This window comes from Humulus lupulus, chromosome 1, assembly GCF_963169125.1.
Source record: "Humulus lupulus chromosome 1, drHumLupu1.1, whole genome shotgun sequence".
NCBI lineage: Eukaryota > Viridiplantae > Streptophyta > Magnoliopsida > Rosales > Cannabaceae > Humulus > Humulus lupulus.
In genome coordinates this window covers 6,511,481-6,634,056 of record NC_084793.1, presented here as the reverse complement: position 1 = coordinate 6,634,056, position 122,576 = coordinate 6,511,481, and the positions used below count along the sequence as shown (strand labels likewise).

The 122,576-nt window shown below is 33.3% G+C and overlaps 14 protein-coding genes across 21 annotated transcripts; 8 read left to right on the top strand and 6 right to left on the bottom strand.

The window, feature by feature from the left end:
• The first annotated feature begins 3,870 nt into the window (after positions 1 to 3,870).
• Positions 3,871 to 5,791, top strand: LOC133784322 (plasmodesmata-located protein 1). Its single transcript, XM_062223715.1, has 2 exons — positions 3,871 to 4,868; positions 5,204 to 5,791. The coding sequence occupies exons 1-2, from the start codon at positions 4,097 to 4,099 to the stop codon at positions 5,329 to 5,331; spliced, it is 900 nt and encodes a 299-aa protein (XP_062079699.1). The 5' UTR covers positions 3,871 to 4,096; the 3' UTR covers positions 5,332 to 5,791.
• Positions 5,792 to 14,079: 8,288 nt separating this feature from the next.
• LOC133784310 (putative pectinesterase 11) lies at positions 14,080 to 17,045 on the bottom strand. The gene is made up of 4 exons (XM_062223711.1): positions 16,604 to 17,045; positions 15,541 to 15,729; positions 15,202 to 15,437; positions 14,080 to 14,426 (listed from the first exon to the last, which is right to left on the bottom strand). The coding sequence occupies exons 1-4, from the start codon at positions 17,000 to 17,002 to the stop codon at positions 14,228 to 14,230; spliced, it is 1,023 nt and encodes a 340-aa protein (XP_062079695.1). The 5' UTR covers positions 17,003 to 17,045; the 3' UTR covers positions 14,080 to 14,227.
• Positions 17,046 to 30,420: 13,375 nt separating this feature from the next.
• Positions 30,421 to 31,162, bottom strand: LOC133784294 (mitochondrial import receptor subunit TOM9-2). The gene has a single exon (XM_062223709.1). It carries the CDS (start codon positions 31,062 to 31,064, stop codon positions 30,762 to 30,764), a length of 303 nt encoding a protein of 100 aa, XP_062079693.1. The 5' UTR covers positions 31,065 to 31,162; the 3' UTR covers positions 30,421 to 30,761.
• Positions 31,163 to 35,961: 4,799 nt separating this feature from the next.
• On the top strand, positions 35,962 to 38,185 carry LOC133784283 (uncharacterized). The gene is made up of 5 exons (XM_062223703.1): positions 35,962 to 36,128; positions 36,217 to 36,300; positions 36,372 to 36,473; positions 36,571 to 36,660; positions 37,708 to 38,185. Coding segments are annotated over exons 1-5 (588 nt in total). The 5' UTR covers positions 35,962 to 36,127; the 3' UTR covers positions 38,019 to 38,185.
• A 3,176-nt stretch (positions 38,186 to 41,361) lies between these two features.
• On the top strand, positions 41,362 to 49,164 carry LOC133784218 (pre-mRNA-processing factor 39-1). 6 transcript variants are annotated; one of them, XM_062223670.1, is made up of 15 exons: positions 41,402 to 41,520; positions 41,593 to 41,667; positions 42,075 to 42,513; positions 42,824 to 42,927; positions 43,885 to 44,114; positions 44,788 to 44,955; positions 45,090 to 45,486; positions 45,992 to 46,135; positions 46,508 to 46,660; positions 46,747 to 46,863; positions 47,359 to 47,439; positions 47,526 to 47,675; positions 48,176 to 48,478; positions 48,608 to 48,742; positions 48,833 to 49,164. In XM_062223670.1, exons 3-15 carry the CDS (start codon positions 42,114 to 42,116, stop codon positions 48,932 to 48,934), a joined length of 2,484 nt encoding a protein of 827 aa, XP_062079654.1. In that variant the 5' UTR covers positions 41,402 to 41,520; positions 41,593 to 41,667; positions 42,075 to 42,113; the 3' UTR covers positions 48,935 to 49,164. The 6 variants fall into 6 exon arrangements, with proteins under 6 accessions (XP_062079656.1, XP_062079648.1, XP_062079654.1 ...); XM_062223672.1 differs by lacking the exon at positions 41,593 to 41,667 and having other exon boundaries at positions 41,362 to 41,520; positions 48,836 to 49,164; XM_062223664.1 differs by lacking the exon at positions 41,593 to 41,667 and having other exon boundaries at positions 41,362 to 41,520.
• Positions 49,165 to 49,746: 582 nt separating this feature from the next.
• LOC133784259 (nuclear transport factor 2) lies at positions 49,747 to 53,449 on the top strand. The gene is made up of 9 exons (XM_062223692.1): positions 49,747 to 50,066; positions 50,192 to 50,326; positions 50,538 to 50,847; positions 51,053 to 51,321; positions 51,458 to 51,665; positions 52,010 to 52,131; positions 52,208 to 52,273; positions 52,428 to 52,521; positions 52,965 to 53,449. The coding sequence occupies exons 1-9, from the start codon at positions 50,028 to 50,030 to the stop codon at positions 53,105 to 53,107; spliced, it is 1,386 nt and encodes a 461-aa protein (XP_062079676.1). The 5' UTR covers positions 49,747 to 50,027; the 3' UTR covers positions 53,108 to 53,449.
• Positions 53,450 to 53,524: 75 nt separating this feature from the next.
• On the bottom strand, positions 53,525 to 55,888 carry LOC133784270 (uncharacterized). The gene is made up of 4 exons (XM_062223696.1): positions 55,662 to 55,888; positions 54,667 to 55,553; positions 54,409 to 54,581; positions 53,525 to 54,020 (listed from the first exon to the last, which is right to left on the bottom strand). Exons 2-4 carry the CDS (start codon positions 55,522 to 55,524, stop codon positions 53,894 to 53,896), a joined length of 1,158 nt encoding a protein of 385 aa, XP_062079680.1. The 5' UTR covers positions 55,525 to 55,553; positions 55,662 to 55,888; the 3' UTR covers positions 53,525 to 53,893.
• A 2,131-nt stretch (positions 55,889 to 58,019) lies between these two features.
• On the top strand, positions 58,020 to 61,236 carry LOC133784206 (hypothetical protein At1g04090-like). The gene is made up of 3 exons (XM_062223657.1): positions 58,020 to 58,189; positions 58,359 to 58,531; positions 59,267 to 61,236. Exons 2-3 carry the CDS (start codon positions 58,429 to 58,431, stop codon positions 60,871 to 60,873), a joined length of 1,710 nt encoding a protein of 569 aa, XP_062079641.1. The 5' UTR covers positions 58,020 to 58,189; positions 58,359 to 58,428; the 3' UTR covers positions 60,874 to 61,236.
• A 14,553-nt stretch (positions 61,237 to 75,789) lies between these two features.
• Positions 75,790 to 77,999, top strand: LOC133784193 (uncharacterized). Its single transcript, XM_062223654.1, has 4 exons — positions 75,790 to 76,023; positions 76,133 to 76,267; positions 76,996 to 77,183; positions 77,458 to 77,999. Exons 1-4 carry the CDS (start codon positions 75,965 to 75,967, stop codon positions 77,649 to 77,651), a joined length of 576 nt encoding a protein of 191 aa, XP_062079638.1. The 5' UTR covers positions 75,790 to 75,964; the 3' UTR covers positions 77,652 to 77,999.
• An 8,775-nt stretch (positions 78,000 to 86,774) lies between these two features.
• On the top strand, positions 86,775 to 89,913 carry LOC133784173 (auxin-responsive protein IAA11). Of its 2 annotated transcripts, none has more exons than XM_062223645.1 (5): positions 86,775 to 87,342; positions 87,727 to 88,055; positions 88,518 to 88,653; positions 89,267 to 89,328; positions 89,440 to 89,913. In XM_062223645.1, the coding sequence occupies exons 1-5, from the start codon at positions 86,960 to 86,962 to the stop codon at positions 89,484 to 89,486; spliced, it is 957 nt and encodes a 318-aa protein (XP_062079629.1). In that variant the 5' UTR covers positions 86,775 to 86,959; the 3' UTR covers positions 89,487 to 89,913. The 2 variants fall into 2 exon arrangements, with proteins under 2 accessions (XP_062079629.1, XP_062079625.1); XM_062223641.1 differs by having other exon boundaries at positions 86,777 to 87,342; positions 89,437 to 89,913.
• Positions 89,914 to 90,135: 222 nt separating this feature from the next.
• On the bottom strand, positions 90,136 to 94,693 carry LOC133784165 (MDIS1-interacting receptor like kinase 1). Of its 2 annotated transcripts, XM_062223638.1 has the most exons (3): positions 94,329 to 94,693; positions 91,080 to 93,769; positions 90,136 to 90,973 (listed from the first exon to the last, which is right to left on the bottom strand). In XM_062223638.1, the coding sequence occupies exons 2-3, from the start codon at positions 93,697 to 93,699 to the stop codon at positions 90,567 to 90,569; spliced, it is 3,027 nt and encodes a 1,008-aa protein (XP_062079622.1). In that variant the 5' UTR covers positions 93,700 to 93,769; positions 94,329 to 94,693; the 3' UTR covers positions 90,136 to 90,566. The 2 variants fall into 2 exon arrangements, with proteins under 2 accessions (XP_062079622.1, XP_062079621.1); XM_062223637.1 differs by lacking the exon at positions 94,329 to 94,693 and having other exon boundaries at positions 91,080 to 93,956.
• A 6,755-nt stretch (positions 94,694 to 101,448) lies between these two features.
• Positions 101,449 to 102,768, top strand: LOC133784154 (photosystem II reaction center PSB28 protein, chloroplastic). The gene is made up of 2 exons (XM_062223635.1): positions 101,449 to 101,636; positions 102,146 to 102,768. Exons 1-2 carry the CDS (start codon positions 101,564 to 101,566, stop codon positions 102,613 to 102,615), a joined length of 543 nt encoding a protein of 180 aa, XP_062079619.1. The 5' UTR covers positions 101,449 to 101,563; the 3' UTR covers positions 102,616 to 102,768.
• Positions 102,769 to 102,836: 68 nt separating this feature from the next.
• LOC133784144 (subtilisin-like protease SBT1.2) lies at positions 102,837 to 105,402 on the bottom strand. Its single transcript, XM_062223629.1, has one exon. It carries the CDS (start codon positions 105,292 to 105,294, stop codon positions 102,988 to 102,990), a length of 2,307 nt encoding a protein of 768 aa, XP_062079613.1. The 5' UTR covers positions 105,295 to 105,402; the 3' UTR covers positions 102,837 to 102,987.
• Positions 105,403 to 112,174: 6,772 nt separating this feature from the next.
• LOC133784133 (xyloglucan galactosyltransferase MUR3) lies at positions 112,175 to 114,848 on the bottom strand. The gene has a single exon (XM_062223624.1). The coding sequence runs from the start codon at positions 114,317 to 114,319 to the stop codon at positions 112,538 to 112,540; it is 1,782 nt and encodes a 593-aa protein (XP_062079608.1). The 5' UTR covers positions 114,320 to 114,848; the 3' UTR covers positions 112,175 to 112,537.
• Between the last annotated feature and the right edge of the window lie 7,728 nt (positions 114,849 to 122,576).

Here is a 122,576-nt window from a genome sequence, read left to right as displayed (position 1 = left end):
GCACGCAGGGTGCTAAACTATGTATTTTTTGCAAATAGAGGGTATCGATTGATAATTATAAAAAACAGAGGGTACCAAGTTTGTATTTCGATAAAACACAGAGTACCAAATTGGTATTTACCCTAAAAATAACGATATCAAAAATTAATACGTGCGGCAAAAATCTTTAAGTAATCATATTTGTAGCACTTAAGTCCCTATATAGTATTTTTTTTAATCTAATCTGAAATGGACAGTGGCACCATTAATAATTAACGACCATAGACCAATTGTGTACCAAAAAAATAAGAGTAGAGACTTTTGCCACCAAAAAAATTACTCAGTGACTCAAGTACTACAAACATGATTACATAGGAATTTTTGCCGTTCATTTATTATTTTATTTTATTTCCCAAATGGTAAAAAAATATACTATATAATTAATTATGTATGTATACTTTTAGGGAATTTACTCATTTGATATCTTGTCTTTTTGTAAATGATCATTTTGGTACCATGTTTTTTCAATAAAACTCATATGTTATTCTGTATTTTAAAATCATACATATTTGGTACCCTATACTCATATTTGATAAATAAGAATGTATCAATATGACTAAACTGTCATCAGTTATATGTAATTAAGTAATTATATTTGAATTTGGAACTCATATAATTGAGAACAGTTGATTAAATTGGTAAAATTTTATAAATTAAAATTGAGTTTAGGGTACTTAATATGTACGATTTTAAAATAAAGGGTACCAAATATATATGATTTCAAAATACAGGGTACCAAAGGAACATTATTATAAACACAGTGTACCAAAATGATACTCTACAAAATCACAGGGTACCAAATGGTTACCTACTCATACTTTTATGAAAAAAAATTATACTATAATAATGTGTTTATCCATAAATTAGTTGCTGATAACGTGGCAATGATTTTTGACACGTGGCGGACACGTAGCAGAGATACGGCTCGCCTATCGACCAGCATTATTTCCACACGACGAGATCAAGTTCTATGTACGACCAACCTGGTCGTATATTCGTTCATTTATGTAAAAATCTGTACAGTTGTGATGATATCCGAAAATATCTCTTAATTATGACTTGCAGATCCGATCATTAAGGACAGATATTATTTCATAATTCATGTAACCCTTCCTGAGCCTATAAATACACAAGAGATAGCTCAAGGAAGGGGATTGATCTTTTTTGGCTGAGAGAATTACATTACTATTATCCATCATTGTATTGTCTTCTTCTTCTTCTTCTAAGGACCGTGAAACTCAGGAACCCTTGTTCTTTGATCATACATTGGGAGCTCAATATTAATAATAGTATCAAGCGGACGTAGGTCATTGCCAATTACTGGGGCCGAACCACTATAAATCTCCATGTTTTTTATATCTTTCCATTAGATTATTTTCAAGCTCTATATCATTTTATTGTCGTTTCTTAGACTCTGTGTCGTTGACCAAAATCAGGGTCAATATTCTGATACATTGAATATTGTAGATAAATTATATACAAATTTATCTAAAATATTCAATTAATTTATAAAAAATTTACTATAAAAGGATAAAAACATTATATAATTGGAAGTAAAATTATTTATAAAAATCATTTTGGAAAAAAAAAAAGGAAAAATCATCATCATTTCTTGATGTTCATAATATGGGGACTTTTTTAAATATGCTCCACCTATTGTCAAAATATATATAATTCAGTTAAGTACTTTTATAATTTACTAATGATTTTAGCTTATTTATTAGGGATATTTGCGGCGAAAATATTAAAATTATTATGTTTGTAGCATTCAAGTACCTAAGTTAATTTTTTAGCGGTAAAAATACCTTATGTTTATGTTTTGGTACAGTCGTTTATTCCACCATTAAGTCTGCCTATGTGGCATAAAGTTTGCTTATAATCTTGGTACTTTCGCTGTAAATATTTCTTAAATTTGGTACTTTCGCTGCAAATATTATTTTAATTGGATACTTTCATCTACGTATCGCAAAATAACTTAACGGTAATAACTGACAATTATACAAAACTGTATCAAAACATCAATGGAATGTTTTGCTTCTAAGAAAATAATTTAAGTATTTAAGTGATACAAATATAATAAATTAAGTCCTTTCGTCGTAATTAATCTTAATAAAACGTCCTTTCGGGAGTCCAATAGTTTTATAAAACTTTCTTTTAAAATATTGAATTCTATTATATATATATATATATGATTGACCAGACTGTTACAAGTATAATATTTTGATATATATATATATATATTATAAGTATAAAAATAGGATTTTAAGTCCAAGGGAGTATGTTTCTACAAAAGATGTATGTTACTTAACCTCCATGTTGAATCATATTCCCATTGCATATAGTTTTCATCTTCAAATTTCTATCTTTTCTTTGTTGATGGAGGAGACAAATAAATAAAAATGATAATCGTTTAAAATTAAAGACCATGGCTTTATTGTAATAAATGATATTATATTTTTAACTTCTTCTCTAATCGAAGCAAAATTTAGAAAATGTCTTATCTCAAAATATATTAGTTCTTCAATCTTCATCACAATTCTAGTCACATATGAATAGCTACGGATTGTATTTTTCCAACATAAATGACTCTTGGATTTAGTCCCGCCGCCTCATTTGTAACAAGTCTAATATAAAAACATTCAATAAAATAAAAATGGGAGGACAATAGGAAAAGTGGTGTTAGTAAACGAGTCAAACATGATTACACTTTTCATCTACACTTTCACACAAATGTAGACATATTTTTTGATGAACCAAGTTTATACATGTCTCAAAATCTCATAGATGAATTACAAATCTAAAAAATTATCTAACTAACTCGAGCACAATGAAAATCCACATCAATAATACAAAAATTAAATAAAAGAGATCTAAATTAGCAAAATCTAAAGTGCTCGAAAAGCAAAGATGTACACCACTATTCAACAAAGCAAACAAAAAATGAAACGCATCGACAATGTGACAGTTAGAATCCCGTGATCCGTAAGGGCAAAGACCGGTTAAGCTGTGCAATCCCACATCGCCCGGGGAAGGTCAAGTGTGATGATTCTAAGACTGTGTAGGTATGAGACTACACAGTTGAAGATGGCTTAAATAGATTGATGGATATTACCTATATCAACAAAATACATGTTCTTTTCGGTAGCCCATCACTTAAGAACTCCAAAGTTAAGCGTGCTTGACCTGAGGTAATCTAGGGATGGGTGACCTGGGGTAATCTAGGGATGGGTGACCTCTTGGGAAGTTTTCCTAGGAAGCATGTGAGTGAGGACAAAACACGCTGAAAAGACTCGTGTTGGTTTGTAGGGCCAGTCATCATTCCAGAAAGCAGCCATAGTGAAGTGGAGCGTCACAGGCAAAGCACATATGCACCATTTGCATACACCAAGTCCAAAGACCACGACCCACCTCGATCGAGTGTCGACTAAGGCTAAGAAGACAACAACAAGCCCAACCGTCTCCTCGCTACTGCCACCACCATCGAAGTCTAGGAAACAAAAACGTCACCCAAAGAACATGGCGAGCAAGAAAAGTTAAGGCGCTATCCTTTAGGGGAGGCCAACTACAAAGCCTCTCGACCAGAGCACACCAATGTGCGAGCGTGCGAGCATGTGCCACGAGTAAACTTTAGATCTAAAGAGTAGGCAAGGAGAGTAGTACGCGTTTTCTTGTTTCCATTACTCGTTTGATTACTTTGATATTAAGTTTTAATATATGTTTGAAATTAGATCCCAAAAGAACATGAAGTAAGCAAATGAATCTAATCTTAGTTTGGATCCAAAATTAGACCAATTAAAGCTATAAAAGGAAAAAGAAAACCATGCCATAAAGAAAAGTCATCTACCAGACTTTAAGCCTCAAAATCCTTTATTGCATCATTCATATTTAAAGTAAAACAGAGAGGCCAATACCAATTGGCTTCTTTCTTCTTTTTCCTACCCAAAACGGCAAAACATTTTCTCTACAAAAAACTTTCTAAACCTCTCTCACTCACTCCAAAACCTCCTCTGAGCTCATTCATGGTGTGATTTTTTGTTTTTTAGTTTCAAATTCCCAAATGGGTATACTCACAGAGCAACCTTCTCTTCTTTCCCTTACTCTGTTTTTCTTCACAATTTTATTTGTGTTCTTCCCATCAACCACAACCGGAGCTGATTACACAAAGTTGGTCTACAAAGGCTGCGCAGACCAGAAATTCCAAGACCCAAATGGGGTTTACTCTCAAAACCTCAAAACCCTCTTCCAATCCCTGCTTTCTCAATCCGGGCAAAAACCCTTCTCCACAACCACCTCCGGCGAGGGCCAAAACTCCATTACCGGCTGGTACCAATGCCGGGGTGACCTCACCACGGCTCAGTGCTCCGACTGTGTGAGCAAGATCCCAGACATGGCTACCAAGCTCTGCGATCGAGCTGTGGCCGCTCGAGTCCAGCTCCACGGCTGCTATCTCCGGTATGAATTATCGGGGTTCAAGCAGGTTTCCGAGTCCGAGTTGCTCTACAAGATGTGCGGGTCGATTCGTGCACAAGGGGCTGGGTTTGAGCAGAGGAGAGACACGGCGTTTAACATGGTTGAAGAGGGTGTCAAGAGTGGGAGTAGCTTGTTCTATACCGGGAGTTATCAATCTGTGTACGTTTTGGGTCAGTGCGAGGGAGATTTGGATGCTAATGATTGTGGAGATTGTGTTAAAAAAGCTATACAGAAAGCTACTTCTGATTGTGGTGACTCCATTTCTGGCCAAATTTATCTTCAAAAATGTTATCTTAGTTATAGTTATTACCCAAATGGAGTACCTGGAACTGGAATAACCTCAACAACCACTGAAGGAGGTAAGAATTTTTTTGCTAAAAGTCACAGAATAATGATTCATGACCACTAAGCTATTGGGTAGTTTGTCTTGGTGAATTTTATGAGAATGTCATAGTAAAAAATGTGTGTAGGAGACTCTTCTTGTGTTTTGAAAATTTTGAAAAAAGAAAAAGCAATGAATCAATGATGTGATTGAGAGTGTGAACGAAGAAGAAAGAGACAGCATGAGTTGTGTAAAATTTATATGATTGAGATTGGTGTGAAGAGTGGGGGTGAGGTGGGGCTACTTTGGTGATTTTTTTTTTGCATATAAAGTCAAAATTTGAGATACCCAAATGCATATTGATTTTTGTAGGGACAGGGCAAAATCACACTCAGAGAACTGTGGCCATTGCTGTTGGAGGGGTTGCTGCTTTGGGGTTTTTAATTGTTTGTTTATTGTTCGCAAGGTCTGTGATGAAAAAAAGAGGTGGCAAGCACTGAGGCTCAGAGGTTCATTCTTCATATTACTATATCACTCGTGTTCTTTTAGATTTCTTTCAAATTTGTATGTACATATGGATATGGTATCAATATCATCATAGCATATAATATAGAGAAATAGAAAAAAGAATGTTATCATGCATATTAGTGAGTGCACTAGAAGTAGATAGGGTTCATATATATATATATGATTTGATATGACGATTGCTTTATACCTTGTAGTTTAACTTATTCAAATACCTGATCATGTCCAATATGAGAGTAATGCAATACATTTAAGTAATCACTCAAAAAGATTAGCTTTTGATGATAATAAAGTAGGAAAAAGTAAAGCTAAGCATGAGTTGGGAAATGTCAAAAACCACTTAACTTTTGTTTAGAGCTGAGCTTGTGTGAATATCCTTACAATTCCTCATGTACTTCTTTCCTTGATATGAACAAGTTTCGAACATTTTCTCTGTTTACAGGAATCAAAAGTAGAACAAACAACATAAGCTTATGCTCTTAATAATGAAGTTTCTGATTAATTTGTTGGTACATTTTCTACTGCTGATGCTAATAGGATGATATTGAATTATTGGTTAACTTGTCTGGCTTGTATTTATCTGTGTTTTGTCACAATACTCACAATGACATGTGAAGTCGTTTTCAGTGTATCACTATATACTTAGAATTATCACAATGATGGTATTGAAATGAGGTGGAAGGCATCTACTGGTGACTTTCCTTGCCCACCACCAATGTGAAAAAGAAAAATATGATGCTTAGCTAGCTTACCTAGTTAAGACTGCTTTCATATTAAGAGTAATGATTTTTTTTTTTATAAGTTTTGATTTTTGTATGGTGTGATCGAATCAAGTTGTAAGTTTATTATAATGTCATAACTGGGAGTGGGTCCATTTTCCTTTTCCTTTTCCTTTTTTCTAACCATGCTTTTTCAATTTTCCTACCCATATAGTATAGTGCCACCTCATATGTATTGTGGACTGTTGATTTGGTCAAAGAAAATTCAATATTTGATTAAATCATCTTTTGAAGTTATGAAGATTGTTGCCAATAGCCACACACAACACAACTGTCTTTGTACTTAGTAATGAAGTAATGAGATAGAATGGACCACCATCTAAGGCCATATATTATATATTTAACACAATTTTTAGTATTATATTGTAATGCACGATTGTAAAAATTGTTGTAAAATTTAATATTTTATTGATGTGAATTTGATATTTATTAAAAATATACAAAAAAAAATGACATTTATCTTTATATTTTAGTGTTGATAGTATAAGATAATAATAAAATAATAAAGTAAAAAGTATAGCATTTAATGCAAATAGTTAAAATAATCCTAAAATAATATAAATGACATCGAAGTAAAATGTAGTATTTATGATGATGCAAAATATGTAGCATGTTATATTGTAGCTAAATTTGACTCAATTTTTAACATGTGCTAAATTTGGCACACTATTGGAGTAATTTTTTTTTTGTAAAGTGAACTGTATTTTAGCAATGCATCACCAATTTGACACTTTATTGGAGATAGTCTAATCTCTCTTTCACTCTATTTGTTACAAATCTTTTTTTCTCCATTTTCTATCCCTACTATGTCTAATTAATTAATAATTAACTCAATTTATGAGGAATTCTTTTTTTTTTTTAAATTCTTTTGGATTTATACACTTTTGGTAATTTGTATTTGATCGAGATTTTCAATTTAGATTCTCTATCCCTTGTGTTTTGTAATCGTGTTAAAAATAAATTTTTGATTTGAAATTTGGTAAAAAATAATTCCCTCTCTTTATCTTTCTTCAACCCTAGCTTCCTCAAATGATCTATTTACACAAACTTCATCAATGTCTTCTACTTGTTATAAAAATGCTAATCATTTTCTTAAAAAAGAACCAAAATTGTAATACACTAAACTATATTAATGGATATATCAATCAACCATAACGAAGGACCCTTAATTTTTATTTAGTAGGGGCTTAGAATAAAAAATACATATATTAATAGGTATCAACAAAAATAAAAATAAAAAATTGTATTTTATTATGTTATTTTTAGTAATTATATTTATTTTGGGTTTTATCATTATCTAGTGAATAATTACTAATTTATATTTTTAAAAAAATCATTAAAAAGATAATTTTTTTTAGTGGCAGTCGATTCTATATGAGTGTCATTGATAATGACATGACTCTAAGTCGAAGGAGTTGGATTGGTAAATAGTTGGTGAAATTACTTTCCGTTCATGTTTTGTGTAATGCCCCAACTCCAGGGATCGCTACAGTGCACAATGCAAACAGTGCTAAACTCGCTAATCGAGTTGTTTGGCCATAAACGTGTAACTAAGTATGATTAGCGGTTTAGGGATTAAAATTTTTGGTTAAGATATAACGTTTCATTAGAACGTCTACTATATACATTGGGATCCCAAAAATATAATTTCAGAGTCTATTACAAGAGAATATTTACAACAGGCCGTTCTAACCGGCAAAACAGGGTTTAACCCTAGTTCCTCTTTCAAACCTCGCCCAACTATTGGTCGAGCAGCTGCATATGTACACGTCATCACCTAAGCTCTCCAACTCAAGGATGGTCCAGCTTCCTTTTGCCTTTACCTGCACCACAAAGCACCCGTGAGCCAAAGCCCAGCAAGAAAACTCATATGCTCATGAACAGTCATATCATGATATAAAATCATATCTGGCATGCCTAGCAAACATAGTTTTATTCAAGCATGCAAATGAAGTCAAACAATGCTGGGGTATCAGGATAAGAAATCCTACCCTTCTGATTGGATGACTATCAAGTCAATCCTAATCAAATGAGTGTCTCAACACTTGAGGTTCTGGTAAACCATACTGAGTAACCAACAAACAAGTCACTACGGGGCTCAGCACCCAAAGCCATGCATATGATGATCAAAATGATCATATAAAGCTCATAGCTCTGATCAGATGAGTGAATTTCACTTGAGGTTCTGGTAAACCATACTGAGTGATTGACAAGCACGTCACTGTGGGGCCGGTGCCCATAGCCATGTGACAAAATAGTCACGGGGCTCGTTGGCCCTGGCTCTAAATGACTAGCCTTTGGCTAGACAAGCGCTTTTTAATATTCATCGAACTTGAGGTCGGTCCGACATTAATGCTCTTTGAGTCATCCAATGCAGAAAGTCGATTAGATCTAATCTTTATTAGCTTGCGTTGAACACGCTAAGGCTGTCCTGACTAATGAGTTAGCGTAATGTGACCAGTGCCCAGTACCACTGCCGAACCTGACTAATGAGTCACAGCTTCACAGTTGATACTAACACATTTGCCAATTCTAACTAATGAGTCAGTACCATGCGCAAGTAAGCATTGTTACCAAACATATATCATATGCCACACATCCAAAGATGAGGCATTCAACATGCTTACTTAACAATTGCGAGCATAATAATGATCATGCACGAACACAGAGACTCAAGCTCTGACCAATCTCATATTCATCATTCATGGCATGCCCTAATCACATGTTTCTCGTGCATCACATGCATTATACTTAATCATCCAGCATGCCTCAATAATAATCATATGCAAATGAGCAAGATTGCTAAGTATTCATTATGTTATCAATGTTTACATTTAAACATCCAACATGCATCAATAATAGCCATGCATGTCACACATGAGGTGCAATTTTCTTACCTTTGGTCCAAGCACAGGCTACCAACAAATGAGCCACAAGCACGATCCCAATTTCAAGTCTCTAGTGATAACCTAGTCACAACCACAAATGGTGATCCAATGAGTTCAAGTTCTAAAACCAATCCCGGAACCAAGACCTAGCCTCCGAGACATCAAACGCCACCAATCCAGGTAGTAAGAATGATCCCGAGGCCTAAGGTTTGAGTTCCCATGACTAAAAACCCATTTTGGTTATTTTTCCTCTTTTGAGCCGCGACCCCAACCATTAGAGTCGCAGCCCCACCCAAATCAGGCCCAAAAATCCTCTCTGACAGCAATTAGAGCCTCAGCTCTACCCAATAGAGTCGCAGCTCAAATAGCCCATCAGCACCAAACCACCAGCTTCTTCAAGCTTGAGCCGCAGCGCCCAAGAACAGAGCCGCGGCTCAACCTCGAACCCAGCCAAAAATCCTCCATTTCTTCATCTAAAATCCTTTCATAAACATATCCAAACATCTCCAAACTCAAAAATCAAAGTTCCCAAACATCCCCATGATCCAAAACCAACAAAACCCAAGTCTCAAATCACTCAAAAACACATCAAAACACATAATCCAATTCAAGCTTAAAAACTTTAAAAACTTATAACTTAAAACTTGAATTACCCCCGATTGAGTTGTTTTCAACTAAATCCTCCGGCTAATAAGCTTTTGATTTTCCTTAGGATTGCTATGCCTCAATCCTCGCTTGAATCCGAGTCCTAAAACTCAAGTTATCTTTAAAAACACGATCGGGAGACGAAAAGGGAACTTTTAGGGAGAGAGAATGTACAGAACGTTCTTTTTATTTCTTAAAAGGTTATTTCAAGCTTAAGTAGCTTCCAATAAAACCTAGTGCTCGGGGTCCTGAAAACACCCTCGGGGAGACATTATAGTCAAAACTTCCAGAATTTCCCCATGATCTTACTAACTCTCAATTTATCACCAAATATTAATTCTCATTACCTAATAACCCGGTAATGCTCTAAATACCCCTTGACTTACTCCAAGTCAAGCTTAAATCTCGTTGTGACTTTCCCACTAGATTACCTCCTAAGATCGTCTTGTGCTGGGTAACCCTGGCATAACCAAATAATAACAAAGCACCATGCTCATTTCACATATATGCCAAAAATGCCCGGAATGGCCAAAATATGAAAATCACCCAATTAATCACAAATGAGTTCACATGCATATTTATTACACCTAAACATGCATATTATCATTAAATAGCATAATAAATCAATTATGGCCCTCCCGACCTCCTAATCAAGGTCCTAAACCTTATTAGGTAATTTGGGACATTACATTTTGTTACAGTTGTTTATTTTTGCGCTAAGTTTACCACGTGATGTCAAATTTACATATAATTTGAGTACTTTTGTCGTAAATATCTCATAATTTAGGTACTTTTGCCACACATATATCTTAAATTATGTATTTTCACCACAAATATTCATTTCATTTGATACTTTCGCCAACATGTCACAAACGCACTTGACAGTTGAAATAGACGGCTGCAACAGAACATGAACAGAATGTACTTTCACCGACAAAAAAATAACTTGGGGTGCTTAAATGCAACAAATATAATAATTTGGGTACTTTCGCCACAGATATACCTATAAAATTAATGATAAATTGAATTAAATCATTTATTTTTCTAACCATGCACAAGTCTTTCTATGAATCCATAAAACAATTTCATGAATAAAGTTTATCAAACAAATTCGTTCGCTTGTAGTTTGAGTCCAAGTGGTTGGTTTCTATAGTGATTCAAAATTCAATATAAAATTTTATAAAGTTGTTCAATTGATCCATCAAGAAGGATTAAAGTGAAGTGGACAATGTTCTAGATGGAAAAGGGATAAAGATGCAGATGAAGTGTGTGATGGGACTCATGCCAAATTATTATGGACTTCACATTAATTTCACATTTTTTAACATTCCAAAAGGTATATTAGACTTAATTTTTTTCTTTGATTCTTTCTTGCTTAGGCCATACTAAAGTCATTCAATAGATTCATCTAAGGCATATGGTTGGTCTTATTATTTATTATCTTCTTATTTCTTGATTTTGATTGTGTATTAAGTAAAAATTGTCTTGATGTCATTGTTAATTTGAATGTCCCTAAACAACTTAAAAATGACACATATTGACAAGTATTGTTTCTAGAGCGACTCATCTCACCGATTACAAAAAAAAAAAAAAAAAATTGCGAAAATATATTTGAATGTCCCTTAGGGCTTGTTTGACATTGTTTTTTGTTTTTTGTTTTCAAAGCTGTGTTATCAGAAATGAAAAACAGAAAATAATTTTTATAGTTTTTAATAAACAATAGGCGTTTGGTTAATATTTTCTAAAAATTATTTTTTAGTTTTAATTTTTTTTAATCTTAAATAAAAAATTAACAAATATATTTACAAATAGAAAAATCTTTTAAAAGTTTGTAATAAATAATGAAATAAAATAATTTGAAAGAAAAAATAATGAAAAATAAGGAGTGAGAAAGTAAGAAGAGAAAATTTGAAGAAATAAAATTGAGAAGAGAGAAATTGATCCAAGAAAAAAATGAGAGAGAAGGTGATACAATAAGAAAGCGAAGAGAGAGAAGTGAGTAGAGAAAAAGTGATGAGAGAGGAAATGACGATGAGAAAAAATGATGAGAGAGAAAATAATAATATATTAAGTGATGAGAGAGAAAGTGATGATATAATAAGTGATGAAAGAGAAAATAAGGATATAGTAAGTGATGAAAGGGAAAATGATGACATAATAAGCTATGCAAGAGAAAATAAAAAAATAGGAAATGATGACATAATAAACTATGCAAGAGAAAATGAAAATATAGAAAGTGAGAAGAGAGAAAGTGAAGAGAGAAAAAATCAGGAGAGAGAAAGTGATGAAAGAGAAAATAAGGAGATAGAAAGTGAGGAGAGAAAAACTAATAAGAGATAAAATGATGTGACAATAAATGATTTAGATAATAATAATTAGAAAATTGATGTTAGAAAAAAAAAGATAGACAACTTTTTGTTATTCTCAAAATTTTATGTTTTTTGTAACTTTGTTTTTAAAAATTATTTTCTGAAAATAACACCAAACACTCAAACTTGTTTTCAAAAAATAAATTTTAGCTTTTAAAAACAAAAATTAGCTTTTTAATTAATGAGTTAAACACCCTCTAAGTATTTTTTCATTCACAATCGCCAAAATAGCGTGGTATCTTGTCTCGATAGTTTTTAAACAATTTTAAACTACCAAGATAGAACATTTTTTTTTTTTGTAGTGACATATTTTTGTTCATGTTTGAATAGTAATTATTTTCCCGTAATACTAAATTTTATTCCAATTAATTATAATGAAAAGTGATTTGATGTATATAATTAACTTGGGATTACGAGTTTTTTTTTTCTCAGCAGTTTAATACAACCTTTTTTTCTTTTAAAAAAAATAAAATAAAACTTTACGGCTTAGTTGTTAACAACGTTGAATTTGCCATATATTTAGTTTCTACGTCTGCAAGATTTTTAAATAATTTCACTTTTTTTTTAAAAAAAAAATTCTTTATCATATCTAGAAAAATGAAATGGAAATTGCACATAGAAAAATGAATATGAATTTGGACTTTCACATATTATTACCACGTAACAAAGCAAAAATTATGGTTGTGTTTGGTAAAATTTTTGTTTTTGAATTTTTTAAACATAAAAATAAAAATATTATTTTTATTTAAAAAAAATAAAAATATGCTTGATAACTGTTTTTGTTTTTTGTTTTTAAAAATAAAAAATAAAAAATTCGTTTGATAACTTTTATTTTTATATTTTGTTTAGCAATATAAAATGAGGTGGTGATTTGAAGAAAAGAAGAAAAAAAAATTAAAAATTGAAAATAATTTTAAAAAATTTTGAAAGTGAAAATTTTATATTTTCAAAAGTTAATAAATTTTATTTAAAATTTAAAAAAATAAAAAATAAAAATAGAATTACTAAACACTATTTTATGTTTAATTGTCATATTTTTAATTAATTAAATGAAAAACTATTTTTTTAATAGTTACCAAACAGCCTGGCTTTGTTTTTCACTTGTAACACACAAATAAGTACAATAATAATAATAATATGAATTGCCAGTGAGAAATTTAATTAGGGAATCATTTATATTAATTGAAAAATAATAAAAACACTTAAATATATTATACAAAAGAATAATATTTTAAATATATGTATATATATAGTAATTTTCTTAGGTGGGGCATCACTTTATCCTCTATTGTAAGGGTTTTTTTAATTTTGAGAAATTATGATCAAATTTTTTTGTATAATGACATACATTATAGTTATAATAGACATTTTGTCAATTTTTAAAGTGTCGAAATCATAGTTGAAACATTCACTTGCACGCATGCTTAATTTTTTGTAAATGTGTAGAAAGAAAATTGACGGAATTTCTACTATAATTATCATATAAGTTGTCGAAAAAAATATTGTGTTATAATTTTTCTAAGTACTGAAAATAAAATCGTCCCTACGATATGGGCAAAAGTAACGCCCTTAGATAAGAAACACCCTATATATATATAAGAAATTTCTTTGGTAGGGCCTTAAAAAAGAGCCCTACCGTAGGGCTCTCAGTGTTTCTCGACCAGTAAACAGTTTTCGGCGCAACTTTTTTTATGACCGCGTATATTGTAGCTATTTAGACCATCAGTGCGATTTTCAGAAAATTCTGAATAGTTTACAGTGCCGAAAACTTGGTTCAAACATGTTGTTGCACGCGTGACTAATTGTTTTTATGCGCGTGGAAATCAACATGTTTGAACCTAGTTTTCGGTCCTGTAAACTATTCGGAATTTTCTGAAACTTTGCAGGATGCTCTAAATAGCTACAATATATACGGTCATAAAAAAAATTCGCGCTGAAAACTGTTTACGGGTTGAGAAACACTAAGAGCCCTACCGGTAGGGCTTAAAGTGAAGCCCCTAGATGAAAATTGTCCTATATATATCTAATAATATATCTAATAATTAACATAAATATGGAATATATTACATTGATGAAAGAAAGTGAAAAGAATGTTGAGTTTATTTAAATACAATTAATGGCATATATATAATTAAAGAATGAATTGATGTGTATATTAGGCATGATCATTCATCATTGATATATCAAGGTTTAGTTTTTTCCACCAACTGATCTGTTGAAATCTCTGGTGAATTTGGTGGGAACAGGTCGGATCCAAGCATTGCCGCCGATGAAGTCCTTGGTCAAGAAAGGCTCAGCTTCTAGGCTCGTAAGGTTGCGCGCATATTGGACTCGTTTGCTCGTGCCTGCTCCTGCTCCATAACATTTGTACTGTCCATAGTACACCGTACTACACAACACACCACACACCATTAACACAAGATTAACTCACTTCTAATTAATTTTATACTTTTCAAGCTAGAGATCATATCATCTAACGTACTTGGACTTTCAATAATTATTAACGGTTTAATCAATTTAACACTCGATGATTGTAGAGTGAACGAAATGGTATTTGCCCCTACCAGTAGGGCATTTTATGTTCTTAAACATGGAGTCAAATATAGCATACATCCTATTAATTTTGCAGAAATTCAGAATAATTTATAGTGTCAATTATATAAGTGCCTGATTTATTTTTATACGCGTGTAAAATAAATTATTTGAATTATAATTTCAACACACTAAATTATTTAGAATTTTTCGATAATTTGTAGGATGTATGCTATAACCATCATGTACACCACCATATAAAAAAAAATTGAATTATAATTTCTCCAAGTATCAAAAATTAAAACACCCATACTAGTAGGGACAAAAATAATGTCCTTACTAGCTCCCATAAATATTATATGGGTTCATGGTAAAATAACTTATTTTTTCAAGTAATTTTGTACTGTAGCATATAGTTTTAATAATTTTTTGCAAAATGGTATCTCGTAATTCTTTGAAAGTTTAGATAAATAGTCAAAAAATTCAAATAGCCAATCGAAAAATTTAAACAATTGGTCGAATTTTTAAACATATGTCATTTTACAAAAAATTATCAAAGGTAGACAAAGACTTAAAATCATTAAAAAAAATCATTTTTCACAAATTTCTCACATATATATATATTTATATACCTGTGTGTGTCTGAGTTTCCCCAGTCATCCCAGCCTTGGGGCAAAATGGCACTTGACATGTAACTGAAAGCGAAGATGACCCTGGAATGGGGTCCCCATGGCCGTCCTAGCAAGGCTGTTCTCACGCCAGTGATGGTGCACCCCAAGAAGACGAACCCCGTCTCCTCCGACGGCGACTCCCTCCGTTGCGCCGTAATTGACCCAGTTCCTTCGGCCAGCGAATGAACATGGCATTTCTGCAAATATTTTAACTATTATTCCATAACTCATTATTACAAAAGATATAACTTTTTTTTTTTTTTTTTGTGTATATATATATATATGTATGTATATACGAACCTCGAATAGAGAAGCTGCATTGCCACAAATAAAATCAGTGGCTCCTTCGATATAACAGTTGTTGTAATAATGCCTACCATTATCGGCTAGGAGAGTATCTTGTACTGAAATGATTCTACATCCATAGAAAGCTGCTTTGTCTCCTGATACTCTCAATGCCACTGCTTTACCACCTGACCCATAAGTGTTCTGTATTCATGAAAAAAAAATACATATTCAATTTATTAAAAAATGAGTAATTGGTGGAAAAAAATATTATTTTTGTCATTTTACAAAGCAAAATAGCATATTTTTTGAATTCGTTTTTCACTGTGGTCTAGTTTTGATATTTTTTTTTCAAAATTGCTTTTGTTACTCGAGACAGCTAGTCAAAATTTTAAACAGAGAATATTTTGAAAAAAAATTATCAAAACTAGGTCAGAGTGCAAAATAATTTTAAAAAAAATGTTATTTTCACCAATTACACTTTTACAAAATGACATTAATTCTTTGGGTTTCTTGGCAAAATGATATTTTTTAAAGTTATTTTGTTTTATAGTCTAGTTTTAATATTTTTTTGCAATGACCTCTCATAATTTAGATAGCTAGTCGAAAATTTAGACAGGTGATCGAAAAATTCAAACAGTCGGTTGAAAATTTTAGACAGCTGGTCGAAAAATTTAGACAACTAGTCGTATTTTAGATATAGACCATTTTACAAAAAATTATCAAAAATAGGCCAGAGTGCAAAATCACTTAAAAAAGAGACTATTTTCACAAATTTCTCTAATTATATTTTGATTTTTTTTTTTTTTACAAAATCACTAAAAAAAAAAGGTCATTTTCACAATCTAATTCTTTTGATATATATATATATATTTTTTCAAAATTGACATTTGTCTGGAATTCAAAAGGGTGTCAAGAATTTCCGATTAGATCTCAAATGTCATTTTACCAAACACCCCATGAAAGTAGGTATTATGTGTGGTGACTTTTCATTATTATTATTATTATTATTAGGTACATTATTACATAGTTGAAAAGCAGATATAGTAGATATAGATATATATATATATATATTTACCTCTATGGTAAGAAAACGTCCAACGAAATCAGAAGCCAAAACACTGAAAGTTGGAGAGTCAAATATATCACCACTATCATTCCAAGTAATAATAGTCAGAGAAGACTTAGTGCCACTGATGGTTATATAGGGCTTGTCTGCTGGTACAACAACCTTCTCTCTGTATATTCCAGGCATAGCCAAAATAAACACAAGCTCCTTATTATTGGATGGAACTGCGTTAATGGCGTCTTGTATCTTGGTGAAGTTTCCTTTTCCTGATTGGTCAACTCTCAGTAGAACTGCTGAGCCTGAGCCTGAGCCTGAGCCTGCCAGAGGTTCTGCCAACACCAAATAATAAGTCCATTCCAGGACCATAGTTATCGATAATATGTGGACGAAATGGTTAAGTAAAGCCATCGTGTGATAATTGGGACAATGGATTTGATTTTTGAAAGGAGAATTTGTGAGAATTGAGCAAGGAAGGAATGAATGTTTTGTTTGTTTGGGTTTTTGTGGAGTTTTATAATAAGGTGATTCATTCATATATATATATATATATATATATACATATATATATCCCTAAGTGATTGGCGCAAGAATGAGCCGTTTTCTTGATGATGAAGTGTTGTGGTAAAATATTCACGTAAACGTGTGGTTTGGTTGGCACAAGTACAAGTAGCCGGCGCCGTGGACAGACTAATTGAGTTGATTAATTTATTGTAAGTGTTATACTTTGAAAGTGAATTTATTAATGATCGTAAAGAGATTTAGTTAAGGGTACTTTGGTAAAAGAGAATTGGCACCACAAGAAGATGGCGTACTGTTATTAGTGCAATCCAATATCGAGTTCCATACATTTAAAATTAATAAATATTATGAGATATCGCTAACAACCATAAAATGTCACCTCATGTAGTGTTTAGTGTCTTTAGGTGCCAAATAACAACACTATGATAAAATGACTTATTTTTTAGAGTTATTTTGTACTCTAGCCTAAATTTAATAATTATTTGCAAAATAGTCTCTCATGTCAAATAATAACACTCTAATAAAATGACTTATTTTTTAAAGTTATTTTGCACTCTAGCCTAGTTTTAATAATTCTTTGCAAAATGATTTCTCATAATTTAGACAGCTAATCGAAAATTTATACAGGTGATTGAAAAATTTAAATAGAGCCTTAAAGTACCAAATAACAACATTATGATAAAATGACTTATTTTTTAAAGTCATTTGCACTCTAGCATAATTTTAATAACTCTTTGCAAAATAGTCTCTCATAATTTAGATAATTAGTCGAAAATTTAGACAGGTGGTGGAAAAATTCAAACAGCCGGTCGAAAATTTTAGACAGCTGGTCGAAAAATTTAAATAACTGATCAAATTTTAGATAGATGTCATCTTGTAAAAAATCACTTTAAAAAAATAGATAATTTTCATCAATTTATCTTTAGTTAATGATATCTGATATTGAATTAGTTGAAGAAGACTTGTAATGGAATATGAGTGTTTCACAAGCATATATATGATCAAATATATATAGCTAGCTTTGATGGTGCATTCTGCATTGTTTGGCTGTAATAAAATTAATGTAATAATAATAATCGTTATTATTATTATTAGTATGGCAATTACGTTATTGGAGGTTCATTACCACGTCATCATAGGCTATAATAGTGTCAACTAATGATACCATGACAACTGTAATAAAGAGTTTGACTTTTTTATTAAAAAATAAAATAAAATTGTAATGCTGACACACATAATACTTAGATTTGAATTAGTACTTGCTGTTTTTGTTGAAAATAATAATAATATTATTAGTACTTGGGGTTGATATGTCTCATAATATTGTTTTTTTTTTTAATTATTTTGTTTGGATATGTAAGAAAGTTGACTTTACTCACTTTATACGTTACATCGATATAAAGACCAACATACGATTTAGTTCTCAAAATTAGATCAAACTCTACTTATGCTGCTTAATTACTTTTCTAATTTTTTATTATATAGCTTTCTTTTTCATTATTTTTATATCTTTGCTTTTTCTTTTTTATGAGAATAAGGATATGTTTGTTTAGTGATAGGTTTGAGAAAGTGTTAAAGGCATTTGTCTAATATGGAAGAGAGACGATTCTTTTTTGGGATTTTCAAATTTTTTATGAGTCTAATTATATGATTGTTCATGTATGTTTCTTTATTTAGATAATAGAGGAAGAAAACAAAAAGGGAAATTAAATAAAATGTGAATTTTTTAAAAGGTGTGTTTGAAAACTAATTCAGTGTTTTGTTTGATTATGGAATTACACAATAATTATGTAATTAGAGGTAATTGATAGGTCCTAATTACACTATCAAATTCTCATAGCCCATGAGAATTGGTGTAATTACAATGTATAATAAATATCAATTTTACATAGTTTTTCTTACATAATATTTTTTTTTATGTAATTACTAACTGTTTTGCCAAGTATGACAAGAATATTTCATAAATTAATATTCCTCAATAGAAAATAAAATTGTAACGAAATTATTAATCAATTTTTCTAGCTGACTATGTCGCTTTCTTTAAGATATTTCGCGGCTCTGCCCCAAGTGTGCACGGCAGTCTATCAATCACGCCGTTCAATTTTTCAAAAGAGAATATATTTTCTTAGAAAAAGATGTGTCTTATCGTTTTTCCTGATCTGACTTGTGTAAAGAAGTCGATCTATATAAAACGTTAAGAAAATATCGTGGTCATAGCAGTTAAAACGGACCACGTTTACTGCTTCTTAAAAATCGTTTAATTAATAAATAAAAAATATTTATTTTATTATTAAAGAATTTTTCTGCAAAAAATAAAGTATGATACCACCCGCTCAGCTCAGCTCGGTCGAACGGCAGCGGCAGCGCGCGTGGCCCCAATAGATGGTACTTGCATCTTATATACACTCTTAGAAGAGTGTTTCAAATCCATGTGGAACTTTTCTCATATCACACAACTATACTTTTTCAATTTTTAACAATTCATTTTAAAAAAATTCCAACATAAATAATTATCAGTTTACATCCAAACACTGACAAAAATCATGAGGCTCCATCTAAAAACCAATTGGTGATTAGTGGAGTTACACATGTTCTTATTAATAGTTCAATATTCTTACACATATTCCATGTGGGACACCGTAATCTAATAAACACACCTCTTTTTAAAATATAATGTAATTACCGGTCTATAAGATTGCTTTCGCCACCTCGAAGTTCTCCCCACCTACTATGTCAAGATCTACAACATTAAAGATCTCCCTCCTCAAGTTGTCCAAATAATACTCCTCACAACTGTTCCCCAAAACCTTGATTTATCTCCTCTTTTTCTATTCTCGTGACCTTCCTGGTTCTCTTTTTTTCTCTCTAAGTTTTTCTCTTTTGGTCTTTAAAGACATAATCATTGTTAAACAACCTTTGGTGAAATTAAACAGAGAACGAGATTAAAAATCAGCCATTGATTAAGTTCAAACGTTGACAAAATTATTCTTTGAAATATGAGTTTTTCTTTTTTTTTTTGATAATTAGTTTTAGGATCCCTCCATTTGAATTAGTTTAAAAAACTTATAACGAAATTCACTAAATAGTTATGTAACTATTAGTTACAAAATTATAATTCTATACTACAAAAAAAGCAATGTGAAATGATTGAGAACTCCGATGGGGTCGAAATTAACTTGGTTTTTCGTATTCAATAAGTATTGCATGACCAAATAATATTAGTTCGGTAGCTTAGCAAAAAGACCAAAAAAAGAAACGGATAATTATGTATTTTTATAAATATTTTCACTCGTCATCCTATTTTTATATAAAAAAAATTCTGTATATCATTTTTTTTTTAATAAATCTTACAAATAGAAAATCCTCTCCAATTATAGGACTTTTTCTTTTGATGAAGAAAAATACTCTTCCATGAATTTATTAACGGAGGAAAAAGTAAACGGTTTAAAAAGTCAAGTACAACCCAACATCAACTGAAAATATGGTAAGACAAAGTCACACATTTATTTTTAAGTTAATTTGCGTTTTGACAGTCAATGAAATGGCATGTTATTTCACTTGTTATAAACTTTTAAAACTGAATATATATATATATACTAAAAAGGGTATATATTTTTTTGGACTCTCTGTTTTGTCTCATTACCTGTTTGAACTCTGTGTTTTGACAAATTACTTTTTAGACCCTATATTTTGTAAAATAGTTAAAATAGAACCCTAAACTCAATTTTGATGAATAAAAAATTGAATATAACAACACAATTTTTAAGCAGCATGATTTTATTTTGTTCTGAATTATTAATTTGGTAAATTATTTGTAATTTTAGTTGAGAAAACATTGACCAAAATTGAGTTTAGGGTTCTATTTTAACTATTTTACAAAATATAAGGTCCAAAAAGTAATTTATCAAAATACAAAGTCCAAACAAGTAATAGGAAAAAACACAGGTCCAATCCCTGCTAAAAATGCATTACATACCACAAGTTCAACCATACATGGTATATTGGGCTTTTCTTTTTATTTTATGGTAATGGAACTAATTAATGATCGTGAAAAGGGTTTGTAACTTTGAACTAGAGGACTTTTATCCCTACCTAAAATCATATATATAATTTAGTTTTTACTTTTGGTTTCATCGTTCATGTTTATATATTCTGTGAAACAATAATAGAATGATTAATGTCCCTTTGACAATTATCAAATTTTTTTTTGAAGTAGAAGAAAAATCTAATTTTAAATGGAGCGAAAAGAAAAGCAAAACAAAACTTGAGTAATTAAAGAGTAAAGATGACTTGTCATTATCATTTTAAGAACTACCACGTTGTTTCCTATTCCTAGTTGCCAATTTGTGTAATGCCCCTTGTGTTAAACCATCTTGGCGTGAATAGGGTTGCATGCAGGTTAGCATTGGTGCTTGATCATTAAAAAGTCTGTCTTGCATCAAGCAACCTCATGGAGTATGATAGTAGCAGTATTATAATTATGCATGACTCCCGGACAAAAATTACATATGTTCGTAGGAATTTATTGTTAGATTAAAATGAAATATACACATATGAACAATCATATACATGTAGGCGAAATTAATATATAGAATGAACATATACAAATAGAGGATCGAATATTGTATACCTCCAGTCATTGCAATTGATAACCTCAATCTAGATTTAGATCTACAAAAGAAAAAGAAAAAAATTAGAACGAGTACTCGAACTTCTAAGCTCTCACTAACTCTTTTTAGATGGAGTTACTGAAAGTCAGAATGAACAGTGAGCTTGGGGACCGGTACTCTATATTTATAGAGTCAGACCTACTATCAGAGTCTCAGCCACAGATTGAGATATTCTCTCAATCAGTTGGGATATGAAAAATCGAGTAACAACAAAATTAGGTAACAAATAATGTTGACCATTAATTAGAATATTTGTCAATAAATTAAATATTGACTTTAATATATTAAATCAATTAGTTGTAACAAATTGATTTTATATACCAAATAAATAAATATTCTAACATTCTCCCACTTGATCAGCATTTAAATTAATGCATTACTTAAGCCCGACGATCATCCCTGTTAGATAATAAACACATGAATCATGGTGATAGGTCATCTTTTTATGACGAGTATTATCTTCCATGTATTACAATATATTTATTATATAACAATGTAACTTATGTGGCTATGTACTTAAACGAATAAACATTATGTTTATTCAGGTCCTATGAAGATAAAATTTTCTCAAATAAAATTAAGATGCGCATAAATATGAGAAAACATCAAAATAAGAGTTTCATTGATAATAACTTCAGTTTGTACAATAAATTTACATAAGGGAACCAATTCATATGTTCACTACATGATCCTTGAATTTATGAGGTGGCAAGTCTTTCGTCATAGGATCAGCAATCGTCAATTCAGTGCTAATGTGTTGAATGACCACTTTATTTTCTTTAACACGTTCTCTCACGGCTAAGTACTTGATGTCGATGTGCTTGCTTCGACTACCACTCTTGTTGTTTTTAGCCATGAATACAACAGCTGAATTGTTGCAGAATATTCTCAATGGCCTAGATATAGAATCTACAACTCTAAGGCCTGAAATGAAACTCTTTAGCCATACACCATGCGATGTAGCCTCAAAACACGAAACGAACTCGGCTTCCATAGTAGAAGTAGCAGTCAAGGTCTGTTTGTTACTCCTCCATAATATAACTCCACCGGCAAACATAAACACGTAACCAGAGGTTGATTTACGTGAATCAGTACAACCAGCAAAGTCTGAATCTGAGTAGCCAACTACTTCTAGGTTGTCGGTTCGTCTGAACATGAGTTTGTAATCCTTATTACCTTGAAGATACCTCATAACTTTCTTTTCAGCTTTCCAGTGGTCTAATCCCAGGTTACTCTGAAATCTTCCTAGCATTCTGATAGCAAAAGCAATGTCGGGTCTTGTGCACACCTGAGCATACATCAAGCTTCCAACAGCAGAAGCATATGTGATGTTCTTCATTTCTTCCTTTTAAAAATCATTCTTTGGACACTGGCTAAAATTTAATTTATCACCATTAACGATAGGAGCAACACTTAGTGAACAATCTTTCATCCGAAATCTCTCTAAAACATTGTTAATGTAGGTTTCTTGAGATAGACCTAAGATACATTTGAATCTATCTCGATGGATCTTAATGCCAATGACATAAGACGCATCACCCATATCCTTCATCTCAAAGTTCTTTGAGAGAAATTGCTTCACCTCATGTAGTATGTCCTTATCATTGGTTACAAGAAGAATATCGTCCACATATAAAACAAGAAAACAAATCTTACTCCCACCGACCTTCTGGTATATACATTGATTCATGACATTCTCTTCGAATCCAAAAGAAAAGATGACATCATGGAATTTTAAATACCATTGGCGGGACGCTTGTTTTAAACCATAGATGGACTTCTTAAGCTTGCACACCAAATGCTCACCATCATTAGAGGAGAATCCTTCTGGTTGTTTCATGTATACCTCATCCTCTAGGTCACCATTTAGGAAAGCAGTTTTCACATCCATCTGTTGTAGCTCTAAATCGAAATGAGCAACTAATGTCAGGATAACTCTAAGGGAATCTTTCTTAGATACTGGAGAAAAGGTCTCCATGTAGTCAATTCCTTCTTTTTGAGTGAATCCCTTAGCAACGAGTCTCGCTTTGTGTCTCTCAATGTTGCCTAATGAGTCTTTCTTTGTTTTGAAGACCCATTTACACCCAATAGCCCTCGCCCCATTAGGCAACTCAACAAGATCCCAGACTCCGTTGCTCTTCATAGAATTCATTTATTCATTCATGGCATTGTACCACAGTTTCGATTCTTTGCTATTCATAGCTTATGAAAACGTTTCTGGATCATTTTCGGCTCTAATATTGTAGTCAGATTCTTGCAAATACACAATGTAGTCACTAGGTATTGCCGATTTTGTTGTCCTAGTGGATCTTCTTAAGGCTACACCAGCAGACTCTTGAGGAGCGGGTGGTTCAGCTTGTTATTCAACAATTATAGGCAACTCCTGAATACCTTGATCCATTTGAACTTCAACATTGACTTGTGGATCTTCAACAATTGGCTGTGGTGGTTCAACATCCATTTGGACTGCAAGGGTGTTATCAACCACAATCAATCTTGCTCTTGAGGTGGAGGGTTCTGAAGGATCTTTCTCAGAACTTAAGTGACTTACCAGAGTAGAGCGGGTAGGAATAAAGATAAAGGGAAAGGACAAACGTCTGCTTCTCAACCAAGAGATGATAATGCAGAGCAAGAGTATGATGAAACTAGGTTTATTAATTTTCAGGCTCAAGAGCGTTATTAGAAATTTGTTAGAAAGCCCTTGAAAACTAAGGTGAGGTGGACTATCAGTCTAACCATTTTAATCATTAGACTTTTGAGTTAGTTAGAGCAAATCTTCTGGCTAGGAAGTGGGAAGATTTTGTGACAAAATTGGCACAGGCAAACGTATCATTGGTGTATGAGTTTAACGCCAATTTAAGAAATAAACACAATGATACAGTTTTTGTTCGAGGTAAGCGAGTGCCTTTTACTGCAGAGGCCATTAATAAGGTGTTTAAGGTCCCACACATAAAACAGGAGGAGGAGGAATACACTAAACACCTTTAAAAAATTTATCCTTTCAAAAATTTAGTGTATTCCTCCTCCTCCTGTTTTATGTGTGGGACCTTAAACACCTTATTAATGGCCTCTGCAGTAAAAGGCACTCGCTTACCTCGAACAAAAACTGTATCATTGTGTTTATTTCTTAAATTGACGTAAAACTCATACACCAATGATACGTTTGCCTGTGCCAATTTTGTCACAAAATCTTCCCACTTCCTAGCCAGAAGATTTGCTCTAACTAACTCAAAAGTCTTGATGATTAAAATGGTCAGACTGATAGTCCACCTCATGCTCAGGAATCAAGGGCTTTCTAATAAATTTCTCATAACGCTCTTAAGCCTGAAAATTAATAAACCTAGTTTCATCATACTCTTGCTCCGCGTTATCATCTCTTGGTTGAGAAGCAGACGCTTGTCATTTCCCTTTATATCTAAGAATGATCCTTAGGAGAGAGGTGATGTAATATCCAACATTTTCATAATACATTTATTTATTATAAATCAGAGTTTTAATACATAAAGTGTACAAGTTTACAAATTTAAGAAATAGTAATGGAAAAATAGTATTTAAAATATGATTTTATGTTTTTAATGAGATTAAAGAGAGAGAAACTTGAGTAGTCAAGTATTGGACCAAAATGTCATATAATTTTAATTGAGGATTTTTATAAAATTAAGAAAGTTTTGCTAAAATGCTTATTTGAAAAGAATTTTAGTATTTTGGATCCAAGTGTAATTTTAAAAATAAATTTAAAAAAAGAAAAGAAAAGAAAAGAAAAGGCTTCAGCCTTTCTTTTTACCCGAGCCTCTCTCTCTCTCTCCTCAGAAAAACTCTCTCTCTCTCTCGCGTGCGTGCGTCTGCCCGACCACCGAACATCCACCGACGGTCACCGTTTATAGCCACGCGCCGGACCGTTGGATTCAGAGGCCCCCGAACTATCGACCAACGCGGGAATCTAGAGCTCACTCGCCGATTAAACACCTCAACTGGTCGATTTAAGTTCGGCCACCCCGCGACTTCAAAGTTGCGATTCGGCCACCTCGGGCATCCGTTTGCCGATCCGTCACCACCATCGTGCTCCTCGTGTTGTGGGCTTCAAAACCCAATAACTTGTTCCTACATCTACCATAGTTGGGTGGTAGGCCCACCACGAGCCACCGCGATCCACCGTAGACCGATGGTCGAAACTTAGTGTTCGAGGTTTTGAAGTACGTTTTGAGTCTTAGAAAATCATCGTTTGACTTGTTGTGGAACCCGATCACTTTGGTATAATTTTTTTGACATATATATTGTGATTTAATTGTGATTGATTATAATAATTGTTATTATGTGTATTTATAGTATATAATTATATATTCTTGATATATGGAATATTTTTCTGTAATTATACTGGCTGTCTGGGATTATATGTATTTTTTATACAGGTTTTGATTTTGGAATTGTCCACTTTATAGCTGTTGTGCTGTCCAATTTTCTAGAAAATATTAAATATTAAATAAATTATAAAAATACATATTTAATTGATTTTCCATTAATATAGAAATTATTATGATTAATTAATTTTAATTATTATTGTTATTGTTTTGTTAAGTAAATCAAGAATACAGATTCATATATATATATATGAAAAGTGTGATTTATAATAAACCTATTATTTAACCATTATTATTGTATATTAATATTTTTATTAATATTTGAATATTAAAATAATATCAAATATTAGTTTCTTACAGTTATTGATATTTGTAAGACCAGTGAATTTTGGAGAAAGTATATTTATTATATCACTAGAATTGATATTATGACTAATTAATAATAATATAAATATTTATATTTATATTATTATCATTATATTGATTATTACAATTTTATGTTAAAAATATGATTTCTTTTATAAAATGACTATTTGAATATATATACATTCATATATGTATTGTTATTGATGTATTTTGTTATTATTATTGAAATAAGTTTATTTATAGACGATAATTATTATGGTTGTTGGGATTATTATTATTATTATCATAAGAGTACATTATCTTATGAGCAATGTTTAAAGCATGGTTTTATATGAAGAGTTATTTGCATTACGTTGATAATAATTATTATTATCATTTATATCGTTTCTGGTATTGTTAATATACACTATCAATAGTGTATATTTACGATTTTGATAGAATTTAATAAATGATGTACCTTGAATAGGATTTGTATGGATTTGATTGATTGACTCTTGGTGAGGAATTTTAAAATAAGCTAAGCACCTAAGGTAAGTAGATCTCACATTTTGTGCTTAAGTGTAAGATGCATGACTACATTGAATGTGTACATCTGATAAGTTAAGTATGGTATGATGATGATGCATATGATAAGTATGTGAAGAATGGTTATATGAACACCATAAGGGTGTTGTGTGATATGTAATTGATGAATTCCGTGATATGTGAAAGATGTCTTACTTGGTTAAGAATGATATGAATTATGTGCAAGTATGTGTTCTTATGTTGATGGATATGTGGATTACTTTATGTTCATGATTTGTTAGATGTTATGATATATGAAGCGTTTAAGTTTTTAGACTGGAAACCTTAGACCTGAGCCATAGCTCTACGTTAAGGTATAACAACGCCACCAACCCAAAGCTTCATGTATTATGACTAAAGATGTTTTGAGTTATATGAGATGTGATACAATGCCTTGATTGAATACCATCAAACATGAATCATGAACATGAACATTGGCATTTCAGCATCAGCATGTATGCATGGCATGTACAGTTATGTGATACATTATTATGTGATATAAGACCATGCATATAAATGAGGAAAATTGTGAAATGCCTTGAAATGTCTTATGTGAAGTGAACATTTTAATGACACAAGGCTTAAGCAAAGTGATAATAAGATGTTTAAAAAGGGTGCCACTGTTTTGATGAAACAATCAAGTAAGTTCAGTAAAGAAGACGGAAGTCTATAAGACTTATATTGGCTGCCCACTAGTGTGGGCTAGGTCAGAGTTGACCATTCAGATATGTTTGCCATGTTTCCGTCTTTCTCCTCCATATGTGTAATAAGTATGGCAGCTATGGCAACGATGAAATGAGTGTTATGATAAGCCTAGCTGTGATGATGGCTAGCCGGAGGAAAACCCATGGGATTCTATATGATATGTGTAACAAGTCCTGCAGGCATTGGCCGAATCAAACAGTGTGCACAAGTGATATTGGGCCCATAAAAATGTGAAACTAAAAGAAATAGCATAAAAGTAAAGTTTGAAAGTGCATGAGCAATAAATGAAATGCATAAGTATATAAGTCAGCATATTAGTATGTGTGCACTACAAACTCACGACATTCATGTGTATGCATGAGATTTGCTTACTGAGCGTTAGTTCATTATGTTATTTTCCAACATTTTTCCAGGTGTGGCTTTAGCTGTTGAGCAACTTGTGGAGCACGGACTCAGTAGCAATGCAATAGTGGTTTAGAGTTTTCATATGGCTGCCTTAAATTTAAAGTATTCATACGTGTAATAATTTTTACTAATAAGTTTATATAAAAGTTTTAAATTTTTCTGTATTTCTTCGTATCATTTTATTTAATTCTTTTGGTCAAGTGCCTAACATACTCGTAAACTCTAGAATTACGAGTATGTGGCGAACGTACCCTACTTTAGAGACGTTACAGGTGACCCAGTGACTTAGTAAAGCACCATGGCTACCGGCTGATAAGGGTTCAAGTTGTGTACTCCCTTGCCTTATCAATGCCTTAAATTAAAAAAACTATGTGTATCCATACTTGCACAGCATGCTTCCGTCTATGTGTTGTTTGTTTGTTGACTTCGTTGGGTCATCGCTTGCCACTTACATTTGTTGTATGCATACGTGTTGTGCGGACGTATCTATGGAATAACTTGTTTTGTGCTTGCTCATACTTCGTTGTTGCCCAACGCATGTACGAGATGTGTTCGTTGTTAACCAATGAGTTTGTTTGCCCGCAAGCATGAGTTTTAGACTGACTTGTTAGCTTGGAATGCCAACAAGTGTCGCACGTTCCGTCTACTTAGAGAGTCAAATAGCCGACCCGAGACACCTAACATGCATATAAGCAGGGCTCAACACATGGTTAATGGCCCAAGAACATTTGTAGGCAAATTGTGAAATGTGGGCTAAGTAGAGTGCAATAATGTTGCTGCTAACGAACCATACATGTGGATAGTGGCTCACATAAGCGTAGGCAGGGGTGAGTGCTTGCGCGAGGGAAAGACTAAGACAAGTGGTCGAGACATTATCAAGAAAGTCAGGGTGCATAGGTGGTCAGAGAAGTAATCGAACGAATAGATATATGTGAGAAATAAAAGAATAAAAGCAATGAGAATGGTAAAAGAAAGCCAAAGGAGGAAAGAAAATGAAAAAGGAAAAAGAGGGGGAGGGAAAGAGAAGAACAAACCAAAGAAGGTAAAGGGAGAGTGAGTCTTGTGCATGAAAGGGTCCATATTGGATTCAGATATGGATTTTCAGAGGGAATTGGTGATTTGATGGAGTGAACAAGTACTAAGAGAAAAGTGGTATAATAGAAATTTCCTATTGGGTATTTTGCCAAAGACCTCGCAAAACGGCATTTAGCTCAATATCCCAATAAAAATGACACTACTGTTAAAAAGAAAAAAACAAAGACAAGTTTCAATTTCAAACCCTCACTCATCCATAAGTCAAGGTATTCATTCCTAAACTTAACTCTTGAAGCATTCACATCATCTAAGGTAAAACATTCATTAGAGTATTAAGGTATACATTGCCAAAAGCAAAAACACTTCAGCCATCCAATATCCAAACCCATAAATCTTAGTAGCCTACAAAAAGAGACATATACGCAAATGCAGCAGGCTCAAACACAAGACAAGACCACACAGAGTCCTCAGAAACACACCTATTACTTTATTAGGTACCGGTTACAAGAAAATGTAAAGATTCCATCTTGACAAAGAGACACAAATGCTCTATCCTGAAATTACTTGCTTAACTAGAACAAACAAGTCTCAACATACAATAAGAATCAGAATAAACAAGTCCCTATACCAGTTTTAATTACCAAATGATAGTATACAAACTCTTTTTTCCCCAAGGAAAGGAACACTACTACCACAATAAAATTTTAAAAAGTTTAAAACTTCTTCTCAACAACATACTAAGTCCAATGCATAAAATAATTTGAGTCTATATTCCTGTTTAAACCCAAAACCTATGGGGTGTTTGGTATGAGGTTTAGGTTTGTGTGAATAGAGTTAGAGGGTTTTAGATTAAAAAAATATGAAAGTCAAGTGTTTAAAGGGATTAAGATTACACTCAAATCAAGCTAAAAAATGAAACTAACTTAAAAACACACACCCCCAAGCCATTTGACATTCTCATTTCTACCAAACCAAAATCAAGAAACTTAACTCTAACATATTGCGAGGTGTGAAAAATTGTAGCCAGGCATCATGGGGCGCACTCTTACTCTCATTCATGTGAGTATGAAGATAAATTCTTGAAAAAGCTCAAGATTTACTTAATCCATATAAAAGCCTAGACTTTCATTAAACTATCTCTAATTACTGAACTTCCATTACAGATATAACCAAACATAAATATCATGGTTCAGTTCAGAAACGCTCATTCAAAGATATTAAGAATTAACCATTAATTAAACAAAACAGATAATAATAATAGTACAATCAGAACCAGCACTGTTATTGTAACTAATCTAAGCCCTAAATCAATCAACACTGCAAAAAACTACACTCATTTGATCTTTAAATCTGGAAAAAGTATCAACTAAAACATATAGCTCAGAAAAACACATAACTGGTATAAAAAAAACAATGAATATTATTGTAAACTCAAATTCACGTAACAATTTCAAGTAAATTGAAATTGAATAGAGCCATGGCGTGAAACTCCAAATTTCAAAAAAATAAAAAACCCTAGGAGTAGAGAGTATTGAATTTACGAGATCACTTTTGAGAGGAGGGTGTGCCGAGGAGGCTGGCCTGAAGCTCGAGGTCGCTCATCTGCTGGTCACGGTCCATCTCAATGATCAAGGGGACGACCAGAATGAGGAAGGTGGTGCCGGCGATCCAGGCCGCCTTGCTGGTGCTCTTCAGGAGCTTCTTCGTCACGAATGCCGCGTCCGTCGCCGCCTGCTTTCCCCGGGCCACGATTTCTGACTGAGAGATTCTCAAGATTATGCTGTTGCTCTCGTCTTTCTTCGGGTTTCGTCTCTCCGGGAGCGAAACTCCACCTTTTCGGGACGCCATGGATTGGAAAACAGAAGAACTTGGCACCGACTATGTTAGCTCCGTCACACGAGGGTTTTAGTTTGAGCTTTAGCTTTTCGAGAAAATGAATTTACAACAAATATTGGGAAAATTTTACAAATTTTCATAAATATGATATTTTTTTTAGGGATTGTGTAATAATTTATTAGTTTTACTATATTTAAGTATATAAGATTATTTTGGTGACGCTCTTTTATAGTATTTGTTTTTTTATATTTGTGTAATAATTTATTAATTTTACTATATTTAATTATATAAAATTATTTTGGCTAATTTTGAATTTTTGTGAGAGTATTTCAATAATTGTATGTATTATTTTTAATTTATTTTTTTGTTCAGACATTGATAAAAGTTTTGTTTTCTTATTATCTTCTATTTTTTATCTTCTTCAATCAATATTTTCTCTGCTCTAATTGGTTACCACTATCAAAATTATTTTGATTTTTTTTTTGCGGTAGTGATCATTTGTCACAGTCAGTTTTTTTAGTGATGTATGGTAACTAGTTATATCTATAAAAATAAATTTTATTTTTTAAGTGATGTTGTAGTAACTAGCTACAACTATAAAAATAATTTTGATTTTTTAGTAATGTACTATTATCAAAATACCTGAATTGTAACAGGTTACTTAGTGAGATTTGGAGAAAAAAACTGATGTCATAAAACTAAATTGAATTGATCATGAAGGTAGCTAGTTACAATTAGGTTTGAAAAAATATATATGCAAAAAATAATAATTTTGCAACTAGTTACAAGTATAAAAATAATTTTGATTATTTTAGTAATGTACCAATATCAAAATACCAACTAAATTGTAATTGATTACTTGTCAGATCTAGAAAAAAACTTATATGAAAAAAATAAATTAAATTGATCGTGATAGTAACTAATTACAGCTAGGTTTGAAGAAAAAAATCTAAAAAAAATGAAGCAGTTACGATGGTAACTGGTTACTTATCCAAACTTGGAAAAAAATCAAATCCTAACAAAATATATATATATATAAACTAATCATAATCGTAACTGGTATCAACATGTTTGAAATAAAAAATCAGATCTGAAAAAAAAACAGTCGCCATGGTACATGGTTACTTAGTTACGTGTGAAAAGAAAATCAGATCTAAAAAAAAATCTAAATTAATCGTTATTGCAACTGGTTACAACTAAGTCTAAAAAAATAAAATATGAATGAAAAGAATCATTCGTAACGGTACCTGGTTTTTTTAAACAGGTCTTGAGAAAAAAAAAATTATTTGAACTATAAAACCTAAACAAATTGTGACGGTAATTGGTTACAATTTAAAAAAATCAAATCCAAAATTCAAAATCAGATTTAAAACGCAAAATTATATGTGAAAAATAATAAGAATAACAAAAAAAACATTAAAACCAGAAGAAGAACCAAAAGGGGGTGGAGCTGCATCATCATCGCGGGGGTGGGGGATTACGTCGCCGGCGGAGGGCGAAGATGGTGTCACCAGTGGAGGGCTAAGAATAATGAATCAAGTGGGAGAGGAGAGAGGGTGAAAGGAGAAAACAAGAAGAGATCTCGTGAGGAAGATGAGAGAGTGTGAGAGAGTTTTGAGTAAAAATATGTTAATCAATTTTTTTATATTTTATAGAATTCTCATATTTTAATTTTTTTTTTCAAAAATCACCATATTTAATGGCATTTTTTTATCCATAAATATAAAACTAACCTATATTTTCTCTTATTTATGTCAACTTCTTTTTCTAGTAAAGCTGAGGTCAACATTGAAACTTTTGGCCCATTTTTAGACATGGGCTCTCTATATTAAGCCCGTATACACAGGCCCTTTAAAAACTTTGAAAATTACAAGAATTTTTGTTTTCTTTTAAAAAATGGTAAACACTCGTAAGGTAACTTATGTTTTTATTGAAATACATGATGTTTGTTATTCTATATTATTCCGATTAAACACCAAATGATATTATTCCCTTTAAAAAATATATATTGTTTTTAAAATACGTCAATGCCACATGTGACAAATGTATATAAAATGCAACTAAAGTTTCTGAAACATATACCAACATATAAAATTTAGAAGAACATATACTAATTTATAAATAATGTTAACATATATAGACCCAAAAATTTTATTCAACTGGCGTTTAAAATAAAAATTATATGTATTAACTGACAATAATAAATATACAATATATAATTACTCACTTCAAATAAAAATAAAAATTATTTTTTAGAAATTCTATGTATTTTGTAGCTCTTAATTGTTATCACATTTATTTATGAGAATTTTATGAGGAAATGCAATCAAAATTTATAAAATAAATTCTCAATATATATATATATATAGGGAGCGACTATAATGCATTCATTTTTTTGCAACACCAGTGCATCATTTTTCTATTTCGGCACCTGAATAGTTATAATCTCAATTTTTTTATATGATGATGTACATTATAACTATCTAGAACATCCTACAAATTTTCAAGAAATTATGAATAAATTATGGTACCGAAACAGGATCTAAACTGTCTGTTGCACGCGTGTAAAATTTAACAGCTTGAACTCTGTTTTCGGCTTCGTAAATTATTCAGAATTTCTTGAAAATTTGCAGGATATTCTAAATACCTACAATGTACACCGTCATATAAATTTTTTTTGGATTATATCTATCCAAGCGCCGAAATAGAAAAATAATATACCAGTGTTACAAAAAAAATGAATGTATTATAGTCGTTTCCTATATGTATATATCATTTTATGAGTATTTGTTACAAAATAATTTTATGAGTATTTGTTACAATAGTATAATATTTTCTATATAGTTGCAACCAAAATATAACATTTTAAGTTTTTAAGTATTTAAAATATTTTGCCACTCTAGTCTCCAAATCTCTTTATAGTGGTTTAGGAATATTAGCAAAAGATAAAATCAGTCAAGATTCAAGCAATCAAGCATCAAATTATAAGATCACCAATAATTAATGCTTCCATGCCATCAAAATATTGTTAGTTGTTGGAGTGTGCATGTTGTTTAAAAGTAGCTTATTAGTTTGTTCATATAGTTGTATGCCACTTTAATTTTGATTTCAATTTTAAAATAACATTATATATAGTTATTTTTATTATTTTAAAAATAATAAAGTGATGGGACCCATCAAAATACTTGATTCGTTCACTATTTTTAAAAATTCATTTGGAATTCAATCCAAATCTACTCATCAATTAGCCTTACAAAATGAAAAGGCAAATATATTGTTTTTTTGTGTATCTAATTTATTTTTTAGCTTATACCAATCAAGTTTTTGACAACATATAATATCTTTTTTTTCAAATATTGTTTTTAACTATACTTTTCCAAAATAAATTATTTTCCAAAATACCAATCAAACCCTAAATTTTTTCAATGGTTACATTTTAATACTAATTGTTTTTTACAGTAATAATATCTAAATTAAATTTTTGGTGCAAATATTAGTACTCAACCTTAAATGTCCACGTATCACCATTATATAAGTATGGTTAAGGTGTCATGTGTCACCTACACCTTTTTATTGGTCTAATTAAGGTGTTACGTCGATACTTTATGAATAATTATTAATGAGTACTAACATTGCACCAAAATATGGGATTTGTATATATCATTACCAGAAAAAAAAAATATGAGTATTAAAGTGTAACAATTAAAAAGATTTGAGTATTTTTACCACAAAAAATCCAAAAAATTTACTATCATAGATAATTTTTAATAAATTAAATATTTTTTATTAAAAAAAATAATTAATGATTATATTGCAATTTTAAAAAAATGTATTAAAGTCTTATCATGTGATGAGAAAAAAAAAGATAAAATTGTTAAGGAGCACCACTAGTGCATACCGCTATTAATGGAATGCAATCCAATATCTGGTCTCAAATATTTGAATTTAATAATTATTATGAAGTATTACCAACCAACTATAATGTATCACCTCATGTAGTATTGAACACCTTAAAGTGTCAAACATGACCGACCCTAGGAATAGTCAAGTTAGGCTTGTTCCTAGGGCTCCCAAATAAAAATGCTCAATTTTTAAAAAATGTTATTTTTTTTTCTATACATAGAGTTAGACCCCATAATTTTAAAAAATACAATTTTATATATAAATATTGTAAAAATACCAAATTTTGCTCGAGCCCCGAATGCTCGTGGGCGGGCCCGGTGCCAACTAGCAACAATCGAAAGAAAACTATGATTTCATTTCTTAGAGATGTTTAGGGACTGATTGGTTTGTCATTCAAATACAATTTTATGTTTTTGAATCCTTAAAATATAAAAATCTCACATAATCTTTGATTGGTAGGTTATTTTAAAAAACAAATCCAAAACAAGTTTTGAAAAATGAGTATGTTTTTACACATAAAAATTGAAAACGATATTTTATCATTTCTTATAATTTTCTTACATTTCAGAAGGGCCCACATTATTTTAAATACAAAATGACTAACCAATCAAAAATTTGAAAAGTGAAAATATTATTTTCAAAATGAGTATTTTCAAATAATTTAACTATCCAAATACATTGCTTTTTAACAATTGGCCAATGAAGCCCTTACTTATCATCATTGTTATGTACTGCCCAAACTATGTGTTGGTAATAATTGAATGGTAGGTCACGTGATGTCTCGTGGGGCATTCATTGTAAGGCGCCATATGCTTTGAAATGGTTTCATTCATCTTGGTTTTCAAGTCAAGAAATGTATACCCATTTCTGTATTCAAAACCATTTTGTGAGTTTTCAGTTAATCAGTTGACCGTTACTTCTGTCAGACTCAATCCAACAATTTACCTTTATTCTTTCTTCTCCAACAACAAGAAGAACCAATTCCCATTTGAATTTGAAAACAAAAAACACAAAAAAAAAGCTTACTTTAACTTTCTCTTTGGTTTTGCCAAAAAGAAAGACAACAAAAACCTTTATATACCCTTTATAAGATCTCTCCAGCTCTAAACTTTTATTTCCCTATCTGGGTTTTCTTAGTTTTGGATTTTGAAGTTGGAAAAAAAAGAAAAAAAAAAGTGAGCTTTTTAGATCTTATGTAACTTCTATTCTTCTTCTTCTTCTTCTTCAAATTCTGACCTTGTTTGATTGTTATTTGTTGAAGTGTATCCCAGAGTGAAGGTGAGAGCACAAGAAGATTGCTTTTCTCCACAGATTGATAGTAAACCAACCACCACTGCTCAACAAGGTGAATATTATTTACTATGAGTTTTTTGTTTCATGGAGAAATATCACTCTGAAAAATTTTATTATTTGCAGAAAAAGAGAATCAGAACAGTGATTCGCCATTGCTACCAATCGCCAGGATTTTGAAAGCTTATGTGCTAAACTCGACGATGGAATTGAATTCTGCTTCCAAAGGTTTAAAAAAAATTATTCAAAATTCATGCAAATCTTTTAGCTTTTATAATATAGCACTAAATCTAACTATATATTAAGCTTTTTTTTTATAAAACAGTTGAGAAAAAGAGACCTGTTGTGAAGGATTCTAAGCCAAATCTCGGAGCTAGCTCTGTTCCGAGGCCTCGTGCCGTGTTATCTAGCCCTGGTAAGAGCAACTCTTCTTTTTAGTTAAATATTAACTAGAATAACTTGAAAGATTAGTTTACTTGGATTTTAAGAGAATAAAAAGAAATTCAAATGATTCTATTTTCATGTGTGTGGAATCAATAAATTAAGAGTTATTTTTCTAGAAAAATTAAAACTTTAAGAGTTTACAACAATTGTAAATATGTACAAAAAAAAAGAAAATATTAAAAAAAATCTTTTATAAAATTTTGTGGAAAATATTTTCCTTTATTTTCCCTTATAAATTTTTTTAAAATTAAAATCTAAGGTCCAAACAAAGTCTTAAAATGTTGTTATTTGACGTCTTAAGTTATCTAATACTACAGAAATCTACTCCTTGTTATTGATTGGTGGTACTCTTTATTAGTTATTGGATTCAATTTCGTGGGTCTCAATATTGATTATACACCAAAAACAATATGTCGCTTTCGTTATGGTGCACCTTAACATTTCTCTAATATTTATGTTGAGCTTAAATTGATTATTTGAATAGTCTTTTACAAATTTGAATTGCTACTTATTATTAAATAATTTATACAAAAAATAAAGACAAATTTGATAAAAAAAAATTATTATTATTTTAAATTCACAACATAAATTCACTCTTTATTGTTGATTTGTGATACTCTTTATTAGTTATTGGATTCAAGTGCGTGGGTCTCGATATTGATTACACCAATAACAGTATGTTACTTTCATGATAGTGTCCTTTAACATTTCTCTAATATTTATGTTAAGCTTAAATTGATTATTTGAATAGTGTTTTATAAATTTGAATTTCTACTTATTATTAAATAATTTATACAAAAAAAAAGACAAATTTGATAAAAAAAATAGAGAACTTTTGTATTTGGCTTGTCATTTTGGTACTCTAAATTGATGGGTGATAACAAAGAGTAATTGAATTTGGATTTAATTATTTTGAAGAAAAAAAAAACCTTAGACTGCTCTAAGATATGATTTATTTATAGTTTAAAATTGGTTTTTTTTTTTCTTTCTTTCTTACTTTTGGTGTTAATTATTTTAGATAATGATGGGTTGATTGGAAGTAGAAACAAGTTATTGAAGGAAAGAAGTTCAGCTCTGAAAATGAAAATGCATAGCAAAGGAGAAGAGAAAGTGGGTGGTGGAGTTGGTCGGATTAAGACAATCCCAATTGAGGAGGGACTTAAAAGCAAGACTTGTTCTGATGAGGGACTTAAAAGCAAGACTTGTACTGACCAAAAGCAGAAGAAGATGAAAAAGCAAGGAAAGCTTCAACAAGAACAAGAAGAAGAAGAACATGTGGTGAGAACAAGCCAGAAGAAAAGGATTTTGAGAGTTGGCAAAGGAAAATAAAGTTTAGTTTGATTTTATTTTATGTTCTTTTCACTGTCAAAAAGTAATTACTACTTGTTGTTTGTATCACTGATTGTATGGCTTGAAAGTTACTAAAATGATTGAAAGTTACTAAAAAGATTTTGGTGCATGTTTAAATTAAATTAATGAGTGACACTACATACAATTTGTTATGATTAAATTTTTTTACAAAAAAAGTTTACAATATTGTATGATGTATTTTGTTAATTGAATATGAATTTACATCTTTAAATTGGCATACTCTAACAAATCACAATAACTATTAAGTCACTGTTTTATTACTATTCTAATAAAACAATCACAAATAATTAAATAGAAATCTTTAGAAATAATTGTGGAGATTCTAGATATATGAGATGTGGTTGACTTTCAAGGTGTTTGATAGTAAAACTTGTGCATTTTATTTTCTATTATTTGTTTTTTTTTTTTTCATTGTGCTTTGTGTGTGATGATTGTAGAAAAGTTGGTGTTGAGAAACCTCAACAATATTTAATTATTATATCTTGACATCTGAATGTGTACCCTATTTTTGTAGCCCATGTGGGATGGGTGAGAAATCTAGTTTTTGTGCTCTTTTTATGTATGGTGTTTTTGATGTGGAAATATTTGAAATCATGGGATCGACTTAAGCCTTTTATTGGTTCTTCTACTTTTTAATTTTTTTTATTGGTACAATATCACTATTTGATTTATCCGGCATGAATGAAATTCAATGATAAATGGTTCTTGACTCGTTTTTTCGTCAACTCGTCTAACTCCCAAAAAATAATATTGAGAATATTTGTGAGAGCTAAATAAAGTATATGAGACGTTTCTAGTGCCTATAAATAATGGATATAGAGAGATAACTTTATAATGTTTTAGTGCCAAAAAGATAGCATACATCTACTAAGTCATTGTCATTCTCTCTATGAAAAGTTGCCACCCTTTTTGCCCCTCTCTCCTTTGGTCCCTACTCCTCAGATTAGGGTTACATTTGAGTGAGTTCAAGTTATTGGGTTTGGCTCAATAATTAGACAAAGTACCAAGTGAATGAGCCCACACACGTCCTTGTGTGTGAGCTTTCATACGGATAGGAAGATCGTTAATTTTACTAAAAGACTCAATGACCCTTGATAGACTACGAGAGATAATCTCTATTCATTGTATGTGTTATTTAATATATCTAATGTTTTCTTGAAAATCTTTTTCCTACACATTTTGATGTGTATTTTGATATTTTAATACCATAAATTACACCCTAATAATTACATATCATAGTAATTACTTATGGAATTCTATTGTCATGTTTGGCAAAACAATTACTAATTAAAAAAAATGTAATAAATACTATTTAAAATTTATAGTATTTAGTAATTACTAAGTGTAATTACACCCAATTCTCGTGGGTGCTATGAGAATTGGATAGTGTACTTTGGACCCCTCAATTACCTCAAATTATATGGTCACACAAATACGCCAAATTGAGTAATTACTCAAAATTACACCCAATTTAAATTCCACGGTGACTTTCCAAACACACCCTAAGGTGATGTTTAGTTTGAGGAAATTGAGGAATTAGAAGGGAATGAGAAAATGAATAGGAATATTACATATTTTTTTTCTTTTCAATCTTGCATTGAAATGATATTTTCTCCCATTTTCAAATGGAATAATCATTCCACAAAAATGGTGGAAAAACAATTCTATTGGAATGACACTCAAATACTCTAAAATGCAACCAAATAAAATAATATTATGCAAATCGATTCATTTTCATTCCATCCCAATACATCACTTATATTTTAAAATATAATGTATGTTTGGGTATAAAATGGTAATTATATATGAATTCTTAATATCATTTTTTAGAAAACAGTTAATACACAGTAAATTATAATATTATGAAATAATTATTAAGAATATTTGTAGTAAAAATATCAAATATTTTATAATAATTTCAATGCAGTACCAAATTTTTTTTTTGACGATAATAATACTAAATATTTACAAATAGTTGCATATAAGTACCAAATCAATTTTTTTGATAATATGAATACGAAATTTTTGTTAATAGTTTCACTTAAATACCAAATTATTTTGTTTAATATAGTAATAATATCAAATATTTGTGAATATTACACTTATTTAAAGTATTATTACTATAAAAAAATTAAATTGATATTTATGTGCAAGTGTTTGTAAAAATTTAGTATTATTGTTGTAAAAAAATTATTAATAAAGATTTAATATTATTCCCGTAAAAAAAATTGACTTAGTTCTTAAATGCAACTATTACGAAATATTTGAAATTTTGGCTACAAATAGCTTACATTATCATTTAAAACTGATAGTATTTAGTAATTACAAAGTAACATGGGAATTAGAAAGTGTTCAATTACCTATAATTATATTTGCACCCCAAAATATGATTAAGGCACCCATTTATATTAAAAGTCATTGTTTAATACATATATATTTTTTCAACTTATGCTCACATTTTTCTAATTTTTTTATTTGTCATATTCTAAAAAATACATATAAATAGTATATTTAAATAAAAAACTAAAACAAAAAAAATTATAAAATCCTGTTAAAGTAAGAGTTTTTTCTCAAAATTATACATTATTTAAAAAAAATTATGAAAATAAGATAAAATAAAATTATTAAAATTAATAAAAATAAATATTTTAAAATATCAAAAAAATATTTAGAAAAAATGTTAAAAATTATATATATTTTTAATTAATTTCATGTCTATATATATTTTCGAGAAGTAAATATAATTCACCAACATAATTAGTCCACGACTACATAATGAAATAATTATTCCAAATCTAGTAGTCTTTCCATTTGTAAGTTAAATGATTTGTTATAAATAAAGTTTATATCTTTTTAGACTCTGTATTTTGTCTCATTACTTGTTTGAACCCTGTGTTTTGTAAAATTATTCAAATAGACCCCTAAACCTGATTTTGATAAACAAAAAATTGAATATAACAACATAGTTCTTAGGCAGAATAACTGTATTTTTGTTCTGAGTTGTTAGTTTGATGAATTAATTGTGATTTTAGTTCAAAAAACTTTGATCAAAATTGAGTTTAGGGGTCTATTTGAATTATTTTAAAAAATACATGGTTCAAAAAATAATTTTTTAAAATACAGAGTCCAAATAATTAATGAGTCAAAACAGATGGTCCAAAAAAAAACATAAACCTTTCAAATTTTTTTTTTTTTTTTCATAATGTAATTATTTAAAAAAATAAATAAGTAATAATGAGGGCAAGTGAAAAAAAAAAAAAAATCTCAAAATGCCCTTATGCCAAATGCTACAAGTATACGACTCTCCACACTATCAACTCTTTCGTGCGTTTCATTTTACCACCAAAATTGTAGCATAAATTACTCTCTCTCTCTCCTCGTTATCCCTGTACGCGGCGACGCATTGTACGGTTCGGTTCCAGAACTCTCTCAACGACGCCGTTTTCGATTCTCAACTCTGGTGCGTCCTTCTCTTTATCACATTTTCGTTGCCTTCGTTTTCGTCTCTATTTCTCTAAGTTTTTTCTTCTAGGGTTTATTCTTCCAACTCCTAGGTTTAACCCTTTCCTAGGGTTTTGGTGGATTGTTTTCTGTGTTTCCGCTTAAGGTATGAATATTTTAGTCTTTTTGTTTGGATCTGAATGCTTTGGTATGCAACTGGTAATCGTTCTCTGCCGTAGTTGCCAACTTTGGTAAGCGATGGTTTGGAATTGATACACACACATATATGATATGCGTACAGGACTTCTATCAGTATCTACAATGGCATGTTAGTATGTTTCGGTCGCTGTTTCTATAAAAAAATTATCCCTTTTTTGAATTAGTTAGGGATTAGTGTACTTGGTTTGTAATTCGAATATGATATCTTTGATTTAATTTACGACATTATGATTTTACTCAACGGCTATGACTAAATGTCCATTGCTGCTATTTGTGAATATTGGGCTTCTCATTATATGTGAATTTTTTTAACTTTTTGTTGTTCTTTGGTGGTTATCTTTTGTGTTCTTGCAGTTTGTGCACTATCAAGAATAAAAAATTTATACGTGAAGCATGGGTGACAGTGAAACAGTTGTTGCTCATACATCTTCCGTGTCAGGATATGCATCAGCAGGCTATAGTTCCACTGGCTATGCTGATGAGAGCTCAAATGTTGCTTCGGATGCTGGTGGATTGCCTTCTGCGTCTGCCGGTGAAATTTCTACTTCTGCAGCCTCTACAGCTGCAGCCTTTGCCGCTGATGATGGTTCTAATGCAAGTGAGAAGAATGACTATAATTCTCTAATGCAAGCATCTGAAGCCAGTACAGGAATTGAAGCCATGGATTCTTCCCAAGCTACTGGGTATGATACTTCTGTCAATGGAACTGCTGTTCTAGGGTCTGTTGAAAATGGAAATGCCTCAGATAACGTGGGTGGAGCTATGGATGCTCAACAGTATGTGGACGGTACTGGTATGTCTTCTCGGGCGTGTTACATTATAATTTTGCTTCATACGTGGGATTGCTGTGGTTTTTTTATTTATTTATTTTTTCCAGCCATTTGACATCTATGAGCAAGTTTGCTCTTGAGCACGTAGTACTGATATGTGACAATTTGTCACGAAGGATTTTTTGTTCCTTTTAAGGTCTCTCACTATCTCTGTCTGTTTGTTTTCAGTTTCCTTGTTTTGTTTTTTGTATGTTTGTGACCCTTTTTAAGTGGGAAAACTAGATATTAGTTCTCAAGTTTATCTTCAATAATTTTATGTATTTTCAATTTCAGCTATGTCTACTGAAGAAGAGAGGTTGTGGAACATCGTGAAGGCAAATTCTTTAGATTTTAATGCCTGGACTGCTTTGATTGAAGAGACAGAGAAAGTTACTGAGGTACCAAGTCTGTTCCTTCTTGTTACAGTGATTTAACTGAAACAAAATAAATTAACATTTTAGAATTAAATCTTCATTTAAACCAGCCACTTGTATCATGATTTTTAAATTAAGTGTAGATACGCATGGTAGCTTTAATCAACTTCATACACGTGATATTGTACAAATGTGCAAGTCTCAAGCATTTCACTTAAAAAATTACGTAGTGGACCAGAGATTTGTGGCAGCAACTTACTTTAATTAATAAAAATTCCCATAGTTTTTCACTTTTGAGTATAAATTGTTATACAATCAAGCACACATTGTCTTAAAATATTTTTGAGAATGCTGAATTTCTTCCACCTTATTAAAATTTCGTCCTCCAAATTTCTTTGTTTCAATCACTCTTTTGTTGGCTACTTGTCTCTCTTTCTCTCTCCTTTTTTTAATTGTTGTTATTTTTTTTATATATGTATACAACTTTAATGTACTTTAACTTACATAATTCTTGATAACACAATTTTTCTTCATTATCTCAATATACAACTATGCTAGAATTTTCTAAGTATCAAATCTTTCTAGTCTTGGAACTTTAGGGTTGAATCATGACCATTTTTTTTTTTTTTTTCTTCAAGACTCTCCTTTTAGCCAGAAATACTAGTGCAGTTCAATCTCTTCACTTAAACCCTTTAAATGGATCAATACTCTCCTATAACAATTGGATGATCCAGTTTAGTGTTTGTATCATTCTTACACACAAATTCGTTATTGACCTATAAATTTTTACACATCATATTCATCAATGTATTCATAAAAAAATATGACAAAATCATCGACCTTGTGTACTTTTTATCGAAGAGCTGTGTATTTGATACAGCTTTAATCCTTTCTCTTATGTTACAGTTTCTGCTATTATGTATCTTATATGCTTAATTATTTGGTTTGAAGCTGACTTATTCACTCATATCTCTTGTGCAGAACAACATATTGAAAATCAGAAAAGTTTATGATGCATTTTTAGCAGAGTTTCCATTGTGTTATGGGTATTGGAAGAAGTATGCTGATCATGAGGCTCACTTGGGTTCTATTGATAAAGTTGTTGAGGTTTATGAGCGAGCAGTTCAGGGAGTTACCTATTCAGTCGACATCTGGCTGCATTACTGCATATTTGCAATAAGCACATATGGAGACCCAGAAACTGTTAGAAGGTAATAGAAGTCTATTTACTCATCATTAGTGCTGGTCTTGCATTGGGAATTCATGATCACATGATGTTTTCAGTTGCAAGAGACTGGTTTCTTTTTTTGTTGTTATTGTTATTACTTCCTCTCTTTAACACAACTTGTGCTACCTTTCTAACATTTGGGTACCCCTGCAACAGTGGTTCCTCACTTATAAGGCGAAAAGATTTCATGGGAATGCACTTTTAGAATTATTTTTCTTCTAATATGCAACCCCTATCTATGTGTAGTCATCAGTTTTTTAGGATTAAGACTTTTGTTTTTATATTAATTTTTTAGGCCCTAATTTGCCTCTTTTGTCTCCCCTTCCCTTTGGTTGCTTGAGTCATTAGTAATTAGTCATCAATGCATTATGGCTGTTTTTAACATTGACTCCGAGGTGCATCTTAATGCAAATTGCTGCTGAGAAGATCTCGTCCAGTTAAGGGCTAAGATGGCCTCTATCACTGCTCCATTTCTCGGACATAGTATGGTTTTTTTTCAGGAAGGTAATGCAGCATTTGGAAGTGTCGTGTGCTGTTAAGAGTGAATTGTTCCTTCTTCAACATTACTGCCACTCTCTCCCATTTATGGATGTGTTTGTATGAACTGATTGATATTTGTTTTTATAATTGTGCTTCATGTTCATATGGCTTTTCAGGTTTTTTGAGCGAGCACTTGCTTATGTTGGAACAGATTACCTTTCCTTCCCTCTCTGGGATAAGTATATTGAGTATGAATATATGCAGCAGGATTGGAGTCGACTTGCCATGATTTATACTAGGATCTTGGAGAATCCAAATCAACAACTGGATCGCTATTTTAACAGGTAGCTCTTTATTTGTTTACCTTGCTCTGTTGTGTTGTGTTTCCATTTACTTCCTATGTTTTCATAGATCTTGCCATTTTTCTTTTTAATATTAGTACTCATGATTTTTTTGTAACTAATGGTAATGATGACAGCTTTAAAGAATTAGCTGGAAACCGGCCTCTGTCAGAACTGAGGACTTCTGAAGAAGCTGCTGCTGTAGCAGGTGCACCTTCAGAAGCTGCTGCTGCCGCAGATGTGCCTTCGGAAACTGCTGCTGACCAAGTAAATGGAGAAGAGGTCCACACTGATGGTGCAGATCCATCCTTTAAAGCTGTTAGTGCTGGCTCAACAGATGCAGAAGAGTTGGAGAAGTACATCACTATTAGAGAAGAGATGTATAAGAAAGCTAAAGAGTTTGATTCAAAGATCATTGGTTTTGAAACAGCTATCAGGAGGCCCTACTTTCATGTGCGTCCCCTTAATGTCACAGAACTTGAAAATTGGCACAACTACCTGGATTTTATAGAAAGAGAAGGAGATTTGAACAAGGTATTTGAGTTGTGTATTCTTTATACTTGATTACCTCCATATTATGTAGTTTTTAGTAGTTGTACTGTTATTGTATTGACTTACAGTTAAGTAATATTGCTGCTTCATATGCTTTATTGGCTAAATCGTTGGACGAAGCAACCTTTTTAAACGGGAAATTGAACTGAGACTAAAGCATGGACCTTCCATAAGATTTCTTTAAGGCTAAGTATTTCAAACCTTCATTTGTCTCAGTGGACGTTCTAGGTTCATGATGTGTTTGTATGGTAATTTATTACTTTTAAAGTTCCAATGTTATGTATGCAGGTATCTTATGTTCCTAATCTATCTGTCAGGCAAGGAGGGTCCCTCTTTCATATTTGAGGGGCTTCTCTGTTCCACTAATGGAGTACTTCTTGTGCATATCTCCTGTGTTTTCTTTTTAATATTAATTTTTATTTTATTGTCTGTTGGTTAATGCAAGAGTGAATAGAACGATTTTTTATCTTTGTTATTGTTGAATCAGGTTGTCAAGCTGTATGAAAGATGCCTAATTGCATGTGCAAATTACTCCGAGTACTGGATTCGATATGTCTTGTGCATGGAAGCCAGTAAAAGTTTGGATCATGCCAATAATGCACTTGTTCGTGCGACCCAAGTTTTTGTTAAGGTAGGATTCTGTATTTTTATATTTGACGCTGATCTAGTTAAAATGCTATGGGATTTTGAGCTATTGGACAAAACTTTATTTGAAATTTAGGCTGACGACTGGAAGATTTTTTTTTTGTCATCTTATGCCATGTTACATGGTTTGAAAAGTAAATGAAAACTCAAGTAATTGTAAGACTAATTTATTGGTTGCAAATTATCAGTTTTAGTGTTCTTGAGATAATCCTCAGGTTATTCTTGGGATTATATGTCTCCTGGCATAGATAAGAGAGTATAACGCAAGATCAGGGACTGGAGATTCTATTGTTTCTTCTCTTGTAAATTTACTTTTACTAATGTCCATACATACTTTCTATGCAAAAATTATTTACAGAGGCATCCAGAAATTCATCTTTTCGCTGCTAGGTTCAAAGAACAAAGTGAGGACATTGTAGGTGCTCGCGCTGCTTATCAGCTTGTACATTCTGAAATTTCACCAGGTCTTCTAGAAGCAATAATAAAGCATGCAAACATGGAACATCGGCTGGTAAATTTGTTTTATTCAGTTGGTTGATGTTTTAGCAATTTCTCCATGTATGCTTTATGTTTGACATGTTTGTTTTTTTATCTCAGGGTAATTTGGAAGATGCTTTTTCTTTATACGAACAGGCTATTGCCATTGAAAAAGGAAAAGAACATTCACAGGCATTACCTATGTTATTTGCTCAATATTCACGGTTTGCATACTTGGTATGGTGGAGAATATGGGTTGATATATATCATTTTCCTCTTTCTGCATGCTTGGCTAGCCTTTAATATCTGTTTTTGTCTTCTTTTCTTATACCTAAGTTTTTCTCTCTCTATGAAAATATGTATACTTTTATATAGGGATGTATACAATATTTGCACATGTTTGATTTTGATTAATACTTTGAGGGTCTCTGTGGAGTTAGTTAATACCTATTAATAGTGTTTTGCTTTTCAGTTGGATAGATATACCTATTATATATTCTTTTTTTCCTAAAAGAAATTTGTTTTGCATATGTTTAAGCTCACTTCAGTGGTCTGCCAAAATATTAATATTAGCAAATTTGTGAAGACTAGATTTTTTTGACAGATGTTTTAGTAGTCCAAGAACCAGTTTGTGTACTTATCTTGTTTTGCATGCATGCCTTGTAAGTTTAACCCCAGTTTGAAGGTTTATGGACAAGGTGATATTGAAATTCTTTTTTGGTTTTGTTCTAGGTTTCTGGGAATGCTGTAAAAGCTAGGGAAATTCTTGTTGAAGCACTTGAGCATGTCCAATTGTCAAAACCTCTTCTCGAGGTGCTCTCTCTGCCTCTCTTCTTATGTTTTAGTAATAATTGGAAGTTGGGAGTGTTATAATGTGTTTTTTCTTCCGTGGTGTGCAGGCCCTAATACATTTTGAGTCGATACAGTCCCAACCAAAGCAAATTGATTACCTAGAATCATTGGTTCTAAGGTTCATAGAGCCTAACTCTGAGACCCTCAATGTTGCAAGTGTTGCCGAAAGAGAAGAGCTATCTAGCATTTTTCTGGAGGTATGTGTTGAATATATAAATGAAAAGTAGAGAACATTATAAGATGAATGTATGTATAGTTAATACATTTATGCTCATCTGACTTGATAATTTCATCAGCCTCGGTTCCTTTTGCATTTACCATGCTATTAGAAGTAGTCACTGCATCTCTGTCATTTTTTTTACTAAAATCATCATTATCTTTGTCTTTGTTTCTTTTTTTTTCCAATCTTCTTATGTAAACCCTTCTTCTCTTGGGTTGTGGAATCTGAAGTTCTCATTTTGGGTTACTAGACTTACCTTAAATGTGGAAAGAATTTCAGGTTCAGTCTGGCGTTTGCTTTGTATTCTTGACCTGTTATAGGACACACCATTGCATGCTTTTTCTTATAGAACCACTGATGCTCCATCAATCGTTATTGGGGATTTTAGTTCTCCCTCTATCTCTATAGTCATGGAAGTTTAGTCTCTTAAAAAATAATTTTATTCTGTCTGATATATCCAGAAATGATTTTTTGCAGTTTTTGAATCTTTTTGGAGATGCTCAGTCAATCAAGAAGGCTGAGGATCATCATGCCAAGCTCTTCTTACCTCATAGAAGCACAACAGAGTTGAAAAAGCGTCACGCTGAGGATTTTCTAGCATCAGATAAAACAAAATTAGCGAAATCCTACTCTGGCGTTCCTTCACCTGGTCAGTCCTTGATGGGAGCATATCCGAGTCCACAGAACCAGTGGGCTGCTGGTTATGGTGGCCAGCCTCAAGCTTGGCCGCCAGCTACACAAGCTCAGGGACAGCAGTGGACCCCTGGCTATACCCAGCAGGTATGTCGCAACAACCCCGGCTCTCAATTTCCAAGCTCCATAATCAAAGTGTCATTTTATTCTAATACAGCTGTTTTTTAATCGAAAAGAGGCATTTGATGTTTTATGGTTTAAATCTCTCTGTAATAGGCTGCATATGGCGGTGCATATGGTGCTTATGGTAGCAGCTACACCACTCCACAAGTACCCGCTGCTGCAACAGCGCCTCAGAGTGCTGCTGCCGCTGCTGCTTACGCCACTTATCCTCCTACATATCCTGCTCAGGTTTTTGCTTTTATTTTTTATTTTCGGTTCTTCGATATTCTAATTCTTTCACAGTTCCTTTTCAAGCCTAATACTCTGTTGCATTTTCAGCAGACCTACCCTCAACAAGGCTATGCACAGCCCACAGCAGCAGCAGCAACGGTTGCTTCGGCACAGCAACCCGCCTCGGCCTATTACAGCGGTTACTATTAAGATGATAAGAATGTTTATGGCAATATTTTGCCACTTGTAATCTCGTTTTTGTCTTCCCTTTCTTGCCATCTTTTTGGTCCAAGTCTTTTTTTAGGATTTTTTTTTGGGTTGAAACATTGGTATGTAGCTAAATGCAGATCTTAGGAGAGAGTTAAAAAAAAAAAAGATGAGTTAGTGTTTCACATTAGGTGACAGTGTATTTCATTTATATTTAAGCTTTTTACTATCTATCCATAGTATCAAACACCTTTATGATAATCTTGTTTTAATTCAACTTAACAAAAATAGCAAAGCTGAATTGATCTCATTAACTCCATAATTAAGATTCAGATACTAATTCAATGAAATTTAGTCTTATAGAATTTTTTTTTTTTCTAAAAATGAAACATTAAAAAAAGTATGTCTGGAATGTTGGGAAGAGTCTGAGATTCTTTTACACCATTTATGGTACTAAATCAAATTTCAGTTGTTCTGAGTTATCCCATATATGGTAGTGACTAGGAAAGATCATTACAGTAAAAGAGAAGAGAGTTATTTTACTCTACATGCGTACTCATCTTACCAAAATTATACCCCGAAATAAGTGGCGAAATCCCAACCGTCGATTGCTCCAATTGCGATTGTTTTGAGAATCTTCTCTCCGAATGTTAAGGTCCGTACTTATTCGAATCAACGGTGGAGATTAATAGTTGGTAGATGAAGGGTCCAGCTTATCGACGGCTATTATTCCTCGTTGTAATCCCCAGTCGAGCGATAGCTTATTAGATCTATCAGCTTCAGTCTTTAGTTTTTTTTTTTAATTTATATTTTTTATTTTTGGTTATTTGATATTTTTCATCTTCCACATTCTCTCTCTCTCTCTCCGAAACCCAGCGCTCTCGCCGTTCCTGCAAATCTAGTGAGTTCTCTCAGAGCAGGTTTTTGAAAAAGCGAGAAAGATAAGATTAACGATATACTATTATATCCCTAAAACCCTTGGGTTTAGGTGTTTGGATCTGTGTGTGGTTTAGGGTTTTAGAGGATTTGCTGAGATTGTTTCAGTTCATGCTTTTCAACTGAGTGAGTTTGGATTAGAAAGAAGGCGGTGGCGGCGATGGCGAATGCTTATCCGGGTCCTGTTAGTGCTGTTCAGGTTAGATTTTTATGCCAAAATAATAAAAATCCAATATTTACGTATGTATTTACATTTGGAGTATGTTAATGGATGTATATTTTTGTGTATATAAATATGTGTATGGTTTGGATTGGATTATGCAGGTAGGCTCCTACTTTGTGGGACAGTACTACCAAGTTCTTCAACAGCAACCCGATCTAGTTTATCAGTTCTACTCTGAGACAAGCTCAATGGTTCGCATCGATGGTGATTCTACTGAATCCGTTTCTGAAATGCTGGTAAGATTTTCTTTTCATATTATTTGGACACTCTTTGCGATTTTTTTTATCGTTGAAAAAAATATGAAATTATTGTACAGTCTTGTTTCGTGGCCTTCATCTTTTTGAGTTGAAATAGATGTAATAAGCTTTCGTTTATTGTTTGTAGATTTGATTGTTTTGATTTATTTATCTTTTCATATGTTTGTTGGGTTTTTTTTTTCCTTTGCAGCAAATTCATTCAATTATCATGTCTCTGAATTTTACTGCCATAGAGATTAAGACAATCAACTCTCTTGAGTCATGGAATGGAGGTATCCTGGTGGTGGTTTCAGGGTCTGTTAAAGCAAAGGACTATGTTGTCAGGAGAAATTTTATCCAAACCTTTTTCTTGGCTCCTCAGGAGAAAGGTTATTTTGTTCTCAATGATGTCTTTCAGTACATAAATGACGAAGTAATTTACCAGCATCCAACACCCGAACTTTCCGAAAGCAAATTTGATTCTCAAGTGAACATTCCTAGCCCTCATCCCGAACCACCAGGTGATTTGAACAGTTAACTGTTCAGTTAAAAATAAATAAAGGGTTTTCGTTGACAATATGTATTTATTCCCTGCTACTTTCTGTTTTATTATTTCTATGCACATCCAAAACCAAAAATATTTTGTCAATCTCGGATATTTTGTTTCGATAGAAATATTTGTTTTCTGTTCTAGTTTTCTTGGGTCTAAGTTGGAGCGTTTTGCAGTTTCTGACTATGATTTGGAGGAAGAGGCCAGGGATTATGTCAATTCTGTTCATATTGAAGATGATCCAGTTGATATATACAGTGTCCCAGAGCAACAGCAACAACAACAACAACAACAGGATGTGGAGACAGAAGTTGTGGTGGAAGAAAGTCTGGTAGAAGAAACATCCGCTTCATTTGAAAATGTGCCTAATGCTGTTCAAGAAATCCCATCTGAGGCAGTGGAGGAACCTGTGGGAGAATCTGTTAAGAAAACATATGCTTCTATTGTATGTGCCTAAATCTTAATGTTTAAATTTCACTTGCTTGCGATCTATTTAGCATCTATTCACTTGAGTATCAGTATTTTATTTTTGTCAATAACTATATTTAATTGTTTCATCATGAATGGTTGCAAATTGGTAGTTGCGAGTTGCCAAAGGGCTGTCTGCACCTTCAAATGCACCTCCAGTTGTGCCTCCAGTTGCAGCTCAACCATCTTTTACGGCCACCCAAGCTTCAGATTGGAACTACTCACCTCAGTATGTTGAACAACAGTCATACTCTCCATCACCAGTTGTGCCTGATTCTGGAGTAGAGGCAGCGGATGAAGGCTATGCCTATGATGACGAAGGTTAAATTCTTCTCTTTGTCCTTCTTGTTACTGTATATAGTCAAATATGTCATTATCACTTTGCTGGCTGATATGGTTGGCACATTCTTTTCATATTCATGTTGCTTTTCTTGGGGATTTTTCAAGTCTGATATTTTAGCATATGGAAAAGAATTGAGCTTTGTCTTACATTGTTGTGATGACAAACATTTTTGGCATGAGAAATATGTATAAATTCTATTAAGATTTATAAAGACTAACAAAAGGCTTTGGAAACTTTATCTCTTCTATTTGATATGAGAAGGCTATAACTGCAATTAGCTTGTTTTTAAAGTTCTGTGCTTTGAACTCATCAAAATTTCCAGGCGAACCAAAATCTGTCTACGTGAGAAACTTGTCTCCTAATGTAACTGAAGAAGAGATTGAGGAAGAATTCAAGTATTTTGGCCGCATTAAGCCTGATGGGGTGTTCATCAGGAGCCGCAAGGTTAAATTCTTTCTATACTTTTCAGACATTTTACCTTATATCCTTGAAGAAACTAAAATTGAATTGATTTGTGCAGGATATCGGAGTCTGCTATGCTTTCGTTGAGTTTGAAGACATCCTTGGCGTTCACAATGCACTCAAGGTTTTTTTAACTTTTATAGTCTTCTATGCTTATTAGTTTTTTCGTCTGGCAATTATTTTTATGATTGTCCTGTTCTTTTAGATGGTGGCGTGGTCATTTACCAATTTGCAGATTATCACATGTTTTACACAATTTAAAATCTTGTGTTGTTTAGGCATCCCCCATTCAATTAGCTGGAAGGCAAGTTTATATCGAGGAGCGTAGACCTAACAGCACTGGTATTTCCCGAGGCGGAGGTGTTGGTGGAAGTATGTTGCTATACTTTTTCCTTCTCATTTTATTATTATTATTTCGTTTTACGTTTCTCAATTTATTATTATTTCGTTTTATGTGGCAGAAATTCTTTTTTTTTTAACTTCATGTTCTTTAGATAGAATACCTATCATTGTTCTATTTATATTATCTTTAATCACGTCACCCCATATGTTCTTGGTAATGATGATAAAGAGGAAATATGTAGTAACTTACTTTAAAAATTCAATTCATTAGTCCTCAGTATAGACAAATTAAACCCATCAAATTAATCTCTTCTGTCGGTATCATATCTAAGATGTTTGTCATGAGAATATTGTGTTAAACATTCTTCAAAAGCAGCATTTCGTATCCTCATTTGGCGTTTTGGGGGGGAGCCAAACCTTTCCATTTAACAATGGCTATAGGAATTAATTTTGCTTTTTCCTTGGTTGACCAGGACGGGGAAGAGGCAGAGGTGGTTACCAACCAGAGTCTACTAGAGGGCGTTTTGGTGGTCGAAGTTTGGGCAGGGGTGGAAACCAAGACAGCGACTACAGCAGACCGAGAGGCAATGGTTTCCACTCGCGAGGTTCTCGATAAATCAGAGCCTTATGACCATAAAGACGGGGGGCAGATCTAGCTATATATAAACAAAATCCTTTGTGGGGGTTGATGAAGTGTTGTAGGGTGCAGCTGATTCCGGATGGAATATTTTCCTCCAGACGGTTTCTAGGAAAATTTTTATTAATACTTGTTGAGTGGTGTTTTGCATGAACTGGGAATGTTTAATTTTACTCTTTAGCGAGTATCAGTTTGTTTTCCCCTTGAATGGTTTTTATCATGCAATTCTAGGGGTGGCCTTTAAACCCCCATGTTCTTAGGGAATATGGGTGGGGCTTGTGTTCTGTTTTAATATATCTAATATTTAATGATTTTGCTCCACATTGTGGTTTGTTTACTCTGAATTTAGCATATTTCATTAATGTCTCAGATCTCTGTTCATTAATTTGGGCAAGATTATACGACTTGGAACTCTGTTATCTTATTTGAATTTCAATATTGAACTAAACCTTGACTTGTACAGAACAGAGCTTATACTACTGGGACTGCAATTACTGAATGTTCCAGTCACACAAATTAATCGAGCTCCAAACCCAACTCAAAGCTCCAAATTAGTACAATGACATCATACAAAATCTATTATTTCACTCAGTCATATGTACTGGTTTTTAAGAATATGTATTGCCAATTGCTATGACCTATGCATTTCTTTTTCCAATCCTTGTCTTGTCTTCAATTTGGTGTCAGAACTTTTTGATGTTGTAACCTGAACCTCGAAGCTTTAAACCACCTCAGACTTGGACTCGTATGAAACCATTCTTTTTCCTAAGCAGAAGCTATGGTTCCTTCACGAATATTAGCTGTCATGGCACGAAGCTCTTCTGCCATATCATCCTCATTTTCACCATCCTCTGTTTCCCAAAGGAAATTAGCATATGCAGCTTGAACATGGCTGAGATTCAAAGAAACACAAAAGTACCAAAAGTCAATCCACAGGAACACACCACAAGAAAGAAAAGAATCTAAGGGCATGATTGGTTCGCGATTAGAATTCTGTATTTTTGAAAAGTGAGATTTTGAAATGAAAATCAAGGACTAAAAATATGTTTCTGAAAATGTGATTGGTTCAAGCTATTTTTTAGTTTTGAAAGGTATTAAATTTGAAAATATAACAGAAATTGAATATCAAAATCTGAGAAAACGAGTTTTTCTCGTTTTCAATTTTCCTTAACAAATTTTGGATACAGATTTGAATTTGATTTTAAAAAACAAACTACCAATTCCCAATAGCATACCGATCAGACCCTAAACTTTCTCTTGAAAAAAAATCACACTCGTACCTGTCTTTGGGAGAAACTTGGACAGCTCGTTCAAAGTAACTTGCAGCTCTGTCTTGGTCATGGTGTAGTTCCCACACTATCTTGGCATATTGTGACAACATATCACCTTCTTTGGGATCTGCTAGGATGGCCCTTGAGTAATATTCTTCTGCTGCCTTGAGGTCTCTCTTGGCCTGTAAAAGAAAGCTACTCTGTTACAAGTATTTTAAGGGAATGGTTATGTTGACAGACATGGTATGCAGAGAAGAATGAATTTACCTCATACAGAAATTGAGCATAGTTTCTAAGGAACAAAGGGTTGCCAGGATTTTCCTCCACCAGTTTCTTGTAATACTCTTCAAACCCTTGTCTGTCCCATTCATTCCCACCTGAGCCATAAGGGTTAAAGTCACCATTGCCGCCACCACGGCCATTGCCACCACCGCCGCCACCAACCTCGACAACTTTTGCAAGCTGCATTGTACGAGTCACCCCCTCATTTTCTTGTTCAAGACCAGAATTCCAAATCTTGTCCATGGCTATCATCTCCTCGTTGAAATTCATCTCCTTCTTCATCATATTCTCAAAACCGAAACCATTACCTTGCATAGCCATAGCCATGACAACATCTCCACCTCTCATCTCTCTTTCATCTTCTTCTTCTAACTCTTCTCTTTCTTCAGCATCTTCAATGTCAATCTCTTCTTCTTCGTATTCATCTTCCTCTTCATCTTCGAGCTCACCACTCGAGTTTCGAAACGAAAAAGAGGGTATAGTTTGCAGCATCAAGCACTTGGGCCTCCTTGGAAACATTTTGGTCACTGGTGAATCACGGATATGATCTTCACTGTTGACATAAGAAGCATAAGCTAGTCCCTCCAAGTTTCCTTCAGACTGAGTTCTTTCCAAGCAGTTTTTCTTAACCTGGTTGCTATCAATGGGGGGTGAGATAGGAGAGGAATTGGAAGAAACTGAACAGAGATTTAGATACCCATTTTGAGGGAAAGCAAATTTGTTGGGGCTGTTTTGAACGGTGGCTGGCTTTGTTTCATAGTGATTATAAATATTGTTTGGACTTTCTGCAAAAGATGGGAGAAGGGATCCAAGAACTGGTGTTGAAGAACTCCTAAGCAGCATAGTTGAATCTTTGCTTTAACGATTATGTTCTATAAATTTAAAAAAAAAAAATATGAAAACAATGTCAACCATTATCAATCAATGAAACTTAACCAGATTATCATAAATGTCCATTCTAAAGGTAAAAACAAACATACCCTTTTGAGAAGGCTCAAAAATCTTCAAAGTCCGACCCTCAAATCAACCAAATAAGATTATCCAAACCAAAGAAGAACCCTTTATTCTCCCCAGAAAAAGAGAGAGAAAGTGTTATGGAATGGCCACCACAGAACCAACCAACCCTCTTAAGATATTATAACAATAATAAATGGAAGAAAAAAAATATCTTCATAGAAAGTGTGAAGCAAAATATCTCCCTCCTTTTGTTCTTTTCTTCCTGGCTGGACCCAGAAAAGCAAGCTTTTTTAATTTTAATTTTTTATTTTATTATTATCCCAAGCGATAATGGATGAAGATGAATAGGGACCACACGTTGTATGATCAACGAATATGAACCGTCTGATGCATTTCTGGGTGAGTTGTGTTCCAAATATTCATTCAAAGCAATAGAAAACGACCCACGTTTTAAATCTGTGAATTAGTTGCCCAAATCAAAATTTGCAGGTTTTTTTTGTGCCTTATTGGCCGTACACTTGTTCTAGAATCTTTAGGTGGTTTGTTTGTTTGTACTATTTTTGGTGTGTTTTTAATTATTGTTGGACACTTGTCACTTTTTGTACCTCTAATTCTTTCCCCAATGATTACCGCGTCAGCACTGTTCCGATCACTGTGCGACGTCGTTCTGGGAAACTCCCTTTTAATTTGTTTTTTTTTTTTGGGAATATTATTATTTTTGGAGTGTGTTTGGTAGAGAGTAAAGAAATTAGGATGAAATCAAAAAATAAAAAGAAAAGAAAATTTGTTTTCACATAAAGAATTAAGTTATTTTATAATTACTTATTTAAAAATTAAATAGCAAAACAAAGATATGTTAGTAATTTAATATTTTCATTAGTTTGAAAAAGTTTTTCACTCATTTTTCTTACCAATTTGAAGAAATTATTTTGGTGGAACTCACCCAACTATTTCCACTCACTTTTTTTTTTCTTCCAGTTCTACTCTTTTTTCTCTTATACAAAATATCTATTTTTTTTCTTTCCAAAATATTTTCTATCTTATTCAATTGGACAAATTCCCAACTTAAACGACTTTTTGTATATAGATTCTTAACTTTAAAGTTTTTTTTTAAATAAATAAAATATTGCTTAAGTATTCATTTAGTAGAGATGATAAACATGTTGACTAAATAGACATCTGTCACTCTGTAATCGGTCTATTTTATAAATAAAAAATAAAAAAATAAATTAAAAATAGATTTTAAATTAATTCAAATTTAAAAAAATACATATTTTGAAGATAAAAATATTCAAACTACATAATGATACATATATAGTGAGTCAATATTCAACATAGAAGGTTCTGACAAAAGCAATGTGTTAGCAATTTTGAATATTTTTTCTTCAAGGAAAAAAATTTAGATATTTATCTTTAAATATATTGAACATTGATATCATGTATTGCCCTAAAAAATAAAAAATTGAGGTAGTGTTTAATTGATTGGAATTGGTATAGAAATGGAATGACTTTTCCTAAAGTTGATCCATCCACTTAGTTGGTTTGTTTTTTATAATTGGAAAGCTTATTCCTTTAGAAATTGTAAGTCTAAGTCATGTCGACAAGGAAATTGTATTTCCAAAATCAAATGAATTGAATAATTATTTATTTCCAACACTATATAAATTATTCTTTATTTACCCCTTTTCATAAATATAAATACTTTCTAAGTAGAAAAGCTTTGTTAAAAAAATTAAATTTTTTGTATTAGTACATACCCAGTGTTTTTAACATAATAAAAATGAATGATATATATTTTTTAAAATATAAAATATAAAATATAAAATATAAAATTAAACTTTAAATTTTAAATTTTAATTTATTTAGAATGTAACATAAATTACAAATTACTAAAATTGAAATACATATATCTCACTAAAAATGACTTACTAATATTTATAATAAAATTAGATTTTATGAATTTCTTAATAAGAAAAGTGTACTATAAAAAGTATATTTACTATAATATTATATAGGAAGTGTATATTTTTATAATAATAAAATATAATATAAAATTAGATTTTATGATTTTTTTTATAATAAAAATGTAATTTTGTATGTAATAAAAATTAATTAACATTAAAAATAATAGTAATTTGGTAAAAACAATATAAATTTCATTCCATTCCATATTATATAATCTTTTACCAAACAAAAGAATCGAAATTTCAATTCATTCTTATTCTCATTCAATTTCAAGTACCATTTCTTTCCATTTTTGTTTTGGAATCAAAGTTCATCTAAATATTTAAGTGTAGAAGTGTGAAACATTATTATTTATGACACAAATATCCCTTAATTTTAAGTTTAAATATACTTAATTAATTTTAAAAATAATATGTAAGCAATCATTGCTCAAATAATGAGAGGCCTCTCTCTTGATCTTTCTTCCTCTCTCTCACCTGATCTCTCTTCTCTCATGATCTCTCTTCTCTGTTTTCACTCTCTCCTCATCACAAATGGAAAAGGGTTGAAGACTTGAAGCTTTGGAGAGCGACCGAGCGAGCCAGAGGTAGGTATCAAACACCCATTAAAACTCTGTATTCTTCTTCTTAAACAGTCTCTACTAGAGACCAGACCAGACCCCATTACATATACAATGAGCTTTCGGTGTCAGAAAATCTTGGAATATGCTTGAAGCCATTTGCGAACTCGTAGATTACTTCTTTCTTTTCTTTCAGAAAACTCCAAAATTCAGATCAGGGTCTTCGCTTGTCAAGAGGGCAGAACCAGGTTTCGAGGCTTATCGTCATGTTCGGCTGCAACTGTCTCTATTGGAACAGACTCGCCGATTTCTCGCCACCACAGCTCGAATATTTCTCTCTGCCTGCGCCCTTGCCTAACTGGCCTCAAGGTATGGGATTTTCGTTTCCAGATTTAAACTTTTCGAGAGTTTTTCTAATTTTTTTGCTATTGTTATTATTGGGTTTTTCGATTCTTCACTATTTAGCTCAATGGGAGCTATGGTATCTCTGGTTTTTTTTATATGTTTCGTTAATAGTGAGCTGCTTGTAAATATATGATCGTGGGTATTTTTTCTTTTTACTATGTCTTCACTTTAGCTTTTTTTTTCAACGGTCATCTGGGTATCTTTTGACAATTTATTGGGTTTATTGCATTTTTATTTTTTCCGTACAAGAAGGGTTTAGAATAGTCAGAAATCAGTGTCTTCTTTTATTCAAAATCATTATGAAAACTTCTCTTCGACTGCTAATATGAGAGTTGTAACAAATACAGTTAATAAGGCCTTCCTTGATTCTAAGCAGCTTGGTTCAATGGTTGGTTTGAATATCTTATTTTCTTTTGCTTTCCTCCCATATTATGTGCTCTGTGGGCTTGTTTAGAATATGATTCTAGAACTCTTGGTATAGTCAGTTCTTAGCATAGACATGTGGATGGTTTGAATAACTTTTACTCGAATCGAGTGGAAACTTGTTCATGTCCTTTGTACTGGAATGAGGTGTTTTTTAATGGCTACTTTCCACTTTGTTTAGCTTAGTGGGCTGTGTCCCTTTCAAGAATAGGAAGGCTCTATTTTAAAGTTGGAATCTGGGGTGGTAGAGAATTGATTCCATATCTCCTTTTTCAGGTCAAGGTTTTGCTTCTGGAAGAATCGATATAGGAGAACTAGAGGTTTTCAAAGTCTCTAGATTTGAGTTTATTTGGAGCCATAACCCATCACAGGACAAGAACAAAGGTGTTACCTTTTACAAACCAGTGGGAATACCTGATGGATTCCATATTCTTGGTCATTATTGTCAACCCAATAACAAGCCTCTACGAGGTTATGTTCTTGTGGCAAGAGAAGTAAATACCTTCACACCAGAAATTGCTCATGCTGCAAGTACTGTTAAGCTACCAGCTCTTTGTGAACCACTTGATTATATCTTAGTTTGGAGTCCTGAGGACTGGACTGAGGATAGATATGGTGGATGTGGCTATTTTTGGCTGCCTCAGGCACCTGAAGGATACATGCCAGTTGGGTTTTTGGTTACCAACAAGCCAAGCAAGCCGAGTTTGGACGAAGTCAGGTGTGTTCGGGCTGATTTAACAGATGTATGCGATGCATATCGCCTATTGCTTAATTCTAGTTCTGGATACATGAATTGTTCTGTTCAAGTTTGGAGTACGAGACCACATCACAGAGGGATGATGGAGAAAGGAGTCCCTGTCGGGACATTTTTCTGCTGTAGTGACTGGAGTTCTGGAGAGGACTTAAGTATTGGGTGCTTGAAGAATCTAAATCCGACCCTGCCTGCAATGCCAAACCTCGATCAGATTCATGCTCTTATCAATCACTACGGCCCCACTGTTTTTTTCCATCCTGACGAGGTCTATTTACCATCTTCTGTTTCGTGGTTTTTCAAAAACGGAGCTCTCCTGTACAGAGCTGGTGCTACTGCTGGTGAAACTATAGATTCTGAAGGTTCGAATTTGCCTGGCGGGGAAACAAATGACGGGAGCTTTTGGATTGACTTGCCCAGTGATAACCGAAGAGAGATTGTGAAACGTGGAAACTTGGAAAGTGCAAAGCTTTATGCTCATGTGAAGCCAGCACTAGGTGGAATATTCACTGATATTGCAATGTGGGTATTTTGTCCTTTTAATGGACCAGGCACTATCAGAATTGGAGTCATGAATATTTCTCTCAGCAAGATTGGGGAACACGTTGGCGACTGGGAGCATTTCACTCTTCGGATATGCAACTTTACTGGAGAGCTTTGGAGCATATACTTCTCACAACACAGTGGTGGGCAATGGGTGGATGCCTATGACTTGGAGTACACACAAGGGAATAAAGCCATTGTTTACTCATCAAAAAGCGGACACGCTAGCTACCCTCATGCTGGAACTTACATTCAAGGCTCTTCAAAGCTCGGGATCGGAATAAGGAATGATGCTGCTCGAAGCAACTTGTTTGTGGATTCAAGCACACAATATGAAGTTGTTGCAGCAGAATATCTGGGAGATGGGGTTGTGACCGAGCCAGGTTGGTTGCAGTTTATGAGAGAGTGGGGTCCAACTATTGTCTATGACTCAAGAACAGAGCTGGATAAGATTATTAATAAGTTGCCTTTGATGGTTCGTTATTCAGTGGGGAACTTGTTTGCTAAATTCCCAGTTGAGCTTTCTGGGCAAGAAGGTCCAACTGGGCCTAAGGAGAAGAACAACTGGGTTGGGGATGAAAGAGGCTAAGCTTGGTAGAACCTATCAAACCTTCCACTTCCACTACTACTACTACTACTACTACCATATTTGACTTTGTGATTGTTTTGTTCATAGTACACAATTAGGAAATTATTGATTGTTGAAAGCAGTATTATTTGTGAGGTTTTATGTATATTGATTATTCTTTTTATAGAAATACTAAATGGGCATTTTTGTTGGATTATTATCCAAGTACAAGTGAGTTTGATTTGAGTGAGGATTGTATATATAATCATAGCATGTACACGCTTATGTTGCTAAGTGTTGTTTGAACTTATAAGCTTCTTGTGGTTTTAGCATATGTGAAAAGAAACAGGTTGTTTGATGTTAATCAGATTAGAAGTTGTGCTATACTCATACCAGAAGCTTTGTGCCGTTTATTTAAGGGAATTTACTTATTTGGTACCCTATGTTGTAAAGTATCATTTTGGTTCAATAATGCTCGCATGGTATTTTGTTTTTTAAAATTATACATATTTGATACTCTAGACTCATATTTGATAGATAAAATTTTGTCAATATGATCAAATTGTCATCAGTTATATGTAATTAAGTAATTAAATTTAAATTTGGAACTTACATAATTGATAGCAGTTTGATTAACTTAGTAAAATTTTATTAATTAAATTTGAGTTTATTGTACTAAATATGTACGATTTTAAAATATAGAGTACCATATGAGCATTATTGAAAACAGAAGTACCAAAATGATACTTTGCAAAAACACGGGGTAACAAATAGTTACCTACTCTTTATTTAATAAAATAAGAAATATGAGATAAACATTACAACTTAAGAAATCTTTTTATTAATATATTGTTTCTACTGAAAAACAATTATTATTTTTTTAGCTATTTTAAAAGACAGGGTTGATTTTAAATTTCTAGAAAAAATAAAATATAAGCTTTGGTTGGCAACGATTTTACTTCAGGATTTGACTTTGGAGAAAAGTGATTTTCCAAGAAGTTAACGATAGCAACTTTTCCAGAAAGAGCTGAGCTCTTTTACATATTTATGCCCATCAATAAATAAAAAGCATTTTGAAAAGTTGTCATATTTAAATCAAAATAAAATAAGTTTGAAATTGAGATGGGTGTCACTATTGGCTTCCTTTTTTTTTTAAACACCCATTTTAGTTAATTATTTACTATTAAATATATAATTTTAGTGAGTTTAACATAAATATTTTTTTTACAAATGACTAAATACTCATTGATAATAGGTATAATAAAGTACATTGATCATAATACGAAAGTAGATATTCTTCCGATGAAATAATCTCGTATTTTATCTGTAATGAATATGTAACATGAAAGATATACATTCGGAAAGACAGATAACAATGATCTAAAGATCTTAATAATACAACTTCATCCAAAGTTAATAATAGAGTTAGCCACTAATGTCAAACTCTGTGAAACTAAAAGAAGAAAATCATTTAAAATGCAAAACAAAAGTTCCGGCTTCTACAACTTCACACCATGAAAATGAAAATGAAAATGAAAGACCTTATTAATAAGAGTAAAATGCAAAAAAGAAAACTCCGACTTCTACAACTTCACACCATCAAAACGAAAGACTTTATTAATAAGAGGGCAACAAATTTGAAGAAGAACTAGACAACCTTTATTACTTGTTTAAACTGCAAATAAAGGAAATATTGTTGACGCCGCTTTTCGTCAACAGATAAAAGAAGAGAGCACGCAAACAATTAAAGACAATGGCTAAAACAAACAAACGAATCAGACACGCGGTTTTTACGTGGTTCAGCAGTTAAATCTGCCTAGTCCACGAGTCTCTGTTATTAATCTCAAGATTATCTCTGAACAATCCTTTAGCATGAATTCTCCAGAGTTTTCTCTCAAGAATCAGAAATTCGATCCTCTACAATGGTGCATGCCTTCTCTATTTATAGAGAAGGATGCAGAATACTATCCCACATATTTTGGGTAGTTACTCTTTTGTGAATAAAATAAATGGCTTTAAATGCCTATAATCAGATATAACAGGAAACGTCCCTGAAGACCAGGAAACGCATAACTGACCAAATAATATCCCACGATTCTTGGGGATTTACATTAATAAATGAGGATCATATCCCATATCTACAACACTTGTAGATATTCAAGGTAGTCATTGCGTATCTCCAAGGCTTCACGTCATTGTGCGAGCCGCTGACACTTCCCGAGCTTACATTTCTTTCGAGATGGCATATCGAGCTCGAGATCCCTGCTCCGAAGTTGCTTCTGAAGATGAGGGGCTCACAGAGCTATCCTTCGAGATCGAGATCATTTCGAGGTCACCATATTCGAGATCTGTACCATACTTTGCAGGCTCCGATTTACAATCGTAGAGCATACCCTTAACCCTCACGAGACCATTTAATGCGAACTCAGCTTTCGAGGTCATATTTTCTACGGCTCGAAATCTGGGTATAACATTTTGCCCCCTCAAAAGTATTTGTTCGAATCCTAAGAGAAGGAGACTTTTGAACTATTCTTTTCGGGAACCATACTGTCACTCTCTTAAAAACGGACACGTGCCAGATGGGTATTGCTCACTTTAGGTACTTGAGTACCTTGGGAACATGCCCACGATCGTTCGTCTGACAGCTTTTCGGCGCTATCTCATCATCGACTCCCCTCCATTCGATCTGATGAGGATTTCAATCAACGTTCCTGATTAATTCAGTTTTCCCACCTATTTATGCAAGACTCCCTCTTCGTCTTCTTCACATTTTCTCATCACAGACCAGAAAAAAGAAACACTCCCTAAACCTCTTACCACAGTTCATGCTCATTGCATGTTTTCCAGGCCGAAGAAACAAAAGAATCCTGGTTTGTACGACTCAGTGAGTTCTTTCCTGCAACCTCTTCTCCACTCGACGATTTCGCTGCACTCCCCATTACTGTGTAAGTACGCCATTTTTGTTGTTCCTTTTATATTGTGCTGGCTGTGTATGTTAGTTTACGTTATTAGCATGATGCGATAGGAGGGTTTGAACCGATAGGTTTTTAGGCTTTCTGGATTTTCACTCTGGAAGTTCGTCTCTGGTTTATATTCAGATTCAATCGTTTGAATGTGGTTTCAACTTTCTGGGTTTTGAAGATTTTAGGCTATGATTCTTGTACACCAAGTTTTCGGGTAAAAACCCTTATTCTTGACAATTACACGAAACCCGAAAAAGCCCTTTCCTGGCTAACCGCCACCTTTCTTTCCCTTGAACTTCGGGATTTTCAAAAAATCATCCACGTTCTTTTTCTTCCCTGTGGAACACGCGCTCGGGTCTTAATATTTAGTTTCTTGCCCTTAGTTATCCGAGCTTATCTTATCGAGTTCGTGATCCTTGCATGCATGGCCCTCACCATTTTTTCTTTCTCGTTAGATGTCACAGAATCTGGAAAGACGGTGGGGGTCATTACGAGCAATCCCTTACGAGCCCAAATCTCCGAGCCCGGAATCGGTCTTTGTCCGGAACCAGCGTCGGATTAAAGAGTACGAGATCGCACGCGAGCAAGAAGACATTCGAGCCCACTATCGCCGCCAGATTGACGAGGTCATCGAAAAGAAGAGAAGGGTCCTTCGGGAAGCCATCTATCCGGAGCCGAACCCCGGACCTAGGCTAGTTCCCCTTGACCCCGCGTTAAAAGTCACGGTAGCATACTATCCGGGGGAACTTCAGTTTTCCTTAATGGCGGAGCCTTCGTCTTCGCAGCCTAGGAGGGAGATGTTTGAAGCCGAGTTCTACCAGAGCTCGGTTACCACCTCCGACCAGATAACTGACATCCTGGCCCTTCATGGCCTTAGCTCATTGGACACACTGAACTGCCGAGCTCCGACAAGACATGAACGGAGCTGCTTCGCTCCTGGGGGCCGTGATTCCAGTGTGAAGTACGCGGCCTGGAGCCAGGAACACCTAAAGGCAGGAGCTTTGCTGCCCCTGAAGTCCTTTTTCAGAGATTTCACCGATTTCGTTGGGTTGGCTCCATTCCAACTCAACACCAACTCATACAGGGTGTTGTCTGCCCTGAGGTCCTTATTCCACGAGCTGGGGTGGATAGGACCGTCACCCCAAGAGATTTTATACCTCTTTTGTTTGAAGAGTAATCCCTCCCGAGCTCGGGGAGGAGATGGTTTTTACTACCTTTCGAGCTATCCCAAAGAGACAAAAATCTTTGAAGACCTTCCGAACCATCCCCCTGACTTCAAAAGGGCTTTTTTCTGGACAGACGGTCTGTTCCCGTCTCGACATCGTTCGTTTAGGCGAATTCGTAAGTATTCTCGTTACTTTCTATTTTTGAGCTCGAATCTTTAGTCCTTGTATCCATGTTTAGTTGAAGTGTATCTCGCCTTTCAGCTAACTTTCAGCGTCCCACCCCCGATGAGACAATGAAGGAGCACAGAGGGAGCCTGCTCCGACTCCCTTATGGCAGGAGGTCTCTTTCATTTCTGTTACATGAGGACAAGCTTCGAGCTTGTGGCTTGTTGGGACAGGGCCAGTCAACCTCTGACTGGTCCAGTAAAAAATACGAACGCTGGGAGGAAGTGCCTCTGCCCACAGGCATCCTTCCTCCGAGGAGGGAAAGGAAAGCACCTCTCCCAATTCGCTCGAGAAGTCCGCGGTCAGGGAACGAGGCAAATGATGAAGCCTCGGGTTCGGACTCCGATGGAGGTAAAACCCTTCCTACTTCGCGAATGTGGTCTCCCACTTTATTAAAACACAGGCCCAATAGACTAGTCTCGTGCCCACAGGATAGATATCACTTCTATATATGGAGTTGGGTAGATGACTGTGTCCATAGGTTTGATAGTGGGCTCGGGAAATACGACACTATGTATACCACAGACGAGATGTGGAATGGGATAGCTGTGCAGTATGGGACCAATGACTATAGGGACTTTTCGAGGTTATCACCAACTTATAGGGAAGGCCCTCCCCCCGCCTCTTCTGAAGACGGGGGAATTTCATGGTCCCCAAGCTCGATCTCGGGGGAAAGTTCCAGTTAGGTTTTTTCTTTCACCACTCTATATAGTGTTGGAGTAACTTGTATTTCTTTCACTGACTCACTGTGATGACTTGTGCAGGCAACATGGACTCCGACCTCGACTCCCTCATCGACAATGCGGGTGCCAAGAGGAGCAAGCGCCCCAGGGCAAGGGGACTGACAACCAGTCAGCCTGGGAAAAGCTCCAAGAGATCCAGGAAAACGCCTCCTCCTCCCCCGCCGGCTTCGAGCTCTGCTGCTGCGTCGACTGGCCAAACTAACGTCCCCATGACGATACCACCCTCGCAGGCCGTCGTCCCTGTGGTGGCGCCGGCCTCGCAGACTGATATCGCTGCCGTGGTTGAATCCCAACCTCCTGTGACGGGTCAAATGCCTTCTACCCAGCTCGTCAAAAGACCTTCTGCTTCCCGAGCCCAGAAGCTAACTATTTCCACCCATATGGATTCGTATGTGGTGGATAATGCTGCCGGTCCTCACGGGTCTACGCTGATCTCGGATGTAATGTCCCGGATTGGCCAGAGCTACGGCAATTTTGAGGCTCCTCAGTGGCAGTGTCTAACTGGCACTCGGGACCGCACTGTCCTGTACGAGAAGAGTATCGAGCACACTGCCGCGGTAAGTATCCTATATATTCCCTTTGCTTACATTCATGCTGTCTCGAGGCTAATGATGGTTTCTTCTTTTTTTCAGGCTCTTGCTTTCATTGCCCAGCTTAATTACGAGCTGAACAACGAGGTCCATACGAGCAGGACCCTTGCCCAAGGGGAGAGGGACCTCCACCTTAAAGCGAATGACGACCTGAAGGCAGTGACTACTAAGCTCGAGGCAGTGGTTAAGGAGCGTGAGGAAATGGCCAAGGAGCTCGGAAAGCTGAAAAACGAACTCGAGGAGCAGAAGAAAGACAACATCCAGCTTCGGGAGACCAACAAGAAGCTCGAGGAAGACAAGGCCGTCACCCTCGACCTCATGGAGGATATCAAAACCCGCCTTACTGCTGAGTTCAAAGAAAAGAAGGAAACGGCGGTCGATTCAGCCATGTACCGGATGTGGGCCTATAACGAAGAACTGGACACCAGTTTTTTGGGTCCCCTCGAGGCGTCCTTCCTCGAACGATGGAATGCCCGGCTCGAGAAGGAAGAGGCTGACCAGCTCGAGAAGGATAAAGCTACTCCGAGTACTGTTTCGGAGGGAGCTCAGGAGGATAGTCATGCTATTCGTCCTGAGGGGTCCGGTGCCACTGATGCTGAGAAGGCCAAGGAGACTCCTCTTCTTTGAATCTGACCTCGGGGAGATCAGTTTTCGGGGCTGCGTCCCATTATTTCTGTAATTATTTCAACTTGTGCCCACGGGGCTGATTCAATTCCCTTTATTATTCTTTTATATACTTACATTTCTTGGTTCGAAATATTTTGCATATTTTTATAATTGATGGACCGGTTATGTTTATTTATGCATACAAACATAGTTTGGATTTAGGCTCGAAATTCGATGCATTCATGCATAGTTTATTCGATTTATCCGTTTCCAACCTCGTTATTTATCAAGGTCGGACATTACTGTAACCATGAACTGAAAAGTACTTATATGGCATGTAATATGAATGATTTGGTTAATCTTTTTAGTCACTTTCCCTCATCCTTAGTATCTTAGCTCCGAGGTTATGAGTTCGAAACTATTTTAAGATGTTCCAGCCTCGATCTCGACATATTTTGTGACGGGTTTAGGCTCCCATTCATCATTGATCGATAATTTGGCTGGTTTGTTCCAAACCTGTTATGCTTGCACATCTGGTTAATTCCAAACGTTTTTGGTTTTTGGTAGCTCGGTAATGTCCGAACTATCTAAGCCCGCATACTTGGTTATTTCCAAATACTTAATGTTTTTTATAATTCGGTTAAGTCCGAACTATCTAAGCTCGCTCGGTTAAGTCCGAACTATCTAAACTCGCGTATTTGGTTATATCCAAATACTTTTTTGTTTTTGATAACTCGGTTAAGTCCGAACTATCTTAGCTCGCGTATTTGGTTGTATCCAAATACTTTTTTTTTTTTTTTTTTTTTAAAGCTAGAGGTATGTATACCAATGTTGCCCCCTTAATATCCTATGAGTGTGACCATAGGTTATTAAATTAAGAGAGATTGCAAAAATAAAAATAAGTTACATGTGAAACAAAGTAGACCCTTTATTTGAAATTCAAAAACAAACTAAGTACAGAAAATCATGGTTACGGGCGACACTTCCTACACTATTGATAATATGGTCTAAGGTGTTCGCCATTCCATGCTCGTGGTATGAGGTTCCCATCTAATCTCGCAAGTTTGTATACGCCAGGGCGGATGACTGATTCTATCTGGTATGGTCCTTCCCAGTTTGGCCCGAGTACTCCTGCTGCTGGATCTCGGGTTGCTAAGAATACTCGTCTCAAAATCAGGTCTCCTACTCCGAACTTTCGACTTCGGACCCTTTTATTGAAATATCTTGTTGTTCGTTGCTGGTAAGCAGCATTTCTCAGCTGAGCCTCCTCCCTTTTTTCTTCGATCAAGTCTAGGGTTTCTTCGAGCTGAGTATGATTGGAACTTTGGTCGTAAATCTGAGTTTGAATTGTCGGAATTTCGACCTCAATGGGCAACATTGCCTCACAGCCGTATGCTAGAGAAAACGGGGTATGCCCAGTTGATGTCCGAGCTGTAGTTCTATATCCCCAAAGGACTTGGGGTAATTCCTCAGGCCATCGTCCCTTTGCTTCTTCCAACTTTTTCTTCAAGGAACTCTTGAGAGTTTTATTAACGGCTTCGACCTGACCGTTCGCCTGAGGGTGAGCCACTGACGAAAAGCTCTTTATTATACCATTCTTGTTACAAAAGTTGGAAAATAAGTCGCAATCAAACTGGGTTCCGTTGTCAGACACAATCTTTCTTGGCACTCCATATCGGCATACGATGTTCTTTACCACGAAATCCAGGATCTTCTTCGAAGTTATGGTCGCCAATGGTTCAGCCTCCGTCCATTTTGTGAAGTAATCAACCGCGACCACAGCATACTTTACTCCTCCTTTGCCAGTTGGGAGTGAGCCTATGAGGTCGATGCCCCATACCGCAAAAGGCCATGGGGACGTCAACATGGTTAGTTCGGAAGGTGGAGCTCGGGGTATCGTGGCGAATCTCTGGCACTTGTCGCATTTTTTCACGAACTCGAAAGAATCCGTCTTAATGGTTGGCCAGAAATATCCTTGGCGTATAATTTTCTTGGATAGGCTGTGCCCCCCGGTATGATCTCCGCAAAACCCTTCATGAACTTCTCTAATAATCTTCTTTGCCTCGGGGGGAGTCACGCATCTGAGCAATGGCATGGAATACCCTCTTCTGTATAGCCTTCCATCCAGGATGGTGTAACGAGGAAGTTGATACATTAGTTTCCGAGCCTGACTTCGATCTTTGGGAAGAATTCCATTTTCGAAGTATTCAACGATCGGGCTCATCCAGGTCGGTTCTGTCTCGATCATGCACACATCTTCCTTGTCTGACTCAGTAATGCTGGGTGCTGACAGATGTTCTATGGGTACAACATTCAGCTCCTCATTTTCAGTGGAAGTGGCGAGCCGAGCTAAGGCATCTGCATTTGAGTTTTGTTCTCGGGGAACTTGTTCGATTGCATAAAACTCAAAAAACTCCAATGCGTACTTTGCCTTCTCCAGATAAGCTGCCATTTTTGTGCCACGAGCCTGATATTCTCCCAAGATTTGATTAACTACGAGCTGGGAGTCGCTGTAGCAATGTATAGCTCTGGCCTTGAGTTCCTTTGCTATTCGTAGTCCCGCCAGTAAAGCCTCGTACTCAGCTTCATTATTAGATGCTTTAAAGCCGAATCTTAATGCATAGTGAAATTTGCTCCCTGCAGGGGTGATCAGAATAACTCCTGCCCCCGCTCCATTTTCATTTGACGACCCGTCGACGTAAAGTTTCCATAGCTCGTGGGCCGTGGTTGTTACTTCGTCGTCGGCTGTACCGGTGCATTCTACTATAAAATCTGCCAACGCTTGTGCCTTAATGGTTGTTCTCGGATGGTAGGTGATCTCGAATTGTCCGAGCTCAACAGCCCACTTAAGGAGTCGACCAGATGCCTCTGGTTTGGACAAGACTTGCCTTAATGGTTGATCTGTCAGTACATGGATAGGATGTGCCTGAAAGTAAGGGCGGAGCTTTCGAGATGAGTGGATCAGACTGAGGGCGAGTTTCTCCATCAGTGGATACCTTGACTCTGCCCCCAGTAATCTTTTACTGATGTAGTAGACGGGTTTCTGTATTCTCTCTTCCTCTCGGACGAGCACCGCGCTTATCGCGTGTTCAGTTGTTGAGAGATATAAGAACAGTACTTCTCCCGTCTCAGGTTTCGATAGGATAGGTGGTTCGGCTAAGTGCCTTTTTAGCTCTTGAAAGGCTAGCTCGCACTCGTCTGTCCATTCGAACTTTTTACTTCCTTTCAATAAGTTGAAGAACGGGAGACCGCGGTCCGTTGACTTCGAAATGAACCTGCCCAGAGCTGCCATCCTGCCAGTCAAGCTTTGAACATCTTTATGCTTCCGAGGTGACGGCATATCAATCAGGGCCTTTATTTTATCGGGATTAGCCTCGATTCCACGAGAGTTGACAATGAAACCCAGAAATTTCCCTGAAGACATCCCAAAAGTGCACTTCTGAGGATTCAACTTCATGTTGTACTTTCTGAGCACGCCAAAGCACTCTTCGAGGTCATCAACATGGTTCTTGTTAAGTTGAGACTTTACGAGCATGTCGTCAACATAAACTTCCATGTTGTTCCCTATTTGCTCTGAGAACATCATGTTTACGAGCCGCTGGTACGTTGCTCCGGCATTCTTGAGTCCGAATGGCATGACATTGTAGCAGTAGAGCCCTTTATCCGTAATGAAGCTTGTATGCTCTTGGTCGGGGGCATGCATGGGAATCTGGTTATATCCAGAATAGGCATCCATGAATGACATCAGACCATGCCCCGCCGTGGCATCCACGAGCTGATCAATTCTCGGTAGGGGAAAACAGTCTTTCGGGCAGGCCTTGTTGAGGTCTGAGTAGTCAATGCACGTCCTCCATGTCCCATTGGGTTTCGGGACCAACACTGGATTGGCCACCCAATCAGGGTAAAAAGCGTCCCTTATAAAATTATTTGCTTTCAGCCTGTCCACCTCCTCCTTTAGTGCTTTCTTTCTGTCTTCATCCAGCTGCCTTCGCTTTTGCTGCTTCGGAGGAAAGCTTTTGTCTATATTCAATGCGTGGCTCGCTATATTAGGGCTTATTCCCACCATGTCAGAGTGGGACCACGCGAAGACATCCTGGTTTTTCTTCAGAAAGCAAATTAATTGCTATTTTGATTCGTCTAGGAGGTGTTTCCCGACCTTCACCTTTTTCGAGGGACTAGATTCATCGAGCTGAACCTCTTCGAGCTCCTCCAAAGGTTGGAGGTCAATCTTCTCTTCAATCCTTGGATCGATCTCCTCGTCAATTTTTAGAACTGTCCCGTCTTTATACTGTATGACAACAAGTGCTTGCGCGCTTGTTTGTTTCTTTCCCCTTAAGGAAATGCTGTAGCACTCCCTTCCTGCCAGTTGATCTCCTTTCAATGTTCCGACCCCGCTTGGAGTTGGGAACTTAAGGGCTAGATGCCTTACAGATGAAACTGCCCCCAGCCCGACCAGGGCGGGTCTCCCGAGCTATACATTGTAGGCAGATGGTAACTCTACTACCACGAACTCCATCATCTTGGTCACCGAGACTGGATAGTCTCCCAAGGTCACAGGGAGTTCAATGGACCCCATACAAGCGGTTCCTTCTCCAGAAAAGCCATACAAAGTGGTTGCACAAGCCCTCAGGTCGCGAAGGGAGAGCCCCATTTTCTCTAGGGTTGCTTTATAAAGAATGTTAACTGAGCTCCCATTGTCTATGAGAACTCGGCGCACTCTTTTGTTGGCAAGCTGTAGGGTGATGACGAGTGGATCATGATGAGGGAACTGGACGTGAGAGGCATCCTCCTCGGTGAAGGTTATAGGCTGAGTCTCAACCCTTTGGCTTTTTGGTGCCCTTGGTTCGGGTTCATATGGAGACCCGTCCCCTGTTTTCAGCTCATTCACATATCGTTTTTGAGCATTTCTGCCCCCTCCTGCGAGATGAGGACCTCCCGAGATGGTTATTACGTCCTCTCCATCTATCGATGGAGGCCTATCCTCATCCCGAGATCGGGAGTTATTATTCTGTGTCGCCGGAAGTGCGGCTACTCTCTGGCTGGTAGTAGTCTGTCCAGTATTATGGTTTTTGACATACTGCCGGAAATAACCTCTCGAGATCAATCCTTCGATCTCGTCCTTCAGCTGTCGGCACTCATCAGTTGTGTGGCCGGTGTCCCTATGAAATCGACAATACTTGCTGGAGTCCCTCTTGGACTTTTGATTCCTCATAGGATCTGGTCGCTTGAAGGGGACCTGGTTTTCATTAGCCAGGTATATGTTTTCCCGGGACTCGTTGAGCTCGGTATGCACTTTATATACGGAGAAATATCTTTCTCCTTTTTTCTTCTTTCCTCCATCAGCCTCGGGATTATTTCCCTCGCTTTTTTTCTCTTGGAAGGATTCTCCGAGGCAGGCTGTGTAACTAGAGGGTCAACCGAGGTTGAGGCGGAGTTAATGTTTATCGTTGTAGTTTCGGTCTGCGAGGTCGCTTTGAGTGTTGACCTCGCTTCCTCTACATTAACAAATTTCTGCGCCCGTCTGTTAAACTCGGTTATCGACCTCACCGGTTTCCCTTGTATGTCATCCCAAAGTGCACTCCCGGGTAAAACACCAGCTCGGATGGCCATCAAGTGCCCGCTGTCATCCACGTCACGAGCTCGGGCGACCTCTAGATTAAATCTTGTCAGGTAGCTCTTTAGTGTTTCGCCTGGTTGTTGTCGGACGTTAGTCAAAGTGGATGCTTCGGGTCTGACTCCCACCATAGCCCGGAACTGCTTCTTGAAGTCTCTAGACAATTGATCCCACGAAGTTATAGAATGTCTCTTGTACTTCTCGAACCAACTCTTGGCAGGCCCGGCCAATGATGTTGGAAACAACATACATCTGAGCTCGTAGCCTACGTTACTAGCTCTCATAATAGTGTTGAATGTACTCAGATGGCTGCACGGGTCGGTTTTTCCCTCAAACGCTGGGACATGAGGAATCCGGAACCCTTGGGGGAACTGAGTGCTAGAAATATTGGGAGCAAACGGCTCGAGCTCCTCATCAGAGTCCTCATATCGACCGTTTCCTCGCTCATTCTTCAAAAGCCTAAAGGCTTTTTCGAGCTGATCGATCCTTTCTTGTACTGGGTCCTTAAGCGGTGTTTGGAATTGATAGTCATTAATCGCGATCCCAGGCTCGCGTCTCCGTGAGGGATCTCTACGCCCATTCAGATGATTCCTAAGATCCGGGTTTGTCTGATCTCCCTTTCCCCTGCTCTGATTCAGGTGATTGCGCAGGTCGGGATGGCTCTTGTGATTCCCAGTATTTTTACGACCCCGGTCGTGTTTACTGACAGACCTTGTTTCTCCGGACTCATCGCTAGTGAAACTCATCGATCGGTCATTTCGTGGTGGATCCTTTCTACGTCGCCTCGTCACTGCAGTACGAGATCGGGACGTCTGACTTCTCTCGGATGGCGCGCCTTTCCGCCCCTGGAACGTCTCCCCGTTTCCTTGTCTCTCCCCTGTATGCCCTTGATCCTGATCTCGACCAGGTTGAGCGTTCCTGCGGGGAGGTGAAGGATATCTTACGGGAGACGGAGGAAACCGTATAGGTGACGGTGGTTGCCGTCCTTGCCTCGGCCTGGAAGGTCCAGAATTTGCCCGAGATGGGCCGGTTGCGTTTGGTGCGCTACCAGGAACCTGAGTCCGAGCCTCGACAGGAGCTTGGTTGTTCTCAGTTCCTGTAAGCACTTCCACGGGTGGATTAGGCGGGACCCGAGCTCGGGTACTCCTCTGAGGCCTAGAAGGAGCAGATGGCTCTGTTGGTGCTGGAGGCTGAGCTGGCCTCCTTGTGTTAGCATTTTTTCGTGGACGTCCACGGGGCTTCCGGGGAGGAACGTGCACGTCCCTTGGAGGAGGGGCTCGGTCTTCGCGCGGAGGTGGGGGCTGAGCCACCTGCGCCTCCGCGGCTATCCTAGTCAACTCCTCGTTACGTTTGTTGGCATCTGCCAGCAGTTGTTTCAGCTGCCGATTCTCCAATTCTACAATAGGGACATAACGCTCAGGGTTATAGTACATGTCCTCATCCCTTGGTTGTGGAGGTGGTCCCCGGGAATCAGAGGACCCACTCCTTTCATCAGCGTCCGGGTTCTCCATTGGCTGTTTTCCAGGACGCCTTGGGTAATTTTCTTCAGGAGTGTTCTGATTGTTTGTAGCCATGAATCTCTCAGGGATGGATGCTTGAGGCTCTCAATGAAAGCACCAAACTGTTGACGCCGCTTTTCGTCAACAGATAAAAGAAGAGAGCACGCAAACAATTAAAGACAATGGCTAAAACAAACAAACGAATCAGACACGCGGTTTTTACGTGGTTCAGCAGTTAAATCTGCCTAGTCCACGAGTCTCTGTTATTAATCTCAAGATTATCTCTGAACAATCCTTTAGCATGAATTCTCCAGAGTTTTCTCTCAAGAATCAGAAATTCGATCCTCTACAATGGTGCATGCCTTCTCTATTTATAGAGAAGGATGCAGAATACTATCCCACATATTTTGGGTAGTTACTCTTTTGTGAATAAAATAAATGGCTTTAAATGCCTATAATCAGATATAACAGGAAACGTCCCTGAAGACCAGGAAACGCATAACTGACCAAATAATATCCCACGATTCTTGGGGATTTACATTAATAAATGAGGATCATATCCCATATCTACAACACTTGTAGATATTCAAGGTAGTCATTGCGTATCTCCAAGGCTTCACGTCATTGTGCGAGCCGCTGACACTTCCCGAGCTTACATTTCTTTCGAGATGGCATATCGAGCTCGAGATCCCTGCTCCGAAGTTGCTTCTGAAGATGAGGGGCTCACAGAGCTATCCTTCGAGATCGAGATCATTTCGAGGTCACCATATTCGAGATCTGTACCATACTTTGCAGGCTCCGATTTACAATCGTAGAGCATACCCTTAACCCTCACGAGACTATTTAATGCGAACTCAGCTTTCGAGGTCATATTTTCTACGGCTCGAAATCTGGGTATAACAAATATATATTTGTAAATCTAAATTAAGTTAAATTAAATACAAAAAATAAAATAACAACTTTATGAAACAATAATAAGAAATGCTCCATTAATTATTATAAAGCAAATTAGAAAGAACAAGAAAAGTTAAAAATTTATAGCAATATGTAATTAGTGCCAATCATTTCAATTTCGCAACAAAATTACATAAATGTTCTTAAATATTAAGAAATAATAAAAAAATTAACACAACTCTAAAACAATATATCTTTATATATATTAATTGATTTATTATTTTTAAGAAATTACTTGTTACGTACTTAAAAAATTTTCAGCCTGAAAATTGAATATTTTGATTATATTAATAATTTTGATTCTAATAAGATAAAAATTTTCAATTTTAAATTAATAATAGAGTGCCAAAAATATTTTAATATTATTAAATAAAAAATTATAAAGATGAAAAGAAAATGATTAACTAATAGGTAATTTTATATAAAAAAAATTAGAAGGTATGAGAAGAGAAAATTTAAGAAACGACAGATGATTTGACGTCGTTTAATGATTTGCCAGTGCCAAAACGACAGATGTCCTTTGTCGTTTAATGGTTACCGTCGTTCAGCGACTCGTTCCATTTTTTTTCTTCAGCTCTTCTTCCCTAAAACCCTTCTCTTATACCCACGAACACGAAGAGAACGGTAGAATAGTAAGTTGAGAGATCACATCACCAATTCGAAAATATCTCAGAAGATCCACTCTTGGCCGATCGCTTTCTCTCTCTTCTTGATTGTTGGTATCAAATTTTTCAAAGACCCATCTCGGAGAAATGCTAGGAAGAAGGTTCATTTCCTTGTTTAAGAATTCCACAAAACCAAAGCTCTCGAGGTACTGTACTGCACTACTTCTTCTCCGAACCCCATTTGTTATATTTTATCGAATCATCTTCTTGACTCGAATCTGGGATTTTTAAGCATAATTCGTTTCTGTTGTGCAGTTCTGCAAAGCCTGTGGATGAAGAGAAGACCAAATCAATTGGTCGTAAAGCTGTGTCTTTCATTTTGATTACCGTTACGGGTGGCGTTGCTTTGAGCGCTCTTGATGACCTTACTATTTATCGTAGTTGTAGCAGGTAAAAATCCCAGAAAATTTCATTGGTTTGTCAGTAAGAGGAATGTAATCTGTGCTTCTTATGTTGTTGGTTTTATCATTATGTTTCGTAATGCAATGAAGTTTCTAGAAATGTTAGCTATTTTTACTTCGGTTGCTTTAGATTTTATTTATATATTGATTGAAGTTTAGTAGGGTGTGATTGAAGAATTTGAAGTTTCTAAGGTGGTGGTATGAACAACATAAGCTTAAAGATTGAAATTTACTATTTGAATATCAATCTGAAAAGTTTTATTATCTTTATAAACTATAAAAATGAAATTACTTGGAAGTTTCTTACTATTGGTATTCTTTTTAAAAAGGAAAAGGTTGCTTTTCAAGTTTATGTCAAGAAGGTTTATATCTGATTATCTAATGTCAGAACTGCATAATGTGACACCATAGCAAAAGGGTCTATTGTCTTTTTTTATTTCTTATTTCGTTAGTGATTGATTGGACAAGCACATGGATCACTGAGTTAGATTCTAAATTTTTTGTTTACACCACTATTTAGACAATTGAAATTCTTCAAACTGATAAAATATGTCCAGAAATAGAGGCAATGTTACTTGTTTTGTTCTTTATCTTGCAGTTCATAGTTTTTATTGGAACAAATGTTTTCAGCTAGTGGACTTATAACAATTTAACTTCTATTTTGATTACCATGTCATTTATCTTTTCTTGCTCTGGTTTATATTTTAAATCTCACAGCAAGGCTATAGAGAAAGTGAGTAACAGTCAGGAAATTAAAGATGCTTTAGGAGAGCCTATTGTGAAAGGTCCATGGTACAATGCCTCACTTGCAGTAGCTCATAAGAGGCAATCTGTTTCTTGCACATTCCCAGTTTCTGGTCCACAAGGCACAGGAGTCTTGCAGTTGAAGGCAGTACGCAATGGAGGTATTTGCAGCTTTACAATGTATCCATTCACACATGACATATCACAGGCTTGAGATGCACTAAGATAAGATATATACAATATAACATATACGCATGGCATATCAGAGACTTGAGATGCTAGATCTTTTCATGGTAGTTTGGTGGGAAAAACCAAGTTTCTGTGTTGAAAATAAGAGATTGCACATCATTCATTTCCATTTTGGAATGTTTAGGCTTACATTTGAACTACAAGAATTTCTCTAGCTTATTAATCTTTTCTTGTATCACTTCACAGAGGACACATGGTTTTCTTTTTTACGGCCTCGTGACTGGGATATTATAATCATGGACGCACTCCTCCATGTTCCTGGGAACGATGAGAAGAATCGAACGTTTCGGATCAGTCTCTCAGATTACTTTCCTCCTCCATCCTCAACGGCGTGCACGGATTGCAAGCCAAAAGAACTGGATAACCAAGATAAGAAATGAAAGCTGGCCAAACTCCATAATTCCTTGTAATGGGAATACATTTTTTTGTTGATTTTTTTACACTCCTTGAGAGCAAAGCAATATTAGACCATTTTTCTTGTTATGCAAAGTTCTGAAATAAAATTATCTTTCATTGTTGTCTTTCTTAAACTCTATTAAGAAGAGCAAGCCTTTAAGCATTCTATGATAGACATGTTTATTGGTTGAATAATGTTAAGAGATACCAATGGTGTTCGGCACCATACTTTTATAGAAGAGAGTTCTATGTAATTTAAACACGTTGTTATAAAGTATCTTGAGGTAGGATTTGATAAATATCAATGCAAATTAACTTGATTGATACATGTACCTACTGTCTTTTTGTATTTTGTTGACTCAACTTCTGTACAATTGTATTTTGTTGACTCAACTTCTGTATAAGAAACAATGGTATCTTCAAATAGAGTTTCTCTGTGATATAAAATATATATGTATCCTCTCTTGTCAAGGGTTATTACTTGTATTTTTTAATCCTCCTTGTGAAAGCTTCGATGCGGCATAATTGAGATGTGATTTGATTGCATCGTGATACCTAAGAAAACAATCGAGGTAGTAAGTCCGTCCCAAGATAAGTGTTTGCATATTTTCACTTTACCAAAATTTTCTTGGCAAAATGATATATTTTTTAAAGTCATTTTGCACTCTAGCCTAGTTTTAATAATTTTTTGTAAAATGGTCTCTTATAATTTAGACAGTTAGTCGAAAATTTTGACAGGTGATCGAAAAATTTAGACAATTGGTTGAAAATTTTAGACAATTGGTCGAATTTTAGACAGATGCTATTTTGCAAAAAATTATCAAAAGTAGGCCAGAGTGCAAAACCACTTAAAAAAAAAAGAGGTTATTTTTCACCAATTTCTCATAGCACAACCATGATAGTGATGGATTTTCTAATCTAGCAAGAGTTATAATACATGTGATGTAATACTATAAGGTTGATCTGTATTAGTGTATGATGTTGAACACCATAATATTACGTCAGATATAAAATATATCTTTACCTCCCTAGCCAAGGGTTATTACTTGTATTTTTTAATCCTCCTTGTGAAAGCTTCAACGCGGCATAATTGAGATGTGATTTGATTGCATCGTGATACCTAAGAACATGATCTAGGTAGTAAGTCCTTCCATAGATGAGTGCTTGCATATTTTGACTTTACCAAAATCTTCAATAGCATAACCAAGATAGCGATGTATTTTCTAATCTAGCAAGAGTTATAATACATATGATGTAATTCTATAAGGGTCATTTGTATTAGTGTATGATGTTGACACGATAATATTATGTCAAATAGAGTTGCTTTATGATTATCATGTTGTAGATGTATGGGCTTGGCCCATTAGATGGTAGGGCCCAAAAATAGTAGTTTTGGGCTTGATTGAATGAATGCATCCACCGACTTACCTACCCTTTCAAATCATGTTGAGGCTTTCCCTTTCCCAACCGTGTGTGACCCTTTATTGAATATGTATATTCATTTATTCTATGGTTTCCTTGAGACAAATCCTAGATTTATAAGAAGAAAAAAAACAAAAACAAAATAAGACACAAGAAGAGATAGAATCAACCAATGGTGGTCCCATTTATCATTTCAACAAAGACAAAAAATTAAAAAAAAAAATGTCAATTTGTACAAATTTCGACGTGGAAATCAAGAATGTTCCCCAAAAATTGTCCCCACTCCCAACTTCTAGAAACATGGTATTTTGTGGGTGTGTGTGTGAACTTTTAATCTTTCTATGAAAATTTTCAGACTTAACCATACATAAAAGTGAAAATTTCAAGTTTGCCAACTTTGCTCATTAGAAAGAAGAAAAGTAGTTACCTTGGAATCATATGGTTGATATTTTTCTCTATTTTCATGTCTTTTGTTGTAGTAGTAGTAAGAAAAAAAGTATATATACTAACAAAAATGCTACTTTTTTTTTAGTAAATAACATTATTCATCAATTTATCAATTTTATTTTTTTTAAAATTATTGGTAAAGTTTTGTAGTCTATCCTACATGATAGTTTTTTTAACAAAATTGCATCTTTCTAAAAATTCAACTCGACTAGCCAGCTATCTGATAGGGATGGCAAAAAAACAGTGGATCGGGGCGGGTCGAATCACGACCCGACTCAGTTGTTGTTGTTTTATTTTTTTGTAATAAAGAATTTAAAAAAAAAAACTAATTACTACTACTATTTAGGGTGATTAACGATCCAAAAATATACAAATAAGACAGCTCATTTATGTCTAGTATGAGAGATTTTTTTGCCATTTATTTTTATATTGTAACATATTTTAAAAAAGTAGTCTTTCTTTTATTAAAGAAAAAAATAAAATAAAAACCTTACTGGGTCGGATCTGACCCGCTCCATCACATCTGGGGCGGGTCTGACCTGACCCGCATCAAATGCCTTAACGGGGCATAAGCTTAGCGGGTCAGGGTAGATCTTTAGCGGGACAGGGCTGACCTGCCCCATTTACATCCCTACTATCTGACATGTCAAAAATTATTTTAAAAGAATTATCAAAATTAGGCTAGAGTTTAAAATAATTTTATAAAATAGGTGATTTTGGTGAGAGATTTTATATATATATATATATATATATATCTTGTATTTTTTTTTAAATTACGTGTTCAAAATGGATACAAATTCCGATTGTCCCATGTTGTACATGATATGTCAATTAAACATGTTATGAAATGAAGCATAGATGTTACTCATACAACATTATCATCCATTCATTTTGTTCAATATTTTGACTCATTTATATTAGCAGTTATGAGAAACAAAACAAAACAAATTCTAAAACTTAAAAAACAAAAACTATATATTTTTTTATTCTTCTTAAAAACATAATTAAAAAGATTGGGTTGGGGGGTCTACCAATGAATATTTGGAGTTATGAAATTAGAGTATATATTCTGTATTTGAAATTTGATATGATAGATAAGTTAAAATAGAGAATGATATAAGGATTGTTTAAAGGAGAGTTGGCCCAAAATTAGTGGCTGTAGTTGGCACAATTCTAATTCTAATTAATAAATAATAATAATAATAATAATAATGATAATGATAATGGGAGAGATATGATATCTCGCCACGTACACGCGAGCGCGTGAAGAAAAGAGAGGGACTTTGTCTCCCCAGAGCCTGACAGAGCCGTACGCCGTCGATGTCAAATTGTGAAAGGAGATATGCCACGTGGCGATACACTGTGCAATCAATCAACTCATCCGAAACTACAATGGCCGTTCAAATTCCGGACCTCAAAAAAAGAAAAAAATAATCCGGACCTCAGAGCTTGACTGAGCTAATACTATACTACTAATAATAATAATAATAATTGTTAGAAGTTTTATTTTTTTTTGTTAAATGAGTGTTGCTATTTAGCTTTAATTTTTTTTTTTTTAAAACTAGATACAAGTGTTTATGTAGTTTTATTTATATAATTTATTAAATTTATATTAATGGCATATACATTAAAAATAAATATTATATTTTAATTAAATAATTTATTTATTTATTTAAATTTGAGAGTAATAACAAGAGATTATATATTATATGTTTAATATAATATTAAATATTATACATAAATTTTAAATTTAAGTTTCTTGCTAGTTTTTAAAAAAAAGTAATTTGTTGATTATTGACAAAAGATTATATTATATGTTTAATATAATATTATTCTAATAAGTGAGTTTAAGTTTAATTAAATTTTATTTAAGTTATAAAATGTATGATTTATTATTTTTAAATAATTATTATTGTAAAATATCTAAAAAATATAATATTTTAATTAAATAATTATCATTGTAAAATATCTCAAAAATATCATATTTTAATTTTTTATTTTATTTTATTTAAGTTTAAGTGATGTTCACAAACTACAATTAAATATAAAAATATTCTGTTAAAATTAATATTAAAAAAATAAAAATTGTTAAAAACAATAATTTTCATTATCTCCACATTTATTATATAGAAGATATTATATATTTCTAAATATTTTTTGTATATAAAATTAAAAATAATTAAGAATTATATGAAAATATAAACAATAAAAATTTAATTGTCACTGTTTATAAAAAAAGGCAATACAAATACAGTCCACTGTGTTTAATCCACATTTAAAATATAAATCTTCTGCTTGAAAAAAAAATCTGAAAAGATTCTTGTTTTGTAAAATGATAAAAATAGTCATTTGCCCAAAATTTATAACAAGACTGAAATACTCTCTAATTATTTTTTTTTAGAATTTAGTTGCTAAAAAAGATATTGTTGTAAGGACTAAATTGTCAATAAAAGTAAACCGAAGGACATAATGCTAAAATCCAAAATTGTTAAATAAGGAAGGTTGAGGTGTTTACATTAATTGGGATAGTGTGGTCTGGTTGGTCCGATCTGGTCCCCTGGGAGATAGAGCTTCCTTGATTGTTTCCGTGGGACCCACCGCAGCGGGTCCTAACTCCAACGTCGAGCCCTGTGACTGTGATATCGGGCCCCACTCTTGTCGGCTTGTCGTTTCGAGTACCTTTATATCGTGGGTCCTACGCTCGTGATTTCATTTTCTCGTTTCTCTCCTACCTCTTAATTCTCGTGAGATATTCTTCTTCGGCTGTGCTAGTTGATCAGGCCGGTATTTTGTTTTGGAGTATTTACTGCCACGTGTCAACCCTTAATTAAAGTGTCGCCTTATATGAGCTGATTGGTGACACGTATATTAAATGTAATAATTTTATTACGACAAAACAATAATATTGTTGATTTTTTTTAAAAAAAAATATATAAATAATAATATTCTCGTTGTTAAGTCTCTAGTGGTTATACGATAGATAATAATAATAATAATAATAATTATTCTACTGTTTTGTAATATTTAAAAATAATAATTTTTTATTTAATGAATAAAAAATTTGACAATTAAAGTAACCCTATTTTTATTTATTATTTTAAAAAATTTTAATTAAAATTTATTAAATTTTGAAAATATAATTTTTCCACTTTCAAAATTTTTTTAAACCGTTTTCGATTTTTTCATTTTTTTTTTCTTTTCAAATCAACACATCATTTTATATTGATAAAAAAATAAATAAATAAAAATGATCAAGAGCAATTATTATTTTTTGTTTTTAAAATCAAAAAACAAAAATAGTAACCAAACATATTTTTATTTTTTAAAAATAAAAATAAAAAAACAAAAATAAAAATAATATTTATATTTTTGTGTTTAAACAACTTATATGTGCACAAAATTATTACACTGAATTGACATGATAATTTCTTTTAACTAATCACATTTATTTTAGAAGGATCTATTTAAAAAAAAAAATAGTGTCATATCAATGTGTAATGTTTAAGTGTATAATTTTAATGCACACGTCAATTTTATAAAAAATTAAAAATAAAATTAGCTAATTTTAAAATAGAAAATAAAGTAAAAATAACAAGAAAATAGCTTTCTATACTTATGAATTGTCAAATTTTCATTATCTAAGAAATTTTTAAATTGATAATTGTGGAACTCAAGATTGATCTATGTACCATTAATTAACAAATATCCACCCAACAAATTGATATTTATGAAACTATGATTACAAATTGCCATACTGACATACCATCCATAAATTGATATAAAACTAGGGACAAGGCTATACTTATGATCCTTATTAAATAAATAAAAAAGCTACATTGTACACCCTTTCACACCATATAGTTTTAATGTTAATGTTCGTCGCATTTTAGAATAGCCAATCAACTATTTTGGATAGACGATGTCCCTTCTTCGATTGTTGATATTTTTGTGGTGAATTTTTAAAGTGATTTTATTACTTTGAAAAAAAAAATATTGATTATTGATTTTTTGTCATCTCACCTAACTTTTCTTCTTGAACCACTATATTCTTCGATCATTCATACTCGACTACGACGACGAGCAGCAACACAATTCACAATATGAGATTTGTTTTATAATTTTTTGCAAGGTGCTAATTGATTGGGAGAGTTATGTTAGTTCGAGAAAACTGATTAAGCGAATTTTTCAATATTTTTTAATATATAAATGTATAGATTTAATTTTTAAAATTTAAAGAAATCTAATATAAATTTATTTTAAAAAAAAAAAGAATTACAATTTATTAAAATGTAAAAAAATATATATATATAGGAGTGTCAATTTGATACTTGGAAAATACTAATAGTTTAATGAAGAAATATTTTAAGTCTTATTAAAAGTAGTATATGATTTGATATAGTATATAGTTACATGTTATATAATAGAAAAATTATAAATTGGCATTAATAAATATCTTTATGAGAAGTGACTCTTTACTGTCATATTGTCTCACGACAAATATGACCAAAATAATAAACAATTTTTATGAGAAGTGACTCCTCTAGCATATTACAGTTGGGTGTGATGAATTTACGCGTTTGACTTCCAAACAAAAATTAGAAAATAAAAAAATACATATTTTAAATAGTAAACAAAATAATTTATTTTTAAAATTTTTAATTTTAAATCACACTGTAATTGTATTATAAAATTTGAGGTAAATATTATTTTGGTATTATGTGTTTTATCTAAATACATATTCGATATTCTATATTTTCAATAATATTTATTGAGTATTTTGTAAAAAAAATAATATTCATCAGGTACCCTAAAATTTGAAGTCGTATATATTTAGATCCATGTCCTTAATTATATGACTAAATTGTCATAAATTATATAAATTTTAAATTCAAATTTAATTACATATAATTGAGAGGTAATTTAATTATATTGATAAATTTTATTGTTCAAATTAGAATCTAAGATGCTAAATATGTATAATTAAATTACAAAGTATCAGATAAATATTATTAAAAATATAAAATAAAAAATTTATATTTCGATAAAAACACATACTATTAGGGGTGTGCACGGTGTGGTTTGGGCGGTTTGAACACTATTTAATACACCACACCACAAGTGCGGTGTAATAGCTAGAACACACCGTGCAGTGTGATTACGTTGCACCAAACCAAACTATTTTTTTGCGGTGTGGTTTGGGTGGTTTTCCACGGTGTAAGTGTGTTAAAAAAATATGCGTGAGATAGAGAGGTGATAGGGAGGAGGCGCAAATGAGATGAGAGATGAAGGAGTTGTTGTTGTGTATGATGTGTTAAAGAATAATGTTATACCCTAATTTAAGTGGTCTCTAGTTTTAAATTGGGTTACTAAAAAATGGTATATATGGAAAGTGTAATTTTATTTTGGTTTATACATTTTTGGACCCTGTGTTTTGATAAATTACTTTTTGAACCCTATGTTTTGTAAAATCGTTAAAATAGAACCCTAAACCCGATTTTGGTCAATGTTTTTTCAACTAAAATCACAAATAATTTACCAAACTAATAATTCAGAACAAAAATAAAATCATTATGCTTAAAAATTGTGTTGTTATATTCAATTTTTTCTTCATCAAAATTGAGTTTATGGTTCTATTTTAACTATTTTACAAAATATAGGGTCCAAAAAGTAATTTGTCAAAACACAGGGTCCAGACAGGTAATGGGAAAAAACACAGGGTCCAAAAAAGTATAAACCCATTTTTTTTTTAACATATTTGTAAGTATACAGTGCGGTGTGGTGCAAACCAAAATTTCACACTGCCAAACCGCGCACCGTACCGCACCGTGCGATTTAGCTAAGATACAAACCATACCGAACTATTTCATTTTTGACATTGCGATTTGTGATGTAGTGTAGTGCGGTGCGGTCAGTCGCTGCGGTTTGCCAGTTTAGATACTTACCCCTATATACTATAATGATTATATTCCTTCAAATTTGAGAAAAATACAAATCAGTACACATTGGAATTCAAAACCGCTTAATACAATATGAGTTAGTGCGATGCAAATAATATCCGACCAAATAACTATGGGGTCACACAATAAACGACAAAACTAAAATTCAATGTTTTTTTTTAAATGGATAAAAATTCAATGTTTAAGATAATATCATTTTTTAAAAAGAAAAGCTCAGTTAATGTCTTCACATTTTTCAATGTATAAATTATTGTAAATGTTGCACTTTATTCTAGTAGTTATAATATATATTAGAGCAAGTGCAAAAACTAATACATTACTATATTTTATAAAAATAACATTTTAATAATATTTTACTATATTTCAAATTTAGTACATATTAAAAGTTGTATAAAATTTAAAACATATAATGAGTTAAATTTGATATAATAATAATTTACTTATTATTTTTGAATTTATTATAATATCGCTAATTATTATAATGTATAAGTTAATAATTAGTGACTAATTTTTAACTTTTTTATTTGTGTAACTATAGAAAATAAATTAAAATATATAATTTGAATAATAAAAGTAAAAAAATAAAAAAATTTGATTTAATTTTTTTAGTTAATTTATATCAAGTGTAATAGAACATAATTATAAATATTAAGCTAAATATAATATTAACTTATTATTTATACTAAATTTAACACAATTTACATCATTCAAATGAAAATAACTATTATGTATTTTTAAACATTGCAATTATTTACACAAAATAATTACCATACAAGTAAATTTGACTCATCTCACTAATTACAATGTTTCTTTAGAGTATCTCTAATAGAGTACTAAATTAGTAATGCATTGTTAAAATATACCTCACTTCACAAAAAAGTTGCTCCAATGGTATACTAAAACCTGTGTCAAATTTGACATATACTAAAAATTTGGTTAAATTTATCACACAATATAACACGATGCATATTTTGCATCACAAAAAATGGTATTATTTTTTCAATTTAAGTGGGGCCGTTTGTAAAATTTTTTGCCCAAGACTGCTAATTACAATGTTTCTTTTCTTTGCATTATGTAATAATCAAACAAAAAAACCTGAAATTCAAAATCTCGTGTGTCAGAGAAAGAGAAAATGAAAATATCAAATGAGGAGATAAAAGACGAAACAAAAGGCATTGGTGGAGGCGCATACCTGAGACAGGTGGGGTCATAGCTTCAATGGAATGGGTCCATGGCGTTCTCTCTCTCTTTCCCTATTTTCACCACCAAACCTAACATTTCTTCATTTCTCTTTTTTCTCAAACATAATTTCTTTCCTATTTCCCTTCATTTCCATTCTCTACTTCTTCGCCACAGCTTCTCTTTTTTCTTCCAATTAACCCTCTCTTAAACCCCTCTCTTACTTCAATTTTCTTCTGGGTTTTCTCAAAAATAGTGAATTTCCAAGAAAGACACGAGCTTTTTCAATGCAGGGTGTTGTTTTGGGTGATGGTGGAGGTCTCTCCAGAGGTTCAGCAAGTGGGTCGATGTCTGCGGTGTCCAAAGAGGACAATTTGGTCTTCTCTTCTGAGGATTCCTCCAGCCCAGATGAGTCTGAGCTCGAGCTGGGCCTTGGGTTGAGCCTCGGTAGTGGTTGTGGTGGTGTGAAAGCTCAACAAACTTTGAGAGTTCAATATGCTAGGATCTTGACAGCTAAGGATTTCCCTTCTGTGGTTTCTTCAGCTTCGTCTTCATCTCCATCGTCGTTATCTTCGACTTCGTCTTCCTCGTCGTCTCCTTCCTCTTTGAGCCGAGCTAACGTTTCTGCTGGCACTAAGAGAAGTGCTGATTCTGTTGCTAATGGCGCCAGGTACGACTAATTCGCAGATGGTGATCTGGGTTTTGTTTATAAACTTCTTTGATTGTTGGATTCTTGGTTTTAGATGTCTGTTAAGCCTTGATTTCTTATATTAATTCATTGCTCAATTTCCATAATTCTGTAAATCTATTATGTGATCATCTGATTGAGTTTGAATCTGTTTATAATTGAGTTTCAAAACTTATGATTCTGTATTGTTTGAAAAAGAGAACGAGATTGAGAAATAAGAGTGTGAAACCCTTTATGATCTTTTCATTTAAGCACTTTCAACGGGAGAAATGAATAAAGAAAATATGTTTGTTAAATTTTACTGTTTTGTTTTATTTGGTGGTGGATTATGTTAAGTTAATTTTGTTATGTCATATGTTGAAGCAGTCAGGTTGTGGGATGGCCTCCAATCAGGGCTTACAGAATGAATAGCTTGGTTAACCAGGCCAAATCGCCACTCACGGAAGGATTCAACTCCATAGATGAAGAAAATAGATGCATAAATAAAGTGACTGGGAAGGCTGATAATGGAGATGAGAAGGAGAATGGAGTTTCTAAGGAGAACGGGCATCTCAGGAGTTCTATGTTTGTGAAGGTGAATATGGATGGAAGTCCAATTGGAAGGAAGGTTGATCTGAGTGCTCATAACAGCTATGAAGCCTTGGCACGGACGTTGGAAGACATGTTCAATGAACCGACCACAATTGTCAAACTGCGTAAGTGTGTTTTGACTTGTGTATCTTAACATGCATTAAGAGCTTGAACCAACTGTAGATCTAGTCTTTTGGAACCAACTGTTCAAAGAGAATTTAAATTTTATTTTTGTATGATTAGTTTTGGTATAATGCCTTGGTATAACTTTCCCATGTTGTCTTGTGATATGGTAAATGAATTAAAATGTATAATTGGATATTCCACATTATGTTTTTGCTTAACATGCCTTGTGGTTTGCATTGGAGGCTAAATGCTAAGCGCTTGTGTCTTTCCTCCCCGAGGTCAAGTCTGTTTTCCTTATTTTTACGTTTTGCAGTGGGAGAGAATGATAGATTTATGAGTAAAGAACCTTTTTGTTAAGATATAAATTGTAACTAGGTTGAAGAATTTGCTTGGTTCAGTACTCTGCGGGATTTGTTTTTTCCTTTCCTTTTTGATCTTATGGTGGTGTTATCTGTAATTAGGATCAAGTGGGAAGGACCACGATAAACAGGTAGGAGGAACTGGACTTTCAAAGCTGTTGGATGCATCATCTGAGTATGCTCTTACTTATGAAGACAAAGATGGGGATTGGATGCTTGTTGGAGATGTTCCTTGGGGGTATGCTTTTAACATTCAATAATCAACATAATTGTAATATTAAAACACATGGTTATGAAAACTTGCACTCCTTAAGCTTTAAGTTATATGCTAAATTATTCTGATTATTTGCACTTATTCATGTGTAAAACTGTGTTGAAAAGTATTGGAAAGGGTAAATTTCTTGTCAAGATGATGTGTTGAGCACTAACCATCGATTAGAAGTGGTGTAGTAGGAACTGAAAAAGCTGCAGAATCTTTAAATTTAAGTTTGTACTAGTTTTGATGTTGACCTCTATATAATGATATCTTTAGTAATTCATGATTCTATCCCTGAATAATAAAAAGAAAAGGAAAAAAAGAAGCTAATTATGATTATGTACCCTTTTGTTATTTGGAAAACTAATTGAGGGGTAAACTGATCAATGTATTGCAAATTGTATGTTCGAATTTGTGAGTAGAGGTCAGCCTTTTGACCTCGGTCTCTTTTTCAAAAAAAAAAAGTATGTTCGAATTTGCAGGTATCTTTCCTTTTTAAAAAGAAAAAATTATTTGCCTTTTATTTTATATGAGTCATTCTTAATTGTTTGATGGTATTAATGATTATTAACAAGTTACTAAATTCTGTATTCAGGATGTTCTTCAACTCAGTGAAGAGGCTCAGAATAATGAGGACATCTGAGGCGAATGGACTTGGTATGTTGTTAGCAAGAAACTTAAAAAGTTACTCTACTCAATTTAGTCTTTGTTACTTGAAGCAACTATTCAATATTTGAATACTAATTCTATTGAGTTCTATTGCAGCAGCTCCTAGGCCACAAGAAAGAGAAAGGCATGGGAGGCAAAGATGCTAACCTGTCTAAACACACACACACGCACACTATCTCAAGATGATGCTTCGAAGTCATAAATAAAGAAAGATGAAAAGATACCTTACAAGTAAAGATTTTCGACAAGTAACGATTGGTCTTGCGGCTCTTCTGCTCTGCTCTGGTTTGGTTCGTGTTTATTATCTACCATTATATTAAATTCTTGCTACTGTTTCTCTTTTGGCATCACCGTTACCGTCCTGCCTCGAAAGCCAGTGATTCAGTTTTTTGATGTTATACTAAAACACTTGCATACTTTGATGAATGCTTGTTTGTTTATGCTGTAACTTGTAAATATGGGGATGCACATTTGATTTTGTATTCTCTGCACACCAGATGAGCTTTCCCTCTCGACTACTCATAAAGAAGTGTTATTACTCAATACCTTTAAAGGATAAAGTTTTGCATGCTCTGACACTAGTACTAACAATTATCTTTATTTCTTTATTTGCTTACTACTAGTATTATTATCATTCTCATTTTCAACCCTTTTGGATAAAAAATGTTATTGCTTGTTATTACAGGTTACATTCTGTGGCATCCTTGACACTAAAAAGAAAAAAGAGAAAAGAAAAAAAGTAATGACATTGTCATCCAATTTTGGAACTTGACTTTACTCAAAGTTAGTCCAATATGTAGTAATTATAGGTCCAAAGAGGAGACAGTTGAATCTTAATTTCTAATTGGCTTGTCAGCATGACTGTTTCAGAACACCTTTGTTGAAAAGTCAAGAAGAAGTATACAAAGTGATTAGAACAAGTAGTAAATACAGCCAAAACAGGCTACAATAATTCTAGAAGAATTTTATTGAGCCTTTCTCATCTTTACTTACAAAGAAATTTCCTTGTTATTCTAATACAGGGGTACAAACAGTTTTGGAAACTTTTGCTTCTTAAACAAAAATGTAACTCTATATGCATTACAAACCAATATAATGTACCCGTAAATATGTGTAGACAAATCAAAGTGGGGACTAGTGACACTTTGACAATTAACAATTCTACATACAAAATAAGAATCAAAGTAAAAAAGACCATGAAAAAGAAACTCAATTTATGTTCCTTCCTACACAAGGCCATTCACAGGTGAAAAACTAAAGATGGTCTTGTCTTTGTTAGCTGCATATCCATCATTGTTGCTACTGCTCTTCCTTCTAGGTTTTGCCTCACCAAGCATTGTTATGACATCCCTCATGGAGGGCCTATCTTTTGGGAGCTTGGCAGTGCAAAGAAGAGCTATCCTAAGGACTAAAAGCATCTCTTCCTGAACATGTTTGCAGTTTCCTACATTAGGATCTAATGCTTCTTCTAAAGATTTGTTGTCCCTAATCTTTCTCCTAGTCCATTCAGCAATGTCGACTGATTCGCCAAACTCTGAATCTAACGGTCGTTTTCCAGTGAGAAGCTCCAACAGAACCACTCCATAACTGTATATGTCAACCTTTTCATCAATCTTCAATGTGTATCCAAGTTCTGAAGAGAATTAAACAAACATTATGAACTTTGTTAATCATCTGAACAGAGAAGAAAGAAAAAAAGGTAAGAGTTAGTAAAAAAAATACTAAAACAAGAAACTCACCAGGGGCCATGTAGCCATAGGATCCAGCCACCATGGAAACTGTTTCATTCTTCCTCAACATCATACGAGCCAACCCGAAATCAGCGATTCTTGCATCGAGATTTGCATCAAGTAGAATGTTGTTACACTTGACATCGCGGTGAATGACCGGCGGGTGACAATCATGGTGGAGATAAGCAAGCCCTTGAGCTACTCCAAGAGCTATGTTGTAACGTGAAACCCAATCTACAAGTAACCTTCCTCCTTGTTTGTCATGCAAAGCGTCTCCAAGGTTTCCATTAGGCATGAACTCGTACAAAATCATGATATCTGTATCATTATGCAGATATCCTAATAAGCGGACAATGTTTCTGTGCCTTAGTCTCCCCAAGAGATTGACTTCTCCAACTAAATCATTGCTGTTTCCCGTTTCAATGTCCACTCCTGATCTCCATAGCTTCTTAACAGCTACAACTGTGGTTGACCGTGAGATCTCAGCTTTATAAACAGTCCCAGTAGCTCCAACTCCAATCACGTTTGATTCCTTGACACAAGCCAGAATGTCTGCACTTGTAAAGCCAAGTCTCTGGAAAGCCATTAATCTCCATGGCCACTCACCATTGGCCATTTGGAAACTTTCTCCAAAGCAAATCCCATTTGAGTACCACCTTTTGTACAGCGTTCGAGCTCCGAAAAGGGCTATTCCAATGGCTAAAACAGATGATATTCCTATGATCCAACCAGCAATAACGTGCTTAATGTGCCAACTATGGCGCCTTGATAAAAATGTTGAGTTCTGAGAACATGGAGGGAGAACACCACCGCAGAGACCAGCATTGCCCACAAGATCATTCGGGTTTATTGTTCTTAGTACTCCATTAGCAGGAACAGGACCCTCCAATCTGTTGTATGAGACATTGAGGTTCTCCAAGGCTGGAGAGATTCCAAAGTTTTCTGGTATTCCACCAGAAAGAGAGTTATTAGATAGATCTAGAATGGCCAACATGGACATCATTGACATTGGTTTTGGTATCTCTCCACTCAACTGGTTGTTCCTGAGATTCAGATTGACCAGTTTCTCACATGAAGCAATGCTTGATGGAATGATTCCAGAAACATGGTTTGAGGAAAGGTCGAGCACAGAAAGTGAAGGACAGTCCTGGAACTGACCTGGGATTTCTCCTTCTAAGTTGTTTTTGGAGACTAGGAAGTTTTGCAGACTAGGAATGGAAAGAATGGTGGAAGGAAGAGTGGAATGAAGGCGGTTTTGGGAGAAGTCAATGAAAGAAAGAGATGTAGAAGAAGAGATATCATTTGGGATTAGACCAGTGATACTATTATTAGCCAATTCTAACCTTTGAAGCTTCTCAAGCTTGCCAAATCCAATAGGTATCGTCCCAGATATGAGATTGTTCTGCATTCGGACGCGGACAAGCGATGAACATGTCGACAAGCCAACTGGGATTGGACCTGAGAAGTCATTGTTGAAAAGTATGAGCTTGGTGAGATTGCCCCTGTCACACAAGGTTGGTGGAATCTCACCAGAGAATGAGTTGGAAGATATATCCAACCACTGCAATGGTGAGTTCTTTCCAAGATCACTTGGCAAAGGGCCCGAAAGCGAATTGTTCCACAGCTCAAGAATCTCCAGTTTAGGCAAGCTGCCAAGTCCACTAGGGACTGAACCTGATAAACGGTTGCACATCAGATTCAGAAGCTGCAGGTTCTTCAACTCGGTTATTTCAACTGGGATTTTCCCTGATAGCATGTTATCAGAGAGATCTAGCAACTGTAGTGGAATAATGCTGCCAATTTCGGGTGGAATTCTACCTTCAAATTTGTTCTTGTACAAGAAAACAGTCTCCAAACTCTTAAGTCTCCCAAATTCAGCTGGAATCTCCTTGCCAAGATTGCCAACTGACAAATCAAGATATCTTAGACTGGTGAGGTTTCCAAACTCAGATGGTATACCACCTTCGAATTCATTATACCCGAGAATGATACTCTCCAATGAAGAAAGCTGCCCCAGCTCAGGTGGGATTGGGCCAGTAAGGTTATTCCCAGAAAGGCCAAGAAACTTCAGCTTCCGTAAGTTCTTGAAGGATTTAGGAATGACTCCTCGAAAAAAGCTGCCTCTGAGATCCAGAGTCTCTAACAAAGTAGCATTCCCAAGATCCTCAGGAATCAGTCCTGTGAAATCATTGCTGGAGGCATTCAGATAAATGAGCCCGGCTGCTCTTCCAAGACCAACCGGAAAGCTACCAATGAAGAAATTCTGGCTCACATCAAGGCTCTGCAGAGTAGTGAGATTAGCTATATATTTTGGCAATGAAGAAGAGAACCCATTACTGCATAAGTTTAGAGAGGTCAAACTCCTCAGCTTTAGGATTTCATCAGAGACAATGCCACTGAGATTCTTGTGGGAGAGATCAAGATTCTGGACATGTCCTTCATTGTTGCATGAAACTCCAGTCCAGTTACAGTGAGCTCCATTCCTCCAGTCTTCGAGGCTATTCAATGGATCAATAAGACCAGCTTTGATTGAAAGCAAAGCAGATACTTCATCATCAATATGACAAAAGCAACCAATGAAGCAGCAGCAAAAGAAGTAGAAGAACAACAACTGAGTTCTCAGCTGCATATTGGGTCTTCTAATCTTGTGTTTACAATTCTCTCAGATAATCTCTCTACTTTCCACCATTGCCAACTCTCTGAAACAGTTGGAGAAAAGAGAAAAGAAAGACTGAGATCAGAGAGGGAACTAAGTCAGAGTGTTTTGGTGTGGAGATAGTGGGAAGAAGACCAAGTTAATGTATATGTTATGGTGTTATAAATATAATATATGTTTTATTAAATTAATTGGTGGGATTAGTTGTAATATATTTAGGGGCTCGTGAGGTCTTGGGTACTGCAACAGCTGTTAATCTGCAAGTAATGACGGGGAAGCTTTGGACTTATTGGAAGCTTCTCCGACATTAAACATGGGAGAGAATGTGTTCTTTCTTACCACTCATTCAGTGAGTTATATATCATGGTCAACTTGAGTACCTCAAAATGATGCATCTCTCTCACACATTTCCACAAACACTTTGTCTTATATTATAGCTGTTACTTTTTTTTCAAAGAATTATAACTACCTATAAGATTAAAAAACTCAGAGAGTAACTATATGCTTCTCTACACTTGACATTCCTCTAGACTCTTATCTTGTTTTGACTATGCAAATCCCAATGAAATAGATAAACACATTCAAATTCAAACAAAACATACCTTGGAATTCTGTATGACTATCCTTGCTTAGATAGTAAATAAAGTCTCAACAAGGGTATTCTAAATTGAATTTACTAGTTGTGATTAAAGTACTTTGTAATCTTAGTAGAGGGTATTATTGTTATGTCTACCTTATACAAATGCTATAAGGAACATAAAAAGTGTTTCTTTAGGAATATTTGAAAGGAAGAAAAAGTCTTAATGGTTCCAAAGCACTCAACCAAAAAGCCTTAGTAATAGATTTTGTAGTTCAAATCTTTCTTTTTGAGCCAAGACAAGTGTGTGAAAGTGGAACAAAGCTCCATGGCTAAATGATTTAGGTCCCTTTCTAAATCTTCCCTTAGTTGGTAAAGGGTAACTTCTAAGTATGACAAAAATCAAGAAATTATTATGTGTAAAGTGGACCTATTGTCACACCCATTATCACATATAATATTATATTCATATTAGTTCTATCATCAATATCAATCCCATATGAGATTGGATTGGATTTGGAACCAATTAGTATATAAATATTTAAATAATTAAAATCCACAATGTGTTTGAATATTTTATAAGCACAACCAGATCATGTAGACATTTACCCATTTCTCTAGTTATCCAGCTAATAAGCCTAAACAACCTAAAAACACTGTTTTAGTCACTTGTTATAATTGAAGGGAAAGAATCTTTCCATGTTATGGAGATGAACTCAAAACACTAAAACAAAGACAAATATTTTTGTATCTAAGAACATTTTGAAGTGGGCAATACCAAAAGTATGGCATTGCCATTTTAAGTTATTTTAGGGGGAAAAAAAGAAAAGAAAAAGACCCCTTATCAGACATATGCATCCTTTGATTTGATTAGATATTGTTTATACATAATAAGCAAATAATGGATAATACATTTCAGTGAAAAGATTTGTCCTTTCAAGGAAAGTATAAGCCAAAAAAAAAAATAACACAAAACATAACATGGGTTTTTGTCCAAATGGAATCTAAACTTGTATAAATAAATATATATATATATTTAGGACAATTTTCCTATAAGATTTCACTTTAAGCCCTACTAATGAAGTTTTTCAGTATTCTCGATTCGTGAACAGTTTTTTGTGCGATTTTTTTTATTACCGTGTATATTGTAGTTGTTTAGAGCATCTTCAAATTTTCAGAAAATTCTGAATAATTTACAGTACCGAAAACTAGATTTAAATATGTTCTTCACACGCATAAAAAAAAATTAGTCATGAGTGCAAGAATATGTTTTAACCTAGTTTTCGGTACTGTAAATTACTCAGAATTTTCTAAAAATCGCGTCGATGCTGTAAATAGCTACAATATACACGGTCAAAAAAAAAATCGCGCCGAAAATTATTCAAAGATCGAGAACACCTAGAGTTCCACCGATAGGGCTTAATGTAAAGCCCCTCTATGAGAAATTCCCTATATATTTATAAATATAATAGGAAAAAAGAATTAATAGCAAACAAGAGAAAATGGAAGAAAGTGATAGCACATTACCAATCATGGTTTGATCCCAGCAACCACCATTTCTTTCACAAACTCTTTATTTTTTTACATTTTTAATTTTCTTAAAAAAATCTTCACATGCACACATGTGCTATGGAGATTTTAAAAATAGTGAAACTGAAAGTGGTGCACTTTATAGTTAACAAATGGTACTATTGTGCAGATGGAACCCATGTGAAATAGCAGCTTCATTGGGAAGTCCCTCTTTTTCTTTTTTTGCCTATTATTGGAGTGAGAATATTTTGGTCTTTACTTATTTTGTATTGGGTATATATTTACTTATAATGGGATTATTTTATTTTTTTTAAAATCATTCAATGTAAATCCCATTTAGGATCACAGATGGGAATGAGATTAAGTCTTTAAGAAGATTAAAAAGGCTTACGTGCCCTTCACATGGCTATGCAAAAAGGCTAACATCACAACTTTTTGGGACCCACTTTGCCAAAAAAAAAAGAAAAAAAGAAAAGAAAATTGATTCTTATTGGACTTTCTGAGCACTATGCCTTATCAGATCTACTTAACCAATTTATGACATTGTTTATTTGAATGACTTTCTCTTATGAAATTAAATATTGTTTGTTGTGTTTACTAGTTTTCAGAAATTACCTTGAGTAGCAATGACATTGCTTGTTTTGGAGAATGCTAGTTGTGTTCCTAGGAGGGGGATTTGTGGTTTTGAGTCTAAATCAAGAGACTCTAATAGATTAATGCATTGTTTATCTAATCATAATTTGTGTTGCAACATCGGTTAGAACGTAGAATATGAGTTTAGAAGTAGAATAAATTGTATGGTAAGAAATATAGAATTTCATCTTAAAATTAATTGGTAATGAGTAGAGTAATCCATGCTCTTATATATTGTTGAATGTACCCACATACTTTCCATGTGAGATATTTTCTGTAATAGACATAAACTATTGAGGGAAATTAAGCAATGGGGTGAAAGTGGAAAGATCGAACCGTAAAATACTGTGTATCATTCTTTTTTGTTAGTTTTTTTTTTCCTTCCATGATTTCGCATAAATTTGTGTGTTCTTTATTTTTGGGCTCATTGTCTATTATGTTTTTTTTTTACAAACTTTGAAATTTCAAGCTAGTGCTAGTAATTAGGATGAGAATATTTCATTTGTTGCTTGTTAGACTTACCTATTTTGTTTAATAGAGCATTTTTTGTCTTAGAAAAACCACTTATGGGGTTGTTGACAAATATGATTCATACAATTTTAGATCAATGGTAAATTTCTTCAAAATAGTGAAACTATGGTACATAAGAAGAGAATTAAATAAATTGATTATGATTGTCTTTTTTTTCCTTTCTAAAAAATTAGCTACCAATGGATCAGTTTGCTATTAATATTATTAATAACGGTCTCCCTAAGAAAAAAAAAACAACTTATCTTTTAAAAATAATTGTGGAACCATATTGCCTTATTTTGTTGGAAAGATATTAGATTTGTTAGAAGAAAAAAAATTAAAACATAATTTTAATTTAAAACTAGTTCTGCATTTAAATGTCCTTCCTTAATTTTAAGTTTTCATTTTTTTTTCTGGGCAATATTACAGATTGCTTTGCTTTGTGAGATCAAAGAAGCTTTTCTAGTAAGATAGCGCGTCCCACATCGGCAAGAACAAAAGGATGATAAAATTTTAAGATTATGAAATAATCAAACATAGCATATTTTTTAATTAGTGTTGTTTTTTTTGGTTCATTTTAAAATATCTAATAAATATATTAAAAAATAATTAAAAATTGATAATATTAGGGTAAGAAAAAAAGTTTATGGCAGAATATCTATTATATGTGGAAAATATCGATATATCGGTATAAAATCGATATTCTTCTCAAACATCGAAGAAAAATAATTTATCAAAAAAAATATCCGAGAAGAAAATGGTAGTAAAAGTATGTTTAGAGGATACTCTACCTGCTGTTGCACATCAAATCACGAGAATTTATTCCATCTAAAACAGCCAGTGTAGTCGAATTTGATGGGACAAAAATTGGTTCGCCCCATATTTAAATAACCTAGTTTTGACCATAGTGAAATCCAAGTGAAAATATGCAAGCATTTTGATCAGCTTCTTCTTTGATATTTACCTGCAAAATAGTTGGAGAAGCAAACTCAAATATTTCAAAGTCATATATACGTATTAATAATAATAATAATAAAAAAGCAAAAAAGCTACAGAAGGGTGGATACATGTATAGTATTAATAAAATAATGATAAATTTAAAAATATGTAAAAAAAATTAGAAAATTGATAAAGTGGTTTGGAGAGATTTTAGAGTGTCACGCAAATTCCTTATTAATAAAATAATGATAAATTTAAAAATAGAATTAAAAATATGTGAAAAAATTAGAAAATCAAAAGTGAAATTGAATTTCCGGATTGGAATTATATATATTTAGATAGTTTAGATATTTTAGTAGTTTATATTTTTTCGATTTTCTTTTTAATTATTAACTAATAATTATAAATTTAAAAAAAAAATAATTAAAAAATGTGAAAAATTTAGAAAATAGAAAGAGTGCTTTGGAGCAATTTTAGACTGCTACATTATCTCTTTGATACTCTCCTTTATATAAATACTAGGTAGAAGCAACGTGCAATTCACGTTTGCTTAGTCTTAAAGTTGTAAACATTGTTTATAATTTTAATAAAAATTGGTTCACTATTTTTAAATATATATATATAATAGAATGAATTATAGTTCTATAGTATATATAAATATTTATATCAATAATATCTACATGTATATGACATCTAAACATAACATTGACATAAATATATATTTATATGGCTAAATGACATATATATAAATTACAATAATATTTAAAAAGAAATTAATAACAGAAATAAAATAAGAATAAAAAAAGTCGAGTGTAGACAGTAATATACATGTATAAATTATTTTTAGTTTCTAATATATATCGCAATGTCATTTAATGAATTTGACGAAGAAAAATAGCTTCAATCACTTAATAAAAAACAAACTTTCATACAAATTTATAAGATAAAAAAATGATATGCTTGCCTTTATTATTTTTAAATAAATATAATTTAATTATTTAAATTATCATAAAATATTTTAAAAATATTATATTTTAATTAATTAATTGATTTTTATTTAAGTTTATATTTATTTTAGTTTTTGAATTTGACACTCACAACAATAAATTATATATTATATATTTAATATAATATTAATATTATACGTAAATTTTAAATTTAAGTTTGTAACTAGTAGATAATAAACTATATGATATTATATATTTAATATGATATTATATTAATATATAAAGTTTAAGTTTAATTAAAATTTATTTAAATTATAAAACATATATTTTATTATTTTTAAATAATTATTATTGTAAAATATTTTATTTTAATTTATATAACTTTTTATTTATTTAATTTTATATAAGTTTAAGTAATGATTTCAATTTAAGAAAAATTACTCCAACAATATGGCCATAATAAGCATTATCCAACTTGGTGCATGCACAATTTTTCAAACGTTGAATATTCTACGGATTGCATTGAATATATATATAATTAAAAATTAATTAATGAAATAATTAAGAGAGTTAATATATATCTATATACTATCTTAATATACTTGTTTTAACATACAATCATATTTCTTCGTAGTAATGATAATTGCACTCAAAATATACACTCAAATATTATACACATTAATGTAGCAGTTTAGCCTAGCCAATTACATTTATTAAAATTAGGACCCACTATTTTAAAAAACAATGACACAATATTTATGTACATATTTTTAGTGCACATATCATTACTCATTTCTTTATTCCCAACTATTATTTTCTTGAGAAAATTCATTCAAGAAAACTCGGAAGAAAAAGATTATTTGGACTTAACTTATCTGGCAACAAAAGAAAGTGAAAGATTGATCAACTACCCTTACTAATTACTAAAATTTAGATTCAATAATAATTATAGTGTACAAAAATAAAAATGACACAATTATTTTAAATGGTTCGGCTGTTAATTTCTCACAACTTACTCTACGAGTCTTAGTCCAGTGGTAAAGAAAAATTATTAACAAATACTTAGAGTTATACAATCACTTATGCATAAAAACAACCATTTTATAAAAAAAACTTGACCTCGTTGAAACCCTCGAGAGCAAACCCAGTAAAAGAATCTCAAGAAAGATCCCAAGATCCCCATTTGAATTGACTCAGACAACATTAACTATGATGAATTAATTAAAATAGATTAAATGTTATTTTGGAAGGAAAAAAGAAGCCTACACTAATATTTTTATACATTTTTTGTGAATAATATTTTCAACAATTAATATTAAAGAAATTACAAGAGACTTCCCAATATTTTTGTAATTTTGTACAAATTTCGTATTTTTTTAAATCTTAAGTAATTTTGTGATTTTTTTTTTAATTTGCTATGATATTAACTATTATGGGCTCACTTTTTAGGCTTCGGAATGCCCATATAGTACCTTGACTAGTTTGGCTAATATTAATTTTCCAACCATTCGAGTCATAAATGTTAAAAACACCTTGAATTTTCATCTCGGACTGATGCAACATTTTTTTTAATTGGTTGTTTTTTATATTTATTTAACATCTTTACACTAATGGATATCCAATTAAAAAAATGAAAAAGAAAATTGCTTACTTGCGCTCAATATTTCATGTACATTTCTGTCCCTTAAATAACTCTTATCAGATCATGCTCGCAAACAACTGAGTTTGTAGTAGAGGTCTTTATATATCGTATTAACAATCGAAAGATGGTCGAAAGAAAAACCTCTATTTGACAGGACTTCTTCTTATACCTATAAATTTCATTTGACCCAGAAATGATACATTGGAAAAATCTTTTTGGCCTTCCAATATCAATAGGTTGATTGTTTCGCTCATGTATCTTCCAAAAGGAAAAAAAATCGTACTTGGGTTCTCCCAATAACTAAAAAGTGTATCATCCAAAGCCAAAATTCTGACACTCTCCATAATTTCTTAATTAAGGCAATCCCAACACATTTTATATGGGGATTTTTTCATAAATATGGTTTTTTAGCCATTAATATGCAAAAATATGGTAATTAAATTTTTTTTGGTTTGTATGGACAAATTTAATTAAAAAAAATCAGATTATGGGAAAAAAATATAGCATAATAATGATTTTTTACAAAATTATGGCATAATAATGATTTTTTTACAAAAATATGAGAAGAAAATCCCATAGAAGGGAATACAAGTTTTAAAAAGCCATAAAAAAATACTTGTAAAAAAAAGCCATATTTTTTAAAACTTTATTAAAAAACTCATAAAATGTAATTTTCACTTTTATATAATCCCAAATTTATTTATTTTTTTCTCACTTCTATTACCACACACTCAATTGGGCCTTCCTCTTTGTAGAGTCTGATCAAGGCCCAGCTACTTAAAGCCCATCACTTGATAAGCCCAAACATTGCCACGTGTACAACAATGAGTGGTTTGTGAGTTCTGCATGGCGAGTACCAGAATGTAGCCAAGCCAGTGGGCAAACTCAGCCATGCCACCAATCTGTCCTTTGGAAAAGCTAAGAATGTTTATACTAGAAGTGTGGCTGTCCTTGTTCCACACCATGCCTTTTCCAAAACCCAATACCACAACAACAACTCCTTCACATTCACAGTAACTCTCTCATCTTTCTCTTTCTCTCCCTTGGTTTCTCTGGGCAATGGCTACTCTGCAATCTCTTGCCTTCTCCTCTCCACTCTCTCACTATCTACATCAGCCACGCTCTTATTCAGGTTAATATTCTTTTATCTCTTGTCTTGTTAATCTACACTACTTCACTGTTGTTTGTATATATGATGCATTTGTCTGTGGTTTTGCTGAGTTTTTTTTGGCTCCTTTTTTTAAGTTTTCTGTGCAAGTTTGAGTAAAGGAGCCCAGAAGGTAACATGGGTACTTGTGGTTTGCTTTAGATTGTGAAAGCTTTGCGGTTTTTTGGGTTGTGATAATGAGTTTTTAGGCAAATTTGAGGGTTTTGAATGCTGTGTTTTTAAGCATTTTACCATGATTTAGGAATTAGACAAATATTAGCTTATGTGGGTCTTTGACTCATTGTGATGTAAAATGCTTATAAATTGATTTCAAGTGTTGGTTGTGTCCATAAGATAAGACCCCAGAATCATAAAATCACTCATGACAAGTATAGATTTAAAACTCTACCAGGATAGTAGCAGAGATGACTAAGAATAGAATCCTAGCATAATGAAATCAGAACTGATGTGATGCTGATGTTGTTTTGTTTTAGGTAAGGTATCTTGGACTGTCCAAGCAAGTTCAAACTCCACATTCATTGGCCAGTCTTTGCAACTGACTCGCCCTCGGTGGTCTCGACTTAGACAGAATGCTAAAGTGCCTGGTTCCATGATAATGATGGTGAAGCCAACTATCCAATTCATCCAAGGAACTGATGAACAGACAATACCAGACGTGAGGCTAACCAAATCAAGAGACGGTACTAATGGAATGGCTATATTCAAGTTTGATCAGCCCTCAGTTTTTGACTCATCTGGTGAAGTTGGTGACATAACTGGCTTCTACATGATTGATGAAGAAGGGGTTCTTCAGTCAGTTGATGTAAGTGCTAAATTTGTCAATGGAAAGCCTGCTGGTATTGAAGCTAAGTATATAATGAGGACTCCACGAGATTGGGATAGGTTCATGAGATTCATGGAGCGATACTCTAATGAGAATGGCTTGCAATTTATTAAAAAATAAGATGTATGTCCTCTTCATTAGCTTTCTTTATTTATTTTTATCATCAAGCCAAGTGAAACTTTGGGAATCCTGGTTCCCAAGCAAGTACTTCACTTTGAATTTGAAATCAACCAATTTTGCTGTTCTTAGTAATCCATATTCTCATTCTTTTAATCACTTGATTTCTTGTGTTGTGTATTCCAGCTACTATTTTATTTAGTTAAATGCAAAGAGAATGTTAATAATGATTAATGAAAAAGACTTATACTCATAGCTAATATTCTTAAATCTTGATGGTAAATTCCATCCTCAAATATTCAAGATCACTAATCCTCCGAGTCAACAAGTCTCAGGATTTCTAGATCAATAACAGATGACATTCACTCATTATGGTCATTTATTCTTCCAGGTCACTGAGATGGGGCTTCTAACTCTGTACAAGCCCTTGTATGCATTCACCCATGTCAAATGGCCTTGTGCATAGCTTGCATCACTGTCTTTTCCTGCTCTCTTTCTTGATATGAACCATACCTTATAATTCAAAACCTGATTTTTGCGAGTAAATATTAACCTCTTAGGCTTGACTATAACTTTGACACCCTGTGGTGCCCCTATTTCCAGTGAGTAAATGGAATTAGGACTCCCCACATTTGTTACTCTCCTGCTGATCATCTTACTCCTCATTCCACTCTTGAAAATTACTGAAATGGAGGGGTAATTAAGGCTGAAGCCCCTGTTCATCATCAGAATTTGGTGGCAGCTTACATTCTTGTGAGTGACTGAGAATACTTCTGAAGCTGTGTATCCAAGAGTGCAAAGATGAGTGACATACTCATCTGGCTTTGTGTCATAAACCAACCCCGGATCAAGAGCTCTTACCGGGTTCACATGTCCGGCGCCAACAGCAAAAACTCCAGCCGGTTTGTTCCAATCCATTATTGGCTTTCCTGAATGGTCAGTTACATCAGCAGTTGTCATAATCGCGGACTTTACAGCTGCAGGGCTCCATCTGGGGTGAGCAGAGTGGATAAGAGCAGCAATTCCACTTACATGAGGACAAGCCATTGAAGTCCCTGACATGACAGTGAAGTTCACTTTCCTGGAATCTTCAGGAAGGCCACTGGGGCCTAAGTTTTGTGGCCAAGCAGCAATGATATTGACCCCAGGAGCAATAACATCTGGTTTGAGAATTGAAGGGTTTGAAAAACTTGGTCCTCTGCCTGAAAACTGAGCTACTCCCGGTGCAGCTGATTTGCCAATGATAGTTCCTCCAAACTTGATTCTTCCCATTGGTCTCCTTGTGGAGTTTATGTAAGTTTTTAAGATTATAGATTCGTCGAAACCAACTGCAGTAGCAGGCAAAACATGGACGTCCACCGAGTCTTCTTCCAAGTTCAGCTCTGTATTTGTCAAGATCATAGCTAAGCCACCAGCTTCCAACACAGCTTGACCTTTTTCCGATCTGCCATTGACTCCTCGGTCACAAACCACCATTTTTCCGCGTACTTGGTCTTTTGGAAGAGACCCGCTGAGGCAAAACCGACCCCCCTGCTCCTCACTCGTCACGTAAACTATTTCAAGCTCTTTCTGAGAGCCCAAAATTCGGTTCCCGGGATAAAGAGATTCTCCATAGAGTGTTCTTCCATTGCCCATTTGAACTGCGGCAGGGAATTTCCTGTCCATTGTGCTTGCTCCAATGGTGGCAACCCAAGGAGCTTCATTGGCAACCGAGCTCTCAATCGGGCCATTGTTTCCAGCAGCGCATATAACTGTAACTCCATGTTCCATTGCTCGAAAGCTACCAATGGCGATACTGTCTGCGAAAAGGGGTATGGGAAAGCCGCCTAGAGAGAGTGAGAGAATATCCACTCCATCCAAAATGGCAGCATCCATTGCAGCAAGGATATCAGAGCTGTAACAGCCATTGTACCAGCAAACTTTGTATGCTGCAACATGGGAAAATGGAGCAATTCCTCGTGCTACTCCCATGCCATTGCCGAGCACATTAGCCATAGTTACCGAAGCTCCACCGGCGGTGGACGTAGTGTGGCTGCCATGGCCATGCGAGTCTCGTGGCGAAACATATTCCATCACGCTGTCTGGTGAGACTGATGTCGAAGCCACACGGTGGCCTCTTATGAAGAACCTGGCGCCAATGAGCTTCCTGTTACAGCTCGAGGAGTTGAAGTCTTGGCCTGGTTGACAAATCCCTTTCCATTTCTTTGGAACCGGAGGCATTAAATGGTCGTTGAAGCTCGGACTCTCTGGCCATACTCCAGTATCAAGCACTCCAATAATGGTTCCACGACCAAACCCCGCTTTGTACCAAGCATTTTCTCTTGCTGGGCTTAGTCCCAAGAACTTGTAAGAGTAGGTGGTTTGAAGTTGGAGCCTTTCGTCAGGCCTTATTGCTACGACACTGGGCAACTTTTGCATGGACTCGAGCTCGGATTCGGTTAACTGAGCTGCGAAACCTTCCAGGGCGGAACTGTAAGAGTAAAGAAGACGAGAAGAAGGGTCTTCGTCAGATGAAATGGATTGTTCGAGAAATGAGATATGCCAGTTGAGCTTAGAGGTAAAGAGAGAGCTGGCCATGCCATGTGAGTGAAGCTGAACAATGTAGGTTTGGAGAGTGTTTGCCTGGAGAGAAACCAGGCAAAGGAAAATGATGGAAAGTAGGAAGTGGGGTCTGGCTCCCATGGTTGGAGGTTGAAGAAAAAAGTGGTTTGAGTTTGAACCAGCATGGTTTGGTGGAAGAAATTTGGGGGGTATTTGAAGAAGACGAAGATGAAGAGAATTCAAGAGATGGGGTTTGGGAATTAAGCGTTTTTCTGAGCTCTGAGAAAACTTGAGTATGAAACTCGTGAAATATAAGAGCTCTGAATCACGAGGATCCTTTGTTGAGAGAGAGAGGTTTAAGGTTCTTTGTTAGGAGAGGAGCTAAAAAAGAGAGCTTGTTCTAAGTTGTAAGCTTCACGAGATGTCTTGGCTAAGCCTTTAAAACATAAAAATGATGAATCTTTGTTCTGGGATATACTAAATATGTGTATGGTACTTGAGAGTTGAGCATTGTGTTGCTCGTTCGTTGTGTACTAGAAATGAGAGACAGATATATCGAGTGAGAAAGTTTCAGCTGAGTTTGCATTAAATTGCAAATATGAAACTTGAAAGTGCATTTATGGACACGCTCTTACGTTTTGGCCTCCCATGGCTTCCATCCTCACGTGTAAGCTTCCTCTAAATTTTGGGTTTTTTTTCGGATGTTGTCCTTATTTTTACCACTGTGTAACATTTAGGACCCGAAAGTTGATTTAGTATCAGTTAGGTCCCTAACATTTTCAAATCTTATCATTTAAGTTCCTAAATGATATTTTTATCTCTTTTTTCTTTCAAAATACATAAATAATATATAAAAAGTGGAGAATCAATCTTAAAAAAAATTAGACCACTTCATTTATAACAATACCAAAAAATATGACATTGAAAAAAAATCTTAATAGTTTTACAAATTGAATTAATATTTTATTAAAAAAAAATTATCTATATAATTTTTTAATATTAATAACTGTATTATCACGAGATTGTCAATATTTATCATGTACATATTATTTTTATTTTGTAAATTTTTTCTATAATGCAACTTATAACTAATCACATATATATATGTATATAAATAACTTTCTATACACTATTATTTTTTTTAATATATGAAATAAACAAGTATAAACATAATAAAAATTGATAATATCAAGATAATCAATATAATATAGTTATTAATATTAATTATAAAACAATAATGTAGGTAAGAATATTTGTTTATGAAACATTAATTTAATTTATAAAAATATGAAATATTCTTAAAAAAGTCATGAAAATATTTTTTTTCTCATGTAATGTTTGTTATTGTCATAAATTAAAAATTAAATGTCCAAAGATTTTAAGAATGGTTCACTATTTATTTTGTATTTTTTATGTATTTTAAAAGAATAAAAAATAGTATTTAGGAACCTAAATGATACGATTTGAAAATGTTTAGGACCTAACTGATACAAAATTAACTTTTGGGACCTAAATGTTACAAAGTGTAAAGAATGAGGACGACAGTTGAAAAAACCCTTAAATTTTAAATTTACTACTTACAACATCTTTAATGAAAGAGTAATGATGTCTGCATCAAAATTATGTACCAAAATATTACACCAACAGATGTGACAATTTCATTTAACTAATGATCTACTGATTTAAAAAATAATATCACGTCAGTTAGTGTAATGTTTTGATGTACATATCATTATTCTTAATGAAATATGAAGAGTGCTTACATACCTTCTTTTTTTTTTCTTCTAACTAGATATTCTAATTAAAAATTTCATAAAATTTTAAAAATTTCTTTACACACTTCTCTTAATTTTTTAATAAATGCAAAAAAAAATTTAATTGATAACTTAGATTAATGTTTACACTCAATGTTTTAAAAATTGATGTGTAAAGAAAAAGGGCATGATAAAAAATTATATGAGAATATGTCAATTTACATTAGATTATAGGATATATACATATATAACTATTTGATACCCAATGTTTTATCAAGTTTGTATCATATGTTTTCAATAATACTTATTTGGTATCGTATAATTTGAAATTGTACATATTTAGCACTTCGGAGTCAATTTTAAACAAATTTTTTTATCAATATGACCAAACTACCCTCAGTTATATGTAACTAAATAATTAAATTTGAATTTGAAACCTATATAATTAAGGGTAGTTTGGTCATATTGATAAAATTTTATTAATCAAATTTAAGTCCATGTATGCTTTTAAATTACAACGTATCAAATGAGCATTATTGAAAACATAAGGTACTGAGTATGTATTTTGATAAATACAGAAAATTTACCCTAAATTATATTTATAAAAAAATGATTAATTGAAAAAAAAAAAGTGTGACAATTAAAGTACCCATATAGTATGTCTTTTTTCTTTTTATTTTGTTTTAATAAAATGTGTATTTCTATTATCATTTTATTATATAATGATTATTAAATGTTAAAGATACAAATATGAAAGAATAAAAAATGAAAAAAAAAAAAATAGGGTTGTTTGGTATAGGGTAATCATTGTTTGGAAAAGGTAATCTTTAATATTCTTATATTTGATAGGATTTTTTTTTTCAAGTACAAGAGTAATAATCTAGTGGGGAATCAATTTACTCCATGAATAATCTAAAATCCTATATGGGTTTATTTCAAATATTTCCCTCAATCACAATAATATAGTTTCACATATAATTTAATTAATGCTATATTTAATAAATCAACAAATATCGTAAAATTTTATATTTATTAATAAATTAATTATATTATTTTATTTTTTAAAAAACAATTATTAAACTATTTTCATTTCTATTAAAAAATTTAAGTTAAGTTTCCAAAATTAATAAGATTTAATTCAATTTCCAGAAATCTAACATAATATTCTTTGCACTAATACAAATTTCCAAACAACCATATTCTGCTCTTAATATTTCCATTAATAAAATAATTTTAAATACCATTGGATAATAATGTGACAATTTCATATTTAATAAAATAGGATTGTATTGGAATGGTAGGCTACTGAGTTAAGATAATAATGGTTGTAACTTGTACTGATAGGTGTGATTGATTTGAGATTTAGATTTGATTTTATGTTTTCAAAAACTCAAAATGAGTGGACCCACTAAAATATATGATTGGTATGGTGTTTTTGAAAACTGTATCCTAATCAAAATTTTAATATTGTGTTATAATTTAGAAAACGAGAAAAACTTGTTTTCTCAGTTTTGTAAAATTATTTTCCAAAATCCCCCATATTTTAGTTTCTGTTATATTTTCAAATTTAATATCAATCACAGATTTAATTTTTTAAAACTCAAAAACAGTTTACTGACATTGAACCAATCACATTTTCAAAAACATGTTTTTAGTCACTAAATTCAGATTTTCATTTCAGAATCCACTTTTCAAAAATACAGTTTTCCAATCGCGAACCAATCACACCGGGGCTTCACTTTAAGCTCTATCGGTAGGACTCTCAGTGTTTACAACCCGTGAACAATTTTCGGCGCAATTTTTTTTTATGACTATGTATATTGTAGCTATTTAGAGCATCCTGCAAATCTTCAGAAAATTCTGAATAGTTTACAGTACCGAAAACTAGGTTCAAACATGTTGTTGCACGCGTGACTAATTTTTTTTATGTGCGTAGAAAACATGTTTGAACCTAGTTTTCGGTACTGTAAACTATTCGAAATTTTTTGAAAATTTGCAAGATGCTCTAAATAGCTACAATATACATGGTCATAAAAAAAAATCACGCTAAAAACTGTTCACTGGTCGAGAAACACTGAGAGTCCTACGAGTAGGGCTTAAAGTGAAGCCTCTATAGAAAAATTGTCCTATATATATGAGAGTGATATTATTATATTTAATTATTTTATTTCTTAAAATGAATAAAATATTTAAAATAATATATAATATTTAAATGATGTTGAAAAAAAATAGAAAAGATGATGTATGGTATAATGTAAAAGCTTGAGGTAAATTATAAAAAAATATGTTTTGATGATGTATTTTGTAATAAACTTTCTCTATAATATTTAGCTAAAAGTCACAAAAACATCTTCTATACGCTCTTTTATACATATATTTATAATAGTTATGCACAAACTCCAATTAATCCATATCGACATTTACATAACATTTACATATCATTTATATAATATTTTAATATTATTATTTTTCTTTATAAGTTTTTTCTCTCCCATTTAGTAAATATTTATTATTTTATTATTTTTAATTATTTTATTTAACTTTAATTAATAAAATATGTTTAAAGATATAATATTTAAATGATGTAGAGAAATATATACAGTGTATGATATAATGTAAAACTTAGAAGTAAAATAGAAAAATATGTATTTTGGAGAGGTATTTTAAAAGATGGAGTAGAACATCCATTGAGAGTGCTCTTTGTGATATGTAAAAATAATTTAATATTTTTTTACACATTTTTGTTGACTATTACATTTATATTTAAAGAAATATTATATATAATATAATATTTTATTAACTAGTTCATTATAAATATATTAAAAATATTATTTAAATGATGTAAAAAAAAATATAAAGAAATTGTTGTAAGATATAATATAAATATGTGAGGTAAAATATAAAAAAAATGATGTTAAAGTATTCATTGGCACAATGAATGAATTATAATAGCTAAAGCTATAAAATTTAGCTCAAAATGATCAAAATACACTCCATTAATTGAGCTGAACCACATGTATTTTAGCTCACCATATTGGTTTACCTTACCTCTTTCTCAAACATTTATTACTATTTGTCTTTTATCTTCTTAAGAGAAAATATATATAAAAAAATTTTAATGTATAGTGTAACTTCAAAAATTAGAGGTAAGGATACAGGATAATATGGGTTGTGAGTAGGGCTGGTCATTGGGCGGGTTGATCGGGTTACAAGATATTTTTACCCGTCTAATGTCATAATCGGGTTAGCAAAAGTGACCCGTAACTTGCCCAATTAAGAAAAAAAAAATTTTAACCCATCCGATAATTTTGGCGGGTCAAACCAAAATGATATTTTTTTTTTTGGCGGGTTGGTCGGGTTAACCCGCCCAAACAAAAGTGGTATTTTTTTTTTACATTTTTGTAATTTTTTCTTTTAAATATTAGTACTAATAATAGTGTGAAGTTTATCTTTTGAAGCTTAAAACAATATTTTAAATTTATAGTAAAAAAATTAAAACAAAACTTAATTAATTTATATATTTATTTGAATATATTAAAAATAAAAATTAATAATAAATTCTTAATTTGGTGGGTTGATAATTATTTTCAACCCGTCCAATGTAACAATTGGGCAGTTTAAATTTTAGTCGGTTTATTCGGGTTGTGTTTTTTGGCGGTTTTTTCGGATTAGTTTAGGCGGATTATTCGGGTTGTAAAAATTATGCACAGCCCTAGTTGTGAGTGCTCATAGAAAGCCAAGGTGAAATAAAACGGAAATATACTAAGAAAAACGACATTAACTTATTTAAACGACAATATCTGAAAGAATACCTAAAACTAAATAAAACTAGAGTTTATACTTTTTTGAACTCTGTGTTTTGCCTCATTACCTGTTTGGACACTGTATTTTGACAAATTACTTTTTAGACCTTATGTTTTGTAAAATAGTTAAAATAGAACCATAAACACGATTTTGGTCAATAACTTCTCAACTAAAATCACAAATAATTTACCAAACTAAAAATTCAGAACAAAAATAAAATCATTCGCTTAAAAACTGTGTTGTTATATTCAATTTTTTCTTTATCAAAATTGAGTTTAGAGTTCTATTTTAACCATTTTACAAAACATAGGGTCCAAAATATAATTTATCAAAACACAAAATCTAAACAGGTAATGGGACAAAACACATAGTCCAAAAAAGTATATACTCATAAAACTATCTCTCAACATGAAAAATATAATTTTGAAACGACAACGTGACAGCAAGCACAGATGACAAAAAGCCTAGATATGATAATAAAACCAAAAATAAAATAAAAAAAACACCGACAAAATATAAAACTTGGAAAATAGCTTAAATATGAATATATTTATCTAATCTGTGGCGCATTCCATAGAAAATATATACGCTGTTTTAGTCCTTAAATATTATTATTAAGGCATTTTTAATTATATTATGTTAACTATATTCGATATTTAGGAACCAAAACAAGATTTGAGATTTCCATTCTCTGACTCTTTTTTTAGAAGAAACTCTGACTCTCTTGACAAGTAACACACCAACGCGTCCCCTCCAAAAATAAATAAATAAACAATTACAGCTAATATCCAAATTCAAGTTTTAAAAAAAGAAAAATAACACACACACGTTACTAAAATACAGCTTTCAGGCAATGAATGCATGCATGTGATTAACTTAATTAAATAATTAGTACATAGGACTCGACCAGAAGTACCATCCACAAGATGGGCGTTAATCGAATCTAAATCAAACTTAATATATATAGTAAAATTCTTCTACAGGGTTTAAACCTCTATTGGCGTGCTCTCAGTATTTATCGACCCATGAATAATTTTCGGCACAATTTTTTTTTTATGATAATATATATTGTAACTATTTAGAGCACCTTACAAATTTTCAGAAAATTTCGAATAATTTACAGTACAAAAAACAAGATTTAAATATATTACTTTACATGCGCATAAAAAAAATTATTTACGAGTATAACAACATATTTGAACTTAATATTTGGTACGGTAAATTATTGCAAATTTTCTGAAAATTTACAAAATACTCTAAATAACTACAATATACACAGTTATTAAAAAAAATCGCGCCAAAAACTATTCACGGGTCAAATTGAGACCCTATATGAGAATTCTTACACATAGATATATATATTTCTTATATATACTATCATTACTATAATTCTCTTTCATTCCAAAATTCATCATATAAGTATAACAATAATGAAAAGCGCTTACATTCAAATAGACTTGTAATGGTAACAAAAACTCATTTCAAACTTTATTTCCTGTAAATGAAGATTAAAACTCAACTACAATACATCAAAAAGAATGGCTGAACAGAATACATTATGCGATAATATTATTAAAAAAAAATATATATGGTGTATGAAAGATATTCGTCTATGTTTTGGTTTTAACAAAGATATGGTCCATGCTAAATTCTGAGTTGGGGGGTTTGTCATAACAAGGGCCTAGCTAGCAAGGCTTCATTCATGCTTTGCTTGCTCAAGACAGTAAAACTAAGATGAATCTCATTAATTCTAAACTGTTGTTGCCTGCATTTACTAAGCATTACTTTATAAACTGTTGCTAGTGCTGTGTATAGTTTACCTCAGATCATGACTGATTCCGCTGCTCATTCTTCCAGGAATTTTTGGCAACCTCGGCAGATTTATCAGTGGATTCACTGTTCTCGCCCTTTGGTTTGGAAAAGAAAGGATCCCATTCATGAGGTCCCACTTCACGTTGTCCCTCCTCCAACAAAGCATACTTCCAACTGTTCTCTTCGATGAAGCCCTCATCTGTCCGACCCTCGATGATGTCTTTCCTTAAGTTGGTAACTTTGTCTATGATTGCTTGTACAGAAACATCAAAGGCATCTTTGAGGGTCTCCAATTTAGAGCGGGGATCAGCATATATAAGCGTAGGGATAAGGCTTATAACATTCTCTCTCATGATCTTAACCTGTTCTGGAGGGATTTGAAGAAGCCTTTCCTCTATGCTAATATTGCTCTTGCGGATATCGTCTTCTGGAATGAACACTGAGTACTTTGTGTAGTTTTTAGGGAGATGCCATGTATATTGTGTGTATGCTGAGCCCGGATGAAAGAAGACAGGAATGCAACCGGCTAACATCGAATCAAAAGCAGATCTTCGAGTGTAGGAATCACCCTGTGGTTGTAGGCAGAAAAGAGAGCTCTGAAACATCTGCATTATACTGCTTGGCAAATGACACTTGCTCTCCCCAAAATCACATTCCAACAGTTTGCCAACCTTAGACGTTTTGCATTGATCAATGATCTGGCCTCTGATAGATTTAGGATTGTCAGGACGAGGAGCACCAGCGAAAGAGAAAAGCCACTTCCGCTCTAGCTTTCTCATTCGGTCCTGCCAGACGAATACGTCTGCATCCTTTGCTGGATGGAAGTACGTGGGATATGGAATGCCAAAGTCATTAGCATTCCATGGGCTTGATTCAACCACAAGCATAGACATATTCTTTGCAGCAGGTAAGAAAAGAAGCTTGTTACCCCAATCTGATTCTTCCTCAGACAGTCTTCTAAAATCCCAAGTTATTCTGCCAGCAACAAGAAAATGGTCTTTGCCACCCATAATACCCCACTCCGGCCTCTTCATAAGCCAATCAACCAAATCGAGTGAAGCTGCATCCCTTGTCGAGATATTGTACCCCCACAAATACCGAGCAATATCGAACCCAGCATAAAAGGGTACAAAAACAGCAGCAGCAATAGAGGAATCTCGGGTCAAACATTCGTATTGCTTCATCCTGTTGTTGAAAATGACATCAACAGCAAATTGATTTGTCGCATACCACCCTGTATCCTCGAACACACCTTCAACATTCTCCAGTGGAGGACCAAGCCCAGCATTAGTGGTGAACTTACACATATTAGTCCAAAGACTTAAGCTCCTACACTCCTTCAACATATCCTCATTAAACCTCGAAGGAAGTTCATGCACATATATGTACCTCCCACCACAGGGATCACTCTTGTTGTCAATGGTTCTCAATGCTTTCATGAAAGGAAAAGCCTCCTTTTCAGGACTATGGGTAGCCACTTTCGGAGTAGGGTTAGCCATTTTTCGAGGACTAGCTACATGTTCACGACTCTGAGTAGGTTTTGGAGGAATGGGCAATTGAAGATCACTACCACTGGTCACATGGGTAATAGATGAATCAATGTCAAGTGAAACAGGCTGCAATTTGACTGATTCATCCACACCATTACGTCCAAGCACAGCAAAATGAAAATACAACAACAAAATCCAGAAAAACGCCGATAACGCTACCAAGCAACAAAGCCGGTTATGCTGATTCTTCCCCGTCCCCTTCTCCATTTGCTCGGACGGAACACTCGCCGCCGAACGACGTCTCATTAGATAGGAACACCAATCACCAAATAATCCCCATTACGCGGATCACATTCAAAGTTGCATTTTTGCATCAATTAACAACCACCCACTTCACAAAATCAACAAAGAAACCAAAAAACCACATCTAAAACTCACATCAACAACACATTACACCAAAAACAAGCCCCATTCCCCTAACAACCGATTACAATCTTACAAACAGAGCTTCTACCATTACACAGCCACAAAATCAATACATATACAATGGAATTAAGCTAAACTCATCAAATCAAGAACCGAAAACCTTCCGTACGAAACTAGTGGGAACGAATCACGAAGAATCGTCGAGCTTGCTCAATCAGTAACGTAAGAAACTTACGAAAGCAATACAGCACAGAATCAACGAAAATTGAATCGAATGTAATCGGAAATTGCGAAGAGAAATGATGCAGATAATACTTACGGAAACATTTTGGCTCGCTCAGAACGATCCGAGACTTTTCCTCTGGTTTTTGGTTAGAGAGAGAAAGAAGAAGAAGAAGAATAAGAAAGTGAAGCTGAGGAGAGAGAGGAGAGGAGCTTAGTATATAATTGACAGGAGTGTAGGCGCATGTTAGCAACGTGCGCCGTGATTGTCTGTTGTCGGTAGCCGATGGATTTGCTCCACGTGGTATTGGCACGAACGACGTGTCGGACCCGAGGTCAGTGATGTCATTCCTGAAATTACGTTCCTAGAGTTGAAAATCCCACAATTCTGAATCTGAACTGAAATTACTAATTTGCCACTTGCCACTTTACTAAATAGAAAATGTGTACACGTGGAAGGTTTAGAGTGGGCCAATCATGGGCCCGGTTCAGTTTTAACCATCTGGGCCGATGGACTCGGGTTAGGGATCCGACTTAGGTGAATGTTCTAGTTAATATAAATATTTTTCGCGATTACATGATTGTATTTTTTATTTTGATAAATTATTTTTTGGATCCTATATTTTGTAAAATGATTTAAATAGAACCCTAAATTCAATTTTGGTCAAATTTTTCTTAACTGAAACATAAATAATTCACCAAACTAATAATTCAGAATAAGAATAAAATTACTATGCTTAAAAATTGTGTTATTATATTCAATTTTTTCTTCATCAAAATTAAGTTTAAGGGCTTATTTGAATTATTTTACAAAATATAGATCCAAAAATCAATTTTTTAAAACTCAGGGTCTAAACAAGTAATCGCAAAAAATACATGACCAAAAAAAGTATAAACTCTATAAATAATTAAGTGTTTATTTTTTTCACAAATTTAAAAAAATATACATATATCAAAATTATTCATAAAAAAAATTAACTAAAAAGATTTAATTGTTAATTTTCTTTTAACTTATTAACTTAATTCCTAAAACAAATTTCTCATAGACTAAATTTTGGAAAAACTTATACATTTACTAAAAATCCATTATTGTAAAAGAATAATTAGGGATGGCCCTGTATAGTTCTAGATTGATTGGGTACTTATCTCAACAACAACAAAAAACAGATTGATTGGGTATTTTTAATTTTGTGATCTTTATGGAGTAATTATTGTTTAAACATGAAAAATGGTTGAGGTAGGTCATGATTACTTTCTATATATATTTATATAAATGTTAAATGCATTCAACACCATAATAATTTATGTGTGGTTGGATTTAGTGTGGGATGCTACTTATTATAATTTAATATATAATATTGTGTATTTTCAATGACAAACAAAATTAGGCTGATAATTCATGCAATCATGTTGTGTTTGTGTAGACGCTATTATTCAACGTAGCAAAAACGCGAATGTGAACACAACATGATTATTTTAGCATATCACACGACACAATAATATAATTATGACATGATTAATGTAGCACGATACAATATATAATTGACACAATTATTCATAACTATAAAAAAAAATAGGGATATTTACGGCGAAAGTACCTAAATTATTGTGTTTGTAGTACTTAAGTACCCAAGTTAGTTTTTTGGCAGCAAAAATACATTCCGTCCATATTTTGGTGCAGTTTAGTACAACTGTCTGTTTCGTCATTAAGTCTGCCTATATGGTATGAAATTTACTTATAATTTGAGTACTTTCACCGTAAACATCTCTTAAATTTGGTACTTTCGCCGCAAACATCTTTTAAATTAGGTATTTTCGCTGCAAATATCTCTTTAATTGAGTATTTTTGCCTACATTTTACAAATGAACTTATTGGTGACAATTGAGGGTTGTATCAAACTGCACCAAAAGATGGATGTAATGTACTTTCATCGCCAAAAAATTAACTTGGGTACTTAAGTGCTACACATTTAATATACTTTCGCCGCAAATTATGAAACTTGTGATAATTATTCGTATTATAGTGCCGACACAATTAAGGTAAACACGAATATGACACGATTAAGGTAAGCATGAAGATGACACAATTATTAAACATGTTACCAAAACCCATTTATTTTGTATGGTTTTCAAGTCGTGTCAAAAATTGTTAGTCCTACATAAAATATCACATGGTGTTAGAATGTTTTATATCAACATTTTTATAATCTAAGATTACAACAGTAAATGGGACTTGAATTATAATTCTCTATAGAACAAACTCTCTCAACCTATAATCATTTTTCTCTATAGTAAAAAACCAGGCGTATGCTTGAGATTATAACCGAACCAGTATAAATTATATATGTTCTTGATTTATTTTTTACAAATTTTATTTCAATCTTATTTTTTGAAAAAAAATTGCTTCTCTAATTGACAGTTTAACACGCCAACAATAACAAATTATTTTAATAATATTATTAAATATTTTATCCTAATTTTTTCTACAAATATTTTTAGTTTACTTATAATATATATTTTTAATGAAGTTAGATTCTAAATTTGTAATTACTTAGGATAATTATTCTATTTGCTAGTGTCTAAATTACATAAAAAAAATATATAAACAAAATTAATAATTATTTCATTTAGTTTATTTTTATTTCTATTTCATTATTATCAACAGTACGGTAATCATGATTTTTCTTTGTTATATCTTAGTAAAAAGTCGTACCCTCATATAATTAATTAATCAAGTATAATTACATAGATAAAAATGGTTACATTATTTTTATTCCTAATGATAAGAAGAAGAAAAAAAACAACATTACCTTTACTTTTATAATTATTAATTTATTATGATAATGATCTGGATCTGGATCTGATTTGGCTGATTAATGTCCTATTAATTAATGCCACAATTTATTAGTTCTTTCAAAATGGAAAATCAATGTTTTGATATTTCTAAATAAAAATAAGTGTGTAAACACATTATATATAATAATATTTTTATATATTTATGTATATATTAGGTTGGTATACACATGGACCAATCTAAAGATTTTCATGCAAAACTTTATGTGTTGGTAACGTTTCTCTACAAGTCATTTTCAGAACTCATATTTTTAGGCTCTATTTCTCTCCCACATGTGATTGTCTCTTATGGACAGAGACCATATTATTATTATTATTATTATTTTCTTCTAGATCTTTTTAAGTACTAAAAATAATAACAAAGTTGTCATATATATGCCATTATCCTATTGAGTAGCTCTTAATTTCTTTAATTTTTTGTTTGATACTTTAAAATTTCTATCCTTGATGAACAGTTCAGTTGTTCAAACAAGATATCCAACAAAATAAAAAATAATCCATACCCAAAAGTTTTTCCTCATTCCCACTATTTTTACACCATCCATCATAATATTGTTTCTTTCCTTTTTTACCACTTTAAACTCGCTCTTCATTCATACTTTCTGCGTTGTCGTTGTCGGGCTGTTCATGCTCCTCATCGTCTATCATTAAGTTAATTTAGTTCTTGCTTCTTGTCATTACACTAATGTTAGAGAATCTTTATAATCCTTTTATGCATAGGCGACTAAAGTCTTTAATACCTATGTTGATCTTCGATTTGGTCAACGATACGGAATCACAAAAACGATAGGAATTAAATAGCTGAATGTAAAAATGTAAACGACACTAGGATTTTATAGTAGTTCGACCCCAGAGATTGGTAATAACCTACATCCACTTAGTATTTTTATTGATATAAAATCTTCAAACTTGCGATCAGCGAACAAGGGTGCACTGAGTTTCACAAGTCTCGAAAATAGATACAAGTACTATGTATAAAATCACTATTTCTCTCTGATTACAAAATATTGCACCCCCAAATAAATGAGTCATATTTATAGGCTCCTGGATGTACATATGGGCCTGTGTGCCATGTTCAATTGACGTTACAAGAATAACAAAATAATAACATAAATAATGATATTTACATTATAACCGTTAATGAGCGCTTGTCTCGGTCTCACGAGCAGCTCTGGTTGTATGCCTCTGCACCTCTTCTTTTCATGCTGCTCAGCATATTCCTTGTGCCTATCGAGCAACTCAATTTCTTCTGATACTCTGGCCATTGGTCGACCAGTTCTTTATTAATAATAACCACGTGTTGTTTATGTGCCTCTTTAACATGCCACATCATTATGCAAATATTTTGGGAAACAACCTCCATAGATATGGATGTCAATTTCCCTTGTAGAAATGAGATAAGGGCAGGGATGTTAATAATTTTATCAAATCTTAAGAGCTTAACCCATCGTATGACATCCATATGATGGGGTTTTTCTATTTTCTATATATGCGAGCTACTAGGTGACATTCAAATCATTCAATTTAACCTAGGTATGGATCTTCTGTGATACTTGTACAATATTTTAAAATGATAAAATAGTATAAGTAATCTTTGGTCACAAGTAATTTAAATATTTTAGAATAATGTTTTGGCATGTATTTTGTTGTAATTAATCCAATTTACAATTTCTTAAATTGATTTTATAATAATTACAATAAAACATGTGTGAGAGTATTTATTTTTCTATGTCATTCTACTACTTTGAACCAAATGAGGACTAGAGTAATAAAATATTTAGTGCTCAAGGTGTCCAATATCACTTGATGTGAAATACTGTTATTGGTACAAATCAATATCAAGTTCACATATCTTATTTTAAAATTAAAATATACGATACCAATATTAAATTACACCAATAACAATATGTTAAATCGCGTAATGTTAAATAACAATACTCTTTATATATAATATAAAAGAAAAATGCTAAAGAGCACTCTAGGGTGTCTAACACTCTATACCACCATTGGTGCAAGTCAACATCAGTTCCCACATATTTGGATTGAAAATGAGTCCTAAGAAAACTATCTATTGCACTCTCCTTTATAAGGATATTATTAATTTTTTTTATATTTTAATATATTTTCAAATTATTAGTAGAATCCACGTGTCATTCATTGATTTAAGAGAGTGTAACATAGAATGTATTTAACATTTTTCTTCGATTAAATTATATGAAAATTGATAACTAAATTGCACTCGTAACGATGTGATATGTCACGTCCACCCTAGGGTTTCTTATAAGAGCAGCCACAATGGTGTGACTTATTGGGTAGCCATTGACCATTTTCTGACAAGCACCATAGCTTGTTTTTTTTTAAAGCACTGGAGAGCTTTAATATTTAAGCACCGTTGCCTTAGGCAACGTTGGTTTTTTTTTGTTTTGGTTGTGTACATATATATATATATATAAATGTAACTTTTGTAGTGGCTTAGTATTAGAGCATTTTTATGAAAAAAGTTGTCAAAAATGATGTGGATGAGAGAGAAAATAAAAAATTATATTTTTGAATGATTTAGAGATGTTAAACAACTAATAGGGTAACCACCATTGGAGTTGCTCTAACCGTGCTCAATATAAAATGAAGTTTGGTAGAAACAAGGCATGGAGTTTCATTTTCCAATGGAATAGAATATGTGCCTTCTCGAGGGTTTAACTAGCCAACACCACCACGTGAGAGGCACGTACGATTCTTCTCAGTCCCACCAGCACATGAAGAGCTCATTAAATATTATTGTTTATCTTAGTCAATTACAAATCTGTAAATTATGTTTGGTTTGGGGTTAAAATATCATTATTATGAGAATGAAATAATTCTTTGGGGAATTTATTTAGAAAAGTACTTTTCATATTATGTGTTTTCATGGTCACCTGAACCACTGGCCCAACCTCCCTTGTAAGGAGAGACAACCATGGACAATGTCATGACTTTCAACTCATATTTATGCAATCAATAATGCACATATATATATATATATAGAGTTTATATTTTTTTGGACTCTGTGTTTTTTCCTATTACTTGTTTGGACCTTGTGTTTTGACAAATTACTTTTTGGACCCTATGTTTTGTAAAATAGTTAAAATAGAACCTTAAACTCAATTTTAATGAAGAAAAAATTGAATATAACAACACAGTTTTTAAGCAGAATGATTTTATTTTTGTTCTGAATTGTTAGTTTGGTAAATTATTTGTGATTTTAGTTGAAAAAACATTGACCAAAATCGGGTTTAGGGTTCTGTTTTAACCATTTTATAAAACATAGGGTTCAAAAAGTAATTTGTCAAAACACATGGTCCAAACAGATAATGGGAAAAAACAAAGGGTCCAAAAAAGTATAAACACACACATATATATATATATGTATGTATGATATAAGGGTTATTTGGAAAAATTACCTATTTTTTAAAGTTATTTTGCACTTTAACCTAGTTTTAATAATTATTTGTAAAATAGTCTCTCATAATTTAGACAACTAGTCAAAAATTTAGACAGATTGATGAAAAATTCAAACAGTCAGTCGAAAAATTCAAACAACTGATCAAATTTTAGACATAAGTCATTTTGTAAAGAATTATCAAAAGTGGATCAGAGTGTAAAATTACTTAAAAAAAATATATCATTTTCACAAATTTTACATTATATAATGATATGATATGGGTTTGTGGTTGTAGATCAAGATCCTTAGAAGATCCACAACTAAGATAAGAATATCACAATGTGACCCTTTAGATCGTTCACTCACATTATTTCACACAAAAATTATAAAAAAAAAATCTCAAATTAATAATATTGCATAATTAGAAATTGTTTGACAACCATTTTAATATTTCAGATATTCTTTTTTTAAATATAGAATTTTTATTTTGTTTATGTTTATATGACTTTTTTTTTCCTTCTATTTTTTCAAATATACGGTTGTTTTTTTATATATAAATGTAATTTTAATAAAATAAGTCATAGTTTGTGACTTATTAAGTTGTAATGTTGTAATATGAGAAATCTGAAAGTTAATTGGGTAAAAAAATCATATATAATATAATTTTTGTTAAAATTTATGTTAGGGAAAGTTATATTCATTAAAATGGGTTATTAAAAAAATCATATTTATATATAAAAAAAATTCTATTGTACTAAGATAATATTCTCTAAAGTCAAATTAATCATACAAAAAATGACATTGTAATTAAACTTCTAAATTTACAATTAAAAAAAAATCAACAATATGTTGCACTGCTAGAGTTTGCTGCAAAAATATCATTTTTTAAAAATTATAAAATTCTCTCTTCAAATTTGAGTTTATAACTAAACTACTTCCTGAATCCAAACTTAGTCAAACTTCAAATTTATTTGTAAAGTTTGTCAAAAACTTATATCAAATATATACATGGACATGCATATAACATAAAGTTATGGGTTCTTATATTTTATTGGAAAAATATTAGTTTGATGCTTATATTTTGCCTGAATACTCGATCGGCCTTTATGTTTTGTTAAATGATGTTTCAGATCTATTGTTTTACAAAATAGAACAAAATAATACCCTGGAACAGATTTTGGTCAAAATATTTTTCAATATGACCAAAATTGTAATGCTCCGGATTCCCTATTATGGTTAATGGCTGGATTAGTAGGCCGGGAGGGCCATAACTGTTTAATTATGCTATTAAATGTGTTTATGCATGTTTATGAGAATTATATTATCATATGATGTTAAACGCATGTTTGTGAGTCCACATTTGTTTACAGGGGTATTATGGTAATTTGGCCCGTTGAGGGTATAATTGAATATTTGTTGTATGTTAATGATATATTGTGAGACCACATTATAATGTGGATTGGTTCGAGAATTTCGACATGAGACGATCGTTAAACATGATTTATTGGTTTGGTCATAACAGGTTTGAGCTCGGGGCTCGGGGTGAGTCTTGGGGTGATATTTAAGGCTATCGCGTTACCGGGGATTTTAGGGTAACGGGTTATGAAATATTGGTGTTTGAGGATATTGAGATTAGCGGGAATT

What these genes read in the sequence shown, in the direction of transcription:
- LOC133784322 (XM_062223715.1), top strand. Translation starts at nt 4,097, where the DNA reads ATGGGTATACTCACAGAGCAACCTTCTCTTCTTTCCCTTACTCTGTTT. An exon ending in CTCAACAACCACTGAAGGAG is followed by an intron (nt 4,869 to 5,203) that starts GTAAGAATTTTT and finishes TGATTTTTGTAG; the next exon opens with GGACAGGGCAAAATCACACT.
- LOC133784310 (XM_062223711.1), bottom strand. Translation starts at nt 17,002, where the DNA reads ATGGCTTTACTTAACCATTTCGTCCACATATTATCGATAACTATGGTC. An exon ending in GACGTTTTCTTACCATAGAG is followed by an intron (nt 15,730 to 16,603) that starts GTAAATATATAT and finishes TCATGAATACAG; the next exon opens with AACACTTATGGGTCAGGTGG. An exon ending in GGAAACTCAGACACACACAG is followed by an intron (nt 14,427 to 15,201) that starts GTATATAAATAT and finishes TGTGTTGTGTAG; the next exon opens with TACGGTGTACTATGGACAGT.
- LOC133784294 (XM_062223709.1), bottom strand. Translation starts at nt 31,064, where the DNA reads ATGGCGTCCCGAAAAGGTGGAGTTTCGCTCCCGGAGAGACGAAACCCG.
- LOC133784283 (XM_062223703.1), top strand. An exon ending in ATTGAATTCTGCTTCCAAAG is followed by an intron (nt 36,474 to 36,570) that starts GTTTAAAAAAAA and finishes TTTATAAAACAG; the next exon opens with TTGAGAAAAAGAGACCTGTT. An exon ending in TGCCGTGTTATCTAGCCCTG is followed by an intron (nt 36,661 to 37,707) that starts GTAAGAGCAACT and finishes TAATTATTTTAG; the next exon opens with ATAATGATGGGTTGATTGGA.
- LOC133784218 (XM_062223664.1), top strand. Translation starts at nt 42,114, where the DNA reads ATGGGTGACAGTGAAACAGTTGTTGCTCATACATCTTCCGTGTCAGGA. An exon ending in GACCCAGAAACTGTTAGAAG is followed by an intron (nt 44,115 to 44,787) that starts GTAATAGAAGTC and finishes ATGGCTTTTCAG; the next exon opens with GTTTTTTGAGCGAGCACTTG. An exon ending in CTGGATCGCTATTTTAACAG is followed by an intron (nt 44,956 to 45,089) that starts GTAGCTCTTTAT and finishes TAATGATGACAG; the next exon opens with CTTTAAAGAATTAGCTGGAA.
- LOC133784259 (XM_062223692.1), top strand. Translation starts at nt 50,028, where the DNA reads ATGGCGAATGCTTATCCGGGTCCTGTTAGTGCTGTTCAG. An exon ending in TGTTCATCAGGAGCCGCAAG is followed by an intron (nt 52,132 to 52,207) that starts GTTAAATTCTTT and finishes TGATTTGTGCAG; the next exon opens with GATATCGGAGTCTGCTATGC. An exon ending in GCGTTCACAATGCACTCAAG is followed by an intron (nt 52,274 to 52,427) that starts GTTTTTTTAACT and finishes TGTGTTGTTTAG; the next exon opens with GCATCCCCCATTCAATTAGC.
- LOC133784270 (XM_062223696.1), bottom strand. Translation starts at nt 55,524, where the DNA reads ATGCTGCTTAGGAGTTCTTCAACACCAGTTCTTGGATCCCTTCTCCCA. An exon ending in ATGCTCAATTTCTGTATGAG is followed by an intron (nt 54,582 to 54,666) that starts GTAAATTCATTC and finishes TTTCTTTTACAG; the next exon opens with GCCAAGAGAGACCTCAAGGC. An exon ending in CAAGTTTCTCCCAAAGACAG is followed by an intron (nt 54,021 to 54,408) that starts GTACGAGTGTGA and finishes TTTGAATCTCAG; the next exon opens with CCATGTTCAAGCTGCATATG.
- LOC133784206 (XM_062223657.1), top strand. Translation starts at nt 58,429, where the DNA reads ATGTTCGGCTGCAACTGTCTCTATTGGAACAGACTCGCCGATTTCTCG. An exon ending in CTTGCCTAACTGGCCTCAAG is followed by an intron (nt 58,532 to 59,266) that starts GTATGGGATTTT and finishes CTCCTTTTTCAG; the next exon opens with GTCAAGGTTTTGCTTCTGGA.
- LOC133784193 (XM_062223654.1), top strand. Translation starts at nt 75,965, where the DNA reads ATGCTAGGAAGAAGGTTCATTTCCTTGTTTAAGAATTCCACAAAACCA. An exon ending in ATTTATCGTAGTTGTAGCAG is followed by an intron (nt 76,268 to 76,995) that starts GTAAAAATCCCA and finishes TAAATCTCACAG; the next exon opens with CAAGGCTATAGAGAAAGTGA. An exon ending in GAAGGCAGTACGCAATGGAG is followed by an intron (nt 77,184 to 77,457) that starts GTATTTGCAGCT and finishes ATCACTTCACAG; the next exon opens with AGGACACATGGTTTTCTTTT.
- LOC133784173 (XM_062223641.1), top strand. Translation starts at nt 86,960, where the DNA reads ATGCAGGGTGTTGTTTTGGGTGATGGTGGAGGTCTCTCCAGAGGTTCA. An exon ending in TCTGTTGCTAATGGCGCCAG is followed by an intron (nt 87,343 to 87,726) that starts GTACGACTAATT and finishes ATGTTGAAGCAG; the next exon opens with TCAGGTTGTGGGATGGCCTC. An exon ending in GTTGGAGATGTTCCTTGGGG is followed by an intron (nt 88,654 to 89,266) that starts GTATGCTTTTAA and finishes TTCTGTATTCAG; the next exon opens with GATGTTCTTCAACTCAGTGA.
- LOC133784165 (XM_062223638.1), bottom strand. Translation starts at nt 93,699, where the DNA reads ATGCAGCTGAGAACTCAGTTGTTGTTCTTCTACTTCTTTTGCTGCTGC. An exon ending in CTATGGCTACATGGCCCCTG is followed by an intron (nt 90,974 to 91,079) that starts GTGAGTTTCTTG and finishes AATTCTCTTCAG; the next exon opens with AACTTGGATACACATTGAAG.
- LOC133784154 (XM_062223635.1), top strand. Translation starts at nt 101,564, where the DNA reads ATGGCTACTCTGCAATCTCTTGCCTTCTCCTCTCCACTCTCTCACTAT. An exon ending in TCAGCCACGCTCTTATTCAG is followed by an intron (nt 101,637 to 102,145) that starts GTTAATATTCTT and finishes GTTTTGTTTTAG; the next exon opens with GTAAGGTATCTTGGACTGTC.
- LOC133784144 (XM_062223629.1), bottom strand. Translation starts at nt 105,294, where the DNA reads ATGGGAGCCAGACCCCACTTCCTACTTTCCATCATTTTCCTTTGCCTG.
- LOC133784133 (XM_062223624.1), bottom strand. Translation starts at nt 114,319, where the DNA reads ATGAGACGTCGTTCGGCGGCGAGTGTTCCGTCCGAGCAAATGGAGAAG.